At 44.6% G+C, this 141539-nt stretch overlaps 1 protein-coding gene across 7 annotated transcripts; it reads right to left on the reverse strand.

Annotated features, from left to right (window-relative positions):
• Positions 1 to 5995: 5995 nt before the first annotated feature.
• Positions 5996 to 62559, reverse strand: CNOT6 (CCR4-NOT transcription complex subunit 6). Of its 7 annotated transcripts, none has more exons than XM_045820333.1 (13): positions 62268 to 62559; positions 46101 to 46220; positions 39471 to 39584; positions 27078 to 27264; positions 25090 to 25175; positions 18634 to 18738; positions 18484 to 18552; positions 17318 to 17475; positions 16127 to 16281; positions 15370 to 15524; positions 14233 to 14463; positions 12587 to 12789; positions 5996 to 10605 (listed from the first exon to the last, which is right to left on the reverse strand). In XM_045820333.1, the coding sequence occupies exons 3-13, from the start codon at positions 39580 to 39582 to the stop codon at positions 10393 to 10395; spliced, it is 1674 nt and encodes a 557-aa protein (XP_045676289.1). In that variant the 5' UTR covers positions 39583 to 39584; positions 46101 to 46220; positions 62268 to 62559; the 3' UTR covers positions 5996 to 10392. The 7 variants fall into 7 exon arrangements, with proteins under 7 accessions (XP_045676289.1, XP_045676257.1, XP_045676248.1 ...); XM_045820301.1 differs by having other exon boundaries at positions 18649 to 18738; positions 46101 to 46158; positions 62185 to 62559; XM_045820292.1 differs by having other exon boundaries at positions 46101 to 46158; positions 62185 to 62559.
• Positions 62560 to 141539: the final 78980 nt, after the last annotated feature.

Below are 141539 nucleotides of genomic sequence, written 5' to 3' on the forward strand. Positions count from 1 at the left end.
ATGAAGCCATTTGGGTCTGCAATTCTCTTTCCATATATTTTTCATTCCTAATTCAGTCTCATAAATTTGTTCAGATTTTCTATTTCTACTTGAGTCAGTTTTGGTAGTTTCTAGAAATTTGTCTATTTCGTCAGTATAATCTAATTCACTGGCATACAAGTTGCCCATAGTATTCCATAACTCTTATTTTGGAAGGTTGGTAATGTTCCACTTTCATTCCTGATTTTAGTAAACTTTTTTGTTGTTGTTCCATAGAAAGGAACAACATAACTTTTGCCTGTCTTTCCAAAGACGTTGTTGACTTCTCCATTATTTTATGCTCTAACTAATCCTTAGTTTTCCTTCTTCCGCTTGTGTTTACTTTGTGCTTTATTTTCCGGTGTCTTCAAGTTAGGATATTGCTTGGAGATATTCTTTAATGGAGGTATTTATAGCTATAAATGTCCTTTTAAGCACTGCTTTCACTGCATCTGGTAAGTTCTGGTATGTTGTGTCTTCACTTATTTCAAAGTATCTCCTAATTTCCCTTTCATACACTGACTATTTAGGAGTATATAATGATTTCCATGTATTTCCAACTTCCCTTCTATTTTTACTTCCTTATAATTGGAGAATATTCTTTGAACAATTTCAATTCTTTTAAACCTGTTGAGGCTTCTCTTATGGCACAACTCATAATCTCCCGGGACACATTCCACATACACTTGAGAAGAATGCGTACTCTGCTGTTGAGGCAGTGTTTTCTAAGTCTGGTAGGTCTAGTTGGTCTATAGTGTTGTTCAAGTCTATTTCCTTGATCTTTTGCCTAGCTGTCCTATCAATTGACAATGGGCTGTTGAAATCTCCCACTGTCCATTTCTTCCTTTCACTATGTCAGTTTCTACCTCATGAAGCTGAGGGTTGCTTATCATTGTTTAGCATTGGCCATCATTATAAAATGTCCCATTTAACTTTAGTAACATTTTTTGTTTTCAAGTCTATTTGTCTATTAGTATAGTTATTCAAACTTTGTAAGTTTGCATGAAAGCTTCCTCCATCCTTTTACTATCAACCTATTTGTACCTTTGAATGTACAACATCTTCTGTACAAAGCACGTAGTTGGACTGCTTTTTATTCGTTCTGGTCTTTTGTTGGACTGTTAATCTGCTCACATTTAATGTTATTGGATTTATGTTTGCCATTTTACTTTCTTGAACGTCATGTCTTTCGTTTCTCTACTCCTCCTTTACTACTATTCTTTACATTAGTAGTTTCTAGTGTAACATTTTTAAAACAGATTTTATCTAGAGAGAGAGAGAAATGGAAGGAGAAAGAGAGGGACAGAAACATCAATGTGTGGCTGGTTCTCACACGCCCCCTACCAGGGACCTGGCCCACATCCCAGGCATGTGCCCTGACCGGGAAACGAACCAGCAACTCTTTGGTTCTCGGGCTATCACTCAATTTACTGAGCCACACCAGCCAGGGCTCTAGTGTAACATTCTAATTTCTTTATAAATTTTACACTCAATTTAATAAAATATAATTGAAAAAGTAGATTCATATATCTTAATTGTTCCAAATGTGCTCAAGTTTTTCCATAATGGAATTAAATGCCCCAAAATCATTAAAATCTCTTTTGGATCCATATCAAGGAAACTTTTCTCTTGTTCAGATAAATCTATTTAATTTTATAACAAAAGCTTATCAATTTTTCTCCAAATTAAGAACTTTCCTATCTAAGTACTGATTCTGTCAACTCTAGATTAACATCAGATTCCAAGGGGCACTTACATAACTTGGAAAGCAATTCTAAACTTACCAAGTGTTCTTCAGACCTTTCTTGTACACTTTGCAGTCAATTTACAAAATGCTGTAAGTTAAAATCTGTGTTAGAAAATGTGTCAGTATTTATGATGAAGTTTTAACATAAATTCTTCTGTCTATGAAAGTGACAAGTTAGTATTTCCATTCTTTGGAGCTTTAATTTTAGTTCCTATGCAGTGTGATAGCAGTGAGAAAATGTGTTATCCCACTGACATGTTTTGCTTTTACTGGTATTTGGTAAGCATTCCTTTTGTTTCAAGATAATCTTAAATTGGAATTGTGAACAAAAATAGGGCCACATACTAAACCTATAAAGCTCAGGAGAGGCCTGTATGGTGACCTTATAAACTCAGATACCAGAAGTAACCACACAGAATGGCCTGCACGTAAGAATGTCTAAAAGCATGTGGCAGTCATGTCCTCAGCCTGCAGATTCCTTGACAAAGGTCAGTCCTCACCTGAAGTAGCCTATTGTCATTTTGCATCTAAGATAACTAACCCTAACCCTTTTCAGACCCCTCATTGCGATCTGCTCCCTGCATATTATCACCATGTGCTGTAAATGTAACTACCCTGTACCCACACATGTATGTGTTTCTCCTTTTTACCTTTTACCCAGTTCTTGAGAGTTCCCCGTTTGGCTCTCTCCTGCCTCCTTAACCTACCAATGGGTGTCATTAACCCAACCTTAGATTTCCTCCTTTGATTCTAATGGATAAAACAAGCAGCAAAACTGCTATTCTTGGGAGTAGTTTCTCAATCCATGGAGATTTTGCTTCCTGGTAACTGCCATCAGCTTGGCTCAAAAAAACATAAAAATTCTCTACAGGTTTGGATGTTTTTTACATTGACAGAACAGTAAGCCACGGTTAAAATTCCTTCATACTTCAAACAGGGAACATTAGTGCAAAGCACAAAATCATTCCACTTGTCTTTCATTTCTATTCCTCTGAGCAGTTTCCACAAACTGGTGCTAGTCCTTGATGTAAACCTACACACACTGAACAATGTTAACAACTGTGACACTTTTCAAAGAGTCTGTTCCAGAAAATTGAGTGCAACTATTTTCAGTAAGTATCATAAGGTTTTTAAAAAAGGGTGGGGTATGTACGGGATGCAGTCCCCTTTAAACACCCCAGTCACTCAGGCTTTTTTACCTAGCATGGCCAGAGCACTATCCCTAGTGAGATGACTTTTTTCCATATTGAGCAGAAACTCTTTGGCAGATGTGAGGTATGCAAAATACTTAAGTCAGGGGTGTCAAACTCATTTTCACCGGGGCCACATCAGCCTCATGGTCACCTTCAAAGGGCTAAATGTAATTTTAGGATTATATAAATGTGACTACTACTCAACAGTTAAGCGAGAGCTCCGCACAGCTGCCGGGTAGAAACAAGGCGAAGGGCTGGATAAAACAAGGTAGAGGGCTGCATTTGGCTCGAGGGCCTTCTGTTTGCCACCTGTCTCTTAAGTTAAATTACTTTAGGGTCAGAATTCACATTTCTTTATAAACTTTGAAGTCCTTTAAGACAAAATATATACCAAGTACCAACTGGACAGTGCCTTTTATATCACAGTGCCTTTTAGCTCACCTAAACCTAACAAGTACTTTCAACTGCTAGCTTAACTGAAGAAATTTAGTCTTTTCCTTTTAATTTTCTAACAAAATTCCCATAATACTTAAGAAAAGCATCTCCATTAAATTTTTTCTGTACAAGAATACAAGCCAAATATACAAGCTCATATCCTGTTATAAATTGTTTAAAAGCTTTGTTGGACATTTCAGGTAATTAATCTAATCTATTCTCTTTTGAGGAACCATTCATTTTTCTCTTTTGCTCTGGTGCAGCAAATTGCAGTGGTCACTCCCCATGAAATTTGTAATACACCAAATTCCAGTCTTTTCCAGTTGTGGTACTAGCGCAGTTCTGCATCACAACTGACTTTCAATTATTTGTCCATACATATCTTACATAGGTATGGTTAACTGATGCTGCTTGCACAAAATATTCAACTAGCACATTATAATGTTACTTCGGTAAGTAAGACATTGTTAGAGTGGAATCAAATATCTGACACCAACTGGTGACGTTTATGTGGAATACAAACAAGCAATACACTAGTTCCACAATGCAACAGGTAAAGCAAAATGTGGCCTTATCAAAATAATGTTTCATGTAACAGAAACACATTCCACAGTCCGTCACATTAGCCATATTTCAAGTGCTCAAAATCCACTTGTGGCAAAAAGCTACCACATTGAACACCAGTCTAATCCGTTGCACAAGGGGAACTTAACTGGTTCTGGAATTCTTGGGTCTTTCCCATTTGTTGTGTGTTGCTTTATTAACAAGTACCTTGTAATGCCTAGTCTCACCTAGTAACCTCTGAAGGGCAGTCTTTATGCACTTAAATCATTTTCAAGAATATAAGAGTATATAGGAGACAGGCTAAAAAATTAAATTAGCATCAAATACTGTCTTTAATTGTTTTCTGGATTTACTCAACTGTTTAGTAGAGGCATACTGCATGTTTTGTAGACTAAAATCTGAATGGAAAAAAGGGAAATAGTTAAAATGTACCCTGAGAAACAAAATCCTTCGACCTAATGTTTTTGTCAGCTCAGCAAAGGAAAAACGAAAGCCTTACTGGTAGGGACATGAAATGTTCAGCCAGTCTGCCTGATAGAGTGCTCACGTTCCTGTCTTTTCTCACACCAGGGTGTGAGGCAGGAATTGAGGTCCCTACTGCTTCTATTTCCTAAACATTTAAAATTCCCTTCCTTTCTACTTACTGCCCTGCAAGCTGTCCTCAGCTTATCTTCTCTCAACGGAAACATGCCAGAATCCAGCTAGCTAGTCTTATTCTTTTAATTTATCCTCCACAGTGCTGCTACAGAGACGGGGACTTTTCTCAAAGGCATGGCTGGTAATGCTACTTACATTTCAAACTCAGCGTGGCTCTTTACCGCCCCCCATAGGATGAAGTTCCAGCTCCAGCAAATGGTTCAAGGTTTAAAGGTACTGCCCACTGTGCTCTGGCCACTCAGGTTGACTCTCCACCAGAAGACCACGCCATACACAGGGGCACACGTTTCGTATATCCCTCCCTTGCACCACTGCCGGAGAGTGGGCCAGCTACACCAGTGTGAATATTGAACAGGAAGCAAGTTCTGAGTTTTGCAGATTTCTTTTATCTGGCTTTGGTCACACCACTGTATCTATTTTCAGTGTATTTCACGGGCCCGGCTTTCAAGAGTCAGGTTAACTTTGGATACAAAGAGCACTAGCAGCGAGACTGCTCTGAAGGGGAGACACAGCAGTCAGCAGGGCCGCAGGCTGGTGGGGAGAAGCCACCAGCTAAGGAGGCAGCCTACGGACCCGTAGGCTGCTCTCCCCGCGTTGGAGGGCTCAGGCACCAGGGGTGGGGTGGGGTGGGGTGAGGGGGCGCGAGGCTGCGCGCCATGTGCTTGTGGCAGGCCCAGAATAATTTCATGTGCTTTCAAGATTAGAATGACTTTAAGTTTGCAGTTCAAAGAAAATGATAAAACTGGTATCTCCTTACTCATTTGATCAAAAAATGTAAAGGTTGCTAAGGAAATCCTAGAAACTGGTCTTCAAGGTACCTTGCAATCCAGCAGTTTTCCCAATTCCTAGCTTTAGACTAGTTGGTTAGACTCATCTGGGGAAAAAATCTATGTAGAACACGTATTTTATTACGTGGAGGAAGTTAACTTACATGAATATTCCTCAAATTCTTGTGAAATTCTAGTTTCTTCTAATATATAACTTGGATATACTAAAATGGTCTTTACAGTATTTGTGAATTATTTTAAAAATCATTCTAGATTTTAATACCTAACTACTACTCCAAAAAGAATTCTCAGTATATATAACATCGTTACCTAAAATCTGAAAACTTTATTCTAAATATATCCCAGTTAATGTTTCCTTAGGTATTTGTTCCTCTAAAGAACATTAACTAGGAATTTATAAAGTAATATAGAGATACTTCATTAATTTTAAATGTATTTTTTGACAGTTATATGGTGGAGCAAGACTTCTGTTATAGAGGTAAAATTATATATTAAAGTACAGGTAGAAAATGACTACTTTAAAAACTGGACATATCAGCAAACATTAATTTTATCTAAATTGTCTTCTGATTTGAAATAAGTTTTCCAGCCTCTACATAAAAATTTACATTTATTTGTTATAGAAGGTAGTTTCTATAAAGCAAATGGAGATAATATCCTGAAGAGTTGGGAAGTCACATATTTTAAAAGTTTATATACAACAAAACATACACGTAACAAGTAAAACATTTAATTAGTATAATCCCACCAACACAATGTTCGCTACTATATTTAAAAGCATTTATTTAAAATGTCAACCTCCTTCCAAAAGATGGAAGACTTACGAGCTCATTATGAGGTATATGGTAACAACAACAATCCTAAATGCAGAAGGACCATCAGTTGCCTAAATATAAAGCTGAACTTTGGCAAAGATATAGATGCTAACACAGAATAACACAGGCATTAAGGAAATCTTTACGTTTATACCATTTCTACAATATTATGGCCTGACCCAAATCACTCTTCCCTTTCAAAGGATGAGTTGTAACCCTGTCCCAGATGACAGCATTTTAAGTATGTGGTCTGCTGATTAACATTTTTCTCAAACCTCAGTACTACAACTATACAAATTACACTTAAAATATTTGAAACAGATACTGAATTTATTGGTCGGCTATGAGTAGGAAAATACATCGGTAAAGAAAAGAGACCCTGTATATAAATATAATACTAGCTAGTTACAATTTGACCAAGAAGGTTCTGCTGAAAAGAACAGTAAAAGCCCTTGTCACCTCTGGTCCATAGGTACATACTCGGTTTCCCATCACCCTTACCAAAGAGCTGCCTGGGCAAATGCGACATTCTTTGAGCTTTAGTGCAGATAATGTGCTGGGTTTTGTTACATGAATGGTAAACAAAAGTTAGTCCAGTGCATTACACAACATAATGTACTGTGAATAAAAACTAGATACTCTATTTTAGGTACTACTTCAACACACTGGTTATTAAAACTTATGTAACCAACGAGAAGAGGAAAAGCGAACATCCTGAAATACTGTTTAGGAGTGGGGGAGAAACAATTGCTAAAGGTGTTCTTTGAATCATCTGCAGCGTTTGTTCTGGGCACTCTGACCGGTTCTCTGAAGGAACAAGCTGCTGTGACTGCTCTGCCTTGGGTGGCTTTGTCCTTATATGACATGACCCCAAAACCTTAAAAATCACCATGGAAACAAATCCCATGAGTTTAAATAGTAAAAAATGGAATACTAAAACTGAAATTTATTAGTGAAAACCTGCATATTAGAAGAGCTTTGAAATTTTAATTTCAACGTTTAGAAGTGCATTCACCCTATTATTAATGTTCTCAGGTTTCAAAGTGCTAACTCAAAATAAGTTTTCCTGGCTGTCACCAAATCAGGTAAAAATAAAAACACACATTTCTTGGAGATGTTCCTTGCCTATCTTCTAGGATGATTCAAGTTGCAACCAACATTCTATATCTACATCTTTAGTTTAAATTATGCCACAAATTAATTTTTATGAACATAATTTAAATTCTCAAAGTATAAATAATTACCACTAACAGGGTAAAGTGTACTTCAAGAGATTTACAGCAAGGAACTGAGTGCCTCCAAATTTCTGATCATTAAAACAGAAAACACAGCCCAAGTTTTCTGTAAAACATTCATAAGATGGATTTATCCAGCAAGAACAATGAAATTACAGTATGGCAACACCACATTAAATGTATTTGTTACAGAATCTTTGAAAAAAATCTATACTGTGACAACATACTAGTTTTTCATTGCATTTCAGGGAGTATGGATTATTGGAAATTATTCAGGACACAGAAGTATTTAAAACACAAAACTCTGCTTAACAAAAGTATCACAATCTATTTTGGTGTTACTGTTTATTCCCTACAGATCCAAAATATTTCTTTCTCTTTTGAAGGTTATAGTTGTAAATCCACACTCTTGGTTCAATTGATCACTATCTCAGTAAGGTGGAGAAGCTGCTCAAACTGACCCACACAATGCAGTACGCCCAGAAGAGGCAAGAACAAACATTTTCAAGACATAACAGGCCATTGTATCTTACCATCCTGCCCCCCAATTCGAATATATTTAAGACAATTAACAAATACAGATGAAAACATTTTCCGTAAAGCTCAAACCTTTAGCATCTAACAAGTGCACTCTAGTTCCAGCATCTATGAAAAGAATACATCCTCCTCAAACAAATACAAAATGACTAAGTGCCGCTCCCACCCCTTCCATAAAGCTCTCTGGACCTGTTATTACATAATGCAGATCAGAGGAAAAGCAGTCTCCTTTGTCTTCTCAGTCCAACCAGCTCCAGCTCCAGCTCGCCCTTGCTGGACATTGTCATGATGCACATTACAACACAGTGTTTAGGAAAAATGAGTAAACACACCTTTATTCACACTTTATAAAAAAATAAAACAAAAAACCCATAAAAAGTTATGCATTGGTTTTACATCAATAATACCAACTATTCAATGTACTGATTATAAACTGGACATGTTTGGTGTCAGCACAACTTAAACAAAAAGCAAGAAGCAAAAAAAAAATCCATCACAACAAAATCTTTAAAAAAACCTTAAAGAAGAAACCAGGTCCCAAAGATTCAAGATCAACAGTTTTAGGAGAATTTTTTTTAAAGAAAAAAAAAATTCATTTATTTAAACAGTATGTAAATTTTATTTTCTCTTAAAAACAGAATAAGCACATTTAAGTGCTGAACATTTTTTCATAAAATTTTAAGTCATTATCCAAAATGACTCATTCTCTTGTAAAAATTGTTAATTAACTCTACAGTTTTCCCTAATGTTCACGTGGTGTCCTTTTGCTGCTCCTTGCCTGCAGCTGAAACAAAAGCAGGTGGAACAACTTCCCTCTGAATTCATTTGATTTTTGAGACAAAAATAAATGAATGTGACCAGAATATATACAAGTTAATTTTGCAAAATTAGAGCTGGTTTCAATCTCTAATCTATTAATGGCACTATGGGCAAAATACACAGGGTACAATGTAACTTTCATCTTGGTTGACATATTAAAATGACTTAGTCACTTAAAAAATGATCTGAAGAACTGTCTTAAGGACCTGTTTTGAAAAAACATCTCATTTATACTGCTTCATAAACGGAAAATTACTTAAGAAAAAAAAGAGGAATGATTTAAAAAAATGAAACATGGAGACCGAGGGACTACAAGGACGACCAGGAGAATTCACATGATAGCGGTGTTCCGGGGACGGCACGGTGCAGTGACACCGAGACGCAACGTGTGGGTCTGGGGAGCACAAACCCAGGGACTCACCCTGCAAACATGTCCCGAAATGTGATATTCGATGCTTCTCAATGGGAAGAAAGTCACAGCTCATACAAAAGCATTTTCATAAAATTCTCACAAATGTTCAACAGTATTTAAAAACTGTAAAAGAGGACGCACAGATTTTCTCTGCGTGCACAGGCAGTGTTTGGTGAGGACAATTCAGGCAGGCACGGTGGAGATAGACAGGAGGTGTCTCAAAAAGCAGTTAAAAAGCTGTACCTAAGCAGCTGCAATTTTTTAACTTAAAAAAGTTAAAAGTTTAAAAATATCAGAATGTACAAATATCAACCATTACATTCAGTCCATAAATGCCTACAGATCATCACTGCTCAGCTTATCTGTCCTGGTACAGTTTTTGTAAAAACCCAGGAATTCACAAATAAGGTTACCTCTGGTCTGAAAAAATGTCCTAAGCTTTAAACAGGTTTAAAAAGCAATCAATGTTCTCCATTTAAAAACAAAGTAGTACAAAAGGGCCAAGAAAACCCTAACAGTGCAAATCATCAGCAGAGAAAGTCTGTTGCAACATCTTTTACAAGCTGGCCTTTAAAATACATGAAACAGGTAAAAAACAAAAAAACAGAAACAAACAAACAAAAAAAACACCTTAGCCTTAGTACAATACAATCATTTCCAAATCTGATTTTTAGTACAAAATTTCATAAATCAGGTCTTCTGTGGATCATATACAATCATAAAGGCTAAATTCAAATTCTGTATTTTACAAACATTTCTGAAAAAGGAGGGAGTAAAGTATGGAACAATTGGTCTCTGGATGTTATTACTGGCCTCAAAAAAGCAGTGCTACAGATTTCTGTGCAAAGAGAATATGCTGTTCAAACATTTTCCTATTTCAAGGCATGAAAATATTATTTTGGATAGAAGAAACAGGAAAATTACTTGTAACAAATTAAAGACAGGTGCGAACACACCGATCCCTGTCTAACAGTATATAAAGCATACTGGGCTCAGAATTTGTCCACTGCTAGCACCTGGCTTTCGTACTACATCCTTATGGAATAATCAGACTGAGAACTCAAATCATCATCAAGAAAAAAAATCCCTAGTGGCCATACCTCACTCCCCTGTATTCAGATTTTTTTATAAGTTTACAAGTGAAATTGAGGTCATCTTCTGAAGGTACTTGACTACCTCCTGCTGGGAAGGTGAATGCCGTTAACTTGGGGCAGGAAAGGCAGTAAGAGCTCCAGTTGTGCAAAAAGTGAGAAGTGGTCGGAGGGGATGAGTGGGTGCGGGCAGCCGCTGATGTTGTTCTCAACTAGCCAATGGTGGTCCAGAGGTCCCAGGATGCCTAATGTGTTCAGCTGAGGCTTAGAATAGAAGATGTAGTCAATTATACCCTGAAATCAGAAGGAAATAAAAGACAAGATCCCACATAAGACAAGTCCGAAATACTGAAGGCTCTCAAAACATACCCTTACAGTCATGTTTGGTAAACAAAGAAACTCAGCAGTGTGTGGGAACAGTACACTACCTAACACAAATGGTCCCCCAAACGTCCAATCCCACAGAATGCAGACAGACAGTTTAGGCATGGCACTCATACATTCTTCCTCCTATCTGGATCCTTCCAGAATTTTTAATGAGACCTAAAGGATTTTTCATGATATGGCCTATGCTTCTGTTTGCTCACTTAATTGATGCCACTTTCCCTTGCTCACTACCACTTCTGGGGGGTGAGGGTGGGGTGGGGGTTATGAACTGGGGGCACATTCTTCACATGTGCCAGTCTCCTTCCTGCCCAGGGCTTTCACACATGCTGCACCCCTGCCTCAAACACTTCTTCTATTTGTTACCTGGTTAATTCCTTCTCAACCTTCAAGTGTCAATCACTTTCCAAAGACCTTTGTCACCCACTTAATACCTCCTACCACCCCCAATTCTCTTCCCTTGCCCACGTGCACCCCACTACACATTTCATTTATGTGGCTGAGACTTGGCTGTCCCTGTCCTGCATGTCCTCAGCAGCACCTGGCACACACAGCCCAGCACCTCTTGGTTTGCCCTGTCCTTCCCGTAACTCACCTCTCCGCTATATATGTTCTTGGCCAAAAGTATGTAAGCACATTTAAATGTCCCCTTTCTATCTCTACACCATAAACAGGAAAAAGAGAAGAAAAAAATCCCCAATCTCTCCCATGTTTTGGTTATCACCCTTACCTCTTTAAGAACCTCCGAATTGGTTGTTACTACCTCATCAGTAATTTTTCAACTCCTGCATGCTAGTCTTTCCACCCAGCTCTCCAAGAAAATCTCTCTCACCCACATCTTCCTGAAGCTGACTCCTCACTCCTCTTTCCAAGAAAGGACTTATTTCCTTGGCAGTTAAATTCCTACAGTCCTGGTTTTGGTCCTCTTTGGTTATTGTCATTTATACGTCAGTTTTCCCAGGTCCACTCCGGCCTCTCTTCAACTTGACACACTCATTTGTTCCCAGGATTCAATTATTAGAGTACTGGGAATCCCCCAAAGGCAAATTAAAAAACCATCAATTTTCAAAAATCTTTAGAGTCTAAAAAGCTCTCCCCTCCAAAATTAAGAATCAGTCAACACCAGTTATCTGCAGTCTAGTAGACAATCTAACCTGAACAATTCTGGTTCCAGCAGGTTAGAGGTGGAAAAAGTAGGATTGAAGAAAGCAGAAATGCCAAAGTGGCTAAAAAGGACAATTGAACATAAGCCCTAAACAACTGCTGATACAAAAAATGAGAAGACTCACTAATGAAAGGCTCACACTACAGGCTGTTAACTGTAAGAAGGTCTATAAATATATTCTAGCAACTTAAAAACAGCCAATAAACCAAATGTCCTCACTCAAGGAGTAGGTTCCAGTTAAATTAACACTACAGACCGAACACATCACCCAAACTGACACCAACTTAGATACAATTAAGTCCGAACTTAACAGCTTGATAGGTTCTGTGACTTGAAGCAGAACAACACATAATGAAAACAGTTTTAATATAGGCTAGTTGATACAAACAACAGTTAAGCTCCCGTGGCATCTCATCAACACTGTAATGAAATGATGTTGAGAGAACCAACGTTCTCTGGGACCTGCTGTGCGGTGGCACTGCCAACCCAGCCATCAGTACTGAATCTATGAGAAACACAATTGCCCCCAAAAGGTGAGACAGTTAACTCAGGACTTACTATGATTACTTCATCTGATTTCTTACCCTGGAAATGATTCTAACATATACTAACTCAATATGGCCTACTGTGAACACATACTCACATTTTAAAGACATGACAAAGGAGCAAAACTCTCCTTAAAAAAAAAATGGAGGTGTAAAAGTTCATCGATGTCAAAAAGCTCACCTTGAAATCAAACGTGTAGTTTGTGTAAGGCATCAGGCCACTCTCATAGGCACTCTTTAACTTGAAACCATGAGTGATCCTTCCATTGGTTGTCCCATTTTTCCCATTACAGCTGAAGTTTGTAAGACTTTCATTATATCTCAATTCCTTAAAGTCCTTATGATTTGTTTCTACTCCACCAGTGCTCAAATATTCTACAACACCTAGAATGAAAATAAATGGACTTTTTGATTGTCAAGTATAACACCATACAAAACATAATTATGCATAAAATACTACTTTCTAAAATGGTTTTATACATTTGCCAGACTTGTCTAAATCCATTTTACACAGGTTTCATAACAGTATACTGAGTATTTTATGTTTTGCTTTACTATTTCACATGAACTTGTATGTGCTCTCAATTACCTTTTTAAAATGGTTTCACAATACCACAGGCAGGGCTGGTGTATAACATTTGTTAAACTAGTTTCTCATTTTCTTAAAAAACAAACAAACAAACAAAAACAAAAAACGTAGGCTGCTTCTACTTTTTAAAAAGAGTTAATACCACAATCAACATCTTAATATGTAGATTTCTACTTATGCTAAATTATTTGCTTGGTATAATACACCAAGATTAGTATTCATTGTCCCATTATATAAAGGCAACTACAGAAGAGAATGTCAGTTGGTAACAGAGCAAGTTCACCATCCCTGAACACTACTTTTCCAATTTCCTAAGCACAACCATCCATGGAAAAATATTCAAGAATAAAGCTTTCTGTATTCTTCTACTTTGTAATAAAAAAAAAAAGCTGTTTTTTTTTTTAATCACTTGCCTGATCTGCATAAATGAAGAATTTCAATTTCTACCTGAGGTGGATTTTTCTAATGAAGACCTCCCAAATTCAAAATTTTGTAATATATGGTTAAATTTAAACTGGATAGCACATGTTGGAATACCAAAGAAGCTATCTCAAAGCCCCTGCAGTCTAGATCACATGCATATAAAGGGGTGGGCAAAAGTAAGTTTACAGTGTGAATACATGGCAAAGCAGAGTTTATTCTTGTACAATTTATTAATTATATTACTTTCCATATGAACAAATGTAAACCTACTTTTGCCAATCCCTATATACTGTGAGCATAATGAAATCTAACTTTATGTTCTCTTTTGTTATTATCTATGCATTGTTAATCAAAGATGATTAACGTCCTTCCCCCTGAGGTTTTCATGACACCCTTTCATTTTCAAAATGTAACTCCTACTCCACACAAAAAATTTTAAATCTGATTCCTGGCTGCCACTACAAACTGAATTTGTTTTCACCAACTTTGGAATTATCAGAAATAAGACATTATAAAAACATTCAAGTCTAAAAAGCATTCTACATAAACTAACATTCTGCCCTGGCCAGTGGCGCTCAGTTAGTTGGGCATCGTCTCGCAAAGCAGAGGCTGTCAATTTGATTCCTGGTTAGGGCGCATGCCTGGGTTGTGGGTTTGGTCTGGCGGGGGGCAGCGGGCAGGTGGACGGTAGGAGAGGTAACCAATCAATGCTCTTTCTTACATCAATGTTTCACTGGTTCTTTTTCTCCCTCCCTTCCCCACTCTCTAAAAATAAATAAAATCTCTAAAAAATAAAAATGACATTTTTTTCTTACCAGAGTCTGGCAAAGAATTGAGATCTGCACACAACACTAGTGGAATATTTCCAAATTCTCCCAATACACTGGACTGGAGGCTTCGTGAGGCTTTATCGATAATGTTTTTCACTTCCGAGAGAAACATCATTGTCTGAACTAATTTCACATCAGAGTACTCAGGGTCCCAGTGCATATGAGCATTAGCCACGAGAATAAGTTGTTTCTCTGTTCCAAGATGTGGCTTTCCAGCTATACCAGATAAAAAGAAAACAGACAGAACCTGTCTATGAGTTCTCAAGAGTCTGAAAGCAAGTAGTATCTCCTTAGGGTCTTAGGGATAAAAAAGGACCCTAAAATTTACTTAATTTCTCACCCGATGACTGAACCTACCCTACAATAAACCTGAGAAATAGACATTTAAACTTCAGCACGTGTACTTTTAGCATTGAGTATTCATTACTTAATCAAAAACAGCTCATTCTATTTGGGACACCTTGTTTTTAAACAGCTGTGTCTCCTTGAAGCTTCTGATCTTAGCTTAGATGTACTAAATTGACCCTCACAAAATGGAATCTACACTCCTTTCCTTAGCTATATTTAAGATGGCCACTAAATCCCATCTTTCATCTTTCTATCCTTCAGGTTAAACGGCCCCAGTGCCAACTGTTCCCTGGGTGACAGAAATTTCAGTTCTCAGCATGATGATCACTCTAAATAACCCTTTGTCATTTGAAGTGGTTGATTTCTCCAAAACTTGAGACCTTTAAAATAATGATTACAAGTAGGCCAGGAAGAGAAGTTAGTTTACATATCCTTGCTGTCAAGAAATTATAGAAAATGCATGGAGTGCTCTCTGAGCAGTTATTTTAACAAATTATTACTTCAACCTTTCTTTTATGTGAAAAATTCTTGGGAACAAAAGAACTGTTTTGTTTTCCTTTGGCTTTATGCCTTTCACGATTTGAAATACTTTTCTTGGCAATGATTTCTCGCCTTAAGCTTTTTGGTAGAGAAAATGGGATACAGTATTTTAGAAAAGATTTACATTCTCAGTGAGTTTCTTCAGGTGTTATACAACACTATTATTATACGAGTTATTTTTTTTCCTATTAAATTTCGGAGGTCAATCTCACAGGAAGTGAAAAGGTCACTCACATGACATCTCAATCAACTCCTTCCGCAGCTCCAGCAGCACTGCGACTCCAATGTTATCCTTTGTCATGACTCTGTTCAGCATGGCTTCCGATCCTTCTGAATTCGCCATTGCCAGCTGATTAAACTCCACAGTGTGTTTCTGAACCAAAATAAATCTAAAACAAGACACACACACACACACACACACACAATTGGGAAAACCAGGATATTAGCTTTGTGACAAATGCAAATTTCTCAAATTCCTTAACAGATATATAATGGCATGTACATCACATTATAGAAAATCCTCCATACCTAAAACCAACTTCCCACACTCATTTAAAGTTCTTCTCAGTCTGTTACTGATACAAGTAACATCTTGATTTCAACTTTTACAACTTAATGTAGTCATCTTCTGTTTAGGTTTTGTATTGGAATATTTCATCTTGTAATTTTTAAACTTTCTTTTCCAAAGTATGAGTTTAAGAATTCCTTTACCATCCTGCAGGGAAGGTCACCTTGCCTGGAGGCAAGGTGTTTCAATGAACAATTGGAGTGAAATCCCACTAAACACATGAAGAAATAGCAGTATTTCCAACATGTCTCCAAAACAAGATTACTTCTGATGATTCAAAACAACGAGTATTGTCTAAGTCAAAAGTATTGTTTTCTTAAGTGATAATACAATGCCTCATTCTCTTACTTTCCAACTCATTTCCATACTCTTGGTCCCCAACTTGTAAGGAAGATTTTCTGCTTTACAAGTTAAATGACTTACTTTTCTGTCTTGAAGAATATTGCACAGCCGTCAACGTGCTTTCTTTCTTGTTCGGACATTGTCCTGGCTCTAGATTTGGGACTAAAGAATCCATTATAGCCACGTTCTTTCAGTTCTACCAGAAAAAAACTATAATACTGTTCTGTTTCAACCTCCTGAAAAATTGTAAACAGCAAAGTTATTTCATAAGACAGAATCAGTCATATGCATTAACTTTATACAGATGGAAACTTAAAATCATGTCAAAATACTGATCTGCAGAATAAAGAATGAAGTGCTATCTTCTCAATTTATCTGAAACCAATCAGAACACCTACTTATCGATTTGACAGATACCAGCTGACAAAGTCAAATCTTTGTTGTTCAGGAGTAAAGATTGGAAAGACATACATCTTTACGCATGTACATTTCCTTCTATTTTAGAGGTGATATAGAACAAGAATTCAGAGAAGTAGAAGGAACTTCACAGATACTAATTTCAGGCCACAGGGAGAGAGGGACTGTGAGGTCCTGTAAGTTATGAGATAGACTAAGAACCCAAAGTTACTGTGTACCCAGGCTTAATGTTCTCTCCACTTCGCCCTGATTATTGCATTATCACTGCTAATAAAACAAAGTCATACCTTGGCAATGTCACAATTTCAGTAACATTGTCACCCACTTCAAAACAGTGTGCAGGGACATTTGGGAGGGAAAGGTGAGTACTTAGCTTTCATAGTAAATGCTTAAAACCCAGCTTAACCCATCTGCTTAATTTGGCAACACAGTGCTGCAGAACAAAGCAGGCAGAGAATGCTCCCAGGATTCACTGAAAACAGAAAAAACCACTGTTTTAAGAATTGCTGCCCTGGCTGGTATGGCTCAGTGGGTTGAACCCCAGCTTGCCAAGCGAAGAGTGGCCAGATCATTCCTGGTCAGGGCACATGCCTGCACTGCGGGACAGACCCCCCCCCCCCCGCCCCAGTTGGGGGTGTGAGAGAGGCAATTGATGGATGTTTCCCTCTCTCTCTTTCTCGCTCCCTTCCCTCTCTCTAAAAATAAACAAAATCTTTTAAAAAAGAAAAAGAAAAAAAGAATTGCTAAAGGCGGGACTTCAAATGCATCAATGCGATGCATTCCCAGGTTGCTCCTTGCTTTAATCAATGTTGGGGCATTTGTGCAACTTAAACAAATACTTTTATGATGACTTACCTGAAGACTTATGATGTCAGCATTGCAGCTCAAAATTTCTTGAATAATGGCCTTTTTCCTGTAATCCCAATTTAGTGCCCATGATGGACAGTAGCCGTACAACTGGCGGGTTGCATATTTATCACAAAGAACATTATAGCACATGACAGAAAACAAAGCTGTAGGAAAGACAACTTTACTTATTCAACACTGGCAGGAAAAAAAGCACACAATTACTTTTCAATAGTCTTCACTTAAATGCTAAGTTTGACTTTATTCATTCAATATATATTCTCTGAAAAACTACCAAATGCCAGACATGGTGGATATAAATAAAGTCGAATGAGGAAGGACAGATACATGAACGTATTATGAAATGTGTGTTACCCGCCAGAGGTACATGTGAAAGGTTCAGAAGCTAAGAGCCTGAGATCATGAGCCCTCAGCTTCTCAGTCCAGGGCCCCTCATTTCCGTGCCCACTCCACCACTTCATCCACCATCCACATAGAATGTGGAAATCAAACAGGAGTTTTCTCAGTGGATAAAAAGTAGGAACATCACAGACCACATCTTGTTATACCTATCACACAAGCTCCCAGACTATTTCCATACAATTTAAGTTAAAAGAAGATTAAAGGTCATTAATTCAATCTTAGAAGTGTTGTGGCTGTCCTACAATTCTGTAGTATCAAATACATTTGGAACCTACTAGGGTTTAGAAACTTCTAATATAAAAAGATTTTTGTATAGTCATTATAACTGAATTTGATCAATACTTGATTGGTTTCTCAGCAGAGGCACTAGCACCATCGTGGGTGGTATCTCTGTGTTTTTTTTGGGGGGCGGGGGGTTGTGCTGTGCACTGTAGGGCGCTTCAGAGCATCTCTGAATGCCAGCAGCACTTCCCCAGTTGTGACAATCAAAATGTTTCTGGATATTGCCAAATGTCCCCTAGGGCATACAGTCACCTCTGGTTGAGGAGCACTGCTTTACAGCATACTTTCTACAGCATAGCTGAGAGGCTAGGTGAGCAAAAATTCTTTATTATTATCTCCCAAACAGATCAACTATAAGCATCCTACTGCAACACTGACCATAATCTAAAAGCATGCCAACAATACTGTTAGGTTTATAAAGATGAAGCAAAAAAGTAAAAAAAATAAAAAAAAAAAATAAAGCTACCTACCAGTTGGCCTTGTTCTGTCTGGTTCTTGTAACATAATCCAAGATCTTGGAGGTGGTTGTTCTGTTGAAACTAGTTGAATATAAAACACAAAATTAAGCAATATTCTTACATGTCTTACTAAAAACATGGTTTAAACAAGTGACCACTTACTTCTTTTTGCAGTACCTGCCAAATTATCAAGCAAATAGTTTAGTAGCCTTTTTGTTCCATCTGGTTCCAGATAGAGGTTCAATATATCCTGGGTAAGTGGATTTCCTGGAAATATTTTTAAAATAGGTAAAATGAAACCAAGTACTAAAATATTTCAAAATGGAAAAATATACCAAAGTCATCAGATCATTCATAACAATGTATATAGTTACTACTAACATACTAGGGAAAATATTATTTTTTCTGTTTTTGATGTGAAGAATGAAAATGATCTACACTACGTTCTACAGAGTATCCAAAAACAATTGTTGCCAGGTGATGCCAATGTGGAAGAGACCCCTCAGCGCCCTGCCTCAGCACTTTCGCAGTGACCAAAGTGAGCAAAAGCGGACTGGGGAGGAGCAGAGAGAAGGACTGGGTGCAATAAGGGTAATGGCCGGCGGGGAAAGTCAGAGAATCTACATTTAGGAACACAACAAAGCTACAAGAGGACTTCCTAAAAAAACAAATATAGTCTAGCACCTAGACTTTAAACAGTTCCACTGAATAGAGGGGGCAGACTTGGTTTAAGAATAAGTCACTTAAAGAAGGGGAAAAACCCAGGGCTGTGACCCACCTATAAATCCAGTAACTGTTTTGGTGTTAATCACCAAAAGTGAAAGTAAAAGAAATGATTGACGTGTAGGAGTCCCAATCCTCTCAGAACAACTTGTTACACACATGAGAGAAAACACCACACTGCACTGTTTACTGTAGCTCCTATTCACACCACACAAATGGTGCCTTAGTTCAACTCAAAGACTAATAAATTCTACAGATTGAAGGCAGCTGAAATGAAGGAACATCTTAACCATGCTAAATGAAAAACAACAACAAAAGGATATAGAATATCAGAATGATCATGGCCCAGAAAGAAAAGGTTTTTATTTTATCTTCTTTTGTGAAAGACTAGACTCAAATGGCAGAATGAAGACCAAGGGAAAGGACCTAACAGAAAGCCAGCTCGGAACAGAGGAGGCTGGCAAACATGGGAACTATTTAAGATGCAGTGCCCTCTCCATAAGGTAGCAAAGCAGCCTCTCTACAGCTGAATCACATAGAAGGGAAGAAGTTTTTAAGAATTAGGAAGGTGCAAATGTGCTCCTGCAAGTGCAGAACCCATCTCTGCAGGAAGACAGTTACAAAGGCACCACTCCTCACATGCACACAGTCCCTGACAGCTACTAAAGCCCTGAAACTTCCATGTACTCACAGTGCTGTGAGGCAGGTACAGTCACAACCTGCGAGATAAGAGGGCCACCTGTTAAAGAGAGCTTGCAAAAATGAAGTCAACTACAAACTTCTCGGTACCAGGTACACAGCCCACTCTAACCAGACCTGTATTAATGTTATCTTTTTACTACTCTCTAGTAATATTTAGAGGCAATCACGGACTACTTACAACTATGTGACCCTCCATTCTAAGATCTTTCTTTATGAATTAAAAACCACCCCTCAACACCAGCATCTATTTATGACTAATAAATACAGTCGAAGCCAGTGTATTTCCCCCAATGTCTGCTTGCTTTTGGGGATTCCTTTAAATTTAAAACTAATCTGTTCTGCATTGCATGGAAAAATAAAATACTGGGGCGGGCAAAAGTAGGTTTACAGTTGTAACAAAAATAAATATACATACAATAATTAATAAATAATAATATAAGAATAAACTCACATACAATTGTAAATCTACTTGTGCACGCCCACGTAGACAGGATAAAGTTAATAACAATAACAAGATTCTAAAATTGAAACATGACCTTGAGGTGAATAATGGAAGTCACTTCTGGAATGATGGAGCAGACCCACTCTTCCCTAGTCCTCTCACTAAACACAAGGAAAACCCCTGGACCTTAGGTGTAAATGGACATCAGGAGCCTGATGTGCAGTGAGGAGGCAGAGTAGCTAGAGACCCAGGACCTGAGGAACACCGTAGTGATGGATTCCCTGGGTTTAACTTTTGCCAGACACGGAGCCGAGAAGCTAGCAACATTGAAATACCAATGAGTACAGAAAAAATGCCAGCAAAAGCCAAAGGACAGCCTAACAAGACAAAACTTTTAGATAATACCAGGTCTGTTCCACCTAAACACCAAGAAACACAGTTCCTTTGTCAATAAAGGCTAACAATCAGGGAACTCAGACCCGCCCCTTGTGGGGAAGTGAGGAGGACCCAACGTCCCTAGCAAGGGGGTAGCACCAGAGAAGGCCAAAGAGGGAGCTGGGGCTTCTGTTCCCTCTGGGTAACAGGACCTCCTCTTCCCCATCCTGTGGTGTTAGCAGACAGCACGAGCGGAGCCTTGACTTCCACCTCAACCCACCGTAGGAGGTGGCTCTCCACATTCCTTCTGGGAATGATGTCAGAGGCGGAGGAGAGTCCTCCCAGCAGTAATGAGGTCGCCTCCATGCAGTCACTGTGGAGACGCACAGAAAGCCAAAACTGCCACCTTCATCCAGCTGACCCTCAAGGGGAATCTGAACTCTGATCTCCCTTGGCAGTAAAGAGATAGTGGCCCGCACTTTCCCTGCCAGTGCAGTGTTAGAGACAGTCAGCAAAACCAGATCACTTAAATAACATAACATGATTACATCCAGTTTCAAGTGAAAATCACTCATATCAAGAACCAGGAAGATTTCAAACCGAATGAAAAAAGGATAAAAAATTCCAACACTGAGATGACAGAACATAAGAACGACCCAATCAAATCAGAGTGAACATGGTAAAATGCTTCAATGACAAATTATAAGCATGCTTGAGATAAATGAAAAAAAATAGAAAGCCTCAGCAAAGAAAAAGAAAATTTTGACAACAAAACATTTTAAAAATGAAAATATTAAAACTGAAAAAAAAAATAGAAAAAGTGAAATAAAAACTTCAAGGTCATGGAAGTAAAGGACAAAGAACACAGGACTGAAAAAGTACTTGAAGAACTAATGGCTGAAAACTCCTCAAATATATCAAAACAGGACAAACCCAAAGGAATCCACACCAAGCCACATCATAATTAAACTTTTGAAAACTAAAGACAAATAAAAAATTTTGAAGACAGAGAAAAAGAGATCTCACCTATAGGGGGAAAACAATTTGAATAACAGCTAATTTGTCACCAGAAACTATGGTGGCCAGAAGAAAGTGGCACAATATTTTTCAAGTTTCAAAAGAACTGTCAACCCAGAATCCTATACCCAGTGAAAATATCCTTTAGCAAGAAAGGAAAAAAATAAAGACATTCCCAGATAACAATAAAAATCAAGAGAATCTGTTCCAGTAGATCTACCCTAAAAGAACCATTAATGGAAATTCTCTGAATAGAAAGGAAATGATAAAAGAAAGAACCCTGAAACATTAGGGAGAGATAAAAGAATATGGTTATAAAAAGAGGTAGGGTAGTAAATATAATAAATAGGTTTTACTTATCTTAAATTTTCTAAATCATCGTTGTTAAAATTTATTTGTCACACTCATTTGTTTCTAAGTGTATGTAGAGAAAACATTTAAGAGTATCATAGAGGGGAAATATTATAGAAGGCCATAAAGATTACAGAAGGTCATAAAGACAGTTAAGGTTTCTATACTTCAAACTAGCAATAACTCCAGCAGACTCTAAGTTGTATACATATATAAAGCAATTCCTACAGCAACTACTAAAAAAAGATATACAAATAGGTATTTCAAACACACTACACAGTGAAAATATAAAGGATATTTAAATAATCCACAGGAAGGTAAAAAACAAAATGAAACAACAAAAAAAGGGAGAACTATAAAACAATATATATATATAACGCAGACAAAGTCCTAACACATCAATAATTACATGAAGTGTAAATCATCTGAATATACCAATTGTAAAAGACTCGCAGAGGGGACTTAAAAACATAACACGACTATATTCTGTCCATAAGAAACTTACTTCAAGTATAATAATATAAGTGAGATGAAAGGAAAAAAATGGAAAAAATGTATAAATCGACAACAACAAAAAGATACGTCATACAAATATTAACTTAAAAAGGTGGAAGTGGTTACATCAATATAAAAAAAGTGAATTTCAGAGGAAGTAAAATTACCAGTGACAGAGTACCATCATGTAATGTTAAAAGAAGACATAGAAATTCTAAAAGTGTATGTTCACCAAACAGCAGAACTCCAAAATATTTTAGACAAAAACTGACAACGGAAAGGACAATTATAATTGCAGATTTTTCTACCCCTCTCTAAATGGTTGACAGAACCAAACAAAAAAGTCCACAACACAATTCTATTCATTAAGAGGCAAATACATATTCTTATCCAGTGCTCAAGGGACAAACACTAGGACAGAGCATATCCTGGGCCATAAATTTAACAGAACTGAAATTATATAGAATATATATTCTTCAACTACAACAGACTCACACTAAAAACTGATAACCAAAAGACAATAGGAGAATCTGCAAACACTGAAAATTCTAAATAATCCATGGATCAAAAAGAAATTTTCATAGGAAATTTTAAAATGCATTGAGCTACTGAAAATGAAAATAAAATACATCAAAACTTGTGGCTGGACATAGTTAAAGCTAAGAGGGAATGATGATGTGTTCCATCATCAACTGAAACATTATTATGTGATGCGTGCCAGTAGTGGAGGAATTGGCCTATCCTATATCAAGACATTATTTCAAGGCGTATACCCTATTTCGAGTTTCAAGTAACCATGAGGCGTTCATTTGCAGAGGGACACACACATAGCTCAATGGAGCAGAATAGAGAATCCAGAAATAGATCCACACAGATATGTCCAACAACTTTTCAAAAAGTTGCAAAAATAAAACCAATTCAATTGAGGACAGACTTTTCAACAAATGGTGCTGAAGAAATTGGACATCCATCCATAGACCAGGAGGGAAAAAGAACCTTGACGTACAACTCACTCCTTTCAACTTGATTTTAACCCAAAATGGATCACAGACTTAAATGCAAGGCATAAAACCATAAAACTTAATACAAAACATAGACTCTTTGGGATCTAGAGCTATTCAAAGAGTTCTCAGACTTGATACCCAAAGCAGAATCGATAAAAGAAAAAACTGATAAACTGGACTTCCTTGAAATTTTTGTTATGTAAAAGACTCTGTATTAAAGCTGTGATTTTTATAATCAGAAATATACAGGGGACGGGGAAGCAGATTTACAGTTGTGAATACACAAAACAGACTTTATTCTATATTATCTATCAATCTCTGTATCATGGTCCATGAGAACTGTAAGCCTCCTTTTACCCCACCCCATCTATCTGGTCTTCCTCCAATGTTCCTGGTACAGAGCTCCTAAAAACTTCTGAAATTTCCTACGTAATTCTATAATGTTCCACTTCTTTTGTAATAAAAAACTGACAAAATATTAATGGTTAATTCTGGTGGTCAGGATATGGGTACGGGTATACTTTGTTACATTTTAAATTTTTGTTTATCAGATTTAAGAACAGAAAAATTTTCCATTTCATTTATTTTTGTATTATTATTTATATGACAAATGTATAGGAATAAAACTTCATTTTAAACTCTATTTTTTAAGGAATAGCCCTGGCTGGTGTGGTCCAGTGGATTAGAGTGCTGGCCTGTGATTCACAAAATCACAGGTTCCATTCCTAGTCAGGGTGCATGCCAGAGTTGCAGGCCAAGCTCCCAGATGGGGCGTGTGAGAAGCAACAGATTGATGATGTATCTCTCACACATCGAAGTTTCTCTCCCTCTCCTCTCTCGTCCTTTCCCTCTCTCTAAAAATAAATAAATTTTAAAAAGGAAAGAAAGAAAGAAAGAGTGCAATTTGTGAAGACTTCATTATGTGACTTCTAAAAGTAATCTATTATAAAAGTAAGCTACAAGACTGGTGAAGAAATCAAGGTAATAAAATATTTGTAGATATTCATATATTCTAATGTGACTTTTAATCTTGAAGGTTTAAAAAATATACTTCCTAGCAGTTCTTACTGGATCAAATTCTAATATATTAGGGAAGTCCTAATAAAGCAAGCTTTAAAAAAAATGCTCAAATACTTTATCAACAGGTCCAAATTTTCTACTTACTATTTCTATACTTTGTGCAAGTTGCCATTTTTTGAGATTTGAACATAAGAAAGCTGCATGACGACATAAGTAAAGTCTAACCACCAGAATGTGTCACCAGAACAGAGGCAACTGAAACAAAGGCTAGAACAGCAGTGCTGGACTAGAAGTACAACAGGGTACAAAGACTAGCAGCCGGTTTACAGGTGGACAAGAGAGAAAAGCACTCAGTGTACCTAAGAAATTAATGAAGTTTGGGAAGAGTTAGCCTATAAATCCCCAGGTAAAAGTATTTCCTCTTATGGCATCTTCAGACTCAAAGACATAAATACAAACCAAAAGAAGCACATATATGGGAAGTTGTACCTTTCAGGCCTAAAGTCTGCAACTGGAACAGTTTCCCCAGCTCAAAAGGTAGAACTCGTAACAGGTTGTTATTTAAATGGAGTTCCCTGTTGATGTAAAAGTTCCAGAAAGTCAGAAGATATATTAACCTTTAACTAACAGCTAACATCAACAATATAATTTCTGGGAATATACGATCCAAAAACTGACAAAATTTTATATTATCTTCCAGTGTCTAGTATAGTGCTTCTCAAATCATATGTGATAAAAACACGCACAACCCCCCACCCAAAACTTCCATAAAATAATACATTTGTAAAAATACAGGGAAACAATGAGTTGCTAGAAAAATGAAATGAGGGAGAAAAAAAGACCAACAAAATACAAGCCTTAATTTTTTAAGAGTATTAGATCCAACAGACACAAAACCTCTCCCACAGGCTGTATATGAGTGGGCACCCTGGCAGTCCACAGGCCCTCCTGAGAGCACAGCTCTCACCCAGGGGGGTCTGCTGCTGGACATGTTGAAGAAAGTGAAAATGATAAACCAGCCTAATGTGCGTTGTTCAAAGAGAATGAAAACAATCATGTAATACCAACGGAAAACAGCTGATAGTTGCACAATGAACTTATGATTAACACTTCAAAATTACTGAAGTTTCACTTTAGAAATAATGGCAGCTATATTGACTACTAATGGTGATTATAATGATTTGTTTTGTATAGATAACCATAATATAAATATCAAAGGACTCTTCAATGGAGGGGGGGGAATCCCTACAAAGACCCAACATTGAGGTACTGGCAATTTCCTTCAAGTTTTATTCATTAATTTTTATTTGTGATTAAGAACAATTTTTCTAATCCTTGGTTCTTGGAATTTAAATAAACCTTGGTTACTAATGAGTAAACAGAGGTTGGTAAGGTCATAAAATAAATAAGAAAAATGTTCTCATTGGTTCCTGTTTATTTCCAAATATAAATGTATGGGAAAGAAGGTCCTTTAAGTAAATTTGGTTCAAAAGAAATGGTCATAATACGTACTCAATAATTAAGCCTACAAAAATGTCACAGGGCTGGACCAAGAAGAGCAAGGGGTAAAGAAACTGTCACAAGGTCCTTACTCCTTTTTACTGCGCAGCAAAAGACAGTGAGTGGGACTGCTGAGCACAGGCAGGCAGCATGAAATGGGGCCAGATTTTCCACTGGGGTTAATATAATAGCCAGAAATTGGTTTTATATTCGACTTGAGTAGATCTCACCTACCTTATAAAACACAGGTAACAAAAACAATAGTGATTCCACTTATTAAATACCATATGCCAGGCTGTTTGCTTGTTGGTTTTTAGTCATTATCTCAAACACCTTTAATCTCAGCCTTGGCAGGATAGGTATTATTATAGCAACTCTAGAGATGAGGAAACAGTCGGTGAGATTAAAAGCTGGCCCAAATCACACTACTTATAAAGGGCAAAGCCAGGATTCAAACCTGACCTCTGGGCAACTCCACATCCAACCTGCCTCTTGTGCTTCTACATGACAATTCCCCAACTCAATGACTACTACTGGCTTTTTTCGAGTCCAGGCTTTATCACTATCATGCATATAAGCCCTGGAATGCCCCCCAAAATTTCCCTAACTGGCCATGGTGTCCAGGACCCCGTGTTAAGGACAGCCTGGTGCCCAACTTAGGGGGGAAGGCACCACAACTGTCTGCCACAGGTGAGTGTATATGTGGGGTTCACATGGGTGCCTTCTATTTGTTTATGTTTACTTTCTCCAAAAGTATGTAACACAACCACAGCAATAAAACAAATTTTAGGCAATGGATCTATTTGAGTTATTTCTTAGCTGACATTCGGTTTTCTAGGAAACCTTCACATAAAGGATATAGTTATGTTTACTTTTGGTAAAATGCCATCACACTGACAGTGCCGCTTCCTAACACAGTGAGCACTCTGTCTCATTTCAGGGGACGTGCAGTCAGGTACTGAGTTCAGTCTGCGCACCTGAGTGATACCATGTTTCCGAGTTCTGCTGGTAAACTCCGGATTTTGTTTGAAGACAGGTCCAGATACACCAGATTATGAAGCTTGGCAATATCTGAAGGAATGCGGGACAGGAAATTGTCACTCAAATGCAAAGCTGTCAGGTGAGTTAATGACCACAAAGATGAGCTTAAGCTTCTTACTCTACCTGTAACAAAAGAAAAACAGGGCAAGGATTATAGTATTCTCTATCATTTGGTTCCTGGATCAACGAATATTTAGGTGTTTTGATGAGTAATAATTTACCATACAAAAAATTTCGAGAAAAGGGTTAGCAGGAGAAACCTTACCTGTTCTAGGATAATTCACATCTACCATAAAGTTATAAACTCTACGCTTAGCAGAATGAAAAACCCATTTGAGGCAATATATCAATATTTAGATTGTATCATTATTTTTAAGAGCACAAGAGCTAAGACTTTTTAGTGGCTTCAGCTATGACAGCGGTGTCAAAGTCATTTTCACCGGGAGCCACATCAGCCTCGAGGTTGCCTTCAAAGGGCCGAATGTAATTCCAACTCCTTAACAGTTAAGGAGTAGTTACATTTATACAGTCCTAAAATTATTTTGGCCCTTTGAAGGTAACCATGAGACTCATGTGGTCCCCTGGTGAAAATGAGTTTGACACCCCTGAGCTATGACATTAACAGAAAAAGTATGAGTAATTTATACAAATGACAAATCCACTATTTCAACATGGTTGATCTGGATTTATACAAAAGAGAAAAGAATCAAATCCAGCATCTCAGAGGCTGTTCATATCTATACTTCAAAATAGGAATTATGTTGGTAAACAAGACATTCTCGGTTTAGCAGTTTTAAGACCAGACTACCCAAGTGATAACTGCATCCAGAACAGTGTAACTAAAATAATGAAGGGTAAAAATACTTGCCCAGAAACATTTCCAATATTAAGTCACAGCTACATAATCAAACAGCAGTAGTCACAAGAATCAATGACTAAGAACACAGTAATTTCTATCAATGCAATATCAAATCTATACTTGGACACTTCGTGATAAAATGCCAATCATTTCTACAATCTATCTAGGAACTTTTCCCATAGTCTCTTTAAAGGTCTAGAACCTGGTCTAAGGGAAAAAGAAACACACAGATGCAATGAAAACATACTAGTCTCTGAGAAGGGATTTCCTACTGACAGAAAACAATCCTGGGACTTCCACTTCTAATCAGGACAAAGTAACAGAGACCAAGTTTACCACCGCCCCACGTGAACGACAGAACCAGACAAAACACACAAATGAACACATCTTAGTCATCAGATGTCAGCCAGTGCAGGGAGTGAGCCCTGACGGAAGGGAAATGATGTGGGCCCTAAAGGGGTCTCAGCTGATTTCCTGACAGCCAGCGCAGGGAGGAGGTCCCAGGGGAAACCCAGAGACTCCCCCATCCCCAACACTAAGTTCAGGAGACAGAGAAGGTCCAGGGAAACAAAGATGGCTGAAGTTTACAAAGGCAGAGTACCAGAAAGGGCAGATAAAAAGACAGAGGGGTCAGGTGGTAAGTTTTCAACTGAGTATTGATCCACATATGTATGTGACAAACTAACTGCCTGAGACAGAAAGAAAGAAACACCCAAAAGGAGTATAGGCAACAATCCCTGACTCATACACAACTGAGGCTAGCTGGTGTTGCCAGATGCTGAAGGGAAAATCCTGTAACTCATTAGACACTTAATGAAACAAAAATCAGCTCTAAACTAAAAGTTACTCTTGTCACCCCTAAGAAAGTTTAAGAGCAAGTCTCAAAAAGAATCAAACTTTCCAAGTAACTGTATCCCAAAATAAAGCTCAATACTAACTACAGGAATATAAAAATATGCATCACCCCACAAAGATAAAAATGCACAGTATCTGGAATCCAGTAAAAAATTACCAGACATGCAAAGGAACAGGAAAGTAACATTCATAATGAAGAGAAAAAGCAATCAAAACAAGCCCAGAAGAGATGGCCATGACATCAGCAGACAGACATGCAAAGCTGCTGTAACTGCTCTTACACAGTTGGAGGCTAGATGACTGAGCATGCGCAGTAGGTACAAGACAGCGCATCCACCCAGACGGAACGTCTAGAGTTGAACCCTATGTCTAAAATGAGGGTACAGCAACAGACCCATCCCAGATGAAACAAAGAAAACACACTGGGAAAACTGTATCAGTGAACTCTTGAACAAGTTGTAAAAGTCTAATATATGTATGTGTAACTGGAGTCCTCAAAACAGGGGTGGGTTAGGGACAAAAACAAAAAAACCTTAAGAAATAAAGGCAAGAGTCAACTGGGTATCTACATGCAAAAGAATGAAGATGGACCCCTACCTCATACCACATACAAAAATGACCTCAAAAACTCTTGGAAGAAACAGACACATGCACACAAAAGAAATCACAGACATAAATCTTTGTGACCCAGGAATAGGCAATGGCTTGTTAGATATAACACTGATAAAACATGAGCAACAAAAGATAAAACAGATATATTGTACTTCATCAAAATTAAAACCCTTTTGTGCCTCAAGAGACACCATTAATAAAGTAAAAAAAAAAATCCAAGAAAGGGAAACATATTTGAAAATCATAAATCTGATAGCACATTTGTATCCAGAATGTATAAAGAACATTTACAACTTAGTAAGAAAAAGACAAACCAATATAAAAATAAGCGAAGATCTCACAGAGTTCTCCAAAGACATACAAATGGTCAATAAGGACATGAAAAAAATGCTCCATATCATCAGCCACTATGGAAATGCAAATCAAAACCACAATGATAAACTACTTCACATCCATTAGCATGACTATCATCAGAAAGTATCGGGAACACATATTGGCAAGTGTGGAGAAACTGGAACCCTGACAGGTGGAGGGGGTAGTGTAAAGTGACGCAGCCATTTTGGAAAATAGTAGAGCAGTTCCTCAGAAAAGGTTAAACACACAGTTACCACAGAGCCAGGAATTCACTCCTAGGTATGCACCCGAAAGAGATGAAAACTTGTCCACACAAAAACTCACACATGAATGTTCACAGCAGAATTATTCTTAGGAGTCTAGAGGTGAAAACAAGCTAACTGTCCATCAACTGATTAATAAATAAAGTGTGGTATAGTCATACAACAGAATATTTATTACATGTTTACCAGGGGCTGGTCGGTTGAGAGGAAATGGAAAATGACTGCTCACATGTATAAAACTCTGTGAATATACAAGAACCACTGAATGTACATTTTACAGGGAATAGTGTGAATTACATCTCAAGCTGTTACCAAAAAAGAGAGGTAGTGTAAGAGAGAAGACAGTGAACAAAATCTTTTAATATACTAAAAAATATATATATACCTGTCAACTTAGCAACCCAGCAAAAGTATCTTCCAATAATGAAGGCAGGTTACAAGATGACAGAAAGCTATGGAGATTGATGCACAACACTAGGAATGTATTTGATAAAAACCTTCCCACAAAGAAAATTCTAAAACCAGTTGGGTTCTTTGGTGAACATTGCCAAACATTTAAGAAGAACTAATATCAGTTCTCCAAAAATTCATCCAGAAAACTGAAGACAGGGAGATACTTCCCAACTCCTTCTATGAAGCCAACATCACCCTATTACCCAAACCAGGCAAAACTACTACAAAAAACCTACAACTCAATGTCCCTCATAAACACAAATGCAAAATTTAACAAAATCTAATAAATCAAATCCAACAATACATTAAGAGGGTTAACTACCAAGTAAGATTTGTGCTAGGGCACAACTGATCAATGTTTGTCTCCCTCCCTTCCCCTCTGAAAATAAATAAAACAAACTGAAAATAAATAAAATCTAAAACAAACAGAAACAAAAGAAAACAAAACAAAACAAATATGTGCCAGGAAATTCAAGGTTCTTTGAACATTCAAAAAAAGTCATTCAAAAATTTTTTTCTTAATACGAAAATCATCTAAATAAATGCAGAAAGGGCATTTAACAAAAATTAATACCTATTCCTAACTAAAAAACAAACAAACAAACCTCTCAGTAAGCTAAGAATATAAGAGAACTTCCTCAATCTTAATAAAGGATATCTACAAAAAGCTTAGTGGTAAAGGAACGGCTGCCTTCCCCCTAAGATCAGAAACAAAGCAAGGACATGCATTCTCACTACTCTCATTCAACATTATACTGGAGATTCTAGCCAGACAGGTGACAAGAAAAATTAAAAGTTGGAAAGGTGGAAGAAGTAAAGGCATCTGTATTTGCAAATGGTACAACCATCCATGTAAAAATCCTATGAGATCTATAAAAATACTACCAATTAAGTGAGTTTAGAAGGGTCATAGGGATAGATCAATATACAAATATATCTATTATATTTCTATATACTAACCACTAACAATGAGAAATTAAAATTCCAAAATGGCAACATTTGCAATACCATCAAATTTATCAACTACTTTAGGGTCTGACCCTAAAGTAGTGGACTTGTGACCCAAAAGTGCAGGACTTGTATATTAATACTTGTTTTCCTTTTTTGCTAACACAGATTTTCTAAAACCCTTCTAAGGGTAACAGATTCTACAAAATGTGAGAAAGGTGAGAGTTTTTATAGTTTTAGGTACATGTTTCACTCTTAAACTTGACTTTCTAAAATGGAAAAGAGATCATTTTACACTTCCACCTATTCACTCATTACATTGAAAAGTTTATATCATCTCCAAGGAAGATAAAGAAATAGCCAATAGACATACAAAGATACTTAATGTCATGAACCATCAAGGAAACACAAATCGAAAGCACAATAAAATGCTTCCTCACACCCAGTAAGATAGCTAAATCAAAAAGTATTGTCAAGGAGTCAAGAAATTGGAACCTTCATACGTATTGCTGGTTAGAAAGCAAAATGATGCAGAAACTTTGGTTCAGGACAGGCCAATCTTTAGATGTGGAAAAGTAAACTACTGATTACCTAGAGCTGGAGGGTAGGGAAGAAAGGGGGAGTGATTGTTAAGGCATACAGGATTTCTTTTGGGGTGATAAAAATGTTTTAAAAGCAAAGCAATAATGGTTGTGCAACTCTGAATATAATGAAACCCACTGAATTGCACACTTTCATGAGTGAATTGCATGGTATGTAAATTATTTCTCAATAACTGTTATATAAAAAATAATTTTTAGTGTAACAGAACAAAGGGCAAAATTAACATGAAAAACAGTATTTTGCATGTATAAAATAATCAGATGGAAGAACAGATGATAAGATCCTATTTATAGTAAGAACCTGAAAGTAAAATACCTGGGATTGAATGTAATAAGTATATTACACTTAAGGAAACAAAAAAGAACAAACAGAAAAACATCAATCATCCCAATTTATAAAATAACATGATTACTTAAAAAATGTCAGGACTAAATAAGTTGATTCTGAATTTCAACATTTAAAAAAACAGCCAAATATTGTATGTCAAAATTACAAATGCATATACCTTTTGACCCACAGATACATTAACAGAGATGCACAGTATCCTGCAAGGTCACTACAGCACTGTGTGTTGCAGACTAACCATCAGTACAGCACCACTGAAACAAATTACAGTACACATGTGACGGAAATATTATGGAGCTCAAAAGTACAGGACATCTGTCTCTACATACTTATTTAGAAATCTCTCTAAAATACAACGTTACATGAAGAAAAGCTTATCTTTTCAATTAAAAACAAGCTGTGGAGTAAGAACCTGTGCTTGTATTTGTATATGCATAGAAGGACTCCAGAGAGATGCAACACAAACAGGTAAATGTGTTTGAGTGCCCAGTGCGCGTGTGAGCTCGGAGATGTCGTGGGGGGTTGAGGTACTTGCACTGTACACTTGTTTACACTCTCATGTGTCCCCTCTTCCTGAGATGTCCTTCCACCACATTCCCCTGGATCATACCATTAACTAGGTAGTTAGCTATCCTAGGATGTGCTTCCCATCCCCACCAAGCTGGCTAAGACAGTCTTAAAGAAAAGATAGTAGTTCAAGTTTTCTGTCCAGTATTGATAATGGTTTTTACCTTCTATACTTGACCTCTTACAGTCTGAAAGGATCCTGAAAACTTGTCCTATCACCCATCATATCAGAAGTTTCAAAATGAGTAAATGAGTATGTAAATGAGGCATGTAAATCTTTTCCAGGGATAAGCAATGGCCTCAGAACTACCATTCCTGGGTTCCCCGCTCTTCTCCTCGTTACCTGTCCACAACTCTAAACAACTTCCATAAAGCAGACGCCAGCGTTATCTAGAGGGTGGGCAGTTCCACAAGCTGGTGACATGATTAAAAAGTTGACTGACACAAGTTATACATATCATGATTATCAAAAAGAGCTAAATATCTCGGTCCTAAAAAAAAATGAGAAGAATTTGATCCAGAATTTGAGCAACATGGCCTATCACTCTTCATGGAAAAATATCACAAAGCAGAAAAGGCTAGAGCCAAGGTACCTTATTCAAAGGTCATTTAACAACTCCCAAGGAGTCCAGACCCAAGCCCCTACTTCATGGGAAGGTCCTGAAGCAGCCCTGGTCAGCACTCTTCTCCCTGGCCTACACAGCCACCTCAAGGGCCTCGAACTAGTGGTTATCTGGGCTACAGATGTGCATCAAAGTAGGCAGTCACAATGCCCCCCACACAAAGGGCAACAAGAACAAGATGAAAATGAGACTTGTTTGTTATCTGCAGAATCCTTTTCTTTTATTTTTTTAAGATTTTACTTATTTTGCCCCGGCTGGCATAGCTCAGTGGATTGGGTGTGGGCTGCGAACCAAAGTGTTGCAGGTTCGATTCCGTCAGGGCACACGCCTGGGTTGCAGGCCACAGCCCCCAGCAACCGCACACTGATGTTTCTCTCTCTCTCTCTCTCTTTCTCCCTCCCTTCCCTCTCTAAAAAATGGATGAATAAAATCTTAAAAAAAAAAAAAAAAAAGATTTTATTTATTTTCAGAGAGAGGGGAAGGGAGGGAGAAAGAGAGGGAGAGAAACATCAATGTGTGGTTGCCTCTCACATGTGCCCTGACTAGGAATTGAACTGGAGGCCATTTTGTTCACAGGCTGGCGCTCAGTCCCCTGAACTACACCAGCCAGGGTTGTTACCTGAAGATTCTTAAGCAGAATTTCAAAATCTGTACATATATGAACTTTAGCTTCCTGTTTACAACAGAGTAATTTGTTGTTGACCAATGATCCCACTAGAAGAAGAAAAGTAGAAAAAATTGGGGGGAACCCACAAAAATGAGGGGGAAAGCCTTGGAGAACTATAAAAACAGCACAGATATGAGCAAAAAAGAACTTGAAGAAGGGGGGTAAAGAGAGGGTAACAAGCAGGGCACACCTACCAGGTCACCTCTGGGAGAGTAGGTGTGACCACGAGTGGGGAGGCAGGCGGATGAAGTGGGGACTGCAGCTGAGAGGCTGAGGCACTGGGCACAACGGTGAGCCCTTTTACACAGCTGGGCAGGTGCAATAGGAATTCAGGAGCCACCAGAGGAGATCCTGATGAACCACTGAGGTTCCACTTAGGAAGTGCAAACAGGACACAGGTGACCTGGAGTAAGCCAGCCTCTCAACCACTGATAACCAGACCTAAGAGAGATGAACCCCTGGTGAGACCAGGGTCACCCACTTCTAAAACTTCCTGGCACACACGAAAAGCAGATTCATTCCTAAGAAAGAGAATACCATCTAGATCATCAACTTAATCTACCATTTCACATATAACCGCTAGTGTTCAATAAAAATTCTGAAGAACTAGAAATCAGAGAAAAAGAGAAAAAACAAAACAGAACCACCAGGAGACTCAGATGTTGTAGTTACCACACGCAGTCCTTTTAAAAACTGTGCTAGAACACTTCCAGCAATGGAGAGTAACGGGGTCTGAATCTACCCTCCCACCCTTAACCACTGAAAAGCCAGAAAAACACTGTCTATGAAAACTTGGGTTTCAGACATTGGACACACAGCCGCACAAGACAGGGATTACTGATGGACGAGAAACAAACGAGGTGAGCCCTAAGACTGTTCAAGCTTGCTGCCTAGACAGTCTCCAGAAAGCAGTGCGGGGGAGGGCAAAGCCCAGATGGAGTATGGCTGGCCACTTCAAGTTGAGAAGATGAGGAGAGAGTCCAGAGATGCCAAGGTGGCTAGAGTTCACACCAGAGCGTCAAAAAGGAAAGAGCCTCGGAGATAAAAAGCTCTGGGGAGCTGAAGAGGATTCCTGCCCTACAGTCTTTAGCTGAGTAGTAATCAGCAAGTACATGTGAGGAACAACCCAAGACCTGGGTGGGGGGTGGAGGTGGAAACACAGTGAAAAGGCGAGAGGGAACAATACTTGGGGTCACACAAGACCAGGAACAGTTTGTGTTCCCACTGAAGTGGAAAATCTAACTCATAGTGAACTCAGAAAGGTTATTATTACTTAAAAGCGAGCCTTGAGAGAATCAAACTGTTTCTAAATAATTTAACTGTATCCTAGAACAAAGCTCAAAAAGTATTTATAGAAATAAAAGAATATTCAACATCCAAAAAAGTAAAATGCACAATGTAATGTGTCCAATAAAAAATTAACCAGGTGTGGGGGCAGGTGGGAAGGCAGTGGAGAAAGAGAAGAGAAAGGGGTGGGGTGGGGAGGAGGACTAGTGGTGGTGGTGGTGGTGGTGGATGAATCAAACCCAATCAAGAAATGAAAAAGACAGGTAGCAAATGAGGACACTAAAAGTCATAGAACTGTATTGCATTTGCTCAAAAAGGTAAAGGCAATATTTCAAATAAAGGCACAGATGATATAAAAAAACACCCACATTTAACTTCTAGCTTTGAAACATACAGTTACTATATGAGATCAACAGCAATTTAGATATTGCAAGGAAAAGACTAGTGAAGTTGAAGACACAGCAATAATAACTGTTCAAAAGGAAAAAAAGAAAATAAAAACAGGAGTTAAATTAAACAAACCGTTAGTGAGCTATGGGACTTCAAGACAAATTGTATTCCCTAGGGAACTGAGGATTGAGAGGAGCGCAAAAAAATTATTTAAAGAAATAGTGGCCTAAACTTCAAATTTCAAGAAAACTATAAATCCACAGATCCAAGAAGCTCAACAAAAACCTAAGCAAAAGAAAAAAAAAGAAAAGAAACTCTATTAAAGCATATCATAATCACACTGCTAAAGCAGTGATAAAGACAATATCTTAAAGCAACCAGAGAAAAGAAACACATAAAAGAAAACAAGGATAGGAAGGAATGACAGCAGACTTCTCATCAGAAACAAAGCAAGCAAGAAAGACAGTGGAGCAGGATCTTTAAAGTACTGAAAGATAAAAACTGTCCACCTAGAATTCTATGTCTAGCAAAAGTATCTTGCAAAAAAACCAAGGCAAAATAAAGATATTTTCAGACATAAAATTATATTATATAAAAATCACCAGCATAGCTTCATTATAAGAAATATTAAAGGAAATCTTTCAATAAGAAGAAAAATACCAAAGAAACCTGCTCACACACAAAGGAATGAAGTACATGGATAAAAAAACTTTTCCTACTATACAACTGTTTAAAGGAAAAATAACACTGTGTGAGATTTATAACAAATGTATAAGTAAAATCTATGACAGCAACAGCACAAAGTTCAGAAGGAGAGAAATGGAAGTGTACTGTTGTTAAGGTTCACACTACACAGGAAGTGGTATGATAGTACTGACACACTCTATATTATAATACCTAAAGCAACCATTATTAAAGGGTTACATAAAACTAATTAGTCAACAAAGGAAATAAAATGTAATTTTACAAAAAATACAAGAAAAAAGGAAAAAAAAGGAATAAACAGAAAATACAATTGTAGGGGTTAGGGTTGCCAATCTCCTCAACACAGTTGAAAATTGCACAAAACTTTCTTTTTTAAAGATTGTATTTATTTATTTTAGAGACAGGAGAAAGGAGGTATGGAAAAAAAGGAGAGAAACATCAATCCAAGAGAGAAAAATCCCACAGGCTGCCTTTCATACATGCCCCATTGGGACAAACACGCAACCCAGGCATGCCGTTCCCTGACAGGCAATCAGGCTGGCGACCTTTCACTTGGTGGGGTGATGCCCAACCAACTGAGCCACACCAGTCAGGGCTGGAAACTGAATGTAACTTTTGATTTCCTCAAACACCTAAGTGACCCCCTGGTACCCAGAGTGGTGGGGCAGGGAGGGGTGGTTCCAGGAACCAAAACTGGCAGATGCTCAAGTAAGTCCCATATACAAAATGGTGTAGAACAATGCATAGTCCGCCCTCTGCATCCGCAGACTCCCGACTGGAGACTGAAAACAGTATAGGTGTTTACTTATCTTTAAAAATCTGTACACAAGCACTAACACACTGGGAGGAAGGCATGTCCAGGGAGAGCACACAGGCTGCACACCCCTTTCCCACAGTTTGTTCTGTGCATCTCTTCTCTATGGCTATTTCCGAGATGTACCCTTTGTAATAAACCACTGATAGCAAATGTAAAAAAAAATCTGTGTGTAAGTGGACGCACACAGTTCAACACTGTATGTTCCAGAGTTGACTCTAAATCGAGTGATGTACACTTAAACCCACCCATATCAATAAGAGCATTAAATGCAAATCTATCTAAAGGAACTGGAAATACGAGAAAGCAACTAGTATCCACTGGAAACAACAGCCAGAGAACATTACAACTGGGAGTTCAGTGCAATGCAGTATAAAGTGCCAAGTGTCCACAATAAGTCTGAAAGCAGTCTAAGCCCTCTGGACTCTACAAACTGACCAGGCAAGGCCCCACACTGAGGACAAAACTCCAAAAAACAGAATTAAAATTGAGTAGGACAGGAATAAAAGACATGGCATGTGTGGGGGGGGGCGGAGAGTCCAGATAAAAATAAGAGAACAAAACCAGAAAGTCTCATATACTGCATAAAACAGAAGAAAAAGAAGAGAAAACTGGGTAGTTTTCTAGCTTATCCTGATGTTTTAAGGGGGAAACTTCCCTACATGCAAAGAACTGCAATTCAAAAACTGCTAATGAGGCTGAGAAAGAGAAATAAAGTTAAATGCTGGTCCTGCAGAAATTAAAAGAGCAAAGTGGGAGTAGTGTCTGCCTGTGATCTGAGGGTAACTGGCAAACCCAGAAGTCACAGAGGACAGGAAAAGGGAAAGAAGACAGAAATGTCACTCTCCACCATGCCTACTTTGTAAAACTGCTCAGCTTAGTTAATGCCAGCAATCTAAAGATCGGGAGAAACCAGGAGACCATGTGGGTACCAAACTTATGGCTGCAGAAGAGGGAGTTTGGGTTTACTAACTCATTAGGTTAACCAGAAATTCTGAGCTGGCAAGGGAAGAATGTTATCATCATTGCTTCCTTTTTGCTTCCTGTATTATAGTACTTTTCTACCTCAATCTTGCAGTTTTATTTTGTCTGTTAGTTATTTATATTAGTACACTTCCCCTTCTCACCCCTTAACATGCTGTAAGCTCCAGAATGACAGGGACTGTGTTTTTTTCATTTATGTATCTTCCATATGCTTAGTATAACACCTGGCAAAATGTTTTACACATAGCACCTGTCGCTTCATTACATTAAGAAAAAAATCAAGGACAGAAAGGGAAAACTTACTGTATTGTTTCAGGGAAGTATCGGGAGGCATATTAAGCCAACATTAACACAAAACTTGTTTAGCACTGGTTGCTTCAGAAGTAATGTCCCTTCACCACCTCTGAAGTATTAAAAAGGGGCTTCATGCCCCCTTGGCAGAGATGCTCAGGATATTCCCTGTGGATCCAGGGACATATATTTTTAAAAAAATGTCTAGGAAGCACTAAAGGTCAAAGAGAACTTTGAGATCTGCGTTGAGATTCTGTGTTTCTGAGTAGGGCTGTCCTCAAAGACTCAGATTAAAAAGAGCAGAGGAAGGAAGTGAGGAGAAACAAATCTATCCCAGAACTTACACTGGAACGAGCAGCTCCCACCCCATTAGAAACCTGTAACTTGAAAATGCAAAAGCTCAACCCTGCTCCATCAGAGAATCACCAGAACACACCTGTGCACACGAGGCATTTCATGTGTGTTATTTTCATTTCATACTTGATACTATTACCCTGATTTTATAAAAAGACAGACACTGAAAGAATAAGCAATGAATGGATTTTGAACTTTGAATCAAACCATCTTCTTCCCACTGGACCTTCCTGCTTCTAAGATAAATAAGCAATGGTAAAATACAACATTGCTTCTTTTGTGTGCTGACATTAAAAACTTAATTTTCTACCATGTCTCAATCTCCATGCCATAAATTTACACTTGCATGCCTTACCACTTATTTCAAGCTCCGCCCAATGTGATTTCTTTCCATTTGCTGCTTCCTCAGAGGACATAATTGTGTACATCCTCCGAGGGTCAGGGGGCTCGTATTTTTCTTTGGGCATGCCTGTTAAATTAAGAAAAGAAACTGATCAGTATTATGAAGAGTCAAATAACTGAAAATAACAAGATCTTTTTAAAAGTAGACACCCACCCTAGCTGGTGTGGCTCAGTGGATTGAGTGTTGGCTTACAAACCAAAGGGTTGCAGGTTCGATTCCCAGTAGGGGGCATACGAGAGGCATCCACACACTGATGTTTCTCTCCCCCTCTGTTTCTCCATCCCTTCCCCTCTCTCTAAATATAAATAAATAAAGTCTTTTTTTAAAAAAGTAGACACCCATATTATGATCTCTAAATATCCTTCCCATTAGGAACTTCTTGGAGAAATGAAGGATTGAACAAATTAACCATTAAAAAAATTTCTGAGAATCAGACAAATTTGAAAAATATGTTGATATTAAAGGACTACTGTTCATTTCACTTGTTGGCTTTACAAAAAAACAAACCCTTATCTGTTATAGACACATTCTGAAATATTTAGGTGGAATGGAATTACACGCTCTTACGTATTCCCCAAAATGTCTTGCCCAGTCTTATATCACCTTATTCATCTGCATGAATCACATAACCCACTTTAACCAATTCTCCACCTACTCTGAATACCTACACAGTTAAACATAGCTGGAAAAAACCTATCACCACATGAATTTAAAGAGAGCTAGTCAGTGATTATTTCCCTCAAATGGACTCTTTATACTGACCAGAAATTATACTGTTGATTCTCCCGGCCCCCTGTCCTACATGACTTCTCCAAATTTCCAACACCTATTCTTCCATCTCCCTGCTCTTCCATTTTCTCATTAGAACAGGAAACCACAAGAGGCCTTTGTACGAACTCCAACCTAGCCCATCTATATCCTCTGTTTTATTTGGGACAAAATGCCTGTCCTCTTGGCACATAATCTCACCCCATCACCTTGCCTATTCAAGGACATTGCTTGGCAATTTTCTCCAATTCAAATTTTCCCTCCATACTGGATCTTTACCTTCTTTTCACATACATGGTATTACTTCTTCTATTTTTTAAAAGTCTTAACCCCATTTCTCCTTCCAGTCACCACTTTTTCTCTCATTCTCTTTACAAGCAAAAATTTCCCAACAGTTGTACATGCTCCGTTTCCTATACCTACTCTCCCAGTTAAACCCATTCACACCAGTACATGCTTTTAACATCCCACCAAAAACTGTCAAGAAGACCAGTGACCTCACACTGTTACTGTATATCCCAGAGATTTTAAAAAAATTTTTTTAGAGAGAAAGAGGAAGGGAAGGGAGTGAGGGGGAGAGAGAGAGAAACATCAATTTGTTGTTCCATTTATTTATGCATTCATTGATTGATTCTTGTATGTGCTCTGACTGGGGATCGAACCTGAGACCTTGGCATATCAGCACAACACACCAACCAAACGAGGTACCCAGCCAGGGATATCCCAGTGATTTTCAACCTTTTTCATCCCACAGCACACACAAACTAATTATTAAATTCTGTAGCACACTAAAAAATATGCCATATTTTTTGCCAATCTGACAAAAAAATAGGTATAATTTTGATTTAGGCACACCCGATGGCCATTGTTGTGTTAACTATTGTCACTCTTTTGTTTGACAATCTAAGGGAAAGAGGTCAGTGACCCTAAGTAAATAGTCAGGTATTGCATGTTTTAAACGTTCTTGCGGCGCACCAGTTGAAAATCGCTGTTATATCCACAGGTCACTTCTCAGACTGCCTTTTACTTATCCTATGATCAATACTTGATGTAGATGATCACTCCCTCCTAGAAACATTTATTTCACTTGGCTTTCAGGATATCTTTTCTCTTGGTTTTTCTCTTTCTCTCTCTCTTTCAGTCTTTTGCTACTTCTTCCTGCAGAGTTGACACTAACTCCATTTTACCAAGAGAAAGCTGAAGCCCAAAAAGGTTTAAGCAATTTCACTAGTATTACAACGCTGGGAAGTAACAGAATCAGGCTTTGAATGTGTCTGATTAAAAGTTAAAGCTACTTTTTAAGTGAAATAAACCAATCACAAAAAGACAAACACTATATAATTTCACTTATATGAGGTACTCAGAATAGTCAAAATCATAAAGACAGAAAGTAGAATGGACGCTACCAGGGCCTGGGAGAGAGGCAATGGGAAGTTACTGTTGACTGGGTATAAAGTTTCAGTTTTACAAGAAAAGTTATAAAGATGGTAATGGTTGCACAACATTATGAATATAATAACAAGAGCACCACACTTAAAAATGTTGCTAAGATAGCAAATTTTATGTTATGTGCATTTTCCCACAATAAAAAAAAATGGAGAAAAGTTAAAGTTACTTTCTTCCTGCTATTCTATCTCCCTACTGATGGGACTTGTGCTATTTTTCAAACACAGAAATGGGCTTTGACCATGTAGTCAAAATGCAGGAGGAAAGTCATCCTAAAAAGCTGCTCGAAAAAAAGAATACGAATGGTGAGAATAATCATATGTATAAGAAATAGCACTGTTTTTCTGTTTTGTTAAAAACTGTCCTATGTTAATTTCTTCAGAATAGAAATACAACAACTGAATTTATAGACCAATACAAAATACACAACACGGAGAACTACACAGTCAAGAAATGTTCCCATTCAGTCCAGAGGACAACTGGTCAAAACCAGTGACCTTTCGGAACACTGTGACTACTTCAGTAATAATCTAGAAAATATAAAATGCTGTGTAAAGCTACCAGAATTTGAAAACATTCCTTAAGATCACCCAAATGCCATTTTTCTGATCAGATTCTACTTACAAAACAACCATTTGCTCTTTATTGCCTTTTCCGAATAGAATTTAATAATGAAGAAATTACTCTATCCAGCTGAGGTATTTAGGTCCTATTATTAATCAATTTGACTTCTTAGTGAAAGTTCAGAAGTCCGATTTACCAATATCATGTGAGGTGAGGGTGAATCAATATCCAGAGTTGATCACAGCTCTGAGAATCAATAAAAGTGTTACTGAACTAAGAAATCTGAAAACCGGGCCCCGAGCCTGGAGTCATTCCATCAGCCTGAGCAGCCAACCACTTCCTTTCTTTGTTTTCTGTAACAGAGGATGGGCTGTCTTAAAATTTAAGACACAGGCCATTACTCTAAACTCAACAGCAGTGAGATCTTTATTTCCCAAATCCCTGAGAGTGAGGATAGGCAGGAGGGCAGGGGTGGGGGATAGAGGAGAGGACATGTTAAAATAAAAAAAAGGTAGCGTCCTCCAAGGAGCAGTACAAGCAGCACAGCCCCACCCATCTTCCTGGGAGTCTGACAGAACACAGCGCTGGAGACTAGGAAGAGAAAAGGATGTAAGAATACACATAATTTAAGATTCCCTCCCATGGCTTTGAAATCAACAAAGCAAATCTTACTCTCTAAAAAATACAGTATGTCACAGTAGATTGTCATCTACAAAAAAAGGACGAACTTCCAAAATAGACTTGAAAACTGTCAAGGATAATTACAAAAAACTTTTCAAAATAGCTAGGCCAGAGCCAGTGGGTATATGGCACCTGACTAGTCAACCTCCTGCTGCTCCAGCCCAGGGCTGGACAATACTACTAATACTGCCAGCACAACGCCACCCCTGCTAGATCTCAGAGAAACAGTTATTATATTAGAGTAATTATTTGTCTCGAAGAAACACAGGACATTACCTACCAGCATAGAAACATATGCTTTCATAGTTAAATATTTTATAAAATGGCTTAAAAACTCAGAACTACCCTGGGAACCTTAATGTCGTGAAGATGACTTACAAACCACTACACAACGAATAGAGGGCTACCCTGGAGCACTAAAACTTAGGGTGGACTAGCTGCACACCATCAACCTGGAAAAGACTATCCTCTCCCACAGGGAAGGACGTCGGGAACCCACAGCCTCTACTCATTTGGAAGGGGGGGGGGGTGGGGTGTGTGTGTGTGTGTGTGTGTGTGTGTGCGCGTGCATGCGCGCGGGGACAAGCTGGGCAGGATTCACAGGGGGGTTATACGGAATTTATCAGACTCCAAGGTAAAGAGGAAAGGTTTAAGACAAGAAGAACTAAGGAAGCAGCCTGGAATGAAGGCCTCCATAAAGGCCCAGTGTAAAAGTCACACCCCAGCCCCACTGCAGCCCCAAACAAACGAATAGTTCCCTAGCTACAGCCCTTGAACTAAGCCTGTTTTGACCATCCTCTGACTAGGAGTGAGTGGAAAGGAAGAGCTGCTAGAGACAGGAACATAGGAAAGGAGACAGGAGCCTCTGGCCTATACTTCTGTCAGGAATCAAACTTATGTCCAACCAAAACTGGGGACAAATATTTGAATGTTTCCCATGGGAAAAGAACATGTAATGACAAAGCCAGCACTGAAATCACCAATCATAACTGCCCACAGCCAAACAGGTGTGTCACAGCCTGCCTCTTGCCCACCCCACGCACACTCAGCCTTCTAAATGGGACACTGAAGAACCCATCCATACCATTACCTGAATAAAAAGCAAAGCAACACAGAGCAGCCAATGTCAAACAAATTTAACACAGTATAATGACTGCACAAAAACCACCACCAAAAAACAAAATACCACAGAAATAGAAAAACACTTGGCAAAAAAAGTGCTTCTTGTGCTAAAGAACATGAAACTCATAAACAAAAACAAGTAAAGTACTAGGGAACAAGACAAATTGAGATAAAAGGTACAGTGTAAACCTAGTAGAAAAAATATAAGCATCTGAATATTAGACTCTCTAAAACAAGACTGAGACCAAAAAAAAGGGGGCAGATCACGGAATATACCAACATATTTCCTACTAACATAAAAGGCAAAAAGACAAAAGAAAAACAAACAAGTGATCAATGTAACACTATGATAGTAATTCCCTATTCAGTAACTCAGCAAATCTACCCTTCGGTATTAACCTAAAAGAAATATAAATGTCCACAAAGACATTTATACAAATGTCAGCCACAACACCTTTATTCCTACTGCTAAAAATGGAAAACACCCCAATGTCCATCAACAGTGAAAGGATGATCAGACGGTGATGCAGCCACATAACCGAGCGCTGCTCAGCAGTAAGCAAGGACTGCTGATATAACGAACACATATATGAATCTCAAATATTATACTGAATGAAAGAGACCCAAAAGATATTTCATTTACATGAATTTTGTAGTGATAACAGAGGGTGCCCTTGTGGGGAGTGATGAAAATATCTGATAGCTTAACTGAGGTGTGCTTTATATTGGTCTATATAGTTATCAAAACTCCAATTGTACCTTTGAGATTATACATTTCACATATATTTTATCTCAACTAAAAAATATTCCAATCTCAAAAACTTCGTTAAGTGTGAAGACAAACAAAAAGGCATTTTCAGACAAGCAATTACTAAGAGAATAAACAACCCATGTACTTTTTGTAAATAAGCATTGTTTATGACAAAAAATGCAAAAACCCTCAATCACCGTCACAGAGAATATATGGTAAAATCAGTTACTGGGCAGCCATACTATGGAAGATCATGAAGCTGTGAAAGGAGGTATTAAGTAAACAATTGGTATTACACTGAATTACTTCATACTTAGGAATAAGCAAGTAAGTACTTAATGATGTTAAAAACCACGAGTTTCAGGGTAAGGGAATATTTATAAATAAATAGAAGTAAATGAAAACACCAATACTAAAAATGACTTGAGAATATCAACATAAACTCATGATTTTTTTGTTTGTTTGTTTCTAAGTAGCCACTGAAGTGTTCTAAAAGCAATGTTACCGCTGGAACAACAGCACTCTCAATCCTTGATTTTGATCTCTAATATTAAGAAAGCAAAGAAAGTTCTTTGTAAAATGCTCAATTAGAAGATCGAAGCAGGAATTTTATAAACCAAGCACGGGACTTCCCTTAGTGCCAAAGAGCTACGTCTAACGGGGTTGCCATGTCATGTCGACATTACACAGGAGCCAGCTAAGGGGCCCTCACAGGCCAAAGCTGTGACAATTTGAGCAAAAACAACCATAATTATAATGGAACAAAATACACTAAATCAGTATTTGTGTTGCAGAAAACAGCTGGCAATGATGTAAAAGATGGATTAAGTAGCAGAAGACACGTGCAGTAATCAAGGCAAGAAAAGCAAGAAGGGAGTGAAGAGAAGGCCATAAGTACAAATCAGCCACCAAAATTGTGGCAGCTATTAAACCAAGACAATTGGTCATTTGAGAAAGATTTAAGTGTTTATACTTTCAGCAGGTACTGCATTTCAGAGCAATCAAATAGCCCCAGTTGAAGGAAAAGTCCTACTTTACAAAAGAAAGCTAATAAACAAAGAATGAAAGAACTTTTTTTAAAAAGCAACATCATTTCGTAATTCCTAGGGACCCTTTTTAAAGCAAAGATTATAAACTGGGTGAAAACCCTTAGATGAACCACTGGTGCAATGCAAGGGTAACACCACCACCCGGACTGTTTTCTGATCATAAGGGAGAAGAAAATGTTCGAGGGAGAAATAAATTGTTACCTTCTTCAACAATCTTTGCAACTGCTAATGGGGGGAGGTCCACCAGATACCGCTGTCTCTTGATGTGGGGGAATATGAAGTACACATCAACAACGCTTACAATGACACCAAAGCAGCAATCTGAAAAAATGAGAATGCAGGACTTTCTGCAGGATAACTGGTCTGCTGACTTCAATAAGCTAGTGCCAGGACTATTCTAGATTTGAAAAAAATTGAGAGATACCATCAGATGTAACAAGTAGTCCCTATGTAAGATCCACAGATCAGCAATAAAGGACATTTTGTGGACAGTTAGAGAAGCACTTCATACTTAGTTCCTATTTACAATATTAATGATTATGCAATGTTATTTAGGCCATGTAAAAAATGTGTTAAAAAAGAACTCTAAAGTTAAATAACCTATTTTAATTATACTACCCAGATTTTTCCCAAGGGAAATGAGGTTGAGTTACAGCCAATCTCAACTAACAAAATAAAATGCTATATTTAATATCTTTTTCCTTTACATGCGTTTTATATTTTCTCCTTCATTCTTTGTGCTGTACTTCTTTCTCAAACATTAAGGAGACAAAAAGAGGGGCAGAGGAAAAAGAAAGGGAAGCAAAACTCATGTGCAGAAAGAACCTTTTATTTGACCAAGCTCCTCTCAGAGCTACAAGTCAGGGTATATACAAAAACCTAGTGACGTTAACCTTGGTACACCAATTCACTTCTCCTGATCCAATTTTTCAATAGGTCTTACCCAATTTTTCACTAAATCTGACTGACTTTTTACACCTTCAGGACTTTTAACCCATTTTCTCCATTTTTAAAGCTACTTTAAGTTAATTTAGACCCTCCTCATGGCTCAGCTTCAAATATAAAACAACTTCCTCTACATCTATCTTCCTGACAGATGCTCATGTCCTTTCCTATTTAATAACCTACAGTGGCCCTTCCTGTCCACCTATCTAATGTCCAAACTTCAAAGTCCTTTACAATCTGGACTTAGACAACAATTTTCTCATTCAACTACAGCCACTCACATAGCACCCTATGAAGTCCTAAGTTAATTAGAGCAAGCCTACTTCTAAGACACAGCCTTTCAATACATGCTAATCCCTTCAGCAAAAACAATCTTTGCTCTCAACTCCTACTCACCCTGCAAGGCCACTCAGGTCACACTGAGAGCCCTATAAACCCTTCTCAACAAAGGCACCATGCATACTAACTATTCTCTCCTCTGCACGCCATACATTTATTCACTAGAGCATCTATTTCCCAAGCAGTTCATATCTCCTGGGGTCCTATGTAAGGCCTAGCACATCACACTGATGAACTGATCTAAACATTCTTTTTTTCATGACCCAGAATCAGGTTTCTATAGAAGAATGAGCAAGAAAAATTCAAAAGCAATTCAATCCACCTGAACCTTTTAAGGTAATTTTCTTTATAGAATGATTAATTCAACAAATTTTTACTAAGCACCTTCTATGTGCCAAGCACTCTGCCAATGTGCTAGGAATAAAGAGTAAGAAATTCATGATCCTGGATTTCAATCTACTAATGAAGCAAAGAAAAAAGATCTCACAACCAACTACACTAATCCCACTACCAACTCTTTCTTATTTTAGTAGACATCATTCTAATTTAGGACTTTCATGTTTTAATTTTCTTAAATCCTCAGCCAAGGACATTTTTTCATTACTTTTAGAGAGAGAAGAAGGGAGAGAGAGAAACATGAAGCCAGAGATAAGCACCAATCTGTTGTCTTCCACAGGTGCCCAGACCGGATATGGTAGACCTGGTGTCTCCCATGGGTGCACTGGACCTGGAGATAGTATGCATCCGGACTAGGGATCAAACCTGCAACCTAGACGTGCCCTGACCAGAAATTGAACCTGGTTATGGGACAGCACTCCAACCAACTAAGCCACGCTGGCTAGGGCTAATTTAGGACTTCAGTTCCCATTTTTTCAACTATTACAACTGCCTTTAATAATTGGTGTCTGTGCTTTAAGATTACATACAACTAACCTACATACCACTCTCAAATTATTCTTCAAAAAGCCAAGTTCTAATTACTCTGCAAAATTCAGAAAAGAAAAAAAAAACATTTTGTTGAGAGCAGACTTCAGAAAAAAGAATTGAAAAGCTTATCTGAATTACTTCTGGTCCTACACCAGCTTTAAAACTACAATTCTATGACATCCTCTCTCCCCCACCCGACTTACTACTGCTTAGAAAACAAATTCAACTTTTTAGTTTAGAATTCAAAAGTCTGCCTTTCTAGACTTTTGTCCAGTACTTTTAAAAAAAAGATTTTATTTTATTTTTAGACAGAGGGGAAGGGAGGGAGACAGAGAGGGAGAGAAACATCAGTGTGTGGTTGCCTCTAGTGCACCCCCTACTGGGGACCTGGCCCACAACCCAGGCATGTGCCCTGACTGGGAATTGAACCAGTGATCCTTTGGTTCACAGGCCCACACTCAATCCACTACACCACACACCAGTCAGGGCGAATACTTTTCTTTCTCTACCTTTTGATGGAACTGGCAGATAAACTGCCACCCTTCAAATATGTTCCATGTTTCCCTGTCTCCATGCCATTCTCACACAGAAATTCTACCCACACTTCAAAGCTAAGCCAGTACTATCCCCTCCCAAGCACCCCGCCAAGGCCTCCACAGTGGGTCATACATAAACTGCTCACAAACTGTTTCTGATAGCACTAGAACCAGGGTTGCTTTTCATAAAGTAAGACCAGACAAGATAATCATTCATTCCATGTCCTTCAAAGACCAATCTAAAATCCACAGCTGAGGACCAAAAAATACCACATAATTCACGTTTCTAGTAATCTGACACCAAGTTTATTACAGCCCTTTATTTCATATCTTACGTAAAGACACACTGATAAGTCAATGAAAAAGTCTACAAATTTCAAAACAGATTAGTTCTGCATCATGCTTTTGATGAAAAGGGTAGTAGGAAAATGGTGATTATTTTAAAACAGAAAATATCCAAAGAAATCAAATTCTAAACACTTATTAAAAATAACCTATTTCCCATTATTACAAAAACACCAAGCCACTACTCTAATGCCACAAAATTCTAATACCACAAATGAAAAAAAAAATTACTCCCTCTCTGAATACAACCCAAATGACATTTAGTCACAGGTACACTAAGAGATTTTGTGTAACAAATGCATTGCTACCAAGACATGAAGACATTTGAAATGTCATATAACCATAATAATTTGGTAATTTCTTTAAAAAGCTATAATGTTCGGATTTTTTTATTGATATTTTTAGAACGAGATAAAGGAACTATGAGTGGGGTGGGACAAAGCGGGGGAGGGAAGTGGGGAAGAGAGAGAGAATGTTGTTCCACTTATCTATGCATTCATTGGTTGATACCTGTATGTACCCTGACTGAGGATTGAACCTTAGTATCCGAATGATACTCTAACCAACTGATCTACCCAGCCAGAGCCTGGAATTTTAAATTTATACTAATTATGGCTGAGATGGTATATTTATGTTCTGTTTTGCCAAGTGTATTACCTGAATTCTACAAATGAAAAATATGATGTAACACTCCACTGTAAATAAAAACAGATGGCTCCCCTGGACTTCAGTTCCTAAGTCTTTCTTACAACCTCAATACAGTTAAGGTACTTCTACATCTCACTTAAACCCAAATCATCCTTATTCCGTGTCATCACACTTGTTTTCTCCTTTCTACCCAGCTTTCCACCACAATCAAATGTTTACATGGATGATAAACCTCATTCCGGAGCTGCTCTTAGTGGCAAAATGTCTATCATTAGTACCATTGTGGCAAAACAAACAAGTATTAAAACCTCTCCAAAAGATGACTACTCATCTAAAAAGCAAAACTTAAATCCTAACTGTGGATTTCTGGACTTCAAGGCTACTATTATAAACAGCCAATGACACTATGGCAGGTACCTCACAACTCATGATCTCTCTCAAATCAAGGTACTTGAACTGCACCAGACGGGTAGAATAAACAGCTAGTGAAAGAAAAAAGATTATCAGTTAGATCTTACTTAAAAGTGAAACTGTCATCTTGCTTTTCAAACCTGCCCCTCCTCCTATAATCACCACCCAGTTTTCCAAACCAGAAATATGAGCATTATCCTTGACTCTTTCCCAGCTAACCAAAGCCTTCACATCCAGTCTCTAGTTCTGGCCCATTTTACCTCCTCAACCTTGTATCCACTTTGCCCTACTTTCCCAGACTCCTACCTGAGCTACTCCACCAGTCTCAAAACCTTCTTTCTCCTACTCTCCCACTTTAATGCATCCTAGATCCTGTCCAAAATGATCTGCTAAAAACACAGGTACTTACCTCATGGTTCTAAACCAACATCTCCTTCATTTTTGTATCCTTGGACTCTAATGAAGCATCTGACGCAAAAGAGGTTCAAATATGTGTTGAACTAACTAAACCCAGACATGTTTACAAAACCAAGTGTACCCCTAACCAGGTCCTTGTGTGACTCTCCAGTCTCATCACTGGGTCTCTCCAGCTCCCAGTTACCTCTAACAAACCACCACGCCTTAGCATATGCTATTGCTTCTGCCTTCTCTGTCCCTCCCCCCAAAAACTTTAGTGACTAATCATCCTTCAAGTGGCAACTCAAGTAACCAGCTTTAAAAAGGCCCTTTTCTTCTTTATCCCTCCCAAACACAGATTATTATTCCCTGCTTTGAGTTGTTCTGAATCTTGAGGATAATTTCTACAGTTCTATTTTTTAATCACACCGCAATTTTTTCCTCATGTCTCACTTACTGATCCTCTAATACAGGCATCTTGCATTTACTCATATTTTAAATACTTTTATGTCTTCAGAGCCTGGCAAATATTAAATACTTGATGAACACTTATAATAATTCAAGGGGAGAGACTGTGATAGGAAAAAAACAAAGGAGGAAACATTTTGCAAGAGACAAGTGTGCTTAAGCAGTGCCTAGCTTACCAGAAATAAAAACTAATATCTAGGCTTATATTCTTGAAAGCAAAATCTAGTGAAACCAGAAAGAAAGATCTCAGTGACCAAAGACAGAGAATCTTGGTTCTAGGATAGCCTGGGATAAGAAACAAGGGGACAGCCCTAAAGGTTAAACTGTATAAAAAGTAATCTTAGTGACATGCTATGACAGAACAAGAGCAAACCTCAGATGAGGATAATGGCAAAACTATGTTGGGTGTCTGTCTGCCCCACTCTGCCCTAGGCACAAGCTAACTTTTCAGCACTCACCACCTGGCAGGCCTATCAGGCCCTTCATACGCATTATCTCATTTTAATTCTCTGGACTCCAGCAAGTAATTTCTATTGGGTTGGCCAAAAGGTTTGTTTCTTTCTGTAAGGAGGATCTTAGTAGCACTTAGTTGTCTTGAACTTCATTCGAAACAATTTTGTTAGATTGTATTATGACAGCTGTCATATCAGCATGCATTTAAAAAAAATCAAAATTGGTGAATTTTGTGTAGCTATTTTAATATTGAAGATGGAAGAAAATAAACAATATTTTCAGCATATTATGCTTTATTATTTCAAGGCAAAAATGCAACTGAAATGCAAAAAAAAACAAATTTGTGCAGTGTACGGAGAAGGTGCTGACTAATCAAATATGTCAAAGGTGGTTTGTGAGGTTTCATACTGGAGATTTCTCACTGAAATACACACCACGGTTGGGTAGGCCAGTTGAAGTTGATAGCAATCAAATCGAAACACTGAGAACAACCAATATTCTAACACCCAGGACAGAGTCAAAATAATCAAGTGAGTGTTGAAAATCATTTGCACCATCTTGGTTATGCTAATTGCTTTGATATTTGGGTTCTACATAAGCAAGAAAAATCTTAACTGTATTTCTACATGCAGCTTTCTACTCAAATATAACAAAAACATTCCCTTTTTTTAAAAAATTGTGATGGGCGATGAAAAGTGGTGTACTTTACAATAATGTGGAAGGAAGAGATGGTGGGGCAAGTGAAACGGAACCACCTCCAATCACATCAAAAGCTGGTTCTTCATCCAAAGAAGGTGATGTTGTGTATACGATGGGATTTGAAGGGACTCCTTTATGATGAGCTCCTTCTGGAAAACCAAATGATTAATTTCAACAAGTCCTGCTCCCAATTAGACCAACTGAAAGCAGCACTCGATGAAAAGCATGCAGAATTAGTTAACAGAAAATACATAACCTTCCATCAGGATAATAATGCAAGACAGCATGTGTCTTTTATGACTAGGCAAAAATTGTGACAGCTTGGCTGGGAAATTATGATTCACCTGCCATATTCAGCAGACAGTGCACCTTCAGATTTCCATTGATTTTGGTCTTTACAAAATTCTCTTAATGGACAAAATTTCAATTCCTGGGAACACTGCAAAAGGCACCTAGAACAGTTCTTTGCTCAAAAAGATAAAAACTTTTAGGGAGGTGGAATTATGAAGTTGACTGAAAGATGGCAGGAGGCAGCGGAAGAAAATGGTGAATATGTTGTTCAATAAAGTTATTGGTAAAAATGAAAAATGTGCCCTTTATGCTTATGTAAAAGTGAGTGAACTTGGCCAACTCAGTATTATTCTCCTTACATAAAGAAAGGGAGGCAACTTGCCTGAGGTCAGATATACGAGGGCCACAATTGTGACTTTTAACCAAATCTAATCCAAAGTCTGTGCTTTCACTCCCAATGCAAGTTTACCTGATTATCTCAATTTAATTCTCAGAGCAACCCTCTGAGGTAGACTCTATCCTCATTTTATTTCAGTTGAGGAGACTGAGACCTAAGGTTTAAATAACTTGCTCAAGGTCACACACACTTGGTTAAGTACCAGAGCTGGGATCTGAACCTGGGATGATCCAGCTGCAAAGCTATATAATCTATTACATATTACACATCACTGCCTCACACACCTCTCTAGTATTCTGTCCCTGACAAAACCAACACTTCATCTTAGTCTCTCCAAATCTTATGTTGCTGAGACCACAAGCCCTCTAGTTTCCTTTTCAGAAGTATCATTCTTTTTCCAAGCTACTCTCCACCTGTACTCTCCCAAATCTGCCTAATACTCTAAGACAGGCGATCTTATCTCTGTGATCTCAGGACCCTTACACATTCTTAAAAATTGAGTACCTCAAAGAGCTTTCATTTATGGGAGTTATATCTATCAATATTTATCACAGTAGAAATTAGAACTATAAAATTTTAAATTATTTAACTGCAAATATAAATGTTAATAAACATTTTAAACACTATTTGCAAAAACAAAGTAAAATTTTTGTGAACAGAATGACATCATCTTACATTTTTGCAAATCTCTTTAATGTATGACAGACTAGAAGACAGATGGATTCGCTTATCTGCTCTGAATTCAAACTGATCAGACACTACACATTTTGCTTGCCCCTGAGAAGCTCCACCCATGAAGAGAATGAGAATGAAAAATGCAAATAACACTTTGGCAATATGTCTAAGAACTCAAGGTTTCTTAAAAAGGGTGTATTTATGACATCCAAAAATTACCTGCCTCCAAAATATCTCATATCAATTTCCATAAATCCTTTCCTGAAGTAGTACAAAAATAAATTTCAGACCAAACTGATTTAACTAAGACCTCTGTGAAAACAGAGATTTTTAGATTGTGGTAAAATATTCTTCCAGACAGAGAGCTGAGAGAGCAGGTGTTGTAGTCAGTGAGACGCAGTAACAGCACAACATAGCCCATCCATCTGCACCCACAACACCCCGCCAGACTAGCTTACTGGACTGCTGTTAAAGTGCAATGCTACCTGCACGTGTGCCCAATAACACAAGTGGTCACGAAATGCAGTCGAAGGAAGCACAGGGTGTCCTGCAACCATCCCAGTTTGGAGGGTCAAAAATGGTCAAAACTAGCAATTTCATTAAACCCAATAAATTAATTCAAATATAACCACAGGTCATCCATAAATTCCTACTCAAAATAAATAGAAGTGTTTGTTACCTTAGAAATGTTAATTTTTATATTTTAAGTCAAATACAAAGTATAGAGCAAAAAAACATTATGACAGAATTTGTCAACTCATCAGTGAAAGCTGGACTGCACACTATAATTAATCATGATTTGTGTGCTAACACCTCACCAAGGCAGTCCTGGCCAGTGTGGCTCAGCTGGTTGGAGCGTTGTCCCATAAACCAAAAAGTTGGGTGTTCAATCCCCAGTCAGGGTATGTACAGGAGGGATGCAACCAGTTTCTGTCCCCCACCCCTTCCCCATCCCCAAAGCAATTAAAAAAAAAAAAAAAAAAGTCCTGGCGTGAGGATAAAAAACAAAAAACATGTGGTGAGAATTTTGACCTTTTGAGGGAGTCAGCATTTATTCTAGCTTCTAATTCACACATACAATCATTTTACACACTAGTCCTTTTCCCCTGCTAAAACTAAGAAATAAAATTATTCATGAAATGATGACCTTACAAAATAAAAAAATCAAGAAGCCTTTAAGAACACTACAATACTGACATAAAGCCTCTTAGGGATGTGTTGGAAGATGTAAGAAAGAAATCTGAAGCAAATGTGTTGTTTGAATGCAGTTCTGTTGTACAGTGCTTTTTGACAACAGATGTGTAAGTGACTACCTTTCCCTACAATAGTGAAATGCTTTAAAACTGGATTTTTGACCAGCAAATAGTATTCTTACATGAACTCTCATGAGGTTTTTGATCTATGACCAAAAAGAGAATCAAAAGTATTAAGAAAGATCCCGCCCATTAACTCTACTACATCAACATGATCAGCTGCTAACATTAAGTGCTTTTGCACGTGTGGCAGCAACTGGGCCTCCCCACATCACCAAACCTGAACTGAAGATCCACTCCCAGGTGCAGCACCGTGGCAGCGTATCAGGAGGAAAGAGGAGCACAGTACAATGTCATTAAGGACACAAACTAGAGCCCTAGCTGGTGGACTGTCCCATACACCAAAAGGTTGAAGGTTTGATTACCTGTCAGGCAAATACCTAGGTTGTAGGTTTGATTCCTGGTCAGGGAGCCTACCAGAGGCAATTAGTTGATGTTTCTCTCTCACATTGATGTCCCCCCCTTCCTCTCTCTAAAAGCAATGGAAAAAATGTTCTCGGGTGAGGACTGAAAAACACATAAACTAGAGCCAAACAGCTGTATATAAAGTCCCAGCTCTGCAAGCACGCACCTTCATCTTTAAGGCTAAAGCTTTCTCATTTATAAAATACCCACCTCACAATTTTGGTGTGATGGTTAAATGAGGGAACATAATGTAACGCACGGTGCCTATCACATATTTTCTTTCCATGACTAAGAACCCCTAAATGGCTTTCTGTAAATTTCCCTAAAATTAGAAACCAAATAACAACTCTTCAGGTGTCCCAAATAACTATAGTTTCACTTACAACAATTTTAAATCAAAATACATTGTTACTGGTCTGAAACAAGGCAGTTAGCCTCATCAGATACTGCTTTACAATACTGTGGTGTCTACAAACAACTACACACAATCTTAGGGAAGAAAAAAATTTGCCCCCCAGGGAGCTAAGTGCAAATATATTTTTTTACTTTATTTTTAAGTATTTTTTAAGATATTTATTTTTAGAGAGAGGGGAAGGGAAGGAGAAAAAGAAACATCAATGTGTGGTTGCCTCTCACATGCCCCCCACTGGGGACCTGGCCTGCAACCCAAGCATGTGCCCTGACTGGGAATCGAACCAGTGACCCTTTGGTTCACAGGCCCATGCTCAATCCACTGAGCCACACCAGCCAGGGCTTTACTTTATTTTAATAAATCTTCATTTCTGTTTGGTCTTTACTTAGTAGGGACTTGAAATATCCCCCACACAAAATCTGCCTAGTTTAAAAAAATAAATCTAGATGCAACTTCTTCAGGTATCTGGAGAAGTACCAGTGATCTTTCTAGATCCGAAGACCACTGGCTAATGTTTCTTTTGTTAGATCACAGGTTTACTTTGTGAGCATATACTGGTAACAAATAACTCTGAAAGAAAATTACTATGTCTAATGATGCCCTTTTTGCTACTATTTTACATTTTAAAGTGCATCAAATATTTAACTGAACTTTTTGGGCTATTACACACAGTGCAAGTACAAACCTAGCACAGGGAATATGAAAAGCAAATTTTATTCTTCTAGTAACTGAAGACTGAAAGTTCTAATATGATTTTACACCAGATAATCTCCACCTCCAATGAGTAAGAATTCCCTTTACTGTTTCTAAAATAACAAAAATCCCACAAAGTTTAATCCCACCAAATAAGAAGTCAATCATTTCAACCAATATATCTGGGAAAAGTTTGAAGTATACATATAATACATATCAGAAATTTAAGTTTAGGACTTCAAGGAAACAGAAGGCTGACAACTAACATAGGTGCCTACCTTCTTTCATGCCTGGCTCCTCTGTAAACTATTACCTTTTTTTCCTTCTCTTCCACTTTAAACTTTTCAAAATATAACCTCCCAGTTGCTCCCAGCCCAAATGACAACATGACTTCTACTTCTCTGGTCCCAGAAAAATCTGCTCTGCTTATATTCACCTGACAAATCCTATCAATCCATTCTCAGAGCTCATCCTACCCTAAACTGGGCACCATATGTCACCACTGACAACTCCCCCCTGCTCAGAACTCTACCTCTCTTAGCATCTCTCTGTAATGTCCTCTCTCCTGTTCCCCTACCTCTTTAAACCCTTTTACTACATCATATTCCTAAGGGTTCCCTCAGTTCTCTTATATTAACATGTGGTCCATGAGTAAGTTTTGCACCTGTTTGTGTACATACATTCATTCTCTTCAGCAGGGTCCAGAATTCTCAACTGATTGTCAATTGGGGACCCTACCTCCCCCCAAAATGTGAAAAGCATTTGTTCACACCCTCTCTCTGAATGATCTCCTAACTCCCAATGCCAACTATTCAATGGCCAAATGTATCAAGTCCCAACCACCCCTGGTCCAGATACCTATCAGACATATCCACGTAAATATCTGACAGATACGTCAAAATTAAAGTAAAAAAAAAAAACAAAACCTCAAACCATACCACTTTCCTCGTCAAATCTGCCCTCGGTCTACTATTTCCCAAATGAAATTACATGAATAGTTCCCTAAGCTAAAGAACTTCTGAATCCCATCATCTCCTTCCTATTCCATCAGCTCACTGCTTATCTGCCCCTAATTCTGGTATCTTTCATATCTATCTTTTGCTTTTCTAGCTTTTATGCTGATGGCCTTGACCTCTCACAGGGACTAAAATGAATTCTCTGACCAGTATCTTGTCCCCTTCCATCTAGCCTCCGCACTTCTCCTGTCTCTTCTAAAGAAAAAGTGTCACACACACAATTTCCCATCCCTACCCATCTAAACTCTAAATGGATCCCCATTAAATACATACGGGATCCCCAACACATTAAGAAAAACCCTGAGTATTTATAAACTGTTTCTGACCCACTCCCCCCATCCCATATCCTTGTGTCCTATGTTTCACAGCTGAAGTTGTACATAACAGGACTTTGCACATGCTGTTCCTTTCACCTGAAATGCCCTACTCACCTGACAAACCTATTCGCCCTTCAAAACTCAGCTCAAAGGCCTGAGACAACTTCTTCAGGAATCCTAATCAGAAGTTAGTTGCTCTTTCCTTAGCTTGTTCCCAACTTTGTATATTCCTTGTTGCTACACAGCCTAATGAAGGCTTTATTGGTTCATCTGTCTTTCTCTCTATAAACATTATTAACCCACCTGGGACAAAGACCATAAGCTCCATAAGGGTAGCAAATCTACATGATGCTTGACACGTGAGTGTTCAAGTATTTCTGGAACTGAGTTTTACAGTACTATTTTAAAATGCTGTGTTCAAATATAATCAGGTCTGCTATATTGCTTGTTCTGAAAATTTGAATGTGTTCCAACATGATTGATAGATTAGGAAATCTGCCCCTAACACAGACTTCCCAATTACTTGTCTGTGAAAATCACTAGACGAAGGTAGAAAACAACCCAGTAAATTGGGCTGCACACACACAAAACAGAGACCTCACACACCAACCACGTAGATCAGTTCACTGTGTGTGTGTGTGTGTGTGTGTGTGAGTGATGAGACGCGCTTACCCACATCTGTTGTTGATGTAACATTCCACCTGAGTTCAGGTCAACTTCTATCAGTTCACAATAACTCACAAGCAGCAAACATTCTTATGACCATTTCCACAAGCAATCCAGGTCTTTTTCAAGGGAAAGTGCCACATTTACTGCAGTATTTATATACTGCTCAACCATGTAGCATGTGAAACTGTGCTACCATTTTTATCAGGTTCCCTTTTTAAAAACAAGTCACTGACAAAGTTATTGGGAGTGTTGGGCCCCGATCCCATTTTCCCCCATAAGACCTGTAGTTTTTCTGCACAATTTTTCATACCATAATGATATTTAGGAACCTATGTTGCTTTACAGCAGATTCGATTATATAGAATTCTTAGGCTTTAAGGAAGTTTCAGTATTCTAATTCCAGTAATTTATTGGGGAAAAATTTTCCCAGCCCACGCCCTTCCAAATTTCACAAAATGTTTGCAGCCCATATCCCAACTGACTATTGGGGTAATGAGAACCTTAGGCTTGGTAGCTCTCACTCCTGGTGAGCAGAGGGTTGATTTTTCCACTGTAAGGTCTACAGCTTGCCTAAGCCTAACTCGGAAGACAAGCTCTCAACACCTGAACTTTCATGTGTACCATTCTATGGGTTTCACTGTTTTGATTGCTTTTAACTTCTTCCAAAACATCCTGGCATTTTCATTTCTCATTACTCTGTATTATAGAGCAATTGGGCAGAGCCCTCAAGCCTACTGTAAAAGGTACCACAACACACTATATCCGAGTTACAATACATTCAGAGTCATGAACTCCATGTGACTTTTTTATATGTAGGGTTTCCACACAATCCTCCACAGTAATGCCAAAGTGATCTCTAAATCATCTTATTCCCCTACTAAAAACATTTTGGCTCCCTCCTGTGCTACAGGATAAAGATATAAACCTCACTCTTAGCTTACCAAGCAAAGTCCTTCAAAACCTAAAGTGGAGACACCTTCACAGGTTCATCTCCAGTCACTCTCCACACTCTAGTAACATCTCACCATCAACTAGCCTTACTCCAGCACACCCACCGTTTTGTTTGAAATGAGCTCCCCCCAGTTCGACAAACACCTCCTCTGTGTTACTTTCCATAAACTGCTTGCACACCTTCCACAGGTTTAATCATTCATTCTTCTTCTAGAGAATTTTGCACACCTAAGCCTATAAACTACAAGGCAGAAACCTGAGTATTAACCCCACATACACTATTCCCTCATATGTAACTAATCGAGAAGATATAAAGGAATATTTAGGAAGAGGTAAAGCCCAGAGAGTAGTAAAGTTAAGGGAGCCTCAATGAGTCCCCATCTTGGATGCAAATAACCTTCTCCTCTTTAATTACCAGTTAAAATAATAAAATACAGTGCATTCAATTGTACTCTAATGCACACAGGCTATGCATACACTAAGTTTTACAGTTTAATTTATACAGCATTTTTAAATTCCACACAGTATTTTATTAATCACACTTTGTCGTAAAATGGCTACCTTCCTAAAGTGAGTGGCAGGTTAAATAAAACTACATCAGTAAAAGATTTCGTGGAAGCTAAGGATTTGACAATTAAAATTGGAACTTTTCCCAAACATTAAGTTCCAATCGCAAAAGTGTAAATAACAGCATTACATATCCACAAATCCAAGTCTTTTCTCCACTAAAATACATTCTTAGCTGAACCTATTTGGACTTTCCCAAAGTGATAAACATTTTAAAAGCAGAATCTCCGCACCGGTGTGCTCAAACACGGGAGAGTTGCAAGTGTGCTGAATGAAGACACTGGTCTCCTCACTCCCCTCAGCCTCACGCCGCCTTGTTGTCCCTTTAGTCCAGTGTGCCCTACATGCACCCTCCCTCTGTTGCACCCCCGAGAAAGGTTTATGCTTCAAATATAAGTGCCCTGCCTGGTGTGGCTCAGTGGACTGAGTGCTGTCCTGTGAACCAAAGGGTAGCTGGTTCCATTCCCAGTCAGGACACATGCCTGGGTTGCAGGTCAAGTCCCCATTAGGGGGGTGCATGAGAGGCAACCACGCATTGCTATTTTTCTCCTTTCTCCTTCCCTTCCATCTCTCTAAAAAACAAAATCTTTAAAAATATGTAAGGCGGCTAATTTGGGCATAGCAAGATACCTAAGCATTAACCAAAATGCGCATCTATAAGCCACAATCATAGCAGTTAGATTCTTACAATGCCTTTATTTCTGGTCAGGACCAAGTTCTGTAAATGCCTTCTGTAAACATCTATTCAAAAGGAAACAGTCTGAAATATCCCAATAACCTTACTTTGCCACTAAGATTCCAGAAACCCAGAAACACCTACAAATCGAATATGCCTTCAGACGAGCTTCGCCATCTCCATTCCCACGTATCTAGACACTCTTGAAACTGTGCGAAGACGGACTCCCACAGTGACTCTTCTGAATCTCGTAAGAAAAACTGTCTTTTGTCACAACCTTGTTTTTAGCGACTTCACTAGGTGTCTCGTTGTCTGCTGACATGTGACCGGAGCCAACCACCTCAAATAACTGCAACGCCCTCTGCCTGGCCCGGCGCCTCCGCTGCCCGGAGCGCCACCCGACCCGCCCTTTCGGGGCACAAGAGGCAACGATAAATGCATCGATAGTGGGACAGCCGATGTTCCTCTCTCTCCCTTCCTCTATCCAATCAACCAATCAGTCAGTCAGTCACCCTCTGCCCCCCTCCCCAGAACTGTCACCCCAACAACCACACCGCACTCTAGGGGGCTCTCAGGTCCCGGTACACCCGGCCCCGCCCCCCTGGCTGCTGCATGTCTGGGCGAGTCCTTTCAACCTTTCCAGGCCTCCGCTTCCTCGTCGGCAGCTATTCAAACGTTTTGTTTAGAGCAAGTTCACTGGACTAGGTCACTGGTCAAAAAATAGTCAGCAACTTTTACTCCAAGTCATACATTCTAAAGACTGTGACTAACTGCTGACAGCAATTACAAAAACAAACAAAAAAATTCTTCCAAGTCTCCCGACTAGCGGCCTCACCCGCGCCCACGGCCCTCAGTACTGTGCGCAGCGCGAACGCTAGTTCGCGGCTCGGGAAACTCACGACGCGCCCTCGCAGGCCGCCCTGCCCTTCATCCACTCGTGTTCAACCCCAGCCTCTCCAAAACTCAACTCCCGGGAAAAAGCAAGACGCCTCGCACGAAGACTAACAGGACTAACCACCTGGCAGGCACGTAACCATGGAAACTCAAACTCGAGCAGTTTATTGAAACAACGCCACCTCCGCGCCCGGCCGCGGCCAGGCGGGCGGTACGAGAGACGCCCGGAGTCGGCCGGCGGGGGACAGGGGCCGGGGAAGACGTCTCCGGAGAAAACGACTGGCTTTCAGTAAAAAACACCTGTAACTCGGTAACCGGAGAAAACCGCTTTAGGCCATCAGGCCGCCCAGCGAGGCCGTAGCAACACCACTTTCCTCGGCGTACTTCTAAGTACTTCGTTAGCCATGCCAACCCCGCCCCCCCACCAAATCGGCGTTAAACTGAATTTTAAGCATTCGGGGGGAGGGGGTGCAACAGAGGGTTTCCCACTCCGCCGTAACTACTGAGTCCCACACTCCGCAGTCCGCACACACACACAGCCACTCCTCCAAGTAGCCCCCATCCCGGACGCGAGGCCCGGACACCGACTCGCCTCGGCCGCTCGACCCGCGCCGGGTCCGAGAGCCAGGGCGCCCCCCAACCCGCCCCCGGCGCACCCCCCGGCCCCCGGCGGGATGGCGACCGCGGCACGTCGAGGGGCCCCCCCAACAGCCGCCGGCTCGGCCCGCCGCCCGCCAAGCGCGAGTCGTCCCGGCCGCGCGCGCGACGAGGACACGGCCGAGCGGGGCCCGAGAGCGGCCAGTGCGAGAGCAACCCGGCAGGCCTCGGGCCGGCTCGCTCACCTCTCGGGGTGCGCCGCCCGCCTCCGCCGCTGCCGCCTCCTCCCAGTGAGTGCAGCGGGGTCTGACCTGTGGAACCACCATACCAGTCTCGCCCGCTGCTGCAGCGCCACCGCCGCTCCGCGTCGCCTCAGCCGCCGCTCTTTGTTCCCCCTCCAAGCGCCACCTCCTCAGTCGCCCGCCTCAGCAGCCCCGGCGGGCCGCCGCTACGCCCTCCCGCTTTCTCCACAGTCGGCCTCGCCCCCCTCGCAGCGCCCTCCGCTGCCTTCGCCTCCCCGCCGCCGACGCCGCCGCCACCGACGCCGCCGCCTCCTCCTTCGCGCCCCCCTCGCTTTCATTGAAAGCAAACAAGCATCATGGCGGCGGCCGCCCTCCCCCAGCCAGCAAGTACCCCCCCCGCCTCCACCCTTCCAACATCCCGGCCGCCTATTGGTCGCCGCCGCTGGGCGCGACCACTCGGCGCCGAGGGGGTCTCTCCTCGCACGCCGCGTCCCCTAAGCCCCGCCCCCTCACCCCCGCGCTGGGGTAGTGAGCCGGCCCGGCGCGCGCGGGCCCGCCCTCCGCTCCGCTTCCCGCTCTTCTGGCTCCGGTGCTGCTAGTGTTTTCTTTTCTCCGCTTCTCTATATTCCTCTGTTTTTGCGCCCTGCTCTGTTTTGTTTGTCTTGAGCTGTTCACTTTTGTCTTCTCTCTTCCTTGTTTTTCCTTGGTCTTCATACCCTTAGTTTTGCCTGTCAATCATGTGGAAACACGGACAAGCTCTGAGTTTTGACCTTAGCCAATATCTTAATTTGCCTTAAAGGCCAGACATTATTCAGTTGTCAACAGTTGCTTGATTCTTCCTGCCTGACATATGCAGAAAAAATTACTTAATGGCCCGTTTCGGTCCATTAATAGTCATTCAGTCCGGTAAATTGAGGGACAGTTCTGGTGGTGGGATCCGAGTCAGAGTGCCATCCAGTGTCCTATTCAGGTGGTGACTGAAGGTGCGCAGAGGAAGGGCTGGCTGCCGATGGTGTGAGCACCTTGGTGTACTGGGGCCTGGGCTGGGAGGTGCATCAAGCCCTACCCTACCCTACCCTGAGCAAGCTCACACAGTCAAAGGCAAGAGAAACATCCGGCAGACTTGAAGCCCATTTGACATACCAGAGCACAAGCACAGCCTGAAGGAAAAGAAGTAGCATCTGTCTGCTCACCCGAATGGCAAACCAGGTGGGGCTCCTCCCTGAAGTGTCCACCCTGAAGAAATGAGAATGAGCCGGTTCCCGTTATTAACAACACCGATAAAGTGAGACAGCCCTTGGTGGAAGGCTGTCGGGGGAGAGTACTCGGGATATGGGTGGCTTCTACAGCAAGGGAGGGCTGAAAGGACAAGGAAAAGATTGAAGGACAAAAGCCCCTTGTGTTCACTGCTCGTTTCTCCCCAGTGTGGCCCTAACATGGTCATTGCCTGCCATTTGCCAAAAAATCAAGACAGCCCAATCCTCCAGTGCCACAGGAGGGCAGCATGGAAGCCCAGCAGGGATAAGGGGCTGACAAGAGAAAGTGCAGACTGACAGCCGCCTGTGGGCACCCCCCTCCCAACATCTCCAGCCCCCAGGCACTGAGTGAGCCCTGGGGTTGTGTGGCCTGTGCAGTACCTCCAGCTGGGCCTCTTCCCCCTGTGTGAATGCTGTGTCCTGGCAACCTGTACTCCCACCTGGAGAGAAGGGTATCTGTTTGTAATTCATCTTACCAGAGGAAGCTACTTTTTATAATTGGAGGAGAGGTAGTCCAGCTGCATAACAGAAAACTTAGTGGTATAAAACAAGTTTACTATATCTCATAATTCTAGTGTCCAGCTACATAGTTCTGCTGGTCTCACTTGGGATCTCTCATGCCTCTAGTGAGATGGTGGCTAGAGGTTGGGCATCTGTGAGGCTTCTCTCTGTGCAGCATCTCATCCTCCACTTTTCTCTGTGGGTTCTCCCCACAGCAGGTGATCCTGGACATCTTACATGGCAACTCAGGGCTCTATGAGGGAGGAAGTAGAAGCTTCTAATTCTTCCAAAGAATGTCACTTCTGGAGTCTATCAATCATAGAGCCAAGTCCAGATTCAAGAGGAGAGGACATAACCAACACAGGAGCTGCATGCACAACAGTGTGGGGCAGGCTTATTTGGGGTCACCTGGGTAGATTGGGAGTGGCCTCAGGGAGGGTACCAATGGTGTCCCTGCCTGTGCATGTCCTGTTCTTTCTAAATATCTGAAGAATATTCCAGCAAATGCCTCTAAGCCTTCCAGATCCAGATCAACATGCCCCTCATGTCATGCAAGACCTCCTATTGCAAGATATAAAACCCCAACTTGGGTAGAATTGATGCACAAAGAGGTCATTTATGTATCCAGATGTCACATAACTGAAAAATTTGGGTGTCATAAGATACCATGAAGAACCAATCTCACAGCCCTAGCTGGTGTGGCCCAGTGGATTGAGTGCTGGCCTGCAAACCAAAGGGTTGCCAGTTCAATTCCCAGTCAGGGCATGTGCCAGGGTTATGGGCCAGGTCCCCAGTAGGCAGCATACAAAAGGCAACCATACATTGATGTTTCTCTCCCTCTCTTTCTCTCTCTCTAAAAATAAAGAAGGAAAGAAAGAACCAATCTACCATATGATTTCATGTGTACATGGAATTTAAAGAACAAAATAAGCAATGGAAACAGAAACAGACTCATGGATACAGAGAACAAACTGATGGTTGACAGAGGGGAAGGGGTGGGGAGCTGAAGAAGGTGAAGGGATCAAGAGTACAAATCGGAAGTTACGGAACAGTCACAGAGATGTAAATGACAGCACAGGGAATACAGTCAATAATATAATGACTATGTGTGAGGCCTGGTGGGTACTCGAAGTATCAAGGACACCACCCTGTAAAGTACACGATTGTCTAATTTAACCACTATGCTGTCCATCTGAAACTAATACGGAATAATGTTGAACATAACTGAAAAATAAAAAGAACTGATCTCAATCCTCTACCCTTTACTCTGCTCTCCTCCCTGCTGGCTTCTTCACACAGGCTATGTGACCAGGGGAGAGGGCTACTTCCAGCTTCTCCACTTGCGTAGAGAGTCCTTCTTTCCTAGTCATTCTAGCAACAGCTCTCACTGGCCTGGCCAGAGCCCTATCCCTACCTCTGCAGCAAGATGTGAGGTCAGGCCCACATGTGCTGAGAGCGGGAGAACTGAGGGTGGACTGAAGAAGGGAAGCAGATTCCACCTCACCCCTCCCACTCCTCTGCAAAGGCTTCCCTGGCACTGCTGGTCACTGTCCCCTCAGCCTCCTAGCCCCTTTCCCACCCTCACGCCACTCAGCAAGCCCTGCAGTCATCTCCCCTGCCAGGCTGGGAGCTGCTCAAATCTGAATCCTGCTGCCTCCATGCTGCCAGCTGGGACTGCTTTTGAGTCTTTTCCACTCACAGGCTTTCCCAGCTCCTTCCTCTGTCGGGAGCACCCTGCCCCAGAGGCCAGGGGTGGGCATGTACCAACCTGGGATTGCTATGTAGGTGTAGGAAGGGAGTTCTTGCTCCACTGGGTGCTAAGCTAGGACAGTATGAGTTGGTGGCAGCCAGTGTGTCTTCCCTACCATGTGGAGAGATGAGAGGTGGTGAAGAGAGACCATCTCGGTGACAGAGACTTGGTTTGGTGTCAAAGTCCTGATTTCAGTAGTTTTTCCTTTTAGTCTATGATCTACCCTAATTACATGAGCTAATAAATTCATTTTTGGCTTCAGCTGGAGTTGGGCTTCTGACACTTGCAGTCAAAATAATTCTAATGTGTTGCCCAGTAAACACTGGATAGTAGATGGGGGGATGAGTAACAAAGACCTAACACCTGAGCGGTGGCCATGGCTCTTGACGTTGCTATGCTGTTTATTTCTCAGTCGTGTCTGGGGCGCCAGAATTCAAACTCGGGGGCAGTGTAGGGTGTGGACCATAACTGTGAGGGTCCAGCAACTGGAGTTGCTGGGGCCCCCAGAAATGGGCAGGGCTGATCAAACTGACTACAATAACTAGCACGCACAGGAGACTGCCCAATGAAGCAGGTTCTAAGGTTTATTTGCAAGACAAACCCAACCACTATATGACCAGGATGCTTGCAGTGGAAGATTCATGCATTGTCTCCCAGGAGGAAAGCACACGACAAACGAAGTGATGTTAGAGTTTGCTCGGTGAGCCTGAACTATGGGCCCTGCAGAGTCTCTCAGCTCTAACAGTCTGATAACTCCTCTGGAGGTGGAGATTTGCTGGCCAGGGACCAGCACTGGTGACCAAGATCCCTCACTTCTACCCAGTGCCAAAGACATGGATATGCCCTAGCCATCTGTCTTCCCTTCTCTGACATCCAGGCCTCCAGTTTTCTTCAGAGAGGGCCCACTATGACAGGTGAAGTCACAGGTCCCAGTCAAATCTCACAGGTCCTAGGGTGTCCTCTGTCTCTGGGTTCACTGTGTTATCCTGCAACTGATTGAAAAACCATCTCAAACAGCTTTAAAAAAAAGAAAGAAAGGTATTAGTTGGCTCAAATCACCGTAAAAAGCCAGAAAGAATCCATGAGGTTCAGGTGTGGCTTGATCTGGGGCAATCTTTGGTCAGGGCACATGCAAGAATCAACCGATGAATGCATAAACAAGTAGAAAAACAAACCCATGTTTTTCTCTCTCTGTCTCCCTCTAATCAATAAATGCAAAAAATTAAAAATAATAGTTTTTGGTCATGGTTTTTAAAAACGTAAGAATAAACAGCAGAAAGGCATGAAGAAGAAAGGGGAGGTGTCGTTCCTAGCCCCACCCTAGACACACCCTCAAAGATTTGAATTGATTATGATGCATTGTTTTTTTCTTTCTTTCTATTGATTTCAGAGAGAAAGGAAAGGAGAGAGAGAAACAAATGATGTTTCTACATATCCATACATCCATTGGTTGCTTCTTGTATGTGTTCTTCCTGGGAATCAAACCCACAACCTTAGAGTATCAGGGCAATTCTCTAACTGAACTCACCACCCAGCCAGGGCTATGATGCTTGGGTTTTAAATAGCCAGTCGAAGAAACAAATCAAACACTTTCGGACATACTGGGTGAATAAGGATACTGACTGACTCCATAACTAAAAGTACAAATGTAGGGTAGCTGTTAGAGGTGTTTGATTTAAGGCCTATGGGCAGATTTATCACCTCTGCTGGGCAAAAAGGCCCAGGAGAGGGACTTTTTATGGAATATGGGATGTTAGAATGTGAAAGGGACACTGAACTAGGAGGGGAATCTGAAGGATGTTTCTTCTGGAAATTGACCTTCAGAAAATGTAGGGAAGGTTGACTCTTGCTTGAGACAGGTAACATGAGGCCTGTAGAGTTTCCAAAAACTGATCTTGTCTGTGGGCCTTCCAGGCACCCGGGAAACCTCGGTGGATGGTGTTCATCTAGAGGACGCCCACATGGGCACTGCCTTTGGACTGACACCCCCACCCCGGGTTGTTCCTTTGCTTCTGTGAGCATTTTTATCAGCCTAAGAGGAGCCGTTGAAGTATCATGTTCACTCATGTACTACTTTAAACACGCGGCAGACATTAGACTCACCAGTAGGTCTTCTTTAATATGCTCTTTAAGTGCATAAATATTGTTATTATCATAATATTGAAAATATTTCCATATAATTAGTTACCTTTGTCCTCCTATGTGTTTTATTCTATGATTTGAAGCAGCACTATTCTGAGCAGGGGTCTCTCAGCTTTGCCAGATTACCGAGAGGGCTAAGGGCGTAAAAAAGTGTTGAGAACCCCCACACTGGGCCTTGGAGTCCTTCCCGCTTGGTGCAGAGAGGGTAGAGGTGGGCGGAAGGGACAAGTGCTTCTTAACCAACTCAGCCCAAAGTCACCCTTCACACGTCTTCTCACCCTGCATTGGCAAGAATTAGCTAGTCACCTGTCCCTTCCAAGTGCAAAGAAGACTTGGCAAAGAGTGCCACCAGCTTGGAAACAACTCACTCAATTCTGCCTGAGTAGCTGCTCCTCAGCAGCAAATCTATACAACAGAGGGAACAGCAGGAGTTTCGTTGAAGAGGTAACCATCTCTGCCCTGGTCCACCCCTCTGCCTACCCAATACCCTCATGGACACCTGTTCCAATAAATGGCACCTCTTCTTCCTGCCCCCAAGGAAGCCTCCATCCATCTCTGCCTCCTTCCCTTGGCCCTTCCTCTACCCTCCTACCTGAAGCATGGAGATGCCATCTTGGACCATGGGAATGAACCTAACAGAGCAGAATAAGAGAGGGAGCTGGATAAAGCCTGTTTTCTGAACACTCCGTGGAGCAGAGAAGTAAGGAAGCTGCCAGTGGGATCCTTCTGCTCGCCACAACAGGTAAAAATTCTGGAGGCAGAGCTCGGCAAAAAGGGAAAAGAATCTTTTATTCAAAGGCTAAACAGTTTGAAATAATGGCAGGCTTCTGCCTCAAAGCTGGTTTCTACTAAGACACCCCCTAAAACTCACTTTGCCACCCCCTGCTGGCTCAGTTCAAGGCTGTGCCAGGAACTCCCCCCACCCCCTCCGCCAAAAGCACCTCCCTTTAGGAAACGCTTGTGGCTCAGCTGGGTTCCAGTCACTGTCTGGCTTCAGGCATCTTTTGGAGTCTTAGTCCCACATCCCACAACCGTAATCAGGGCACGCTGCCCTCTTCCTCCTGCTGCCGCCCTCCAGTGCATCTGTGTGCCTGGCTGAGCAGGACCCGCGCAGCGTGGCTCAGGCGCCAGCACCACTGCAGCTGCCCTTGCAGGGTAAGAGTGTGGGGCTTGTCACCTGGCCATGGGCCTTCCACGGTCAGCCGACTCGGGGTTCCTCCCTACCAGCCCAGCACCTACTGTGTTCCAGGCCAGGCAGGCCACGGGCCACGCAGTCTCCAGTCTGGCCCAGGAACTCAAGCCCTCTCCCCGACAGTGAGGGGGAAAGAGGGGAAAACAGAGGGCGGTGATTCCGTGCTCTCTGCTGTACATAGTCTGGCTCAAAATCCTCCGCAGGGCAGAGGCACTAGGTGGGTATTTCCCTCCATCACATGTGCTGCCCTGCCCAGTCTCTGGGGCAACTGCTCAGGCGCAGTCCTCAGCACTTCCTAACCCCTGCCTCATCTGGGCGGGGGTTGGGGTTGCGGGGTGGTGTGCAGCCTCTTGTGCTGCTCCTGGGGTCCCTGCTCCCCTCTGCCCAGTGATCCAGCCAGAGCACCCCCACACCCGCCCTGCCCTTGCAGAGAAACGCACCAGCTGTGGGCTGAGCTCCTCTGCAATCCAGGTCCTGTTGGGCAGGACGGAAGACTGACGAGCAGAAAGTGAAAGTGTGCTGGCAGAGAGTGGATTGAGGGGGTTGCCTTTCAAAATAAGGTAATTATTTCAAAAATGGCCTCAGGCTCATTAATTTGTGAAACTGGGTGGTGAACAGACCACAAAGACAAATGACCCAAGTATTAAAATTTAAAAGTGATGTCCAGGCAAGATCTTTGGCCATGGGCACTTTCCCCTGGAAGTGGTGGGACAAGAACAGGCTGGAAGCCTACTAGGTTTTGGAAGGAAATGTGAGAGAGACCACCAGTGTGGCCTACAATTCCATAATTAGTTATCCCCCCAAGTAATACCCAGTCCCCCAAACCCGCATCAACAAGAAGCAGGTGCTCTAATTTCCAAGTCTCATGTGAACATGAACCAGAATGAGCCTTCCGGAAGGCAGGAACAAAGCCATCCAGGCCGGTGGATGAAGGACGTCAGGTGGGCTGACAAATAACTTACTCTGCCTCCGAGAAGGGAGCCCCCAGTGTGCCTGGAAAACCAGACAGGCAAGAACCTGTGATGGTTGTGCATCCACCTCCTACCATGATCTGAATTTGATTGTTTCCTGGTTTGCTGCAAGGGTGCTATTTCTACTGCCAGTATGTATCTGCCTAGGTTACTGGACCACAAAAAGTCATATTGGGAGCTACTCGCTACTTGAGCTGTGAGGCCCCGTGAAGGCCAGGGCTATATAGGAGGCCAAAGGGGTAAATTGTACCAGGACTGCAGAATACCTCTTCTTCCAGAATGAAAAGGAATCTCCCAGTGTCCTTTTACTTGCCAGCATCCTTCGAACTGAGTAGGAAGAAAGCTCTAGAAATCCTCTGCTGTACTGTCAGCAGAGGACAAACCTCTGGGTGAGGGAGGGGCAGACACCTGGCTGAGCAGGGTTAGGGGTTAGGATCTGGGGTCTAATTTCTTCTCAGAGAGCTTTCTCCTGTCCTTGATTTTATCCTCCCCACACTTTCAAAAAAAAAAAAAAGTGCAACTTTCAGCTGTAGATGTAGCCAGTACCAATTTCTGAGACTTTTGAAAGGTTTTTATTTTTTCATTTTTTTCCTTCTCAAGAGTCCTCTTCCCTTTTTTAAAATAATAACTTTTCATTTTGAAATAATTATAGATATACATAAAGTTGCAAAGAAATGTACAGAGAGGTCCCTTGTACGCTTCACCCTACTGATGCAATATTATTATTCTGCATAACTGTAGTACAATATCAAAATCAGAAAACTGACATTAGGTGCATGTTGGGAACTGCCCTGTTTGGTTTCAGAAGCTGTATTCCCCCATGCCTGAGGCTGACTAAAAGACCTTGGGACCATAAGCCACTAAGGAGACAAAGCTTATCTTCCCAACTGAGGCACTACCTCTGCCCCCTTTATTTCACCCTGCTTGGCCCTGGGCAGATGACTGGTTAGCCAATAACAGGTAAGGTTCCTAAAGGGAGGGATGACCTAAAACAGGCATGATCATGGGGGGCCCTAAAGGGAAGGATTTGGGGGGCTGTAGCAAAAGGGGGTGATGGACCCTCACCTCTCAGCTTTGACATAGCCTGAATCCTCATTCTATCTGCAAGAAGTCTCCTAATCTCTCGGCTGCCTTATTTCCTCTGCCTGACTTAAGCCTGAAACAATGCTGGAGGTGGGTGCAGACCTGGGCAGGAACAGGCAGTTCCCTGGGGCAATCAGGCCTAAGAAAGAATACATAAAATCCTGTGAAACCTGCTTTGCTAAGAATGTCCTCAACTTAACTGATAAGGGTCAAGGCATAAAATGAGTTTGTTTCCCAAAGTTTTATGGCCCTTTAGCTAACTGACCCTGACTCAGAATAAGCCCTTACAGTTCTTTGAATGTTATCTATTGTTTGGTCATTACTGCCTGACAATGATTGATGAGCTTTACTTGTATTCCTGTGCAAATTGAACCTCATAAAAGCCCACTAAGGAACAGACTCAAGGCCCTTCTCCTTTGAGAGATTGGTCACCTTTCCTCCCCAAGCAGATCATGTCTTGGTAGACTTATTCTTATCCATGGTAGGTGGGGGTGGGGGGGGCTCTGTGGGCGCAGCCCCCCCCTCACACAGGTAAGAACTATTAAACTTATTCTGATCTCACCAGTTTACATGCATTGTGAGTGGCTCTGCAATTTTGTCACATGTATAGTTTCATGGAACCACTAGCACAGTCCAGACATCACCTGTGGAACTTCTGGTCAAGATGGAGGCACAGATAGACATGCTTCGCCTCCTCACACAACCATAGAAAGAATTACAACCAGATCTCAAAACTAACAACACCCAGAACCATCAGAATATCGAGCTGTATTGAAGTCTGACAACCAAAGACTTAAAGAAGCCACATTCATCCAGACAGGTAGAAGAGGCAGAGTCACAGAGAAGGGTGGAAAGGTGGTGTGGTGCAGAGGGGTGGGGCAGTGGTGGAACAGATGGCCCCAGAGTCACGTGTGGTCGGTGAAAATTGGGAGGGATGTCTTGGAAGTGAGCGATCCCAGCCCGAGACCACACCACATAGCCCAGGGCTCCAGCACCAGGAAGGTAAATCCCCAGTAACTCTGGTAAAAACCAGTGGCATTGGGGTGGTGAAAGAAACAGCTGGATTTTCACCACTTAAAGGGCCCTGCACAGATTTAGAACATATGCAAACCCACACACTCTGGGTTTCACCACCAGGGCAGGAGTTACGGGAAGTGGGTGAAGTGACTGGAAATAGGGCAAGTGCCAGGCAAACCTCCAGGCAGCACCATCCTTTCTCTGAGCCCTCCCCACATTCAGAGCCACAAAGTAGTAAAGCAGGTTGCCCTGCCCTGGCAATCACCTAAAGCTCTGCCCCATACAATTTACAGGTGTCTTTTCTACTTAGGCTACGCTACTAAGAGAGGGAGTAAAAGCAGCACTACCTAACACACAGAAACAAACACAAAGAGGCTGCCAAATTGAGGAGACAAAGAAATATGGCCCAAGTGAAAGAATAGAACAAAACCCCAGAAAAAGAACTAAATGAAATGGAGATATGCAATCTATCAGATGCAGAGTCCAAAATACTGGTTATAGGGATGCTCAAAGAACTTATTGAGTATGGCAAAATCATAAAGAAAGAATTGAAGTTTACACTAAGTGAAATCAAGAAAAATTCACAAGAAACCAACAGCAAAGGGAACGAGTCTGGAATTCATATCAATGATTTGGAACATAAGGAAGAAAGAAACATTCAACCAGAATAAAATAAAGAAACAAGAACTTAAAAAAATGAGGATAGGCTTAAGAACCTCTGGGACACCTTCAAACATGCCAACATCTGAACTATAGGGATGCCAGAAGAAGAGGAACAGCAAGAAATTGAAAACTTACTTGAAAAAAATAATGAAAGAAAACTTCCCTAATTTGGTGAAGGAAATAGAGATACAAGTCCAGGAAGCACAGAGAGTCCCAAACAAGTTGGACCCAAGGAGGACCACACCAGGACACATCATAATTAAAATGCCAAAGGTTAAAGATAAAGAGAGAATCTTAAAAACAGTGAGAGAAAGAGAGTTACCTAAATGGGGGTTTCCATAAGACTATCAGCTGATTTCCCAAAAGAAACCTTACAGGCAAGAAGGGACTAGAAAGAAGTATTCAAATTCATGAAAGGCAAGGACCTACAACCTAGATTACTCTATCCAGCAAAGCTGTCATTTAGAATGGAAGGGCAGATAAAGTGATTCCTAGGCAAGGTAAAGCTAAGGGAGTTTATCATTATTACATGAAACCATTATTACATGAAATGTTAAAGGGACATATTTAAGAAAAAGAAGATCAAAACCATGAACATTAAAACAGCAGCAAATTCACAGCTATCAACAACTGAATCTAAAACAAAACAAAACAAACTAAGCAAACAACCAGAACTGGAACAGAATCATAGGTATGGAGATCACATGGAGGGTTATCAGCTGGGAGGCGGAAGGGAGAGAATGGAGGAAAGGCACAGGGAGTACGAGGTACAAATAAGTAGGTACAGAATACACAGGGGTTTAAGAAGAGCATAGGAAATGGAGAAGCCAAAGAACTTACACACATGGCCCATGGACATGATCTAAGGGGGAGCAATGTTGGAGGGAAGGGGGTACTAGGAAGAGGGGGGAAAAGGGGAAAATATTGGGACAACTGCAATAACATAATAAAATATACAAAAAATAAAAATAAATAAATAAAAACTGCAAAGCTTTTAAGGGCAAAAAAAAAAAAAAAAAAAAAAGACAGTTAACTGTACCACCACCTCAAGACTCCCTTATGCTCCCTTCACAGCCACATCTTCCCGCCCCCTGGTTAACCACCATTCTCATCCCTACAATTACAGTCCTTCATAAATGTTCTGTAAATGGAATCATGCACTATGTATCCTTTGAGATTGGCTCAGCAGAATTTCCTTGGGTTTATCAGAGCTGCTGCATGTATCAAGAACTCCATTCTTTTTATCACTGAATAGTATTCCATGGTATTGGCATACCACAATTTATTTAACCATTCATCAGTTGAAAGACTATAGGGAATTTCTAGTTTGGGGTTATTGTATTTTAAAATTATTTATTTATTTATTTACTTATTTATTTATTCATTTATTTTTTAAACAGAGAGGAGGGGAAGGAGAAAGAGAGGCTGAGAAACATCAATCTGGGAGAGAAAAATCGATTGGTTGCCTCTCATACATGCCCCAGCCTGGGACTGAACCAGCAACCCAGGCATGTGCCTTGACCAGGAATCAAACTGGTGACCCCTTTCTCTGGAGGATGATGCCCAACCAACTGAGCTTCACCAGTCAGGGCTACTTTGGGACTATTATGAATAAAGCTGCTACCACATTCATGTACAGGCCTACTCACACAACCAACAGAAGGACAACAACAAATTAAAAAAAATAACCAGAACTGCCAGAAAATTAAACTGTATGGAAGTCCGCAAGGCATTAAAGAAGAAACATTTCATCCAGACCAGTAGGATGGGCAGAGATGGGCAGCTGGAGTGGAGAGGACTCCCAGCAAGGCGGCAGCTGGAGGACTGGATGGTCCCACCTTTGTGTGTGGGTAAACCAGGAGGAACAACTGGGAAGCAAAACAGACCACGAAACCCAGATTTCTAGCACAGGAAAATAACCCCTCAAAACCTCTGGCTGTAAAAATCTGTGGAGTCTGTGGCAGCAGGAGAAACTCCCAGCCTCACAGGAGAGTTTGTTGGAGAGACCCACAGGGCCCTAGAAAGTACATGAACCCACCCACCCCAGAATCAGCACCAGAAAGGCCCAATTTGCTTGTGGGTAGAGGAGTAAGTGACTGAAAGCCTGTGCAGAGCTGAGCAAATGGCATTGTTCCCTCTCAGACCCCTCGCCACATATAGCACCACAATGCAGTGACATGAGTTGCCCTGCCCTGGTGAAAACCTAAGGCTCCACCCCTTACTACATAATAGGTGCACTGAGACAAAAAAAAAAAATGGTCCAAATGAAAGAACAGATCAAAGATCCAGAAAAGATACAACTAAGTGATGAAGAGATAGCCAACCTATCAGATGAAGAGTTCAAAACACTGGTAATTAGATGCTCACAGAAATGGTTGAATATGGTCACAAAATAGAGGAAAAAGTGAAGGCTATGCAAAGTGAAATAAAAGAAAATGTGCAGGGAACCAGCAGTGATGGGAAGGAAACTGGGACTCAGATCAATGGTTTGGACCAGAAGGAAGAAATAAACATTCACCCAGAACAGAATGAAGAAACAAGAATTCAAAAAAATGAGGAGGAGAGGCTTAGGAACCTCTGTGACAGCTTTAAACGTTCCAACATCTGAATCATAGGGGTGCCAGAAGGAGAAGAGGAAGACCAAGAAATTGAAAACTTGTTTGAAAAAATAATGAAAGAGAACTTCCCCAATCTAGGAAATAGATTGGCAAAGGAAATAGACTTCCAGGAAGTCCAGGAAGCTCAGAGAATCCCAAAGAAGTTGGACCCAAGGAAGCACACACCAAAGCACATCATAATTACATTAGCCAAGATTAAAGATGAGGAGAGAATCTTAACAGCAGCAAGAGAAAAGGAGACAGTTACCTACAAAGGAGTTCCCATAAGACTGTCAGCTGATTTCTCAAAAGAGACCTTATAGGCAAGAAGGGACTGGAAAGAAGTATTCAGATTCATGAAAGGCAAGGACCTACAAGATTATTCTATCCAGCAAAGCTATCATTTAGAATGGAAGGGCAGATACAGTGCTTCCTAGATAAATTCAAATTAAAGGAATTCATCATCACCAAGCCCTTATTATATGAAATGCTAAAGGGACTTATCTAAGAAAAAGAAGAAAACCAAAAATGTGAACAGTAAGATGACAACAAACTCACAACTATCAACCACTGAACCTAAAAAAAACACACACACACAACAAAACTCAGAAACAAAAACAAAAAGAAACTAAGCAAGCAAGTAGAACAGGAACAGAATCACAGAAATGGAGATCACATGGAGGGTTATCAGTGGTGAGGGGCAGGGGGAGAGTGGGGCAAAGGTACAGGGAATAAGAAGCATAAATGGTAGGTACGAAATAGACAGGGGGAGGTTAAGAGTAGTACAGGAAATGGAGAAGTCAAAGGACTTATATGTACAACCTAGAGACATGAACTAAGGTGGAGGAATGCTGGTGGGAGGGTGGGTACAGGGCAGAGGGGTATAAAGGGGAGAAAAATCGAACAATTGTAGTAGCATAATCAATAAAATATATTTTACAAAAACAACATTCATGTACAAGTTTGTGCATGAAAATGTTTTTATTTCTCTGTGATAAAGTCCCAAGAGTGTAATTGCTGATTCATATAATAACCTTATTTTTCGTTTTTAAAGGAACTGCCAAGCTAATTTCCAGAGTGGTTGTATGTTTTAACCATACATACCTTGAGTGAGGTCAAGAGAGAAAAGCTGAAAAGAGTTTTACAGTTTTGTTACTCAACATTCAGCGGGAAGTACACAGCACTCTATGTAGAAAGCACCGGGGCCGGTCGGGAGGCAGAGGGAGGGGAAGCTGTGAGGCAGCACCTTTACCGTAGTTTCCGCAGGATGGACCGGGCAAGGCAGGGTGAGCAGTTTAGGACTGCCTAACCCGAATGATTTCAGTGGGCTCTGGGGACTAGGGGCTATCTTTGGTTGTCTGGTACTTGGCCTTGGGGTGAGCAGGGCGGGTGAAGAGTAGGCAGCAGTGTGAGAGCCTAGTAAAGAAGGTGCTCGGAGTAGGGGCTTAACTGGCTGCTGGAGGAGAACTGACCAGCCTCTAACCAGGGCTTCAAAATGGGGTCAAGACAGCACTTAAAAATATTATGTTACACTGTATTATTTTACATTCCCACCAGGAATGTGTGTGTGATCCAGTTTCTCCACATCCTTGCTAGCATTTCTGTTATCACTAGTTTTTATCTTGGCCATTCTGATAGGTGTGCAGAGATGCTCATTGTGGCTTGAATAGGCACTTTTCTAATGGCTAATGACACTGAACATCTTTGCATTTGCTTATTTGTCATCTGTATATCTTCTCTGATGAAACGTCTATGCGTGTATTTTACCCATCTTCTAATTGGATTGATTTTCTTTTGTTGTTGTTATTGTTGGGATTTCAGAGTTCTTTATTTTAGGTACAAGTCCTTTATCAGATATGTGATTAACAGGTATTTTCTGCCCATAAGGAATTTGTGCTCTGACAGGGTCTATTGTTGAGTAAAAGTTTTTTAATTTGATAAAATCCAATTAATTGGGTTTTTTTCTTTTATGCATCATGCTTTTGGTTTTTAAAAAAGAACTCTTGCCCTGGCTGGCGTAGCTCAGTGGATTGAGTGTGGGCTGGGAACCAAAGTGTTCCAGGTTCGATTCCCAGCCAGGGTACATTCCTGGGTTGCAGGCCAGAACCCCCAGCAACCTCACATTGATGTTTCTCTCTCTCTCTCTCTCTCTCTATCTCCCTCCCTTCCCTCTCTAAAAATAAATAAATAAAATCTAAAAAAGAAACCCATTAAAAAAAAAAAAGAACTCTCCACATTATTTTAGGTCCTGAAGAGTCTTCTATTTTTTTCTAGAAGTTTCATAGCTTTACATTTTACATTTAAGTTCATGGTCCATTTTGAGTTAAAATGTGTATAAAATGGGAGGATTAGTTCACAGTTTTTTGGCTTTCATTTTGCTATAGGTATCCAGTTGCTCCAGCATCATTTAATGAAAAGGTTACCCCTCCCTCATTGAATGGCTCTGTTCCTTCATCAAATATTAATTGAGCATATTTGTGTAGCGCCTATTCCGCTGAACTGTGTGCCTCTCTCTCTGCCACTCTTTTGATTCCTGTAGCTAACAGTAAAGCTTTTTAAAAAATATTTATTTTCAGAAAGAAGGAAAGGGAGAGAGAAAGAAAGGGAGAGAAACATCAGTTGGTTGTCCCTTGCATGACCCCAACCAGGGACATGGCCAGCAAACCAGGCACATGCCCTGAGTGGGAATTGAACTGGAGACCTTTCAGTTCAGGTCAGCGCTCAATCCACTGAGCCATACTAGCCAGGGCAAAGCTTTAACATCTGGAAGAGTGATTACTCCTACCCTATTTTTCTTTTTAAAAATTGTTTTGGCTATTACATGGCCTTTCCTTTTCCATATAACTTTTTAATAAGTTTTTCTATATCTATGAAATTTTATAAGAATCATGGTAAATCTGTAGATCAATTTGGGGAGAATTAACAATTTTTTTGTGTTGAGTCTTTCAAATCTTGAACATGGTACATCTCTCCAATATTTAGTTCTTCGTGGACAGCTTGCATCAGCACTTTATAAAGTTCATTGTGTAAATCTTGTGCATGTTTTGTTAGGTTTATACCTAAGTATTGAGTTTCTTTGGAGAAATTTCAAATGGTCTTTTTGATTGATTTTGATTCCCACTCATTCATGGTCAGCATATAGAAATACAATCAGTTTTTGAATGGTAATGTCATATCTTGCCACCTTACCAAACTCACTTATTGGCTCTAGATGATTTTTTCATACATTTCTTGGAATTTTCTATGTAGACAATCATGCTGTCTGCAAGTAGAGGCATTCTTCGTTTCCAAACTACATGCCTTTTTTTCCCCTTTTTCTTGTCTTTTCACCTTGGTAAGAACTTCCAGTTCTCAATCTTAGGGAAAGCAGCCTTCGCCATTAACTGTGCCGTTAGCTGCGGGCTTTGTATGTGCTCTTTGTGGGTTAAGGAAACCCCTCTCTACTTCCGGGTGCACTGAGCATTTTCATCATGAATAGCTTGGCTGCTGAATTTAGTCAAATGCTTTTCCTGCATAAATTGAGATAATCATACGATATTCCTTCTTCATTTTCAAATGTTGAACCAACTGGAATACATACCTGGAATATAAACCAACTGAATTTATGTGCCCAGAATAAATCCCACTTTGTCATGGTTATTATTTTTTCTGTACATTCTTGGGTTTGTTTTGTTAACACTTTCTCAAGGACTTTTGCATCTAAGTTCACAAGAGATATTGGTTTGTAGTTTTTCTGGTGTGCTCTCTTTGACTGGTTCAGGTATCAGAGTAATACTGGCTTATAAAATGAGTTGGGAATGTCCCTCCTTTCCTGTCTTCTGAAATGGATTGTGTGAAACTGGTATTAATTCTTTGAATGTTTGGTACAATACTGCAGTGAAACTATATGGCTTAAAGTTTCTGTTTTTCCACACTTTTACTTTGAACCTACCTATCCCATTATGTTTGAAGTGAATTTTTTATAGGCAACATACATACGGTTAGTTTTTAATTAATTCATAGTTCCAAAGCTCTGTCTTTGAGTTGATGCGCTTAGGCTGTTTACATTACACAGCAGTTATTGCTGTGTTGGAACTAAGTGGGTTGCTTTATTGTTTTCTGCTCGTTTCCTCACTTTCTCTTTTCTCTGCTTCTTTTTTCTCGCCTGTCGGTCACTTGAACACTTTTTAGAATTCCATTTTCATTGCCTAATAAGGTTTTTTAGTGTATCAATTGTATAGTTTTCTTAGTAATTTGCTGTAGATATTATCATATATGCAAGTAACTTAATCATAACCTACCAGTGTTGACGGTTCACTATTTCAAGTAAAATGTAGAACACTTACCTACGTTTACATACTTTCACCGCCCCCCGCCCCCTGTAAAACATAAGGTTCTTAAGGATTTGCTCTGCATACACTGAGCATCACTTTAGGTGCTGCTATAACTTTTGCTTCAACCTTAAATATGGTAAAGGAGACTCATGAAGTGAAGCATAATCTGTTGTGTTTAATTCTGTTTATCCATTTGTTTGCTCTTCCTTCATTTCTGAGGGCCTCTGCCTCCTATTATCATTTTGTTTTCGGAGAACTTCTTTAGCCATCCTTTAAAGAGAGGTTTGCCAGCAACAAATTCTCTCAGCTGTCCCTCATTTGCAAATACCCTTATTTCCCCTTCATCAGATTTATGCTTCAGAGTCGACGGTTTCTCCGTTAGCGGTTGGGAGACGTTGTGCCCCTTCCCTTTGGCCTCCGTGGTTTCACAGGAAAGAGCCGCTGTCATTGAATTGCTATTCCTTTCTAACTGTTCCTAGGACTTCTTTTCCCCTTTGCTTTTAACTTTCAGAAGTTTAATTAAGTTGTGTCTTGTTGTGGATTTGGATTGCTCTCTGATTCTTGAATATATAGGTTTATGTCATTCACCAAGTTGGGGAAATTTTCAGCTGTCACTTCTTTGAATACCTTTCAGTTTCACACGCTCTCTCCTCTCCTGGGACTTCAGGGACATTTCTTTACGATGGACCCACAGGTCCCTGAGCCTCTGTTCACTCTTTTTTTTTTTTTCAGTCCATTTTTTGTCTAATGTTCTGACTCAGTAGTTTATCAATCTGTCTTCAAATTCACTAATGCTATCATCTGTCATTTCCACCTTACTATTGAGTCTACCCAGTTCATTGTTAAATTTCGGGTATACTATTGTTCAATTCTATAATTTTCATTTAATCCTTTTGTTTATATAACTTCTTTCCTGAGATTTTCTTTCTTTTTTTTACTTGTTTCAGGAGAATTTGTAATTGATTGCTCAAGCATTTTTATGCACTGCTTAAAAATCCTTCTCAGATAATTCTATCAATTCCAACATCTGATTTATGTCAGTTGATTGTCTTCTCCCATTTAGATTGTGGTTTGCTTGGTTCTTGGTCCTACAAGAAATTTGCTGAAACACCCTTCCATTCGGGTTGTCACGGGAAAGGACTCTTAACCCCACTTAAATTGTCTATGTCAGCAGGCTGTCACTCAGGTCAGCATGCAGGTTCTGTCTGCCTTTGTGAACTTTAGTTTTTTTAAATCACATTTTATTGATTATGCAATTATAGTTGTCCCAATATTTTCCCCTTTGCCCCCCCTTCACACTCCCCTTTGCACCCCCCACTCCCTCAGGCAATCCCCACACCATAGTTCATGTCCATGGATCATGGGTATAAATTCTTTGGCTACTCCCTTTCCTGTACTGTACTTTACATCCCCATAGCTATTCTGTAACTACTAATTTGTTCTTTTTAATCCCTTCACCTCTTCACCCATTCTCCCCCAGATCCCTATCCCCTCTGGTAACTGTCAAAACATTCTATGCTGCTGTTTCTGTCCTGCTTGCTTACTTAGTTTGTTTTTTAGATTTAATTGTTGATAGATATGTATTTGTTGCCATTTTATTGTTCATAGTTTTGAACTTCTTCTTTTTCTTAAATAAATCCCTTTAACATTTCATATAATAATGTCTTGGTGATGATGAACTCCTTTAGCTTTACTTGTCTGGGAAGCTCTTTATCTGCCCTTATATTCTAAATGATAGCCTTGCTGGATAATCTTGGCTATAGGTCCTTGCTTTTCATGACTGAATATTTCTTGCCAATCCCTTCTCACCTGCAACATTTCTTTTGAGAAATCAGCTGACAGTCTTATGGGAACTCCCTTGTACGTAACTAAATTATCTTCTCTTGCTGCTTTTAAGATTCTTTCTTTATCTTTAACCTTTGTCACTTTAATTATGATGTGTCTTGGAGTGGACCTTGTTGCGTCCATCTTGTTTGGGACCCTCTGTTCTTCTTGGACTTGTATGTCTATTTCCTTCACCAAATTAGGGAAATTTGCTTTCATTATTTTTTCAAATAGATTTTCAATGTCTTGCTCTTTCTCTTCTCTTTCTAGCACCCCTATGATGTGAATGTTGAAACACTTAGAAGTTGTCCCAGAGCTCTTTTCCCTACACTCTTTTTTAATTTTTTTTTCTTCTTGCTGTTCTGATTGATTTTTGCTTCCTGATGTTCCAAATCATTGATTTGATTCTTGGCTTCATTCACTCTACTGTTGTTTCCCTGTACATTGTTCTTTATTTCAAATAGTGTATCCTTCATTTATGACTGGATTTTTTTTTATGCTGCTGAGGTCCTCAGTGAGTTCCTTGAACATCCTTATATCCAGTATTTTGAACTCTGCATCTGACAGATTGCTTATCTCCATTTTGTTTAGATTTTTTTTTCTGGAGTTTTGTTCTATTCTTTCATTTGGGCCCTGTTTCTTTGTCTCCCCATTTTGATGGCCCCCCTGTGTTTGTTTCTATGTGTTAGGTGAAGGTGCTATGATTCTCTGTCTTGGTAGCATGGCCTAACCAAGTAGGTGTCCTGTAGGATCCAGTGGCGCAGCCTCACCTATCACCTAAGCTGGGTACTCAAAGTGCATCCTCCACATGGGCTGAGTGTGCCCTCCTCTTGTAGTTGAGCTTTGATTGCTGTTGGCCGGTCAATGGAAGGGATTTACCCAGGCCAGTCAGCTGCAAGAACTAGTTGTGACCACTGACCACCAACCTCTGCCCTCAATGGTGGATCATCTGTGCCAGAGCCCACTCCACAGAGGAGGACTTACTTCAGCAGGGCTCTGGTGCTCACTGAGTCTGCCTTTGAGTGTGTCACTTGTGGAAATGGTTGGGTGATGGTGTTTCGACGTGGTCTATAGCTATCCACTGAGTGTGCAGGCTCTGGGTTTTCCCAGGAAGCATAGGCCAAGGTCAGCCACTGCCTGTGTTCTATCTGGGTCCACTTAGCATAAGATATAAAGTGATCTGAAGATACCTGGTACTGGTGCTGGGCTTGGAAGTGCCTAAGCATGGCCAAGCTGTGAACCAAGGCCGGCTGCTGCTAGTGCCAGGCTTGGGGCCAGTTAGTTAGAGGTACGGGGCTTCACTGAGGCCAGCTGCTAAACGTTTGAGAGGATTTAGAAAGATCAGAAGCTTGAGCCGAAACAAGCCATTTGTATGGGAAAGCCACTGTTAACAGCTTGGATGGGCCTGTAAGTTGAACTCTGGTGGGACAGAGTTTCAGGGAATCACCAGGATGGGGCAAACAGTGTGAGCCAGGTTGATGGAGTCTCAGATATGGTGCCCACCACTCTGTGGCTCTGTGGGGGGAGGGCTCAGAAAAGGACTAATGGCCTCTGCCTGCCTTTTTGTCTCAGAGGAAGCTCTCCTCCAGCTCTCACCTTGATGCCGGACACGTCAGTTCCTCCCCGTATGCCACTGGTGCTTTTCAAGCCGCTGCGCCAGTGCTGGAGCTCAGAAGGAGTGAGTCTGTGTGTCTGTGCACAGGCCCTTTAAGAGGAACTGCTTGGGAATCCAGCAGTTTCTTCCACAGACTCAAACCCCATTGGTTTTTACAGTCAGAACACATGGGGACTTACCTTCCCAGCACTGGAATCCTGGGCTGGGGTCCTGGTGTGGGGCTGGGTCTCCTTGCCCCTGAGCTATCCCTCCTGGTTTTTATCTGCCAAACACGGATGTCAGACAAGCCCGTTCCATGTCTCTGCCCCTCCTACCAGTCTGGATGGATGTGGTTTTTTTAAGTTCCTTAGTTGTCAGACTTCCATTCAACTCGATTTCTGGTGGTTCTGAGTGATGGTTGTTCTGTAGTTTAGTCGTAATTTTGATGTGGTCGTGCAAGGAGGAGGTAAGGTGTGTTTACCTAGACTGCCATCTTGGAGACTCAGGTGTGGATTTTAGTTCTGACCACAGTTTAGTTTTCTGGTCCTCCTTGTTCTCCTGGTGTCCATGGTGCCATCTGTGGTGGCAGGATGCATTCTCAAGGTGTTTCTGCTCTTTCTGGGTAACCTGTTTGCAGGGGAGGAGGATGAGCAGCAGCCACCAGGCCCTGGTCTCCTTGTGCCTTTGGGTACAGAGCACAGAACATTGCTGCTTTGTTGGTGGGGCCATTGTCTGCTTGTGGAGCAGGATCCAGGGTCCAGGACACCCCAAGACCTTACTGCTGCTGCTACAGGCAGATAGTGTCATCATGGTGTCCTGGTTTTAGAGAGGGAGTTGGAGCAGCTCGACTTCACTGCTGCTGCTGGAGTGTATGGCCCATAATGTGGTGCAGGGGCTAGATTTTGAGGCTTTAATATGCTTTCTCAGCTATCTGCACTCCTCATTTAGTTTCTGTTGTCTGGAGTCTAAGTCAGTTATGACTCAAATATCTGCTTTCCAGCTCCCAAATTTTATTGCTTTTCCCTCCATTCTGTTCTCTCCATTTTGTGTTTTGTGAGCTCCTTCACCGCTTCTCATCCCTTTACTGTGGTTCCCATGACTTTTCATGGGGGTGCAATCAGGCAGTTGAACTCAGTGCTCTATCTGCAACGGAATTCTTATGACTTCAATTATATACATAAACATACATATGTGGTCATATCTTGTTCCTCACTCCCAATATTGCTTATTTCTGTTTCTAGCTTTTTCCTCTTAAAGACATCCCTCTCTGATTTTTGTCCATTTTATCCACATTTTAAAAATAGTTTTTTTTTTTAATTGGGGCTACTTCTTTTCTTATTTAGTTGATTTATTTTTTATTTTTATTAATTTCTTCCTACTGCTCTCTTGGCATTTATTTCATTGTGTTCTTTCCAAAATGAATGCTTAGCTCATTTTTTAAAATTTTCTTTATTTTCTAAAGTTTTATGAGACTATGGTTCTTTTTAGTTTTTCTTTGCCTATATTCAATGGCTTTTAATATATAATATTATCACTGATATTACTTTATAAATTTTATTTCACTTCAAGTCTTTAAAAAAAGTTACTTGTGCCCTGGCCAGTGTGGCTCGGTTGAATGGAGCATTGTCCTGAGACTGAAAGGTTGCAGGTTTGATTCCAGGTCAGGGCCACGCCTGGGTTGGGGTTCGATCCCTGTTCTGGATACTTACGAACCCACACCTGGGCACATACTGGAGGTAACCAATCGATTTTTCTCACTCTCTTCCACCCTCTCTAAAACAATGAGAGAGTATCCTTGGGTGAAAATTTCTTAAAAAGTTACTTGTGAAATTTAAAAATTCTGGATGGTCCTGGAATTGCGTGGGAGGGGGTGGGTAGGCTAAGAAGAAGCTCTCCTTCTGTAGCCAATTTCTCAATTACTGCTTCACGGTAAGAATATGCTCCACGTGATTTCTACCTTTGTAACTTACTGAGGTTAACTTACTGCTCTTTATGACTGAATAAAGCAGTTTTGGTGAGTGCTGCATGAATATCTGACAGCAGTGATCATCTCCTTGAGTCTCATGGCTGTGCATAGAAGATAAGAGGACTTTTGCTGGAGCTCCTTAAAAATAACTGATGTTTACTGCGTGCTTATTTTGGGCCGTGCACCATTCTCTACTTTGGCACCACTGGCATTTCGGGCTGGGTGACTCCTGGCATGTGGGGCTGCCCTGAGCACTGCATGGTGTTTAGCAGCATCCCTGGCCCCTACCCACCAGATGCCAGGAACGGCTGTGGCCTCCTCCAAGTTGTGACAACTCCAAATGCCTCCAGGCATTGCCAGAGGTTCCCCAAGTACAAAACTGCCCTTTGGTCAGACCCACTGCCATTGTCCATTCAGGACTTCATTTAATCCCCATCACAAACCTGAGTGCCAGGGTCTATTCTCACCCCATTTTACAGATGTGCCTGTATACCGAGTAAGTGTCCATAGACAGAAACCCAGAGAAGTTCAAAGTAACTTTCCAAAGTCACAGGGCGTTATTTGGAATTGCAAAAACAAAACAAAGCAGAACAGAATCAACTTCAATTTAATTCAGTAATTGTGGAACATGCATACAAAGGAATTTTGAAAAAATTAACTACTTGATTTATTCATGATGAATAAACCTCAGTAGCAACACTGAGAGAAAAGAGCAAGTTGCAGACAACGTTTAAGTGAGGGTGAGACACACAATATTGTCTGTAACCACTGTGGGGACTCTGACTGGATGTACCCTTGGAGACCTCTTTCCCATCCCTAGCACCACCCTGTGTTTGCAGGGGTCCTGGTTCCAGTTCCTGATGAAGCTGGCTTTCCCAGAGTGTGGCTCTTGGTCTTCTGTTCATGTGCAAGGAAGAAAAGGCTGGGATACTAGGGACAGGGCTTGCTGGCTAGCAGCCATCACCGCAGTCCTGCCTTTGTCCCTGGAGCCCAGGGTTGCTGAAAGCAGATACATCTGACCTTGGCCAAGCTGGCAAGATGAGTCCCACCACACAGCTGAGGGGGCCACCTGAACACCTGTGGTTCCCATGTGGTTACTGTGGTTCCCCTGTGGCCTTGAAAAAGGCCACTGTGGTTACTGTGCCACACCTGTGGCCTTGAAAACTCCACAAGGTGTGGCTCCAGCCCAATTCACCCCCTTCCCATTCCTTTGTGGAAGCCTTTAACTACCAACACCCTCTTTCTAAAAAGAACTGAGACATAAATGCTCTGGCTGGTGTGGCTCAGTTGGTTGGAGCATTGTTCTGTAGACCCAGAGGTCCCGAGTTTGATTCCCAGTCAGGGCACACGCCTAGGTGGTGGGTTCGGTCCCCAGTTGGAGCACATGTGGGAAGCAGCAGATCAGTGTTTCTCTTCCTCTTTCCCCCTCCCTTCCCCTTTCTGAAAATCAGTAAGCATGTCTTCAGGTGAAAATTTAACAAATAAAATAAAATAGAAGTATAATCGACACATGACATATTAATTTCAGATGCACAACATAATAATTGGATAATTATATATATTGCAAAATGATAACCCCAGTGTGCCTAGTTAATATCTGTCACCACACACGGTCAACACATATTTTTCTTGTGATGAGAACTTTTGAGATGTACTCTTTTAGCAACTGTCACATATGCACCGTGGGGTCGTCAGCTGCAGTCACCATGCTGCACACCACGTCCCCAGGACTTGTTATCACATACCCGGAAGTGTGTACCTTTCAACCCCTTCACCCATCTGCCCACCCCACTCCCATCCTCTGGCAGCCACCAGGCTGCTCTCTGTATCTGTGAGCTCAGGGGGGTTGTTTATTTGTTTGTTTTGTTTTGTTTATAAGATTCCACATATAAGTGAGATTATACAACATGTGTCTTTCTCTGTCGGACTCATTTCAGTGAGCATAGTGCCTTCAAAGTTGATCCACATTGTCTTAAATGGCAGGATTTCCTTCTTTTTATGGCTGAATAATGTTCCTTTATGTGGACACCACACTTTACCTACTCATCTATTGATGAACACCCTCCTTTCTTTGTGTTAGAGTCTCATAGGGCTTTTATTCCTTTGCTCTCCCATTAACAGGGTCTTGGGAGACCCAGCCAATGCAGACTGCTAGGTCAGCTGCCACTCAAGTATCTGCTTCCCAGTGTCCAAAATTGGGTTGCTGTCGTTCCATCTTTCATTCCCCCCATGCTTTAGGCTCGTCTCTAAGTATATGTTATATATAATTTACATGTTGTTATATATAATTTATATATAAAAATCAATATAAATATAGATGTCAGTTTAGATATGTACATACAGTTGTTAAAATGTTGAAATATTTCCTCTGTGGTTGATAAACAGAGGTTGTTCATAGCCCTCAGGTGTCCCTCACAGGTCCTTCCCTGAGACCCCCAGATCCCTCCAATTCAGCAACTCACGGGGTAAGGCCTGGCTTAGCAGGGAGGGGCCCCGGAGCCCCCAGCCCCAGGCCAGGCTCTGCCCTGGGTGGTTGCAGTCTTCCTGCCTTTGACTATACTGAGTGTCACTCTTGTGTGGGAGGGTGAAGAGCCACATGTTTGAGGCTGATCCTGCAGCCTCATTTTTAGTTTGACGAGGCTCCCCCGGGGTGACTGGCTAGCAGCCAGATTTCCAAGCTATCAGCAAGGCAGGGCCCGGGTTCAGAGAGCCTCGGAACCTAACCCTGACTCCTCCGCTTTCCACGTGTGACTCTGGAGACGCGCTCCCACTTTCTCAGTCTCAGTCTACCCATCAGTGAAATGGGGATGAGGGTCTGTCACGCAGGGAGGTGCTGGGAAAATGAGAAAAGATGCTGTGTGTAGAGAGCTTATCCCACGTCCAATCGGAATCACTAATAACCTCCCTTTGGGAACGCTTGTAACTCGCCCAAAGACCGCCAGATGGCGCCATTGGCTTGGTGATGAAGCACAGCCCCACTGGGACCGGGGTGGGCCTGCATCTCCTGAGAAGGTTTTTGTTTGTTTTTCCTTTGAAAACGAGGCCTCCCCAGAGAGACAGCATCAGAGTCTCTGAGGTTGGGGCTAGGGTGTCTGTATTTTAACGAGTGATTTTAGTCTGTGCCTGACAGTCTGAGACCCACTGATTTAGAGCTTCGGGTGTGTGGTCCAGGCCTCCCCCGCCTCCTCTCGGGAATGGACCCTCACCCTTGGCTCTCCATTGTGTTGGCCCAGGACCTTTAAGCCCACTGTGGAATGAGAGAGACCCCACGGTTGACTGGATGACCTCATTAGAGCTCACTGCCCGGCTTTGAACTTGGTAGTCCCTCTAGGCGCTGCTGCGCACCTGTTCCCCAGCCCCACGCACAGGGCCTATACTCAGTCTTGGACCCTGCAACCTGCCCTTATCCTGGACACTCCCCTCCCCACACTGGAAGCTGACTGAGCAAAAACCTACCATGGAACATTCAACCCCTCCCAGCAGTACCTCTCAGCAACAAGGACCAAGGGGTGACAGGTCAAGAGGTGGCCACAATGATCCAGGTTAGGGAGGAAAGGACCTGGTGTGTGTGTGCGAGAGGGGGGATTGAAGGTGTAGGGGAAAGGAAGAGAGGGGGAAGTCTAGAACAACTGCAGGCTTCCAGCTGTGCTGCAGGAACCAGCAGCCGCTGCAGCAGCACCTGGGGGGCTTGTCTGAAAGGCGGGATCCCAGGTCCCCAGACCTGCTGGGTCAGAACCCGCTCTTTAACAAGACCCCGGGTGATTCATGTGCACCTCCAGGTCTGAAAGCCCTGGCCACTGTGCAGCTGTGCTTCTGGCTGCTGTGACATCGCTCCTGGTAGAGGGCGCAGGCAGAGGAGCAGGGTGACCGGAGTGCAGGAGCCTGGGCAAGTCCCATTCTGGCTGACAGGGTTTGTGGGTGCCTGAGGACGCCCAGGTGTGGAGCCTAGGAGGAGCCGGGCGTGTGCTGGGAGTGGGTGGGATTCAGCAGGGGGTGCAGGTATAGGAGCCGGGATCACAGACATGGTGGCTGAAGTCTTGATGCAGATGAAATCCCTCTGCATGGTGGGTGGCAGTGTATGGGTCCCAGTGGCCCAGCTCATGTGTGGTGGAGTAGACTTGAACTTAGCCCTTCTGATTCTGTGGTGAGTGTCCTCCCAAGTTCATGTCACCTGCCTGGAACTCCTTCTAGAGTTGCAGATCCTTGTCACAATTACCTGCCATCTCCACCCACTCCTTGACTGACACAACACACAGCTGTGGTCCCGAGAGAGCGGACAGCCTGCTCAGCTCACACTGCTCCAGGTTTGCTGTTGTCTGAGCTTCCCCTCCGTGGACACAGCTGCATTGGGAGCTCCCCTTCCTTGCCCCCAGGTCTTGCTGATTCCGCTCCCCAGGTCCATGCACTTCTGGTTCCCACAACCCATCACCTGGTCCAAGAACACCACCTTAAACTGGATGACTAGCACGGAGTCCAAGTGGTGTCCTGGAATCTACTCCTGGCCTCTCCAACCTGCTCTGCCCATGGCAGCCAGAGGGGGCTCCCCACACACAAATTGTCACTACACACTTCCACATATAAAACCCAACCCACCACTGGGCCCTGGCACCAGTCTCCCTCCCCTCCACAACCCAGGCCTGCCCCGTACGTACCCCAGTCTCCACCACAGCTCCCTGCCCACCTGCCCACCTGCCCGCCTGCCCGCCTGCCCAGAGAGGCCACAGCCACCAAGCATTCCCTTCCTCACAGACCCAGGGTTGCTCCTGCCCTTGGTGGCACTCCGTCTCCCTAGAACTGTCATCTTCGGGAGGCAGGGACTGTGGGTGCCCAGCATTCCCTGGTATTTCTGCAGACGCTGAGGGACTGGCTGACTTATTCCAGGACCTAGAGAAATTCCTGGTCCCTGTGGCCAGCACGGCCAGGAAGGGCTTCCTGGAAGGCCTCCCTGAGGTGGAGCTGAATGGAGAGGCCTGTGCTCAGGGGGGCTTCAGTGAGCTGGGTGTGCATGGGTGGGCTCTCCTAGGTGGGTCAGCTGTGAAAGGGGATTGTGATAGGGGACTTAGAGAAGGCAGAGACTGGCAGCCTGAAGGGAGGGTAAGGGCAAGGGATCCTGACCACCAGGTGACCAGGCCAGGCCCAGGAAGCTGGGAAGCCCCTGAGGGGTTCAGGCAGTGCTCCTCAGCCACCCTGCTCCGACCCTGATGCTCGGCCTCCGGCCTCCAGGCCATCCCTGCCCTCTAAGCCAGTCCACAGCCGAGCCCACGCCTGACCTCCCCTTGGCTTCTCTGCCCTGACTCCTGCTTGGCCTTCCTCACTGTCATCCTCTAGGTCACCATCTGCACCTGCCCCACCCAGTGCCATCAGCCACCAGCAGTCAGCACCCAGGGCCATGCCCGCCGCCCAGCCCTGAGGGTGTGCAGTCCTCTCTCTGAGCCCCAGTTTTCTTATCTGCAAACTGGGGTGAGGACATCTCCTGCCAGTCAGTGAGTGTGAAATGCTTCCTCCATCTTTCCCACTTCAGATCCTCTAGGCCAGTGGGTCAAGGACCTGTGGGACTGCCCAGGACCAGAAAACAGCCCCCTGGGCTCTGAAATCTGACCAGAGCCCTGCCTTCCGTCTTGCACAACAGGCAGAGGAAGAGGGCGCCAGCTTCGCCCTCTCTCCGCCGGCCTTCCCTGTTCTTATCTTGCATGCAGGGCCCATCCCTGGCCAGGGACCCCAGGGTAACTCCCTTCCCTCCCTTTCATTTTCCCCACTCACCTCCAATCTCTGCTGACAGCACAGTGTGCCAGCTGCCCACGGGCACCGCCCAGGGCTTTCCAGCTACGGCCAGTGTGGGAGTGATGAGACGGGGGCACAACCCACTCCACCCTGGCTCTCTGGCTTCCGGGAAGCCCCGAGCTGCCACACCCTGCCCCCTCAACACCATCACAGCCTCCCCACAAACATGCCTGCTGCTCCCCATCCTCTCAGCCCCAGGCCTTCTGCCAGGGGGTGGGGGAAGCCTCCTTGATGACCCCGAGCCCCTGGGCTCTCCCCTCCTCTAAGGACGAGGCTCCAGTTGTCCATGCCCTTGAGACAGCCCTTGGAAGGGGTAACACTGGGCCTAATGAAGAATTTCAGTTATTGATTTGGTGCTTTGTGGGGTGTAGGGTCTCCCTTTGGTACCTGGCCCAGGGCTTGGTGCTTGGGAGCTCCCTCGAGCCCCTCTCCAGCCCCCAAGCACAGATGAGGCCTCCTGCTCCGAGCAGCCCGCAGGCCCTCCTGCTGGCGGGATGATCAGAGCGGGCAGGGGCAGCCAGGTAGGCCTGGGCTCTGCTGGGGGAGCAGTTTGGGAGTTCTCGCCCCTCCAGTCCTGTTCTCAGGCCAGAGTATCAGCCTGAGATTTAGAGTGTTAAAGCTTGAGCGGGTGCTGATCAGCTGTGGAGCCCAAAGCAAGCAGTGCTGTCCCTGCCCCGCCAGGGCCACGAGGCGAGGCTCCAGCCAGCCCTCCAGTGGCGGCCTGTGCTGGACCGACGTCTTTCTGAAAATGAACAGGTGAGCACCTGTTTCTCATGGACTGGGGAAGCCTGGAGCTGCTGGTCTGGGACCTCGCCCACGTCCCAGGCACGTTCTCTGAGCTCAGTGCTGGTTTCGGGGAGCTTCCCAGGGGCCTGTTGGCCAGCCTGCATTTTGACAGCATCTTTGGCCTAAAAGCATCCCCTGACAGCTATCCTTGCTGTGCTCGGACAGGTAGCAGGAATGACTACCTCCCATTTTGAAATCGGAGAGCTTGTGACTGAATTTTCCAGAGTGTTAAGTGGCAGATGTGTCTCCCTGTCCTGCTACCCTGCATTGCCTCTTCCAACTGGGGAAGGTGAGGAGGGTCCCACGGTTTCTTCAAAGGGCTGAGACTGTTGAGCAGAGGCTGGGGCAGGTGTTGCCAAGAGCTGTAAGGCCCTGTAGCCTGCCTGGCATACCCAGTGGCCAGGTGTGGCCCTGCAGCCCAGTCTGGGCAGCCTGACAGTGGAGACATGGAGAGTGCTAGAGAGGGCACAGTGGCACACGGTAGCTGCAGCATCGTTTGGTGAAGCACCTGCCCTCTCTGCCCACCCAGCACCCTCTCTGTCTTAGTGGGTTTCTCTTGAGAATTGTCCCTGCCCACTCTCAGTAGAGGAGGCTCCTCCCCTTTCACAGCATCTCCACTCTGGGCCCTGGCCTGAGACCCACAGGCTGACTCAGAGAATTCTGTGCCCTGCCTAAGTTAGTGCTTCTGCTTGGACAGGAGCTCCACCCAGGACGAGAGGACACCATGTGGGGACTTTTGTGGGGACTGTTTCCAGTGGGTTTGTAAAGCTGGGCACATGAAGTCTGAGTGCGGGGGCCTTCCTGAGAGTGCAGCCAGCACCGGGCTGGCGGTGGGCAGGATGGCAGGGGCATGCACAGGCCTGGGCCAGAGGCCAGCCCTTGACAATCAGTGCCTACAGGCTGCCCTTGGGGCTTCAGCTAACTCAAGCCACACGTGTCCTAGAATCCGGTCTGTGCTGGGCTCTGCCTTTGCCCAGAGGAGCCCAGTGGGCTGAGGCAGGAGCTTGGGTGTCCTGATGCGAGTGTGGAGCACGGCTGTGGGAGCTCACAGGAGGGTTCTGGGCGAGGCTGGGGGCAGGAGGATGGCCTTGGAGTGTGTGTGGGGGGGGGCAGGAGGAGACAGGGCCTGAGACAAGAAATAAGGGGGGCTGCTGATGGGGCCAGAAACCCTGGAAGGGGTACTAGGGAGGTTCAGAGAGTCCACTCAAAGGGGGAATGCCAGGGTCCCCACCCCCTTCCGGTGCCCAGGTCTCCAGGTGGAGGCAGAGCTGCAGGAGGGGCTCAGACTGAGGAATGGGAATGGGAATATGGTCCTGATGCTTTCCTGAATAAACCAGCTTCTAACGCTTTATTTATTGATTTTTAGGGAGCGAGAAGGTGTGGGGGAGAGAAAGAGACAGAAACACTGACTTGTTGTTCCACACATTCATACATTCATTGGTTCCTTCTCATATTGCTCTGACTGGGGAGTGAACCCACAACCTTGTCGTATCAGGACAATGCTCTATCCCACTGAGCTACCCAGCCAGGGCCTAAACCAGCTTTCTTAGGGTCTGCAGGACTGCCCCTTCCAAACACTCAGGCTCAACCTGTTCCTGGGAGGCTGAGGGTGTAGGGGTCCAGTCAGACTTGACCCAGGGCCAGCACGGGAAGCAGAGGTGGGCCTGGTCCGCATGGCCCTTCCCACTCCCAGGCAGCTGGTTGCCTGTGTGTGGTCTCCTGTAAAGAGGACACATTGGCCACTGTGTGGCCTTGGAGCCACCCCAAAGGAGACTCAACCGTCCCTTCAGGTGGGTGGCTTAGTGAGTGGCCCCACAAATAGGAGGGGAGGAAGAGCCTACCCCCGCCGGGCAGGGCTGTGGGCACCCAGGGCCCCTCGGTGAACAGAAGAGACAGATCCCAGGTCCTGTGCAGCTTGCCTTCCAGGGAGGGGTCTGCTCAGCCCAGAGCCGCCCCGAGTCTGTGCTGGAGCAGCAGGGGTGGGAGCCCACTCCCCTGCCGGGACCCAGTGGGAGGGGGGCTGGGTGCCACGTCACGTCACGTGTCTCTATTTGGTCCTGCCTGGCCTGTGGCCCCTCCACGGCCCGTTCTCCAGGTGCTCAGGGGCTCCCTCCACCATCCCCACCACAACCTCAGCCCCACTGGGGCCACAGGTCGGCTTTCCACCCATGACAGGAATGTCTCAGGCCGGACAGGTATTCAGGAGCCCACATGGCTTCACCACTGACCCTGCAGGGGAAAGGCTGGGTGGTGTCTGCTGCCTCCATGGGCACGGCCACGCCCTTTCTCTACATTTGTTGCTCTTCCTTCTTCCCCAGGGCCCTACTAGCTCTGTCCTGGATGGAGGAGAGAGTGTGCCAAGAGCCTTTCCAATGAGGGGTGCAGCCGGAAGCCTAGGGGGACTCTACCAGCCTGGGGGGCAGTTCCCTGGACCCCGCACCCTCACGGGAGACACCACTTGGACTGTCTCCTCGCTTCCACAAGGCCACAGCCTCATGTCTGCGCTTCTCCTCCTCCTTTTGAGGAAATTCTCCTCTGCCCACTGCTTCTACCACACAAGCTGTACGCTGCTGACCACCTGCCATGCACCAGGCCGTGTTCTAGGCATGAGGGGCACAGCAGTGAGTAACCCCAACCAAGGCTCTGCCCCCATGGAGCTAATATTTCTGGTGGCAGTGGGGCGGGGGAGACAGGACAAGAACAAGCACACAGGGACACGTGTGGAGCCACATGGCGACGTATGTGCCACGGGACAGCAGAAGGCCAGGTCGGTGGGCAGTGAGCACCAGCTGTGGCAGAGGAGGCCAGGAAAGGCCTCACTGAGAAGGGGACATGTGAACACAGACTCGGGGAGAACAAGAGAGGGCACCATGCCATGTGGGGGAGGGGCCTCTGGGCAGAAGGGAGGCCAAGTGCAAGGTGTGCCAGTGGAACCGTGCTCAGCTATACTGTTAAGAGTCAGCACCAACCAGGAATTAGGCCCTTGACCCCTGATCTTGACCCCTGATGGCTACATCACAGTACCCACCCTCAGTCACAGAGGTCTGCTGTGTGTAAGTTTGGGGGGTGGGCAGGGGGCACTTTTCACCTAAGCTGGGTCAACTGGAGTGCTTCTCACCGGCGAGGAGAAAACACCTTTCGCTGTGGTCAAGCCTAGGCCGCCCTGTCCCTCCAGGGGAGACGCTGGTCTGTCGCTGGGCTGGTCAGAGTTAGGGAAGCCCACAGGCCCCTGGCTGGAGACAGACAGAGAGGAGGCGAGAGCACGCGCTGGCCGTCCTGCCAGCGGCTCCAGGTGTCCTCAGGGCTGGTGCCCCCTGCACGTGTTAATTTGAGATGGTTTTTGGACTGTTTATATTTTTATTTTCTGTTTATTGAGAAAGGTTGACATCTTTGGAAAAACTCCTCTCTGCACACTGTGCACACCACCGCACGCCGACCAGTCCGAGGCAGAAGCATCTTCTGCCTGATCGTCCCAGGGCCAGGGGCCACCCGAGGGGCTGCACTGGAGCTGCGAGCCCCCCCAGCCAACCTTAAACCCTTCCCCCGGCCCTGCGTGGCTCTTCCCGAGGAAGCCCCATTAGAGGCTTTGGTGTGACCTTCCCTTGCCTCTGTCTCTGGCCTCCTGACCATCCCAGTGACTGTCCCGCGGGCCCTCCCTTCCACGTCTGGGACCCTCATCTGAGGATGAAAATGCACTGTGTTTCCCCGAGTCTCACCTAGGCCTCCTCTGCACACAGCTGCACCTGAGGGACCGACTCACAGACACAAAGCAGCTCCCTCTCACTTCCTGCCAGGAGCCCTTCCTCACCAGGGAACTCTGCCTTGTTCTTAACACGCAGCTCCAATGTCAGCTCCCCCAGAAAGCCTGTTGCCGCCCACAGCTACGCAGCTGAACTTCTGGCCCTGGGGTCCCCTAAACCCCAGTGTGATGGGCGAGAAGCGCCTGCAAGTGCAAGTCAGAGCAGCCCGCTCAGGGCACGGGGCTGACACAACCCTATAGAGGAGAACGTGGCAAAAACGGCGAGAGACGTGCACCATTGCCCCCACACGTCCACTTCCAGGAATCGACCCTGTGGAAGTAATGTTACAAATTAAAACTAGCTGGTGGGAGTAGCTAGAACTGGGGTTCCCTTAAGGGAAGAGTTTCTAATGGAGACATTGTGCTGGGGACACTGTTGGGAGCAGCTGTAGGATTAGGGACAGTTTCTAATGGCGACATCGCGGGCAGAGGCCTTGGTGAGAGTAGCTGGAATTGAGGCTACAAAGGAGCAGTTTTTCGTGGTTACGTGATACGCAGGGGCATTGGTGGGAGTAGCTACAATCCCAGATTTAAGGGAGAAGTTGTGGTGACATTGAGGGGAGAGGAGCTTGTGGGAGTAACTGGAATCGGGTGTTATAGGCAGTTTCTAATGGTGACGCTGAGGGCAGAGGCCTCGGTGGCAGTAGCTGGAATTAGGGATTTGGGCTCGTTTCTAATATTGTCCCGCAGGCAAAGTCACTAGTGGGAGTAGCTTGAATTGGGGATTTCAGGGTGTGATTTGTAATGGTGAGGTCGTAAGCAGGGGTGCTGGTGGGAATCACTAGAATCTGGGATTAGGAGCAGTTGGTGCTGGTGACATCTCCGGCTGAGATACTGTTGGGAGTAGCCCGAATCCGGTATTGAAGGGATCAGTTTGTAAAGGTGACATTACAGGCAGTGGGGTTGGTGTGAGTAGCTGGAAATGGGATTTATGGGAGAAGTTTGGGTTGGTGACATCGCTGGCAGGGACATTGGTGGGAGTAGCTAGAATCAGGGATTTAAAAAAAAAAGAAAAAAAATTTTTTTTTTAATTCTGCCTGGCAGGGCTCGTCACAGAGTTAGCTGTTCCCGGTTTGCTGTTGGTCATCTGAGCTACGCACGCACACAGTGCGGAGACATCAGAGCAGAGATGTGCATGAATCACAGCAAGAGCAGCCGTCCCTCCACTTCCTGTTCAGCTCGTCCGGGCAATTCTCCACTTTCAGATCTCTAAATGGTATGTTCATATTGCTACTTCTTCATTGCTTCACTTTAAGCTCCTTTTATTGTGTTTCCACAGTGTGAGGTGAAAATGCAGCTCTTCCCTCCCTTCTCTGAGCCCGGCCCCACACCCACTTCTCGTCCCTCACCTTCCCACTCTGCAGTTTATGGTCATTCTAGTTAGATTGCTGATCAGGGTCCACTGTTAGGTCAGTGCTGCTCACAGCTGAACCTTGCAGCACCGTGATTACTTTTCCTTTTCTAGAACAGTTTCTTGTTTGCCCTATAGGTCATGGCTGTCATCAAGTTCTCTACACACCTGTCACTAATGTTGTCCCAAACTTTCCTCCCATTCGGTAAACCTCCTCTTGATTGTGTGACCGTGTACCCAGTGTCTTCGCCGCTTGGGCTTCTTGAGGAACTCCCTCCCAGAGCCTCCTGCCCCTCCGGCCCAGGCAGAGAGTTCTGCGCCTGGTGCATGGCTCGCACCCAGCGGCCTCTCTAACTGTCACCCCAGGCTCTCCTTCCCCTCACTCCAGGCTTGGAGCCTCTCTTTTTTTGGCTCCTATGTCTTTCTCTTTTCTGACTTTCTTCCTCATAGGACAGGAACATTCTGTAACCACTTTTAGAAATCAGAAACATGGGAAGTAATTACTTTGAAACCTTGCATGTGTGGAAATGTCTTTGATCTACTCTACACACAACTGGTGGCTTTGTTGACACAGGTAACTAGTTTGGAGGTATATCCCCCCCAACTTTTCTGAAGATGTGTGCTTCCTTCCAGAACTGTTTCCAAGATATCTAAAACATTCTAATTACTATCATTTTTTAAACAAATGGAATCTGTTTTTTTCTTTCTGTCTGGGAGCTTAAAAAATATGTGCTATTTATTTTGTGCTAAAATATCATTGTGATGTACTTTGCTGTTGGTGTGTTTTCATCAACTGTGCGGAGCATTTGTTGAGGGAAATGTTCTTTCTTTGGACACTTGTGTTCCTGGGAAATTCTTTTTCTTTTTTTAATGTTCTCTTTTCTTTTCTCTTTTTAATTCTCACCTAAGGATGTTTATTGGTTTTTAGAGAGAGATGAAGGCAGAGAGAGAAAAAGAGAGAAACAGCAGTGTGAGAAACATCGATCAGTTGCTTCCTGCATGCGCTCCAACTGGGAATGAAACCTGAAATTGAGGTATGTTCCCTGACCGGGGATCGAACCCTCAAACTTTTGATGTGTAGGACAACACTCCAACCAACTGAGCCACCCGACCAGAGCTCTGGGAAATTTCTTGAATTACTTCTTTGGTTTCTCTACCTCTTCTGTTTCCTCTTTCTGAAATTCTTACTATTTAGATGTTAGACTTCTTGAGCTGGATTATAAATTAATTTTTTCCCTTATATTTTCTCTTTGTGGAACCTTCTATTTCTAAAAATATTTTTATGTTCTAAGAGCAGTTTTACTGTGCAGGGACCCCCCCACATACCCAGAGCAGGTCTTCCTTCGGGGGGCTCTGAGGTTTGCTGAGTCCACCCCTGGAGTGTGTCGTTTGTGGAGGTGGGCGCATGGTGAGGCTTCAGTGCAGTCTGAAAATGTGCCTTGTGAGCTGGCTCCGGGGCCTCCTGGGGGTGCAGGCCAAGGTCAGCTGGTACCTGTGTTCTGCCTGGGGTCACCCGGCATGAGCTACAGAGCGATCTGCTTGTGGCTGCTACTTGTGCTGGGCTGGGAAATGCCCAGGAGATGTCAAGCTGTGAACTAAGGCCAGCTGCCATGATTGCCTGGCCTGGGTCCCCTTAGTGAGCTATATGGGGCACTTTGAGGACAGATTTTAGGAAAGAATAAAGAATGAGCCAAGACAGGCCATTCATATGGAAAAGCCACTGCAAACAACTTGGACGGGCCCAAAAGTTGGGTGGGGAGGGGTCTTGAGAGTCACCAGAGCAAGGCAAACAGTGCGAGCTAGGTTGATGGAGTCTCAGATATGGCTCCTGCTTGCCTGCTTTGTGCAGAGAGGGCTCAGAAAAGGAATCATGGCCAGCACTTCTGCCTGGGAGAAAGCCGCCCCCAGCTCTCACCCTGATGCAGGACAGTTCAGTTCCTCCCTGTATGTCCCTGGTGCCTTTTGCACCTGCCCCAGCACTGGAACTCAGAGGGAGCAAGGCCAAAGAAGCCCCTCCCTGCGCAGGCCCTGTGGGAGGAACGCCTGGGGCTCCAGCAGCCCTCATTGTCACTCGGCCTCAACCCCCACTGGTTTTTACAGCCAGAAGTTATGGGGACCTCTCTTTCTGACACTGAAACCCTGGGCTGGGGGGCCTGGCATATGTCTTCAACCCCTTGCTCTTCAGGGGAGACCTCTGAAACCAAGGTACCCCTCCTGGTTTTTATCCACTGCACAAGGGTGTGGCACCAGCTCATTCCATGTCTTTGCCCCTCTTGCCACTCTCCATGTGGTTTCTTCTTTACACCCTTGGCGGTAGAACTTCCATTCAGCTCAGTTTCAGGTGGTTCTGAATGATGGCTATTATGCAATTTAGTTGTCATTTTGATGTGGTTGTGCAAAGAGGCAAGTATCTTGTTTAGCTGTGCTGCCATCTTGACCAGAAGTCTCATAGGGTTATTTTTTTTATTTTTTCCTTCGATGCCTGGTTCCTGCCTCTCAATTTGTTTGTTTGTTTAGTTGTTAGCTGTGGTCTCTTGACTTGATAGAAGAAACTTTCCTCATATGTATGGTAATCCTGGATGCTCCATTCATCTTTTAAAGGGGAGAAAGCAGCATGGCGAGTTTTCGACTCCATCCATCACAGAGAAGCAGGTGTTAGATTTACCTTCTTCCCTCAGACAACCGTTAAACTGTGAAAGTACAGGAAGCACACTCCTGGGATCTTTGGGAAAAGGGAAGTACATATAGCAAGATTTACCCCAGCTCTCTGCCTGGGACACTTTCCAAACCACAAAATGTCATTGAAGTTGGGGTCAGTGGTTTCATTGGGTGGAGGAAATGGGAATTGGATCTTAGAACTGTGGCAGCAGCTGGGATTTGGGGGGCTGAATAACAGAGAGGATGAAGCTGTGCTTGGGGGAAGACTTAGAAAGCTGCACAGTGGTTCCCCTGAGCCTTTGGCCAAATACAGGGGCGGGCAAAAGTAGGCCTACAATTCTAAGTATGCAAAATGGAGGTTATTCTTGTATTATTATTTTTATTAATTATCATATTATCATCATCATCACCATTATCATTATTAATCTACTTCGCCCACCCCCCGTACTAAGCTGGAATGCTCAGGGTGAGACTCTGTGAGGCCAATTAGAGAACAATGATTGGGAAACTAAGCTGAATGTAGATTCCTGAGCAAGTGGAAAGCTATACCTTCTTCATGGGTGGGAAGATTCATTCTATACTGTTAAGATGTCAGTTTCCCCCAAGTTCATCTCTTCAATCAATCATTACTCTAAAGAAAAGATATGGATGCCAAATAAGCACATGACCTGACATTCACCATCATTACGTATCAGGGATAACTGATTCGCCACTCTGCATTTCCTGGGCTAGATGATAGGAAGATTTCATGGTTCTCCCTGCTTATGGCCAAATTATCTTCCCACACGAGCTTGTACTATCAATAAGTGAAAGTTCTGGTGTCACTACAGTATTGATAGCTTGATTCTTATCACAGACTTCTCAAAAGTTTTGCAAATAGCTTTATTTTTTCCATTTTTAGAAGTAAAACTTTGTTGTCACAATATTCTTACAAATAGACAAACAGCGAGGCCATTGGTAATTAGACACCTTACACAAAATTACTGAAGTTTTGGTCTGCCAATGCTCCGTGAACTGCCCCTTAGCTCTCCGGCATCCCGCCAAGGGAGCCGGGCTCTGTGTGCGGGGCGGCAGCCCCGGCGCCCTGCGCTCCTGGGTCTGCAGGCGCTTCTTGCCCACTTGAGCTGGTCTCTGCCCTCTGAGTGACACTCTCCCCCGAGTTCTGGCTTACAATCCCTGCAGGTGCTCTTGGCCTGACTTCTGTCACTGCTGTGTCTGTGTCCCCTATCTAAATTCCTGTCCTGCCTCACAGGGCATCTGTAACCTGAAAAGCATACACTTTAGCCCCCACAAAATGTCTCTCGAAAACTCAGCCTCTGCCTCTCCCTGTAGAGTCCCCGAAACCAGTCCCCTGTGGGGCACCCTGCCTCCTCCACTCCCTTCCTCTCCACCTGCTCCAGCTCCAAGTCTCTGTAACCCCAGCAACTATAAAAAATGCAAATAAAACAGCAATCCATGCAAGTAAGTGCACACATCCATCAGCCAGCAACTCAGCTGACTGTGTGCTCTGTATCCTACTTTGGGCTCATCTTAGATGACTCACCGGATGTGCAACTTCCCCAGTGCAGTGCCCCAGCGCACAGAGACAGGATCCGCATCAGCCCCCCATCTCCGCCGACTGTAACTTCTCCCTTCAGCACCTTCCACCATCTCGAGGGGCCCTCCCATCATCTGCCAGTGAGTGTAACGCAAACAGTAGAAAACGAAGAGACTGCCTCTCACTAGGAAAGAGATAGAGTAATTCATGGCATAACTATTTCATGGAAGCTTAAGTAGCCTAGAAAAATAAATAAATTTTTGCCAAGTGAGGCAATTCACTTGGAGGGATTTCTACAATGAGCTATCTGCTCAGTGAGAAAAAGAAAGAAGTAGAGAACTAAATGCATCATCCCATTTTTGCGAAGTGAACAAAACAAAATAAACCACAAAACCTCCTGGGTGTATGCCTGATGTATGAATGCACAGAGAGAGGTGAGGAGGGTTATACGTCATGTGGTTAGACATGGAAGCTGGTGGGGGAGCAGGAGGGAAAGGGAAGAAGGGACACTGGGGACATGGCCTCAGCAGGATGCTGATAGCAAGTACCTGGAGCTGTGCAGGGAGGTCACGCCACATGCTGAGCACCCTCTGTGGCCAGTGGGACATGTGAGGGGTTGCTTCAGATCCTCTCCTGGGATGTATAGGGCAGGCAGATAAACCCAGGACACACGTGTGTCCATTCTATCTGCTGCACATGCATGTAGTATAGAACACCTGCACAGAACTCTTAATTTAAAATGTTTTCTATAATGCATAAAAAACCACATCATACAAAAGCATTTAGAGTAGTCCCCTGTCACCTTGGGAGTCTGACCCAGACTGCCTAGTCTAGAGTTACAGCGCCCCCCACCCTGGCCCTGGGACCTGCCTGGTACCTACTCTTGACACCAGGGCTTGGCCAGGCTGTGCCCTCTGGGCAGACACAGCGCTGACCATGTCCTGGACAGATCCAAGGAGGGAGCCCTGCCACCTTGGTCATGGGGTGCCAGCCAGTCACATATCTCAGTTTTGAGAAGGGATGGGGACTACTTGCCTACCTTCCTCAGAGATCCCCAAGGCTGTGCCACATGGGGCTCACATCAGAACAGGCAGGGTCCCTCTGGCTCAGACTCTTAAATCGCAGAAACCCCTCACCCTGGCCCGTCAAATTCTTGTGGCCATCCTCACATTGTCATGATCATTTTTGTCCTCAATACCATCATTATCATCACCATCATTGTCATCATCTTCACCATTGACTTCATCGCATCATCATCCTCATTGTGAGTCAGCCCACAGTTGCAATGATGCCGAGAGACCCAGGTCCCCCAAGCATGTATAAAACCTTCTTGGGGCTGCAGGCAAGTATTTCTGAGACCAGCTGGTATAATCCTCTGAGAAGGGACCCTGCTTTCAAAACCCCTCACCTCCCAGGGAGCAACCCAGAGGGCAAGCAGAAACAGCCCAGAAAGGTTCAAGGGCTCCTGAACAGAGGGCACCTGGCTTTGTTTGCCAGGTGAAACTGGGAGCTAGAAGTCCTTCAGGAAGGCCAGGCCCAGACCAGAGAGTAGCAGGGGCTCTGGGCTGAGTGAGACCTTGACGCTGCAGAGCTCAGATGTGGGTGGCCACGCAGAGTGTGTGGGCGTCGGGAGAGATGGAGGCATCTTGGTTTAGGGGTGCCGTAATCCAATGAGTGGTGCCCTTGCAAGAAGAGGAGGAGAGGTCATGGAGACACACAGGGAGAAGATGGCGGTGTGAAGAGGGAGGGAGGCAGAGGCTGGAGTGAGCAGCCACTCCCCAGGGAAGGTCTGAGCCCCCAGAGGTGATGAGAAAGGATCCTTCCCTGGAGCCTGCAGAGGGAACAGACCCCATCACCCTCCTGGTGTCAGGCTGCTAGACCCCTTAGCTGTGAGAGCGCACTTGCCATATGTGTGAGCCACCAATGTTGTGGTAATCTGTTACAGAAACCCTGGGAAACGAGTGCCCTATACTAAGAGACTGGAAAGAAAAAGGCCCATATGATCAGTTAAATAAATGGAGAAAAAGGATTGACATCCATTCCTAATAAGAGCTGTCTTTGCAAACTAGGAACAGAGAGAGTTTCCTCAACCCCACGAAGAGTATAGAAGGAGATCTAGCTGACGTCACTCCAGTAGTGAAACACTGAGCACGTCCCCCTCCCTGACCGGGAGCACGGCAAGAATGTTCAGTTTCACTTCCGTTCAAGTTGCACTGGAGGTGCCGGGAAAAAGAAATGAAAGACATCCAAGCTGAGGGAGAAGAAAAACTGGCTTCACTCACAGCTGGCATGATCCCCTCTGGAGAAAACCCAGTGGAATCTATAAAACAGCTACTAACACTCTGGGGTTTAGCGATGCTGCAGAGCTCAGAGCCAACCCACAAACGCCGATTATATTCATGCGTACTAGGATAGAAAAGTAAGATCCTGAAACGAAAACAAATAGCAATTAAAATAGCACCAAAAATGCCCTTTTAAAAAAGATGTAAAAAATCCATATACTGAGGCTACAAAACGTTACAGAGAACTTGAAGAAGACCTAAACAAAGTAAAAGGAGAGCAATACAATTTTCATGCATAGGAGGAATACTCTGTATTGTTAATATGTCAGTTCCAATGTTAGTCTAAAGAGTCAGTGCAATTTCACTTATAATTCTAGGGGAATTTTTTGTGGAAATTAGCAAGCAGGTTCTAAAATTTATGTGGAAATGCAAAGGACCTAGAATAGTCAAAACAAATTTGGAAAAGAATAAGGTTGAAGGACTAACCCTGCCTTATTCTGGAATTGATTCTAAAGCCACAGTAATCAAGACAATGTGGTATTGGCCTAAAGATGCTACCTTTCAGATTATTTGAAAATTTTTTTACTATTCCATTTCAATGTATTTATTTACCTTTTCTATATATGTGTTTGTATAGACTTTTGGGGGGCGATCACTGTAGGAGTTACAATATGCATACTCAGCTTCTCACAGTCTGCTCAGAATCAGTATTTTAACTTTGAGTAAAACACAGAAAGCTTCACTGCACCCACTCCCTTTCCACACTGCAGCCCCCTTGCGTATTACATCCTGGTATGTCAGGAACCCCACAGACCATGCTGTCGTTTTCACTTACTTGAACAGCAAACATGGTTTAAAGAACCCAGGAAGTGAATAGCCTGCTGTATTTACCCAGATATTTATTTCTGTTGCTCTTTTTTAAATTCTTGATTTTCTGTTTTCTTTTTATATCCTTTCCCATCTGTCTGAAAAAGTGTCCCTAGAGATTATTTTGGTGCTGACAACACATTTTCTTAGTTTTTCTTCCTCTAAAGAATATTTTGGATGGACCTGAAATTTGGTGTTGACAATTCTCTCAAGAGTTTAAAGATATCCTTCCATGATCTTCCGGGTTTCATGGATTCTGCTGTAAAATCTGAAGCCATTTGAATTGCTATTTCCTTGTATTTAATGTGTCAGGTTTTTTTCTGGGTGCTTTTAAGATACGTTTCTTTACCTGGCTTTCACCGGTTTGATTGTGATGTGTGGCATGGATTTCTTTGAGGTTAATGCATTGGGGATTCCTTTAGCTTCTCAGACATGTGTACATGTGTGGGAGGGTCTGTTTTGCCAAACTGGGGAGTTTTCAGCCATTATTTCTGAAATATTTCTTTCTACATCATTTCTCCTATCCTTTTGGGACTCTGATGACATGAATATAGATCCTTTGGCATTGCCCCATGTGGCTCAGAGGCTCTGTTAATGTTTTTCTACAATTTTTCTCTTTGTTGTTCATTTTTGGATAAATTCTATTGATCTGTATTCAGGTTCAGAGATTCCTTTTCTAGTCAGAAAATTTGTTTTGGTAGTGCATTTTCCAAACCTAAAATTTCCACTTGGCTTTTTTTAATCCTCACCTGAAAATATGTTTTATTGATTCTAGAGAGAAGAGAAGGGCAGAGGGGGGAGAGAGAAAGAGTGATGTGAGAGAAGGGGAGAGATGTGAGAGCGGGAAAAACATCAATCAGTCACCTCCCGTACTCACCCATCCGGGGACTGAACCTGTGAACCAGGTATGCGTGCCGACTGGAAATCCAACCTGTGACTTTTTGGGACTGAGCTATATCAGCCGGGGCTCCACTTACTTATTTTTAGTATCTTCTCTTTATCCACCAAGACTTTTTATCTTTTCATTCACTTCAAAAACTCTTTGCCTTTATTTCCTGGAGGATGAATATAGTCGTTCCTTTAACGTCTTCTCAGAATAGCACCTGTGTCACCTCTGGGTTGGCATCTGGTGATAGTCTCTTCCCCTGTGAGCTGATGCCAGCTTTGTCCTCGTACTTCTTATGTCAAGCAATTCTGTTTTGTCTCTGGGACTTTGTGGTATCACCGTACGGGATCCTAAGTCTTGTTTCAATTCTACAGAGAATATTGGCTTTTTCTGTCTAAGTTTTAGCAGGCAACCTGCTTTCTGAGCATTGTGGTTCCCATCTCTGTTCAGATTTCAAAGCCTTTGTGGTGACTTTTACCTGCCCTGTGTACGCACCTCCCAGTGGCTCATCTGGCACCTGAATCGTGGTCTACTCTGTAGCTCGGATCTGAAAGCCATAGATTTTCGGCTTGCGGCAGATCCACACATGCACGTGCACAGCTCGGGGGTGAGTCCTGGAGTTCATACACAATTTTATGGCATCAGATGGATTTTTTTGAGCTCCTATCTCTAAATAATCTTCCCAATACTTTCCTGCTTCGAGTGCCTCCTTCACCCCCTATTGCCCTACATACTACCTGGGTTTCTAACTAGAGTACTGGAACTTCAGTTTTCCTGCTCTGTCACATACAGGATGCACCTGTGTCTGTCTCTGGGACCGAGCAGTGAGAGGATGGCCCAAGCAACAGCCAGGGGTATTCCCTCTGAGGGGTCCCCTTGGGACCTCAGTTCTTTGGTCAGAAAGGGTTTTCTTATCTCAGAGTTTTAGGTGTTTTCCCAGCTGCCATTGCAGCTCCACTTCTGTGGGGATCACCCTGGGGACTGGGTGAGAGAAACAGAGAAAAATAGGTTTCCTCCTCGTTCTATCCCAAGTAGGAATCCTCTTCCCACTCTGTGAATCATCAAGGGTTTCTCTTAGTGCTCTTGCTCTCTTGCTAGTCACACCCTGTGTGTACAGCTGAGTTTCAGGCTGCACTGGAGCCTAAGCCAGGTAATAATAGCAAAGGAAGAAAACAGGAAACTCACAGAGGTTCCGTGGTGTTTAGAGATCTGCTCTCCTTCCCAATCTACAAGCTATCATTTTTTTTTAATCGACTGCATTTTCTAGAGCAGCTTTGGGATCACAGCAACATTGGCGGCGGGGGGGAGTCCAGAGAGTTCCCACATCACCCCCCACCCCAAATGCACAGCCTCCCCCCTATTAACAGCTTGCACCAGCGTGGTACACTTGCTACAAGCCACGAACCTGCACTGTCATGTCATTATCATCCAAAGTCCATCATTTACGACAGGGTTCACTCCTGGTGTTAGATGTTCTATGGGTTTAGACAAATGTGTAATGGCATGCATTCATGAGCCTCCAGAATAATTTCACAGCCTGAAAACTCTACTGTGACCTGCTGTCCACTCCTCCTCATCTCCACCCACCACACTCCAACATCCGCAGGTCTTTTTTACTGTCTCCACAGTTTTGGTTTTTTCCAGAATGTCACATAGTTGGAGTCATATAGTATTGTCTTTTCAGGTTGGCATTTTTCACTTAGTAAAATGTGTTTAAGGTTTTTCCATGTCTTCTCATGCCCTGATAACTCATTTCTTTTTAGGAGTGAATAATATTTCATTGTGTGGACGTACCATAGTTTCTTATTCATTCACTTACTGAAAGACATCTTGGTTGTTTCCAAACTTGTAGATCATGAATAAAGCTGCTATAAACATCCATGTGCAGGTTTTTGTGTGAACGTAAGTTTTCATCTTCTTTGGATAAATACCAAGGAGCATGATTGCTGGATTGTATGATGAGACCATGTTTAATTTGATAAGAAATTGCCAAACTCTCATATAGAGCGGCTGTATCGTTTTTTCATTCCCACCAGCAATAAGAGAGCTGCTCCTCATCTCGGCCAGCATTTGGTGTCGCCAGTGTTTGGGGATTTAGCCATTCTAATAGGTGTGTAGTGAATGCTATTTCATTGTTGTCTTAATTTGCCTTTCTCTGATGACATAGGATGTGGAACATCTTTTCATACGCTTATTTTCCATCTGCATATCTTCTTTAGTGAGGTGTCTGTTAAGCTCTTTTGACCACTTTGTATTTATTTATTTTATAGGGTTTTATTTATTTATTTTTAGAGAGAGGGAAAGAGGGGGGAAAGAGAGGGAGAGAAACTTTGATATGAGAGAGAAACACCGATTGGTCGCCTCTTGTACACGCCCTGACCAGGACCAAACCTGCAACCTAGGCATGTGCCCTGACTGGGAATTGAACCTGCGACCTTCACTTTGCAGGACAACGCCCAGCCAACTAAGCCATACGGGTCAGGGCTTGCCCACTTTTTAAATTGAGTTATTCATTTTCTTACTGTTGAGTTTTAAAAGATTTACTTTTTTTCTTGTGCTGTGGTGTTGGATAACAGTCCTGTATTGGATATATCTTTTACAAATATTTCCTCCCAGTCTGTGTCCTGTTCTTTCATTCTCTTGTCAGTGTCTTTCACATAGCAGCCGTTCTTATCTTAACGAAGTCCAGCTTATCAGTCATTTCTTTCATGTATCACGTCTCTGGTGTTATATCTAAAAAGTTATCACCATACCCAAAGTCATCTAGATTTTCTCATGTTATCTTCCAAGTCTTTCGGGAAGTTTTATGCTTTACATTAGGTCTGTGATTTATTTTGAGTTAATTGTTGTGAAGGGTGTAAGATTCTTTTCTTTTTTTTTTTTTTGCATATGGATGTGCATTTGTTCTGAAACCATTTATTGAAAGACTATGTTATCCTGACTGGGTGGCTCAGTTAGCTGGAGCATTTTCCTGTACATCAAAAGGTTGTGGGTTCAATTCTCGGTCAGGGCACACACCTAGGTTGCAGATTTGATCCCCAGTCAAGGCATGAATCAGAGGCAACCAACCAATGTTTCTCTCACTTTCTTTTGAGAGTGACCCTGCAATACTTTGACTTTGGATTTCTGGCTTTCAGAACTGTGAGAGCATGCATTTCTGCTGCTTTAACCTTCCAAGTGTGTGGCAATTCTTGACAGCAGCCCTAGGAAACTAACAGAGCTTCAGACGGGCCAGGCTCCTGGCAGGTCATCCGGCCCGAGAGAGCTCAGTCCAGCAGTCGGAGCCCAGGCAGATGGGTGAAAACTCCACTGCAATCTGATGAGGGAAGAGCAGGGATGTGCGGGGCAGGGCCTTGCTGGAGACAAGACTTCGAACCAGGAAGGAGCCCAGTGTCCTCTGAGAAGGGCTTCAGTGGAGCTCCTCTGTGGAAGTATCTTTGGTGGTGAAGGTTACTCAACTTAATGTTATATTGTTATATCCTTTGGCAAAAGTGTGCATCAGTCAGCATAGGGGAGGACAGGCTGCAATAATTAAGAGCCCTAAACTCGTAGTGTATTATAACAACAAAGGTTTGTTTCTTCCCATGCACGGGTGTATAATGGGTTATGTATGGGTTCAATCTATATTTTCTGTCTCCATGACCCAGGCTGAAGCAGCAGCCACCATATGAAGCATTAATAGTCATAATAGCAGAGGAAATGAGAAATTTGGCAGATCCCACATAAGCCATTAAATGTTCCAGCTCATTGGTCTGACTCATTAGTCATTCAAATCCACCCAAACAAGGAGGCCAGAGAGTGTGACCCTATCATGTTGCCCAGACTGGGACCAAGGCAGGTCTGCCTTGAAACGGTCTGGGATGTGTGGATTCTTGACTTCATGCAGGAAAGATTTCACAAGAGTCCAGGTGATTTTGAGAGGACGTTTCTTAAAGCGGGGGACAGTGAAACAAAGGAAGGGATTAAGGTAGAAGAGGCAATATCCCAGCAACAGGAGTGAGCCTAGGCAGAGCTGCCTAGACGCAGGAGAGGAAGTCACAGTAACAGAAGTGAGCCACGCTTCTGCGTGGACTTGAGAACAAGTTCCAGAGATAAAGGAGGGCATTTATTTGGAGACAGGTTCTGGGTCTTAGTGCAGGACGAGCTGCAGCTGCCTGCTGCTTCCTTGGTGGCAAGTCTCTTGGGAACCCTTAGAGTTTATGAGAAAAAAAGCAAAGCACATGTCTGAGGAAAGGGGGGTGCAGGTGCACTCGAGGGAGAGTGCTCATTGGCATTCTTTGTCTTAAGGGTTTTTATATGTTTTCTTAAGGTAGGGAGTTTTAAGGGAGGTCTCAGGGGAGCGTCTCAGCAGAATATTCAACAATTTTCCAGGTGTCCTCAAATATGCTGATGCATCAAAATGTATGTATAGGGGAGTTTGGGATCATTCTCCACCAGTCAGCTTCACTGCTTTACTTTTATCTTGGGTTTGTCTGGCCTTAATCGAGTTTTTTTGTTACTTATCTCCCCAGCTTCATACTTTCTGTGGTTTGGCCAGCACGAATGGCACTAACTTGGTCTCTGTTATCTATGTCCTTGACTCTCTGGTTGGGGAGGAGAGCCATCTGCTCCTGAGTGTGCTTGGTTAGGGAAAAGAAGATCTTGGGACTTATTAGCAGGCTGTTAATTGTGTGGCTTTGTTTAACTATTGTCTTAGTTTCCCTCATTCTCACTTGCTAAGAATTTTCTAGCTTCTTGCTGTCCTGCCTCCGAAGAAAGGGCGGGTCAAGTTCCTGGCATGTAGAAAGTGTTCAGGATTGGTCTTCCAAACCAGCGCTGAAAATGGGACATGGTAGGAGCACTAGAAACATGTGCTGAGTTCCTGCAGTTGGCTTTCATCTTTCCCCTTCTAGTAGTTTTGACTCGTAGCCTTTCACCAAATCCAAGCCCACAGCCACACACAGCCCAGGACACAGCCTACAAGCCTGCGGCCAGGAATGAGGTCGGTGCTGGAAGAGCTTGCCCAAGCAGTTGGAATGCAAGGCTGGGTATTGGAGCAAACCTCAGCGAGAGGTTCGGTGCTCGGCGCTGCTCTCTCCTCCCCTGTCTTTGGGGGTGTGTTCCAGTGACCCAGGGTGAGTCCAGCCCTGCATACCATATCACTTGGGCCCATTTGCTCCTCTCTGGCAAGCTCCGTCTGGGACAGTATCAGCACCCTGAGTCTAGTAAGTCCATCTAGATGACAACACAGACCTGTGACCTTGTTTTATTTCAGTCTGACCTTTGAATTAGTTATGACTGCTTGTGTGCAAGTGTAGAAACCACTCAAAGTGGTTTACAAAAAAGTGGAATCGTTTCAGGTATGGCTGGATCCAGCAGTCTAAGCCAATGTTCTGCTTCTCGGCTTGACTTTCCTCTAACATTAGCCTCATTCTCAGACTTCCCCACTGTGTAGCCCTGGCCCGTGCATCTAAGCCAGTGCCAGGAGTATAGCAGAGGTTCAGTAAATAATTGTGGAGTAAATGAATAAATGACAGGCTTACCACTCGAGGTTTACATCTTATCAATGTAGCAATTCCAGAAAAAAGGAGTAATCCTTTCTGAACCAAATCCTTAGGGCTGAATCTAATTAGTCTGGCTGGGTCTGGGTCATATATTTGTCAGAGCAGCCTAGGCTTTGCCATGGTAACACACAAATCTTAAAATCTCTCACTACTTACTCACATGAGCTTTGGGGAAGAAGGCTTTGCTCCAAGTAGTCATTAAGGTGTTCAGGCTCCTGCTGTCTGAGTCCCTACCATCTTCAGTATAAGGCTTCAAGGTTATCATGGGAAGACAGGAGAGAATAGCCCAAGTGGGAGTGTGCTAAGGGCCTGAAAGGGGCATTCATGACTTCTGCCTATATTCCACTGGCCAGAGCTGGCACAGGGGAGAGGAAAGGGGTTTGTAAACCTGCAGTATTGCAGCTCGCTCAGACAACCTGACTCCCTGAGCCAATCCCAGGGTCAGGCGGTCTCACTGCTCTGATTGGCCAGGCCTGGGTCACACGCTGGCCCCTGAAGTCAGGGGACTGAGTCAGCCCATCACCCCCTGGACCAGCTCAGGTGGAGGGCCACTCCCCTGTGAGAAACCAGGGGCCACTGCCTGAATCAGGGACAGATGCTGGGCCAGAAGCATTACCACAGACACCAGGCCCTAGTGTCACTTCTTGACGCTGCTCAGCCCCTCGCAGCCCCACGCAGCTGCGCGCAGGGCCCACAGGCTCCACTGGAGCCTACTCAGAAGGGTTGGGCTGGCGGAGGGCCCAGAGCACCTCTGACTGCACTGAGAGTATATCCCAATAACTTTCAGACCCTGGAAAATCCAACTCAGAATATTCAAGGTTTATTTTATAACACAGACTCTGGACAGATAAAAAGATTTGGGGCAACAGGTTAAATATCTATAGAGCGATATGTATTTTAATAACCTTTAGACACAAACGTTTAAACTCTTGCTTGCTACTTGTAGAATACTTGGAAAATAAAGGGACACGTCAGCTTTTATGGAGATAAATTACAGTAACAGACGATGGCCCACGTCCCCGTGGCTGATGCAGCAAAAGCTCCCTCCACCCTGCTGTTTCAGGATGGAAGTGGTCAGCCAGGCTCCGAGCTACAGGTCTGCGCTCCAGGACGCAGGCTGGAGGGTCAGCCTTGCTGGAATAGGTTTTTCCCGTAGTGAAGAAAACAACCGCGGGACCACCTGACTGCTTTCACGGCTTCCGCTTCAACCTGGCTGGCACCTGTTGCGTCAGCCCACGTTGCTCTGGCTGAGCAAATCAGCGGTCAGGTCTGAAGTGGGGGGACGGGGCGCGGGGTAGTGTGCCTCTCCCGGGGGCCCACAACAGGGTCACTGCATTGGGTGGGGACCTTTTGCAGAGTAGGGGAGAACAAAGTATAAAAAATATAATACAATGATCGTAATGTCACTACCCTGAGATAAACACCGTCATCCTCCTGGTAGGTCCTGTTCAGTACCTTTCCAGGCACGTGCAAACTGTCATTCTCGTCTAACCACAAAGGCAACTAGACCCGGATACTCAAACCAGCTGGAATACCAAACGCTAATTGGGCAGCCCAGTGGGCCGCCCCGCCCCGACACACCCAACTGTTCAGGCCCCTCCCCTGCTCTGGCAGGAGAAACAGGTTATTGGCCCCACCCCGTGGAGGACCTGTTGCACACCGGACTTCGTTGTTTGCTGACTTAACTGTGCTGATTTGAGTATGTAAATTGAGTCCAACATTTGACTTTATATGTAAATATATATTTTCTGAACATCTAATTTTTATTTTAAACTTATTTCATAAGGATTTTTCTGTGTTGCTAAAAACTGGCAAGTGTAATTTTAACGACTATGTAAGGGTTTATTGTATGGCTCTACTGTAACTACTTAACCCAAGTCTTGAGCATTTTAAATGATTCTACTTTCTGGTTTTTTAATGATAACCATTACAATCTACATATGTGTTTGTAATCTCTTAATACAAAGTAACTCACAGGATATGCAGATGGGGAAAAATTAAATTTGCCTGTCATTCTGCCTCCTAGAGATAATTGTTTGGATATACTAATACTTAAATGTACACTTTTCTTTATAAACAGAAGTGGGATCATTAAAAATGTATGTTGTGTGATTTTTTTCTGATGCATCTGCATGCTCAAGACTCAGAGAAGGAGAATTAATGGGACAAGTGCTGGCCCTCATTGGAGTCTCTTGACACATTTTGTGGTCCCAAAGTATGGGGTTAGCATGTACTTCCTCCAACAGCGCGTGACAACAGACCCCTGCCCCGCCGTGGTCGCTGTGTTATGATTGCCACCTGATTCCATGTGGCCAGAAGAGACCCTGGCTACAGCCCCAGTGGCACTACGCAGACGTCTGTCCAGGCGGCAGGCCGTCCTTGGGAGGCAGGGTGCTTTGGGACTGGACCGCTTCTGTGCCACCCAGCCAGCCTCCCTCCTCTGGGCACGAAGTGCCTGCTGGTTGCCGCCATCTTCGATTCTTGTCTCTGCCCAGCGAATTTGGGTGCAAGCACAGCCCAGGGCCAGGTGTAGTGACTGGCTCCGAAAAGAGAAAACCCAGCCACAGCGATGGAGGTCCCTTCTGAGACTGGGCTGTAAAAGACAGCCAGTCCCCCTCCTGCTTGCACGCTTTCCCCGGCCAGCACACTTCAATGTCCCCCTCTGGCAAAGACTGCTGCCTTGCAGCGAGCCGCCCTGTGCAGAGGCCAATGTGGTGCATTTGCAGTTGAGGGTGCCTCAGGCCCTTCGTTCAACAGTCCACAGGTTCTGCTAATGGTCATGTTTGTGAGCTTGGAAGGTGATCCTTCCCCAGTCAAGCCTTCAGATACCAGGAGCTTTGTAAGTGACCCCGAGCCAGCAGCACTCAGCTAAGCCACACCCAATTCCTGAGCCACAGTAAGTGAGACAATCTTGCGTGTGATTTTAAGCCACTAATCTTGGGCCCGTTTGTTACACAGCAACTGATAACTAAGAAGAGCTCCTACTACTCAGGGAGTCTGAAATGCTTGATTTTAGAAAACAAAAATACTTTCTAAGAGTAAGTGTTGCAAAGCATTGCTCTGGAGAAGAGGTTTCAAAGTGATAACCACAACCAAAATCAGGCTGCAGAAGGGTTTGCCTTTTCTTTTTTCCTTTGGAGAAGGGCATCTGCAAGTGTTTACAAAACAATTTGAGTTCACATTTAAAACAAGGGAGATTTTATAGGTGCACAGACCACTCGCCTCTCTGGACTATGGGCAGTGGAGGTGACGCAGCGCTGTGCTGGGGACAGGAGAGGGGTGTGTGTGTTCTCCTGTGTGTCATAGAACATGCCACTGCTTACTGTCCCTGTTTCTGAGGCCAAGTGCTGGCCACCCTTTATCACTGCATTTCCACCATTTCTTATGGTGCAGTAAGAGAAAGTTAAGAGAATGGTAAGACACAGCGGAATATTGTTCTCTCATCTCCATCAGAGGAAAGCAGAGGCCAAGAGGGTCAGGAGTTCAGACAGAGCACAGCCGACCGCTCCCATCTGCACCGCCTGACCTCTGCTGAGGCTGGGTGTCCAGGGTGGTGTCTTCCTTAGTCTGGTGGTGCTTTAGTCAGGACGCCCCTCCCACCAGGGACTAGGGCTCTGGCTCAGCCACAGCCACCCTGGGTGGCCTCCACTGACACTTTGAGTTCAGTTCCTCGCTTCCCTCCCTGATGCCTCAGGGCCTCTATCTCTCCACATGGCCTTTCCAAGTAGTCTCTTCAGCTAGAAAGTCGGACTTCTTACACAGCAGGTCTTGGGTGCGAACATGTGCACTGCCAGGCTTTCCTCAGGCACGGATGGTGGTTAACTCATGCAGTTGCTTCACACAGGTTGCAGGCGCAGCTCAGATTGGGAGGGAGGGGACTGCCCAGGGTGTGTGCACCGGAAGGCCTGCTTCCTGGGCGCCAGGGCTCTGGGATGAGTCCATGCTTCCCCAGGATTCTCAGAAACATGGCGGCAGGGACCACCCTGGCTTTCCTCACTGAGAAATTAAAGGAGGCAGGAACAGGTGGCCCCGGAGAATGGGAAAACAAGGAGCCACTTGGGTTACACATCGAGACTACAGCAGATGGCCATCTGCCTGGCGGCTGGGACCTGCCACCGAGGCTGTGATGGGCCCGGCTGAAGGGAAATCACTTCGGCTAGGTACAGTACAAGGATCACCGGGGAAGGACCACCCCACACCCATGGTAGAACTGGAGATAAGCCCACCGCTAGCCCCTCTCCTGGTGCCCCCAGGTGACTACTGCCCCCTCACCTGTGATGACCCCCACCCTCTCTGTTTCTCCCAGGTAAGCACGGGGAAGAATCACCAGATTGGCTCTGCTTCCCCACAGCACCCAAACCAGAACTGACCTGTGCTCCCCAAAATGCTCCTGGGAATCTCCCAGCACAGGCCCCATTCCTCAAGCCCCTCTCAGCAGCCCCCACAGTCCTGGTGTGTGTACCCACCCTTGCTACTGACCACTCTGATTGTATGCTCCTAGAGGCTTCTGGCTGGGGGCCTTTGACACCGTTGGTTCATTCATTCATTCATTTGATTCAACAAGACTTACTGTCTTCCTTCCTTCCCAAGGTTTCCAGCCTGCCCCACCCCCTGAGAGAACTGCTCCCTTCCTGGTACTCTGGCCCCAGAGGGCTGGCCCAGTTACCCCAAGCCCTGCTGGAACAGGGGCACCATCTTGGCATTGGCCAGAGAAGACCATGGGAAGATGAGGCCTCAGCATGTCCAAAGGAGGATGTCTGTTCAAACCTGGCAGCAACCTGGGCCCTTTCCTTCCCTTGCAGGTCTGCTCTACTGCCTAAAAAACACCTAATCACCTAGCATGGGCAGGCAAATTGACTGACCTCACCCATCAGGTCAGGTGTTCCCAAAAGTTTCTTCTTCCCAGAAGTTTTCTCTGACCCTCCAGCAGAAGAAACCTCTTGTTCTGCTGGATGTCCCCAGGGCCTTGGACGTTGCTAGGTTATCCCATCCGGCAGCCATGGGGTTCTCACTTGGCCATGTTCCCCACCAGGCCCTGAGGGATGGAGGCAAGACCATCCCCTCTGTCCCCAGCCAAGGCCTGGTACAGAGAAGGGCCGGGTACTTCCACAGTTCGTGGGGCAGGACCAGCGTGTCCTTTCCGGGTGGCCACATGCCTCCGGCCCTTGTGCAAGTGACAGGCCCACCTCGAGAAGCGCATGGTCTCATGGCGTCAGGGCCTGTGTGAGGAAGGCCCAGGGGACGGGAGGGGTCTGTATGACCTCAGAGGGGTGTGTGTGGGACAAGTGTGAAGTCATGCTGTTTACGAGGCTCTGACACAGTGCCCGTCATTTCCTCCCTGCCCTTCTACACAGCACTTCCCCTGCTCAGTCGGCCTCTGACTTACCCTCTGGCATCACACACTGTCACGCTGGCCGCCCCTTGTGGCAGGGATGATGGGGTCAGAGCTCTTTGTCTGCCCTTTGCATCAGGAGCTCAGGGAAGCACTTTGGCCTTAGGGAGGGAGAGCCTCCTAGCAGCTGTCCACTTGGGCCTGGCCCAGTACAGGCTGGGGGGTGCCCCCACTGCCGCTCAGCCTCTCTGCAAGGAGCACAGGGCAGGCCAAGCTGGACTGGCTGGGGTCCGGGACCACAGGGGTGGAGAGGGTGATGGCCAACCCCATCCTGCCTTCCTGGCCATGGGCCTCTCAGAGAAGGACCTGCAGGGCCCAGAGACAAATTCTCAAATAAGGAGCACTAGGGAGGGGACAGGGAGGTTATGAGCCCACGAGGCTCAGGTGGGGGCGAGGGGCTGGCAGGGGACAGCACCAGGGAACAAGCAGACCCTTGAGTTTCCCTGCTGAAAATAGGAGGGGCCCCCATTCCACCTCCCCCACCTTCAGGGCTGACCCCTGAGGCAAAATGCCTGCAGGGACCACAGAATGGAGAGAGACACAGACTTCACAGACTAGATACTCTTCACACCTGCTCTACCTAAGGGCACTGACACTCACAAGGGTTGAAACACTTTGCTAGCTGTCCTGGTCGGGTGGCTCAGGTGGTTGGAGCATCATCCTGTACACCAAAAAGGTTGTGTGTTCGATCTCTGGTCAGGGCGCACACCTAGGCTGGGGGTTGGATCCCCAGTTGGGGCGTGTACGGGAGGCAACAGATCGATGTTTCTCTCAAACACTGATGTTCCTTTCTCTCCCTCACCTAAGTACATGGGTGGTAAGGTTTAAGCTCTGCCCCACCTATGTGACCTCCCCCAGATCAATATAAAGAACATTTGCATCACTCCACAAAGTCCCCTCAAGCCCATCCCCAGTCAATACACACGCATCCCACACCCCAGAGGCAACCACAGTTCTGATTTCTAGCATCACACCTTTGTTTCGACTGTTGTTGAACTTCATGTAAATTGAGCCATGCCGTATAAACATTCTCCTACTAGTCTGCATGCACTTAGGGTTTTGTTTCACTCAGGGACAGGCCTAGAGCGAGACTTCTGGGACAGGCCTAGAGCAAGACTTCTGGGTTGCAGAGCAGCAGTAGGTTTAACCAGCAGAAACTGCCAAGCACTTTTCCAAAGCAATCGGCCCGCTATCCACTACCACTGGCAATGCACTCGAGGTCCACTGTCCCGGTCTCCTCGGCCCTTGCTGTGGTTGGTCTTCAGCCATTTAGCCATTCAACTAGGGATGCAGGGTAGTATTTCACTGTGCTTTTAATTTGTACTTTCCTGATGACTAATGAAACAAAGCATCTGTATATATGCTTGTAGGTCATTTGGGTATCCTCTTCCGTGAAGTACCTATTCAAACATTTCTTTTCACTTTTTATTTGGTTTTATCATTTTTTAAAGGTTTCAAGAGATACTTCATTTTTTTACTTTTAAGTGTATTTTATTGATTATGCTATTACAGTTGTTCCATTTTTTCTCCCCTTTACTCCCCTCCACCCTGTACCCACCCTGTACCCACCCTCCCACCAGCATTCCCCCCCTTCAGTTCATGTCCATGGGTCATACATCTAAGTTCTTTGGTTTCTCCATTTCGCATACTATTCTTAACCTCCCCTTGTCTGTTTTGTACCTACAATTTATGCTTCTTATTCCTTATATCTTTTCCCTCATTTTCACGCCTCCCCCTCTCTGCTGATAACCCTCCAAGTGATCTCCATTTCTGTTCTAGCTGTTTGCTTAGTTTGTTTTTATTTTAGGTTCAGTTGATAGTTGTGAGTTTGTTGTCATTTTACTGTTCATAATTTTTATCTTATTTTACTGTTCATAATTTTTATCTTCTTTTTCTTAGATAAGTCCCTTTAACATTTCATATAATAAGGGCTTGGTGATGATGTACTCCTTTAACTTGACCTTATCTGAGAAGCACTTTATCTGCCCTTCCATTCTAAAAGATAGCTTTGCTGGGTAGAGTCATCTTGGATGTAGGTCCTTGCCTTTCATGAATTTGAATGTTTCTTTCTAGCCCCATATTGCCTTCGAGGTTCCTTTTGAGAAGTCAATTGATAGTCTTATGGGAATTCCTTTGTAGGTAACTATCTCCTTTTCTCTTGCTGCTTTTGAGATTCTTTCCTTCTCTTTAATTTTGGGTAATGTAATCATGATGTGCCTTGGTGAGTTCTTCCTTGGGCCCAACTTCTTTGGGACTCTCTGAGCTTCCTAGACTTCCTGGAAGTCTATTTCCTTTGCCAAATTGGAGAAGTTCTCCATTATTTTTTCAAATAAGTTGTCAATTTCTCTCTCTTTTTTCCTTCTGGCACACTTATGATTCAGATGTTGGAACATTTAAGGTTGTGCTAGAGGTTCATAAGCCTCTCCTCATTTTTTGAATTATTATTTATTCATTCTGTTCTGGTTGAATATTTCTTTCTTCCTTCTGTTCCAAATCATTGATTTGAGTCCCGGTTTCCTTCTCTTCTCTGTGGGTTCCCTGTACATTTTCCTTTATTTCACTTTTCATAGCCTTCACTTCTTCTTCTGTTTTGCAACCATACTCAGTCATTTCTGTGAGCATCTTGACTACCAGTGTTTTGAACTCTGCATCTGATGAATTGGCTATCTGTTCATTGCTTAATTTTATTTTTGGATTTGGGCCATATTTCTTTGTCGAGGCACACCTGTTACACTGTAAGGGGCGTAGCCTTAAGTATTCAGAGCCTTACAGGAGCAACCTGCATTGCCGCTGCCTTGTGGTGCTGCATGTGGGGGAGGGGTCAGAGAGGGAACGATGGTGCTTACTTGGCTGTCTGCGAGCTTTCAGTCACTTTCCCCTCTACCCACAGGCAGATTGTGCCCTTTCATGTGCCAATTCCTGGGTGGGTGGGTCAGTGTATGTTCTAGGACCCTGTGGGTCTCTCCAATGAACTCACCTGGGAGACTGGGGGTTTCCTCAACAGCTGCAGCCCCCACAGGTGTTTACAGTCAGAGGTTTTGAGGCTCTATTTCCCTGTGCTGGACCCCTGGGTTGCACCATCAGTCTAGCTCCTCAGTTGTTCATCCTGGTTTATCCGCATACAAATGTGGGACCACCCAGTTTGCCAGCTACTACCTTGCCCTCCGCAGGCCTCCAGCCACCGCCTTGCTGCAAGTCCTCTGCACTCTGGCTGCCCATCTCTGTCCCTCCTACCATCCTGGATGAATGTTTCCTCTTTAACTTCTCGTTCGTTGGACTTTTATAGTTTGATTTTCTGGCAGTTCTGGTTATTTTTGTTTTTAAATTTGTTGTAGTCCTTCTTTTGGTTGTGTGAGAAGGCAAAGTGTATCTACGTATGCCTCCATCTAGACTGGAAGTCCCCTGGTTTCCAGGTTTTATCATTTTTATGAGTAGGAGCTTTATTTATGTTCAAGATATTCTAATATATTCCTGTCCTTTGTCAGATACATGTAGATACATGGAGTGTGGACGTTTTCTCCCAGTCTGTGGCTTACTTTTCACTTCCTTAATGGTATTTGTGGGTCAGCAAAAGTTTTCCATTTTATTGAAATCAAATTTGTTACTTTTTCTCTATGATTACTACTGTTTACATCCAGTTTAAGAAATTTTTGTCTACTCTGTGATCATGAAGATATTTTTTTTCTCCTAGAGATTTTATTGTTTTATCTTTCACAGTTAGGTCTATGAGTCATTTCAAAATAATTTTTCTGTATGGTGCAAGGTAAGAGATCATGGTCCCTTGTTTCATGTGGATTTCCAGTTGACCCAGCTCCATTTATTGAAAATACCTTCCTTTTCCCATTGAGTTACGCTAGTGCCTTTGGTGAAAATCATGTGACTCTATACAGTCATCCCTTGGTATCCATAGGGAATCGGTTCCAGGAATCTCCCCAAGGATATCAAGCTCCACTGGTGCTCTAGTCCCTTATATAAAATGGTGTATTATTTGCATATAACTTATGCACAACCTCTCACATACTTTAAATCATCTCTAGGTTACTTATAATACCTAATACAATGGAAACGCTATATAAATTGCTATGCTGTATTGTTTAGGGAATAATGACAAGCTAAAAAATATGTGCATGTTCAGTACAGATGCAACTTGTGGACCTAACTCCATAGTACACATCAGCAACAATGAAAAATACTTTTTCAAATATTTTTGATCTGCCATTGGTTGAATTCATGGATGTGAAACCCATGGATATGGAATGCTAACTGTGCGTGTGAGTCTGTGGCTGGGCTCTGTATTCTTTCCATTGGACTGTTTGTCCGCCCTCACACCAACACCATAGCATCCTAATTACTGTAGCTTTGTGGGAATCTTGATATCACATAATCTTTTAAGTTTGTCTTAGCTTGTTTTATACATATATATATATATATATTAGAATAGTTTATCAATTTCTACAAAAAGAGCTTGCTGAAATTTTTATGTGAATAGCATTGAACCTACAAATCAGTTTAAGGACAATTGCCATCTTAACAATATTGAGTCTTATAATCTATGAACATGGCATACCTCTCCATTATTCAGATACTTATTAATTTCCTTTTGCAAAGTTTTGTAGGTTTTAGTGTAAATATCTTGTACTTCTCTCATTAAAATATTTATTTATTTATTTATTTATTTATTTATTTTTAGAGAGAGGGGAACGGAGGGAGAAAGAGAGGGAGAAGAACATCAATGTGTGCTTGCCCCTTGCTCACCCTCTACTGGGGACCTGGCCTGCAACTCAGGCATGTGCCCTGACTGGTAGTTGAACCAGCAACCCTTTGGTTCACAGGCTGGCACTCCATCCACTGAGCCACACCTGCCAGGGCTCATTAAAATTTTTGATATTTTTATACATAGTATTTTTATATGATCTTGGTCTCTTTCTAATGCCAACTCTCATCTCTCCTCTTCTCTCTCTCTTTCTCTTCTGTCGTGTACCTATTCTCAACCCAAATTGTAAAAGGAGCCAGTCAATTGGCCTATTCAACATCACAGTCTTCCTAACCCAATGGCTTCCCTTGAGTCTGGGGCCAACCCTACCCCATTATGCTCAACATACTCTCTCCCTGAGCAGAAGGATGCTGGTACAATCTTTTTCACAGGAAGGGGGACTTGTGTGCAGCAGCCAGTATGACTGACTTGCCTGCTACAGTTCTATAGCAGGCTGAATGCCTCCCCCAAAATATATGTTCACCCGGAACCTTAGACTGTGACCTTAACTGAAATAAAACCTTTTGCATATGTAATTAAGGTAAAGCTCTTGGGATGAGACCATCCTGGATTTGGGTGGGTCCTAAATACAATAAGAGGTGTCTTTACTAAGACAGAAAGGAGAGTACACCCGGAGAGACACAGAGGGTAGATGATCATGTGAAGACAGAGGCAGGGACTGGAGTGACCTACCAGCCAAGTAACACCAAGGCTCGGCAAAGCCACTGGAAACTGGGAGAGGCACGGGGGGATTCTCCTGCACATGCACCAGAAGGAGCCAACGCTGCTGACACCTTGACTCTGGCCTCCAGAACTGTGAGAGAACACACTTCTGTTGTTTTCAGTCACTCCGACTGCAGTAATGTGCTATGGCAGCCGTAGGAAACAATTACAATAGACAGACAACTGACAGGCAGTTACAGCCTGGAGATAGGGATCACGACCTGTGCGCCTGACTGCGTGAAGAGCAGCACTGCAGAGGGTGTGGGCAAGGCTCCCCCGTGTCACACCACACCTTGCTCCATGCTGGGGAGGCCGCCCCTGAACATCAGCAGGGCCAGCCTCATGCTGGGATTGCTTCACTGTGATGGGCGCTGTGTTCTTCCTGCTCCCTCAGGGTGAGAGGGGTGGCAGGGGAAGGAGGAGAGGCCCTGTTCTTTTTTTTAAAGTAATAATTTCCTCTTTGCTAAAAATTTTTATATCGTTTTGTCCAGCTCTTTGTCTCCCCTCCTATCTCTTGTCCCTCAGCCCAAAAAGGCCAAAATACATTAAATTAATATTTGAATTTGGAGAAAATGTCGTTTTGATGATGTCTTTTCCCATCCAAAATTTTAATTTTTCTCTATTTGCTAAGCTTTTATTTTGGGTCTTTCTACTCAATTTTATAGTTTTAGTCATACAGGTTTTGTATCTTTCTTTTTAAAATTATCCCTAAGATTTTATATTATTGTGAATGCATTTTTTGTTTTCATTTTTAGCTATTTTAGAGGGAAACATTGATTTTTTAAAAATATGTATCATATTATCAGCCACCTTAAAATCTCGTATCAATCCTAGAAGTCTATTTCCAAAAATGTCTTGGCTTTCTGGATATACAATAATTTCTTTTGCAAATAAAGATAATTTGGACTGTTTTCCAAAATATTAAAAATATATAAAATTTGTAAAATAAAATGTCCTTGAACTTGATGGTGATAGCAGATGTCCACTTCTTCGATGCTCTTGCTCATAGTGTTTCTATATCGTCTGGGTCTCTTCCTAATGGCAGCTCACATCTATTCTCTGCTCTCTCTCTCCCCCCACCCCCTGCAACATGTGCATATTCACAACCCAAATTTTAATTAGTATTATATTTGCTGTTGGATCTGATAAATGTGTTTCTTTTAGTGATCATTATTTTATTTTATTCTTATTTAATTTGGAATTTTTATTAGAAATGTTTGCTGAGTTGTGTTAAATGCCTTGGTGTATGTCGTGATATAGCCAAGAGATTTTTTCCTCCCTTGTGTAAATGTTCTCTGTACTTGGATAATTTCATTTCTGGTCCTGTTTGGTCTCTCTCTGTCTCTGTCAGGTATTTTATATACAATAAAAGATATGTAAATATAAAATAAAGTATAACATGTAACAGTTTAACCACTTGCAAGATGCGTTGGCACAGTGTCGGCCCACGGAATAGCAGTGACGCACATTCTTTAACAAATGTGGCAAAGTGCATGGGCGCCTCTGACAGGGACAGTTCTATTCTAGTGCGCCGCGCTCAGCACGGTGTCAGCTCGGTGAATAGCAGTGACGCAAATTCTGTAACAAATGTGGCAAAGTTTGTCGGCGCCTCTGGCAGAGGCGGTTCTAGTGCGCGGCCGCATGCCGCATTCCGCACAGTGTCATTTCAGGGAATAGCAGTGACGCACGTTCTGTAACAAATGTGGCAAAGTGCATAGGCGCCTCTGACAGGGGCAGTTCCAGTGCGCTGCCGCGCGCCGCGCTCTGCACGGTGTCAGCTTGGTGAATAGCAGTGACGTACATTCTGTAATGCACGCAGTGAGGTGTTTAAGGACACTTTTTATAAAGATATTTCTACAATAATGAAATAAAATAATAAATGTTTAAATATTCTAAAATAAAGCAATGAATAAAAGAAAAATAGAACAGTGTATAAACACACACACAAAATGAGCAAGTAATGGTTGAATAATATAGCATAAATAAGACATAACAATATATAATGGCTGGTTTCAATTTTTATCAACTTTCCATAAACTAAATGTAATCATACAAATAAAGTAGAAACAAAATTCTAATTCTACACCATTACTTTTGGAAGGCTGTGCAGTGCAGGAGTTAGAGAACAGACTCAGGAGCCTGCCTTGCTCCTGAGGGTGCTCCATGGGGAAACTCCAGCTCCATGGTATGAGAAGCTGCATTTCCCAGCCTCACTTGGAGGTGGCCAAGGAGCTGTAGTGGAAGTTTATGTGGGCCTTTCGATAAATCTGCACTTTCACATTTCTCTTCCTTACCATCCTCTCATTTCTTTCTTTTGATGTAGATACTGGGCATGATGGCTGAAGGCCCAGCAGCCCCCTTGAGACCTTGAGGATGAATGCTCCATGTTGAGAATGGTGGAGCAGGAAGATGGGAGAAACCCAGATCTTGGTGACACCATGGAGCCACCACCCCAAACATAGCTTACCTGGGTGCAGACTGCATTTTTGTGACACAGAAATGCATATGTGCCTTGGTAGGCCACTGTAACTTCCTGGATGTGATTCCCAGCTGAGAGAAGTAACAAAGGATTCAGTGTGCTTTACTCCAAGGATAGAAGTAGCTGTGTAGCCTCCCACACAGCCAGGTGCTGTGGCCAGCTGCTACTGCCTGCAGCAGGCCAGCTACCCCGAGGAGAGAAGGTGAGGAAACTGTAGGCGAGCCTCGGACCTATGTTCTATAGTCATGCAGCCCACATAAAAATGCATCGAGCATCAGCCACACTGTCCCAGGAGCCCCAAGACTAACCAAGACAGGGTTCTTCACAGGGTTGCCTCAGACATCCAAAACCTAGGCTTCTTGGGACATAAATGCCATGAATGTCTTCAAAATTTATCCAAATCCAGCTCCTTTGCGGCCAGACCCCAGCCAGACCTGTGCCTCCAGCTCTGAAGTGGGTACCCAAGGCTTGACTTCATTTCAAAGAGCCTGGTATGTCCACCAGAGGAATAGTAACCTGCGATCGCAGGTCCTGACCCGAGGCCCAGGGATGACGTGTTAGCCATCTGCAGCCAGCTGCTGGCCCCGGAAGGCCAGCACATGTCAGAACAAGGGCTGCCTTGTACGTGCTCACCGAGTTTTCCTTGTCTTGTGCTCAGTGTTCAAAAGCCCCAAGCAGCCCTTTACCCGAAGCCTGAGGATGTAGGGGCTTCTGTATCCTCTTCGACCCCAGACGCCTCACTGACACTGTTGGCTGGGGGTCTGACCCAGTCTGCACTGTCACAGAGACACCACCTCCTTCTGATGGGAACACTGACCCTTACCAGGAAGGTGTTTTCCCCTGCACTGGTGTTCCCCAGCAGCTCTGGCCCTGCCCTCCACTCCCAGATAAGAGCTTCTGCTTCATCCAGCTGCCTGCACATCCCACTTCTCGCCATGTTTGGGAGGGCAAGGTTTTCTCTGTGAGGAATTTTTGGGATGAGAACATGTGGCAAAAAAGCATATCAAAGTGACTCAAATAGCAAAGGGCCCTGGTTGGTGTGTGGCTCAGTGGCTTGAGTGCTGGCCTGTGAACCAAAGGATCACCAGTTTGATTCTCAGTCAGGGCACATGCCTGGGTTGAAGACCAGGTCCCCAGTAGGGGGTGAGCGAGAGGCAACCACACATTGATGTTTCTCTCTCTCTCTCTCTCTCTCTCTCTCTCTCTCCCTTGCCCTCTCTCTAAAAATAAATAAATAAAAGGATTTTTTAAAGCAAAGGAAATGTGTTGATCATGCCGCTGAAAAGCCCAGCGACAGACTTCAGGTGAGGTTTGCTCCAGCCACTCTGGCAGTCTCACTGAGAGCCCAACGCTTTTCTCTCTGCTCTTATTTCTGTAGTGACCTCAGTTCCTCCAGGTTCTTTTCTCATGTTAATAAAACAGTGAGACAGTTCCACACTCACATCCTTTCCCCACAGAGCTCTCTTCTAGAGTCCCCACATCAAGAGAAAGAGGGTCACACTCCAGGGAATCACAGCAAACAGTTCCTTTTGCATCCGCTCTGGAGACTCAACAAACTAGTCTTAACAACACCTTCCTTGGGGTGAAAGTCATCCCGGCCAGCTTTCCTTTGGGAAGCAATCCCCCCTCCTGGGGTTCAAAGAGGGCTGACCTCACAAACAGAGCTGGGCAAGCGACGGGGTGCACAGGGTGTTTGCTGCTGCCCCTTCCCTATTCCACACCCCTGGTGCACACTCTGCTGCCTGGGGCCAGGAGTCTGAAGGCAGTGGAGGTGGGAAGGCCTTGAGGTGCAGGGCCCCCTGCCCAGATGGGGAGATCTGATACTGGAGGAGTGAAAGGTCTCACTCACAAGACCCCTGTAGGCCATAGCCTGGGGCCAAAGTAGCCCACAGGTGCCCCTGTCCAAAGAGGAGACCCCAGAAGTCCTGGTGAGGACAGGATCTGTGGGCCCAATGGCCTTGGACACAGTGGGATCAGGTCTTGCGGGAGGGTGTAGGGGAGTGTTTCTTGCAGGCACTCAGTCTGAACAGCAGGGCCGCAAGGGTAAGCTCCTGGGCAGCGCTGGGCAGGCCCATTAGAAGGCCATGTGGGACACAGGGCAGTGTCAGCAGGGAGAGGGCATGGGGAGGGGCCCCAGGGCATAGCCCCAGCTCCAGCAGATGGGTGTGTCCTTACCATGGGGCCCTTTCTGCAGCACCTGCTCCCTTCTGAGTGGCCTGCTCTCCCCCACCCCACCCACCCACCCCTGCTGGTCTGACTGCTCAGCTGTGCATCAGGCAGCGCCCAAAGTCATCAGTGGATGGCAGGACTCACCTCCTGTGTGTGCCCAGCTGCAAAGGCCAGCAGAGCGGTGGGTGGGGGCCATGAAAGAGTCCCCAGTCCTGGGGCTGGGAAGGAGTGAAAGCATGTGCGGATTTGGGGGATGTGAGGTGAGCACATTGCAAAGAAGAAAGGGGTTCGAGCCAGCCCAGTGGGGGGAGAGTTGTGGGCCAGCTATGATGAGGGTGCCCACAAGCCAAGTGGCCACAGCTCTGTAAAGGGGATATAACCACTGGTCCTCCACAGAGGAGGACACAGGGCTCAGAAAGGTCAAGGGACTTTTCTACGGGGTACCTGGTAGGAAGGAGCAGAGCTCCGCAGCCTTCCTGAGACCCTTCTGGCCCTTTTGAGGCATTGAGGGAGGTGGTCCCCCCGAGATGGGGTATAGAGGTAGCTTCTGGGGGGGTATCTGAGGGCGGGCTGAAGGGGCCTTAGGGAGGGATGCTGGGGCCTTGCCCAGGGGGCTGCGGGCTGAGGGCACTGCCCAGTCCCTATGACAACCTAGAAAAATAGCATGAGAAGTCAAAGGTTCTGGTGACCAACCTGAGCTCTTGTGCAAGGGGATAAACAGGGAGAGAGAGCCGGCCTGAGGCAGGTGCTTTGTGCCCACTGCAGGGCTATCGGCTCACTGCATAGAGGGGAAGCTATGTCTCAGGACCAAGGTCGCCTATGAAATTCAGAAGCCAGGGACTGCCAGGGCCAACACTGTCTGATCAGGCTTGCAGGTCCTGGGAAGGAGGGGGAGGGGCGAGGGTCCAAGTGTGCTCCTGCTGAGGGCCCTCTGAGAACCTGGGAGGTGGGCGGGGAGGTCAGCTTAGGGGCCGCAGAGTGGCCGCCTTCATGGGAGACTTGCAGCACCCCCAGGTGCTGACTCCTTTCTCCAGCACATTCCTGGCAGCATCCCTTCCCGACCCACAGAGGCAGACCCTTCCCAGTGCCTTCCTGTTCAAGTTCATGGGCACGGGAAGCAGAATCACCGTTGCAAGATGCAGGTGGATGAGCTTGTCTGAATGAAGTTTCTTTTCTTCCTCCTCAAGGCGAGTGAAGGCCGAACCTCGGGTTCCACACCAGGGAGGGGAGGGTTTGGCCCAGCTGAGGCGCCACCAGCCAGAGGAGCTCGCTGCAGGAACTCGCCGCTCCAAGTTTCCGGCTGGTCTCTGTTTTCATCTTTGGATTTTTGGCGAGGGCTGGCATCGGTTTCCAGGACAGGGGTTCCCCAGGATGGCTCTAGGGTTCTCTGAGATGCTTCGCTTGGCTCACAGATTGCCCTGAAGACAGAACCACAGGAAGCAGAACCACTCACTCTCCTTCCTTCTGAAAAAGACCTTTGAAAGTACTTAGTGAATTTTCTTATTTATTGTTTCTGTATGGCTTTGATTGCAGTGAATCATCCTTTTGTGAAAATAAGTGAAAAACAGAGAGTTATGTTCAAAGGTAAACCCCTGATTATTTCTTGTGGAGGGGGGCTGGGGGGTACCTAAAATGGAGCACAAGAAATCATTGGGAAGTGTCTTAATGTTTAAACAGATGGACTCTCTCCCTCTCCTCCATTCTAAGAAAAATTAAAGAAGCAAGATTCGAGTCTCAAGCAAAAGGTGGTTGAAGAGTCTGCTATCAACCACATGGAGACAAGGACAGTTAGACTTGGTGGCCAACCAGACGCTGCAGGTCCTGGGTTCGGGTCTCACCCCTATGCTTCAGGCTGGGGTGGCTACAGGGTTCCCTGATCTCATGGTACCTTCCATCCCAACAGCCCCCCAGCTGTTCAGTAACATGCTTACTCAGCAGCCAGTACAGGTCAGGCACCATTCTAGAACCCGAGGCAGTGGACAGACAAACAAACGTCCCTCCCCTCGTGGAGCTGAAAGGTCTCGAGGGAGACGGAGTGCATGTGGCCTGAGGTCAAGACCTCAAGCTGGGAGGAGGGCAGGGGACAGCCGCATGTGGGCAGGCCACTGCCTTATTAACCATGGCTCTCAGGTGACAGGGTAGCAAGGACCTGAAGACGTGAGAGAGGGTCCCACGGATTCCAGGGGAGGCTGTGCAGGCAGAGGGAGTGGTGTGTGCGGAAACGAGCCCATCACGTTCTAGAAACACCTGGGGGCTGGCCACTCCGTGGCTGCAGTGAAATGGTGATGGGAAAGGGGCAGGAAGAGCAGGGAAGGGGCTGAGTGGAGGAGGGACAGGACCCTCCACGGTGGAGTCCCCTGAAAGGTGTGTCCATGTGCTAGAACCTGCGAATGTGATTTTTTTTGGAAAAAGAACCTTCGCAGATGTAATTAAGGCTCTCAAGATGAGATCATCCTGGATATACCCAGTTGGGCCCCCAATCCAATGGAGGGGGTGCTGGTAAGGGACGCACAGAGGAGGCACAGGGCAAGGAGAAGGCCGTGTGAAGATGGAGGCAGAGATGGAAGGGCTACAGCCAGAGCTAAGGAAGCCGGAGCCTCCAGGAGCAGAGGAGGCAGGAAGGGTCTGCCCCGTGAGCCCTGGGATGGGGCGCAGCCCTGGTGCCCAGTAGAACAGATTCCAGGCCTCTGGCTTCCAGACTGTGTAGGAAGAAATGCGTGCTGTTGTAAGTCACCCATTTTGTAACAGTTAAGGCGGCCACGGGAAATGGATATGACCCCAAGCAGGGCCAGGGAGAGGGTAGGGAGACAGGCCTGGGGGTTGCTCCAAGACACAGCCCCTCAAGTGACCCCCAGGTTCATAGGACCTGCCCATATCCAGGTTTGGCTATATTTTCTCACCTCCTGTTTTTTCAGAAAAAATGTCCCTCCGTGTTTCCATTTAAAGAAGCACTTTAAAATGCAGTATTAGATCAGTAATGTAAATATAAAACTAGACTCCTTTTTCCATAAATAGAAGGTAGCCACGAAAATAAATTCAAGAAAACCATTCCTACATTCTAACAACACGCCCACCGCCCGGCGAGTTCTGAGTCTGCAGCTCTTCTGTGTGCACAGTTGGGTGAGCGTCACAGAGAGCTCCCACAGCGCCACTCCTGTCCTGCGCCTGAGGCCAGCACAGGCCACACAGGGACAAGCAGGGCCCTCACCACTCATGTCCTTGGGCCCTGGCGGCCCAGCCACTGGGACGGTGTTTCTCTCTGCTTCGAACCTGGTGGGTGGGGGAGAGGGGAGGGGGAAGGGGCTCGCTGCCCTGGGGAGGTTGCCAGAGAAGACCTCTCAGAGGGGGACATGGGGAGGGCACCGGGCACCCCTGGGAATGAACGATTCAAATTGGTGTGAGCTTGTCCCTCGGCCAGCGCACAGCTCTGGGCTGACCCCAGTGTCGCTGGTATGTTGACACGTTGCGGTACGGAGGGAAATGCACAGGCGCGTAGTTGCAGACAGGGTGTGCTGGGCACGGGCTTTAAACCACGTGCGCACCTGACCCTGACTTGAGTTTTTCAAGATATGGAGAGCGTGCAAAGAAATACCACCACAGGCACAGTTTAAATATCTTCCAGTTTCAGAAAAAGTCATAGGAAACCCAAATCTCTAGGCAGGAATACAGGAGAGTAAGAAATGAGAAAGTCTGGTGGGTTTGCCCAGGTGCCTGACGTCTCAGGAAGCCACACTCGGACAGGCCTTGCCCAGCGGGGAGCTGATGGACAGAGGGGCGTTCCCTTCCTCCCAGTCGCCTCCCGCAGAGCCACCTGGCTGGCTGTGTGCCCTGCCCCGATCCGCACAGCCCCTCCTCCTCAGGTCTCCCATTCGAGCACCGTGGTGTCCCTGTGGGCAACACCTCAGTGTCACTCTCCCTTGTGTACCTTCCCCACACCATGACAGAGTTGTTTTATTAAATCATCCTCAAATTACCCTAGCTGCATATGCCTCATAACACACACCCCGAAAATGGGATTCTGTTGTTCACCTGTTTGAGGGGCACACAGGTCACCCCTCCCTGCAGGGGAAAGGGACAGGGGATGTCGGGCATGCGGTAGCACTGTGCTTCCCCAGAGGATGGCTGGTGGTGGCATGAGATAAGTGCAGGTGAAGGGCGAGACACTGGAGCACCGGGTGGCTGTGACCCTTGGTTGCTATAGCAACCATGACCCAAGAATAGTGATGACCCTAGAGCGACACTTGTCAGAATGTGTCACTCCACTGTCAGACCCGTGCTGTCCACTGCCAGCTTGCTGCTGCTCAGAGCGGACACCAGCTCAGATGCTGAGTATGTTTGGATGCCTGCATAGCGCTGTGGTCAAGTGTGGCCCATGCCCTCATTGCAGAGGGTGGAGACGAGTTCGGGCTTTGTTGAGGTCACACGGCGAGTCATGCGTGGTGCAGGCGAGTCCTGGGTGTGCACCCGAGGACCATGCCGCCCTGCGTGGGGTTTTTGGGTTGGCCTTGACGGCAGCCCAATGTGTTACTTAAAATCTGGAATCCTTTCTTTCTTTGAAAGATAACTTAACGACGACTCGGAGAAGGAAGTGTTGGAACTGCTGCGAATGAAGAGCTGGAGATAGGCTGTTAAAACAGGACGTTGATGGCTTTATTTGAGACAAAAGTTTAGAAGGGATGCCTTAAGCATGCAGAAGGCACTTTGAAATCCCAATGTTCCTCTCTGTCAGCACACTTGTGTGGGGCACTGGTGTCTCTAGCACCATGATAGACACAAAGGAGCAGAGCCAGACCGATGGCCAGCAGAGCTGCGGAACAGTCACACGTGCCCAGTGGGCGGACTGGCCTACGCGCTCTAGAGTCCCCATGGCCCACGTGGTCCGTCTCACTTGCAGTCCACAGACAAGCAACACATAGCTCATTTTCTGGTCAGATGATGGCAAGACAATCCCCAAAGTCCCCACTGGGCTGGGAGTGGTGGCAGAAGTGCCGTCTAGCCAACACCCATCTCTGTGGACAGTGACCGTTCATTTCCCAGCTGTGTTTTCAGAAGAAAATCATTCAGGCTCTAAATGCTGCCAACAGGGTGGCCCTGTGACTGCTTAGAAGTAACCCTGCGGCGGAGCTTCTTGCCCTAGCTGGAACCCCACCCATCTGTCCTTGCTAGGGCCACTGTGGTCCAGCTCACAGGGCACCAGCAGCAGCTGTCCCCTCGCCGTGGACAGCAGCTCTCACGGCCTCTCTGGCCTCAGCCCTGCCGGCTGGCTTACCTGCCGTGGGTCCTCTGCGCGCCTACACCACACTACCCAGCTGCAGAGTCCACCCTTGTCTGTTCTCAGAACCACCTGGGAGCCAGGCTTTCTCAGCCCCATTTTTACAGATGAGGAAACTGAGGTCACAGGCCAGCCAGAAGGGGACCAGAACTCTGAGCAAGCCAGGCCTGGATTCCGCAGCATCCCCTCCCCTCCCCCACACCCTCCACCTCTAAAGCCAAGTCCCGACTCCAAATCCTGCACCAGCACGGTCCTCTCTAAGCTCCACACCCATACCCAGCAGCCTGTGGACTTTCCAGTGTGGGGCAGGTGTCTACAGGCACCCCAAGTTCAGCAAGGCTCAAACATTCGCCCCCACCCCCTTAGCTTGCTGCCATCTTGTGTTCTGAGGACCAGCAAATGGCTCTCCTTTTGCCCCCAGGAATGGATAAGGAGGCTGGGCCTTGGCTCTCTCCCCACCACCACCTACTGATAGTGGCATGACCTGCCAGAGCCCCCTGCTGCCTCCCCTCCCACCTCAGGCCTGCACCAGAGCCCCGCTCTCCCAAGTCCCACTGCCTTGGAGGTCTTCCTAAAGTTCACAGCCCACAGGACACTTCTGCTAAGGACTTCCCCACAGCTGCCCACCACAGAGGGGTCAGGAGTGCTGGATGCAGCGCGCTGGTGCCGGGACAGCAAATGGACTCGCAGCAAGCACGCCTACATCCCCATCAGGCTCCCTGCTGCTCCGTGAGCTGTGACATCCTGGAGATCTGCCACTGCCTGTGCTCCACAGGTGGGCGGTCCAAGTTATGGTAGTTGTGGGATCACACCCGCATTCTCTGAAAGACTCAGGCCTTTCCAAGGGTTGGTGTTTGGAGGACCTACCAGTCCCGGGTCCCTGCTCAGTGACTGGGCAGGCTGCCTGCAAGCCCCACACATAGCCAAGTGTGAGCAGGGGGGCCAGGGAGCACCCTGGAGCCAGCACCATGGCCCCTGGGGGAAAGACCAAGAGAGCCAGGAAAGCCAGGGCCCCTGCCCGCTGGAGCAAGGCAAGGTGCCTGAGAAGCCAGCACGCATGCCTTCAGGCAAGACTGGACCCAGGGGCACAGACCTGCTTTCTTCTGCTTTATCTCTACTCCTAGGTCCTCCACACTGGGGTCAGGCTAGCCACGGGGACACCTGTCTCACATCCTGATACCACATTCTGCAGTCACTTTATTGCAGAAAAGCTCCTCTTTCCTGAAGGGTAGTGCTCAGCGACCTGTGGGGCCAGGTGGGGAACCCAGCTGGCAGGACAGCCAGCGCCAGCCAAGGGGAGCACAGAAGAGCATGGGGGCAAGGCCCTCCAAGGACACGGCCGCACTCAGCTCAGGCAGCTGCTGCCCCTCAGGTCAGGGCTAGCTCTTCTGATCAGTCCTGAGAACCTGGAAGTCCGGGACACAGCCTGGAACCTTCCTAATCTCAGTTTAGTAGACAAGAAGGCAGCAAATGAGACGGTTGGATCAGATCTCCACAGGAACCTGTCCCAGGTCCCCTAAGACTAGGAGGGAACTTCAGTGTGGAAGTCAGGACAGTCCAGGGCTGTGCCCTCAGGCAGGGTGACCGAGAGCGTTTTCTGAAGGGAGTGTGCAAGGTTAAGAGAGACCAGTGGGTTGGCTTAGCCTTGGGGTGCCAGGGCAGAGCATAACCACCCCAAGACCTACAGGTGCAGGACCCAGACAGAACCTGGAGCCCTGGGGAGACAGCAGCCCTGCCCTCCTCTGACTCCTGCTGGGTGTCTCCCACTAGCTGTACCTAGCTGGACATTAGGGGCCCCAATGAAGGCCCGCTTCCTGGGCCAGAAGAGGGGATGAGGAGCAGACCTGCAGGGACACATTTAAATACCTGGCCAGAGGCAAAATCACCAGAGAGGACAAGGCTGGACACAGGCCCCTCAGAAGAATGCAAACTTGCCCAAGCATGGTCCACCTGGATCCTGACCTCTACCTCTCCCATCACACGGTGACGAAGGGAGTGGCCCGGAAGCTCTGCACTCCCCTTGGCTGCGTTGCAGTGCCGCTCCCCGAGGGTGTGCTCTGGGAAGCCTTGGGCACCCCCCCCACACACACTTGGGGCAACTTCTAGGGGCCCCTGGGCAGAGCTGCTCTGAACCACCCCCCTCCCAAATCGCCTGCAGAAGGGCAATCACAAACGCTTCTCTTGGAAAGTGCCCAGACCTGGCCCTCTACCCACGGAGGTAGCCCCTGTGAAGCCCCAGCGACCCCTGGCACATCTGAGTGTGTGAGCTCCTGACCTGCCTCGCCCCCGCCCCGCCCACTGTGTGGCTCGGGTGCACTGGAGCACCACACAGGGGCCCAGTGCCCTCACCCTCTACCGAGCGAGCGCTGTCCTCAGAGCCTCAGGCAGCTCCCCGGGGCCTGTTTCTTATTCCCAGCAAGCTTAGAACAGCTTTCCCATTTACAAAGGGTTGTAATAAGCAAAACAAAAGAATACGCAATGCGGATCTTCTGTGCCCCATAACCCTAAAATATTCAGCCGATGAATTCTCTGCTGGGTCCCTGCCCCACTGTCAGCCATGGGCCCAGCTCCCAGCCGGCGGGCCACAATCTTGTCTCCGGGAGTGCGCAGGAAATGCCCCGGCAAAGGAGAGGCACTGTGGGCTACACTGTGCCCACATTCCCGCTCTCAAGTCCTGCGGCTCCTTGTCCCCAGCGCTCTGCTTGCAGGGGCACCGTCCAGGAAACACCTGCTTATAAGTGAAACTGGAAACACCTCCCTTGAATTTTTTATTTGAGAACACCTCTTATAAGCTCTGGGTCCTCCTTCCCCTCGTTGACCTCTCCTCCTTGGCCAGCGTGAATGAGAAAGAGGCCACATACTAAACCTGACAAGCTCAGGGGGGCCTGCGTGCCAGCCTTAGAAACTTAGAGACCAAAGTAGCCACCTAGGATGGTCTGAAATTATTAAAACTTTCTAACTAAAAGCCAAATTCTGGCGGTTAGTCAGGTCCTAGGCCTGTATCTTCCCTGACAGAGATCACATCTTTACCTTCACTGAGCCTGTGTATTGTCTCAGATTCTGCATCCAGGATAACAAACTTTGGAATGTCAGGGTCGGTTCCTTTTTCCAGACCACTCAGGGCACAGTTGCTGCACCAGAGGGAGACCACAGAGCCCTCCTAGTTATTGTATCAGGTTAGTTGTTAACTATCCTTTACCCACCTGTGTAAACAAAGTATTACGTGTTTACCCATGTGGAGTTTTATCCAATCTCAGAGACACCCTGCTTTGGTTTTTCCTGCATTTCTGATCTATCTGTCACTAGTGGATTTCGTGTAACCCTTTGTATCCTCTCCACTGATGCCAATGTATCAAATAAGGTGCAAAACTGCCATTCTCGGGAGCATTTTCTCCATCCCTGGAGATTTTGCTTTCCAGTAATTGTTGTCAGGTTATCTCGAATAAACTCATGAAAATTTTCTACAGGTTTCAGTGTTTCTCGTGGTGACATCAGCCTCATGTCTTTCTCTTGGAATCAGGACACCTGAGCCCAGTGCCCGCAGTCCCCACCTCTCTCTGTCACCCCATTGTTTCCTCATCTCCACTCAGCCTCCCCGCCTGCATTACCTGTGTGGGCCCAGGGCCCTAGCCCTAGACGAGGTGGAGCAGATCCACAGGAAAGCAATTCTTACTTCCTGTGCCTGACTTGCTTCTGCCCACCCCGAGGCCTTTGCATGTACGCTGTCCCTTCTGCCCAGAATGTTCTCCACTTCACTTGCCCTTGGAGTACCTCCTTGACTTACAAAATTCATCTAGAACCAGAACCCATGCCCTATTTTCTCTCTCTCTGTGTGCACAAGTGCCTGTGTGTGTGAGGGGGACCCAAAGAAACCTGGAATTTATTTATAAAAAATTGTAGATTTATTCTCACATGTTTAAACGTCAGTCACCTTCACAGTCCTCCCCATTGGATGCACTACACCTATCGAGACTTTTTCTGCTGCTCAAAACAGTTTTTGAACTCATAGATTTTGATGCCTTTTAGTGCTTCTCCATTTTTGTTTCACCTCTTCCATATTGTCTAAACATTTCCCTCTGAGGATTTCTTTTTTTGTTAAGGGAAAAACTCAGTTCTTCTTGGTAACTCAGAAAAGAATTACAGATCAGCAAGCTGATTGGTTTATAGGCAATTTGTTAGTGACACGTTCTCATGAAAGATTCCGGGCCTTGCCAAGGTGAGGAGGAAGGCAGAGGGCATAGGTAAAGGCAAGGCAAGGGCAGCAGCAGAAAGCATCAGGTCCTTTGTCCTGAGGACTGATATCATTAGCAGGGTGGGGTGAGGGAGTTCCACATTGATTGGCGGGTACATGTGGTGCCAGCTTCCCCCAGGGGGACAAGAATGTGACGACCCTAAAGTAGGTGTGTGTGGAGGGCTGTTAATCCAGAATCCTTCTCTTGCTCCAGACCACATTTGTTCATCTTGCTATAGAGCAAATATGTGATAGGAGGTGTTAACGTTGGGGCACTTTCCCAAAGTTATTTATGGGCTCTTTCTGTAAGCACTAAGGATGCCCTTGTAAAACAGATAGTGACCAGAGGCAGGTGATTAACCAAAGTTGTTTTATGGGCTTTTTCCTTGAGAGCTGTGGGCCCTCTCCCACCTTCCTCCTGCGTTCTGCTAACTTCTACCCAACATTTCCATCAGGGGAAAGTCACTTGGGGAAAGATCGAGTGAACGGGGAGGGTGGGGCATGGGGGTCATGCAGTTTTTGGTCAAAAACTGCTGAACACTCAGCCTGGTGTGGGCAGGTGTGCTCGTAAATCACCTATCATGAAATGGGCAAATGCATTGAAAGAGTCTTCAAAAAGAATTCACTGAATTGGAATGCAGCCTCTCACAGCAATGCCAGCCAACAAGGGGCCCGCCCTCCAGAAGATAACCCTGGCTTTCTGGAGGTCCCCCTTGTATGTGTCCTGGTGGGTGTGTTTGCCTGAGAAGACCACAAGCTCCTCCAGGATGCACACGGGGTTGGTTTCCACTCTGCATCCCCTGGCCTAGCATAGTGCAGGCCTGTGGAAGTGTCGAGAACACTCGTGGCATAAATCACAACTGAGCTTTATTTCACCCCATTGTCGTGAATATGAGGCCTCCCCCAGCTCGGGCAGGACTCCAAGACATGCCCTTTTGTGTCTGAGGAGATACATGCCTGAAAAATTGAGCCTGAAATATCATGCTGTTCAGAGTGGGGTGAGCTTCAGTGGTGGGTGGGGTGGGGCCACAGACTACCCCCCCCAACCTTGCAAAGGCAGGCACTGTGCCCCCAGCTGGTTCTCGCCAGATCCTCCAGGGCTTGGATGGTACTCCCCACTCACCACTGTCCCAAAGCCAATGCTCAGTGCAATCCTGATTTCTGCTGGTTTCACACAGACCCTGGCCCTCTCCTGGCCGAGCAGAGCAGAGCAGAGGCCCGGCTTTCCTGGGTGCAAGGGTGCCAGCGGAGCAGGGACAGAGCGGTGTTCCTGGGCCAGATCCAGGCTCTGCAGTGCAAGCTGAAATGCTTTCTCATCCAAAACCAAACTGTAGCTACAAGACAGTATTTGCAGCCCAACCACATCATTGTTGGAATAATGACTATATGTGCAAAGAATAACGCTTATGAAGTGTAAAAAACTGACAGTGTTTTCATTCTGTTTTTCCTAAAATGAATATGTATTTCTTCTGTGAGAAAAAAGTTATACAAGTTAATAATTAGCCTTCTATTTTTCAAAAAATCAACTGGCAACCGTAAAAAGAACACACTAGCCCGCCCTCAAGGCAGACCGCCTCCCCCTCAGTCCCTGAAGGGGGGTGACAGGTGACAAGGTCTGGCTCTGGGAGCTCCTCAGGGTGGGTGCTTCTGTGCAGCCCTGTCCTGTGCCAGTGGGGCGGGTGGGGGGGGGCTGGCCACACCCAACCCTCTCTTGACCCCACACTGGGCTGGGGTTGGGTAGAGCTGTCTGGCAGCCACAGCTTTCCCTCTTTTTGTGTCCGAGCCAAGCTTCTGAGGCCTTCCTCCCCAGTGCCTTACTCTGTCAAGGAATTCCTGCCTCAGCTTCCCACCTAGCTCTCCATTTCTGGCTGTCCTTGAACCCTGGTCAATCTCTCAGACTCTCCCTAGCCATGGGCCTTTCGCACCCCACCCACTGAACATCCACTCCACCCCAGCCGCACAGGAGGGAGGGGGCACTGATGAGGTGGCTTCCTGCCTTGCCACTCTTTGTCCTACCCATCTGAGGTCTGAGCTGAGGGTTAGCGGCTCTGGGGCAGGGCACCATCTGGGTCAGGACACCTGGGGTATCTGACCTGGGCTCCCCAAACCCCATGCACTGTGGGCACCATTCAAGGACTCCAACAGAATCTCTTCCCAACGCAGACAAAGTGATCCAATGTGGGGCTCCCAGCTGCGGGGCTCCCAGCTACGAGCCTCAGCATGCTGCACCCCCACCCCTTGACCTTCCCTCCACCAAAGCCTGGGAAACCCTCTGCTCCATGGCTCTGGGCTGGGTCTCTGGGCCCAAGGAGCTGTCATTGAGGTCTGCATGGCATGTCTGCTTTCAGAGGGCTGCAGGGAGGACCAGGAGGAACAAGTGAGCACCCCCGATTGCCGGGAAGCCATGCCCAGGTAGGGCACCTGGAGGCTGGTGGTGAGGACGCTGATGGCAATGGGGTAAAAGCCCAGTCAGGACTCCCACAGGAGGTGGAGAGCAGTCCTCTCCATAGCACTCTTGCCGGTGGAAACCGTGTTCTTTCATAGAGTGCCAAGGAAAGCATTCAGAGAGACCCACGCACGGGAAGTCGTGGCATGGTAAGATTAGAAGGCTGCCCGCAGGTCTCCAAGGTCTCATCTCCATCCCTCCTGCTGTGGAAAAAGTCCAATTTTGTCTTCATCGGGGCCAGAAATAAGGCCAGCGTACGCAGACTCTGTGCCCCGGGCCCCAGACGGCTGTCAGACCTGCTGGTTGCACAAAGCACCCAGGGCGGGACCATGCTGCAGCGAGAAAGGGAGAGACAGACAGGGCTCTTTGTTAGCTGGGAATGTATTGCACTGGACCAGGGAAGGGTCAGGAGCACTTTCAAAATAACCCATCAACTTTCCAGGCTTTTGTGGGCTTCTGATGGGTCCACCCCCTAACCACACTATTTCCTAGATCTTCCAGGGTTGGCTTGTACCCAATCCAATCTTTTTCCCAGGCTAGAGTGACAGGCCTTCATGATTGCCTTCTTGGCTCCTACCACATATGGGCTTTCCTTTTGCTTGACTCCCCTATCCCTTCCCACTGTGATCTGCACTGGGGACCACTGGCGGTTTCCTGGGGAGTATATGAAGCTCTAACTTCCTGGTGAAGCAAGTAGGCTTCTGCTCCCTAGTCGATTTGGCTTAATAATGTCTGATTCCCTTTGCTCTCTTCCTTTTTTAATACCTAACTCCCTAGGCTAACACCACAAACCCCATGACCCTCCCCAGGGCCCAGTGGGAACATCACAAGGAAAAGCAGCTGAACAGGGCCTGTGGCAGGGAGACAGCAGGCCTGCTCCATGTCTACAGGACAGACATGGAACTCAGCCAGCTGGGGGTACAGGGTTGAGAGACAGATCTCTGGGTTGCTTGGGAAAAACCAGGTCAGTAAGCAAATCTCCCAACTATATAAAAGTTTACTTGAGGTTTGAAAAAAAAAAAAACTGCAGGTGAAAAAGACACATCTGCTGTTGCTTTTGCAATTCCCAGTGTGTGGTCTCACCCTCCTAGCCAGAGAGGTCCAGTCATTTTATAACAGGGTGCAGCCAAAGGGGGGGCCCACACAGGGATTTGTAATGGGGTCCAGAACTCAGTGTCCAGGAAATATTAGAAAAAATATATATAGGATGTCCTCACTCCCACAAGTCTGAGCTAGGGGATGGGACACATGGAGCAGAGCCATTGAGAAGAGCTTGGAGATGATTGGCTCCACACCACAGGGCCACACCTGCCTGGACTTACTATGGCAGCCCAGTAAAGGTGGAAAATACAGGAGTGCTGGCAGCTGTGGCCTATTGTGGGAGGAGTCAGAAATGATGCAGCAGAGGAAGATTGGCTCTGGGATTTAAACCCAGGCACAGCAGTCATGCAATGTCTTCGGGACCACAAGGCTTGGGCAGAGAAGAACCAAGGGTCTTTTTGGGACCACATGGCTTGGGCAGAGAAGCACCATGGACTTCTATCTTCTATTTCTTTTTCTGAGATACAGTACTCCGGACTGGGCAGAGGGGGAAGGAAGGATTGTGTGTTTGTAGGCATTCTAAAGGACTTTGGGATCTAAAGTGAAGACATTAAGTTATTACTCTTAAGTTTGTATAACTCTTTAAATAAATAATCCCTTTCCTTTTCATCAATCTCTGGCATTGAGAGACATCTTTCCCTGGTGGCAGGCAAGTGAACCTAGTACAGGGTGGGGGACCCCTAGAGCACAAGAGTGGGTCCATTCGGTAATAATATATCATTCAGCCTCCACCCCCACCCTGGGTCTGTTCTGTAATACTTCCTGGAAAGTGGAGCCTGAGCCAGCCATGGGGATCAGCCGTGACGCCGGACCTCACAGCCCTCTGGCCCTGCCCCACCAGGCCCTGTGGGCCTCTGTTGCTCGCTACTCAGGCTCACCCTCCTGGAAGCACGAGTGTGGGCCAGGTTGGGGAGCCACGTGTGCCTGGTCCCATATCCTCCCTCATGACAAGGCCAAGCCTGGCCTCCTGTCCAGACCGGCCCCCACTTCCCAGCTGTGTGACTTTGGGCAGATTGTTTAATTTCACCAAACCCCAGGGGCTGCTTGGGCTGTACCTGCACAAGGTTCCTGACAAGCTCATGGGAAGGAGGAGGCTTCGGGCTGCAAGACTTTATGGGCTGGGGCCACCAGCTGCCTAACTGCTTCCTTGGACCTCTGCTTGCAGTCCCAGTAGGTTGGAGGAACCAGGACTCTACTTGGTTACAAATGAAAGAAGTTGCCTCCAAGTGCCTCAAGCAAAGACAGGAGTTCACTGAGGTCAGGGATGGGTCCTGGCTTTAGGCCTGGCCCAACTCAGGGCTCTGAGAATGACAAGAGGACCCCCAGCATCACCAGTATATCCTGCTGCCAGCTGTGCCACCACAAATGATACCAGCTCATCTTTTCTGCCAGTTTCCCCCACCCAGATGCCAGGGGATCTAGTGGCTGTGTGGCTCAGCCCTGGCCACTGTGCTCCCAAAGACTCTCCGGGGCTGGTCCCCATAGCAGAGGGGACACTGGGCCAGCAGCAGCTTCAGAGACCTCTGCAGGGGTCATAACATTCATGCCACTCCCCACTGTGGAGTTGTGAATCCCAGAGAAGGGTGGGAGGCAGATCTGGGCCCTGCTAGAATCTTGGGGGTCCAGGTGGCTGGTTGCTAGCAGAGGGCTGCTGACATCATCCTGTCCTCACCTCAGTCACAGAGGGTGGAGGCTGGCCTGGGGCAGAACAGCCTGTCCTGCCCACTAGCTCTAGCCCCCAGTGTGGGACTTTTGCACATTCCTGTTCATCCCTCCCTTCTGGACTCTGTTCTGGTAACTTCCCCGAGCCCTACACTGACCTGCATCAGCCCCAACTGCAGCCCCGTTCTGGCAGAGCCTGCCCCCACCCCGATCAGCCCTGCTGGACCTTCCCTGTGTGCCACCTGGAATTGTCTGCCTCCCAGCAGTTCAGAAGTGCCAGGAGGGCCCAGGCTGTGTCCACTGCCACTTGGCATGCTGCTGCCCAGGAACGAGGGTGACCCTGCAAGTGGAAGCTGAGCACAGAGGCTGCTGGACCAGCTGTGTTGCTCCTGTCGGGACAATTTAAGCCAAACTCCCTCCTTACCGCCGGGGAGCTTGTTTCCTCAATGGGCAAATGTGTGCCATGGACACCTCCTCCCTCAGGGCCTGCAGAGCCCGCGTGAAGAGCGATTACATCAGGAAATACTCTAGACACGACGTAAAACTCTTCATTTTGTTCTCTAACCGGGCTGGGAGGATCTGTTTGGAGTTTCAGGATTTTTTTTTTTTTAAGTAAAGAAAAAAAACACCAGATGGCTTCAAAGTATGAAAATGTTGGGCCAGTCCTCATGACCTCCCAAGGGAGACTGAGGCCCGGAGCACAGTGCGGAGGGGAGGGGACGGCCGGGAACCAGGCGGGGAGCGCCGGCCTCTGTGAGTCACTGCGGGAGG

Source organism: Phyllostomus hastatus, unplaced genomic scaffold (genome assembly GCF_019186645.2).
Source record: "Phyllostomus hastatus isolate PE091 unplaced genomic scaffold, TTU_PhHast_1.1 phas_contig_150, whole genome shotgun sequence".
Taxonomy (NCBI): Eukaryota; Metazoa; Chordata; class Mammalia; order Chiroptera; family Phyllostomidae; genus Phyllostomus; species Phyllostomus hastatus.

Excerpts from the sequence above, each read along its gene's own strand:
- CNOT6 (XM_045820292.1), bottom strand. The coding sequence starts at position 62,265 with ATGGTGGTTCCACAGGTCAGACCCCGCTGCACTCACTGGGAGGAGGCG. Across the intron at positions 18,553-18,633 it reads GGCAGGTACTGCAAAAAGAA|TTTCAACAGAACAACCACCT; the intron begins GTAAGTGGTCAC and ends ATATTCAACTAG. Across the intron at positions 10,606-12,586 it reads ACTACACGTTTGATTTCAAG|GGTATAATTGACTACATCTT; the intron begins GTGAGCTTTTTG and ends TTCTGATTTCAG.